At 36.8% G+C, this 144179-nt stretch overlaps 2 protein-coding genes and 1 long non-coding RNA gene across 3 annotated transcripts; 1 reads left to right on the top strand and 2 right to left on the bottom strand.

The window, feature by feature from the left end:
* Positions 1–4313: 4313 nt before the first annotated feature.
* LOC106054692 (39S ribosomal protein L17, mitochondrial-like) lies at positions 4314–11896 on the bottom strand. Its single transcript, XM_056011393.1, has 5 exons — positions 11714–11896; positions 8425–8627; positions 6961–7032; positions 5030–5168; positions 4314–4668 (listed from the first exon to the last, which is right to left on the bottom strand). Exons 2-5 carry the CDS (start codon positions 8593–8595, stop codon positions 4415–4417), a joined length of 636 nt encoding a protein of 211 aa, XP_055867368.1. The 5' UTR covers positions 8596–8627; positions 11714–11896; the 3' UTR covers positions 4314–4414.
* A 3975-nt stretch (positions 11897–15871) lies between these two features.
* Positions 15872–80712, bottom strand: LOC106075951 (RNA-binding protein 42-like). The gene is made up of 7 exons (XM_056010557.1): positions 80573–80712; positions 74914–75317; positions 73237–73586; positions 71759–71906; positions 69921–70187; positions 68191–68385; positions 15872–17562 (listed from the first exon to the last, which is right to left on the bottom strand). Exons 1-7 carry the CDS (start codon positions 80623–80625, stop codon positions 17450–17452), a joined length of 1530 nt encoding a protein of 509 aa, XP_055866532.1. The 5' UTR covers positions 80626–80712; the 3' UTR covers positions 15872–17449.
* Positions 31187–54475, top strand: LOC106054691 (uncharacterized). Its single transcript, XR_001215449.2, has 4 exons — positions 31187–31331; positions 47850–48145; positions 51939–52085; positions 54016–54475. It is a non-coding gene; the product is annotated as an uncharacterized LOC106054691 (long non-coding RNA).
* Positions 80713–144179: the final 63467 nt, after the last annotated feature.

The following is a 144179-nucleotide window of genomic DNA, read 5'->3' on the forward strand; positions in this document are numbered from 1 at the left end:
ACAAACTTAGCTGACATATAAAAGCCTATTCACATCTATACTGGTACCCTGACATTGCATTTCTCTGCCTGCAACGAACAGGGTCACGTGTTTGCAGTCATTTCTCTATTATTGTAAACAGCTTTATCTGTTTCGTATAGATTTGATTAGCGACTCACAGTCATTTCGATCCCGCTTTGTGGCTTCTTTTTCCTCTTTCTTTCAATGTTTATCTTGTAAGTGATATTACTTTTCTTAACTCTCTTAAAAGCAGTGGCGTTCCAAGGTACCAGTGGCAAGGGCTTAGAATATGATATGCGGCCTTCCCTCCACCCAAAAAACATAGCTTGATGACACAATAAATGTATACTTTTAAAAAGTAAAGCCTAATGGAGTTGTTACCCTCCATTCAGCTGAGACCATTCGCCACAGAAGGCCTGAACACTGACCTGCAACGTCACAACTTGTGGGCAGTGGAGACCAGTAGCTCGTTGTCGTACAGGATACACACAGCTGGACTGCAAATAAACACTACATCTATAGAACAAGTCAAGGCATATAAATATCTGGGCTGTGATAGTAAGTGTATGTGTTTTGAGTGTGTGTGCCTGTGTATGAAATGACCAGTGGACCTTAAGTGTACATGCTTGAGTGAACAGCAGTGTGTCAGGACTGTGTGTAAAAGGAAGTCAGCTTAGAGAACAAGTGGCTGGGGTAAAGAGCATAAATAGAGACTAATAAAATCATTGTGTTTATTGAAGCTCTTGTTGTTTTAGTCTATTACAGGGCGTTATCATCAACAACAAGCTCTCATGGGAAGACCACCTTGGAACTCCGACAAAGAAAACAGCCCAGCGACTATTTTTTTCTATACAAACTCAATAGCTTTAAACTAAACAAGAAGATCCTTGAGACTTTTTACAAAATCTGCTAACATACGGAATAACTTGTTGGCAAGGCAACGCCTCATCTAAACTGTTGCGACGTCTAGAAAACATCATTAAAAAAAGCATAAAAAATTACACTCACAACATTACCACATTTAAAGAAACTTTTTGAACAAAAGTGCCTATGAAAAATCGAAAAAAACTTGGAAGACAACGGCCACCCGCTCCATCAGAACTATGTCAGGTCGTCGCGAAGTGGGCGACTGCTGTCAATCAAAACAAGAACGGAGCGGTACAAAAACTCGTTCGCACCTTACTCGGTCAGACTCTATCACCGCCACTCATTGATCAGGGAACATGAAAAGCACCAAGTTGCCTGTGTGTAGTCGCTTAATGAACTCTTTATGTTGTGTCTGTTGTATTTATGTGTATTTTTCTGTTGTGTTGTCTTTATATGAGTCCTTGTAATCACAACAAATAAAGCAGTCTTAGTATTAGTCAATTATGTTTAGAATTCTGTAAGCAGCAATTATCTCATCGTTTAATTGTTCTATTCACGTTCGTTTTTACTATAACCTTTTTTTCTCGTGCAAATAGACTTCCAGATCGATCTGTACAATTTTTTTTTTCAAAGTTTATATCAACTCAATCTGTCTGTATTGTAAAAAGTGTGTACACTTTATTTCTCCCACACCCATTCTCGGATCAAGTTGAAACTTCACACAATTATTCATTGGCATAGACAAGGCATGAATCAATAAAAAAAAGTAACCAATTAGTAAATTAATTACTGGTAGTTAATTATTTTGTTTGATATATATAATTAATTATTGGTAATTAATTATTTTGTTTGATATCGAAAAAGGGAAATAATTTGTACATTAGTGATGTAGTTTTAAGGGCGGAGTTCTTCCCCTTTAGATACGCTTTGTTTTTGTTTGTTTGATTGCTTTTTTTTTTTTTTTAAATACAGATTTAGTATATTTTGCTTGTTTATCTGTCCGCCTCACAATGGATGGCTGCCTGGTCGTGGGGTTTGCGCGCTGGATTGTCGTTCGGATTTATCGTCGGTCGATGGTTCAAACCCTGCCCGCTCCCATCCCCCGTCGTCCTGCGGGAGGTTTGGACTGGGAAGTAAACTATCTTCAACTCTGAAGGAACATCCGAAACATGTAAAACATTTTACAATGCTATCATCTTCTACTTTTTGGTAACTTGGAAACCTTGATTCAATATTTTAATCTTGGATTTGCTACGTACCCTCTGTGCCGTAGTTAGAATTGAAAAGGCCCTAAGCTATTTGAGATAACAGGCACTTTTGGGTCCCTTTTACAAGTCCAGAAATTATGTCAGATCTAAATATTTAAAATATTTTAGATGCTATTAGCACAGAGTCCACTTGCTTGAAGGAAATTGTAAAGCGGCGTGCTAATCTCGAGCAGGAAATCAAATGTCCAATATAGTTTAATATTTCAGTAAAATTTTATATTTACTTATGCTAATTAGTATAGCACAAAAGATGAATTATAAGACGTGAGAATATAAGGCCAAAACATGACACACTCTTTTTTATATGGAGATAATTATACAACGCACTATAAATAACTTTGAATTTACAATTTTGGTAAGATTCTATTTATTCGCGCTCGTGAAATGTTAAGTCTATGTAAACTGGCGCTCACTAATAATATTTCAGAAACGGTACATTTCTTATACAGGGAGATAATTGCGCAAGATGCTCTTTTAAACATACTAAAAATTATCTCCCTTATTTCTAATTGTATCACTTGTTCTTTTTTTTTTAAAAAAAAGGGGGGGGGGGGAAACCTATTTAAATGAGAGATTATTCACTTGCATATGTTAATCGAGTGTACAGATAGTTCTATCTTTGATTAAAGGTTATTGAAATTTTCTAAATTCTAATTATTATTGGAGCACTTTCTTTGTTTATAATGTTACAAACATTTTTATAGAAGACGTTTCCATTAAAAATAAAAGTTGAATGTTGGCTATATTCTCCATATAGGTCAAGAAAGTTTAAAGTTTGTATACAATATTTAGTCAAATGGCCCAAGATTGTCTGGTAAGTTTTCAGGGTTTGAACCCTGAACCACATTGACAAAAATGCTGATTGCATATGAACTGACCAGGTAGCCATGTTTGAAAATCATCAAAAGAAAACTATGAACATTATGAGTTTAATGTAAGCAATTTGCAGCAATGTTTGATGTTATTTTTTATATAGCCACTAAAACAAATATGGAAAATCTCCAAAGCATTGTTAACGGATACCTACACTGGAAATTAGGTGGCCAGAAAAGATAACTACAGTCAACTTGTGGGAGAGAACTAGACAAAAGCTCATAGCCCAAGACATCAAAAAGCAAAAGTAGAGCTGGATAGGACACACCTTGCGAAAATCAGCTACCATTGTTGCAAGGCAGGCACTTGATTGGAAACTAAAAGTAAAGAAGAAAGTGGGCAGACCCAAGCAAACCTGGAAGAGGTCAGTCATCAGTGAAGCTGAGGGTACAGGGATGACATGGGAGCAGATGAAGAAAGCTGCTCAGAACCAAGTTTGATGGAGAGGATTTGAATAAATCTTAAAACCAGATTTTATTTTATGAAGTTGGAAATTGGTGAAAACCTTAAAAAAATAATTCTATCTACAAGATTTGATTTGATTTTAGGCACAATTCAGGCCATGTTGTGCCTGCAGTCCTCAGCTATAGAACGCAAGTCTGAAAAGGTATTTTACTTGCACTCTATAAGGCAGATGATACAAAGGTCATCTGTTTCTGTGGCCCACGGTTCAATAGGGCAATATATGGCCAGCACAATGACCAACCGCCTTAACTTTTCCCAAACTTAAGTCAGGTACCCATTAGAGCTGGATGAACTCAGAGGCCCTGTAAAGATCCTGAAATAAAAAATCCTTGTCTTCACCAAGATTATAACCTAGGATACCCGGTTTGGAAGTCAAGGGCTTAAACCACTCAGCCAGCACTCATCTCTGTTTTTAATTAAACCACTCAGCCAGCACTCATCCCCGTTTGTAATTCTACTCCATGGGAAGCGTGGTCGAGAGGCCAAGTACGCTTGAACTTGGCTTGGCTACCTAGAAGGGGGCTCGAGGTTTGACACCTGACTCTGGCAGAGTTGTGTTTACTGAGCGCCTAAAGGCAGCACGGAAAACCAACTCCTAGATACCCCCTCCCCCCACTGGTCCACAAATTAGATTGGACCAAAAGCGCTCTGAGCATGCTATAAGCATGAAGGTAGCGCTATATAAAAGCTATAATATATATATATATCAAATTATTTCTTTAATTGTTTTTATGCAAAGTTTTTTATTTTTATTAAAACATGAGCTGTTTATTGCCCTTGTTCTTCAGTCTTCATTTTTGTGTGTGCTATAAAATAAGAAACAAATATACAAATATGTACTAAACTGAGAAAGTGACCAAGTTTATTCCAAAAAAATTCAAAAACTCATAACAGGTCAATTGAAATCTGAATAATGTGAAATGAAGCTTTCAAACTCATTGCTACCTATTAGGAGCTGACTCTGTTTGGCTTGTCTGTGACACACTGTCACTTTTTGATGAAGGTAACACTGGGTCTACAGATGAAGATTTTGTTTCATCCTCTTGTGTAGATTTCAAGGAGGCAGCACTTTTTGTCTGTGAGATTTTCTCTTGTCTGCTTTGGTAAAAGTCTTGTCTAGCTGCGGCTAACAACATATTAGAAAGCGTGTATTTAAAATCTCGCTGACGTGGGATCACTGGCGGCCATGGGTTACCTAAACAATAAAAAAAAAAAAAATTCTACACAAAAATGACTACAAACCTTTTCTTTATAAATGTCATTGAAACAAGAGTAAAAAAATGTGTATATATTTTATTATAGTTACTGAAGTCACTAATTAGACTTGATAATTTAGTCCAGAAAAAATAGATGAACTTTGACCCTCTTTTCAATATAATTTCTTAACATAGATATTTCTAATGACACAATGAACAGAATGAGAGATGAAAGTAAGTCATATAAGAATTCAATAGACTAACCCCTCAGTAAAAACTCTTGAAGTTCTAGATTAATTTGCTATTTCTAAAGCTTTATGTTTATTTGGTTAAAGTCATTGAAATACTTCAGAGACTGACCTCTTAGTTCTAAAAGTCCGGTAGGTGCACCAGTCCCAGGATACTCTAAGGCCAACTTGTGTAGGTCAGTGAAGCAACCTTTGAACTTCTGGAAACGTGGTACCAACACTTTGAATAGTTTATGAACCAAGTCCTTTTCCTAGATAGGGATAAAGCAAACAAGTATTGAAGAGCAACTGTAAGTATTGATATAAAAGCATGACAAGATATATTTGAATGGCCAAAGCATATTTTTAAAAAAATAGTTATATTTAGATCTAAAGCCTAATCTCAACTTTCCATTTTCTTACAAAATATTTTTCAATCTTTGAAAGAAAACAAAAAAAAGTCTGCTAGTGAAAAAAGGGAAACAACATTAAATAAACTTCTGTTCTGGGATTACTTCCCCTTGACCAACCTGCTACCACCAACTTTCATTTCCATAGTCTCCATGCCAATAACTCTTTACCCTTTCAATCAATTACCACCTACATTAAAGTTTCAATCAATTACCACCTAAATTTAAGTTTCAATCAATTACCACCTAAATACAATCTTCAATCAATTACCACCTAAATTTAAGTTTCAATCAATTACCACCTAAATCTAAGTTTCAATCAATTACCACCTAAATCTAAGTTTCAATCAATTACCACCTAAATGTAAGCTACAATTACCAGTCAATATCTCAAAAGTTTATAATTTTTTAATAAACCCTTACAGTACATTTTAATTCCTGATTACAATAATGAAAGGGTAGTGAAGAAAATTGGATAAAATTTTTAAAAAATATTTCATATATCTGTTACACTCAAGTGTCACACTCAACTGCACATAGTAATTAAGTGTCAGATCAGACCCTGGGTAGACAAGGAGTGTATATTGCCATTTTATATAGGGTGATTCCAGAAGAATGTGCAAAAAAAAAAGCATTTGAAACCTATCTGGAGACAAATGTTGTAATGGTGGAACAAAACTTTGTATTTCCAATACACCCACAGGAAAATGTCACACACAGTGAAGTTGGGGGGACCTGGCAGGCCAAAAGCGCAGAGAGCAAGGTTTTTAGTACCTCTGCTACCAATCCACTGCCGAGGCACGCTTTAATTCAATAGGTTCGAACCTTGAGATAGCTTGTTAAATATGGATACCTCCAGCATCAGATGACCACTAATTCAGTCCATTACAAAAATGTTTTACATGTTTCGGATGTTCCTTCAGAGTTGAAGATAATTACTTCCTAGTCCAAACCTCCCGCAGGACTACGGGGGATGGGAGCGGGCAGGGTTTGAACCCGGGACCATCGATTAGTCTGAACGACAGTTCAGTGAGCAAACCGCACAACCAGGCAGACATCCGATGATTTGAAATGAATAAATGTAAGATGATTTTGTCAAATTCTTTTTTTAATCACCCTTTGTAAGGAAGTAATTTTAATTAGCATAATTAGCAAACAATGAAGATTAGGGTAGATTTTGTATTTAGACTTTTTATATTTAAATGTTTCTAAGAGCCAGTTTTAGACTGTCACTACAGTTGGAGGAGTTCTTATTACTATGAGGAAGAAAAGTTCCAGTTTGAGAAGAACATAAATTTTTAATAAATGTAAAGTGCACTTTGCTAAGTTCCTGAAATTATACTCTGATAACTACTTAACTAATAAAGTCGAAGTACACAAATTTGATATCAAATGATTGGAAAGATTTTACTGTAAATAAATCATTTTATTGTTAATAAATTGTTGAGTTGTAAGAAATTTTACTATTTTAACCTTACCATAGACTGTCACACTGTGCAATATAAAATACACACCCTCAGTAAAAGACAAGGTCTTTGACATGAATAATATGAAATACACTAATGAAGATAAGAGGCAGACATGTTTTAAAATTATTTAAAGGACATTATGTTTTTTTTTAGAAAATTGAAGGATTTGTTACTAGTCTACTCACAAGTAGCCAATAGTCTGCCAGCTCCATGGTCTCTTTGTGTTTGTCACCATTTCTCAAAGCCAGGAGGATTAGCTGAAAGTATTGATGGAGAAACATTGTAAAACAGGATCATAACATAGAAATGAATAAACAAAATAGAAACAAATGGTGAAAAGTATGGGATAAACAAGTTTACGAGCCCAACAGATCGAACAGTTAAAACACACTGACAACTATTTGGTTCAAGGGATAAGCAAGACACATTAAAGAATAATGTAGTCTCAAAAGCAACTTGCTACATCCTTTATAAGAGAGAGAAGAGATGGAGGGGCAAAGTAATTCTCCTTTTGAAGAAATATCTGTTTCTAAATGTGCATTGCATACTATTCTGCTTCTTTTAGACCAGTTGGGTTGATTCTGGATTATAAAGTTATTGGCTGTGTAAAGTAAAATTGTTACTTTAATGTTTCAACAAGTTAATGTAGTACAGGGGTTCGCAACCTGTGGGTCGCGACCCCTTGAGGGGTCAATTGACGATTTGTCAGGGGTCGCCTAAGACCATCAAAAATATGGATTGTATTTTGTGTATTCTTCTATTGCTGTGTATGTTATTGGGGGGGAGGTCGCTGCAGAGTGGGGGGATAGTAAAAGGGGTTGCCGAGCTAAAAAGGTTGAGAACCGCTGATGTAGTAGAAGCCACAAAGAGATCAAGCAGTGGCAGTAGAAATAAGAGGACAGAGAAAGAAAGGACAAGAAAATTTGAACTGCCCCAGGGTTTGAGCTAACAGCCTGGAGATGAACATTATAATGCACAATTTTTTAAGAAAATTTTATTTTCAGGCTAGTAAGAATTACAGCAGCCGGTTGTTGTTTTTCACTGCCTTCATCTTTCTTGACATCATATAGTTAACAGCATCAGTTGTGATCAATATTAATATACATAATTAAAGATGGAACAAGGTGACATAATGCAACTATGCTGAACAAGGTCAAGGAATTCTATGAAAATATTACCGTAACATATATATATGTATATTGATAGGTTGTGATTGTGCTGGTTATATCGTGCTCTTGTAATCATTCATCATTATCTGCCCTTTGAGTTCCTCATGAAACATAGGCCCTTGGTAAAAACAGGCCAATCTCCACAGTCTCTGGCTAGCCTTTTAATGACTTCCCATCTCTCTGATCATTACATTGAGTAATTTTTTTTTTAAAGAATAACTTCTGCCTGGCACATATTTCATCCTATATGCATGCTCAGTGTGCAGTGGTCCAATCTCTTTGTGGGGGAGAGGGTAACTGGAAGAAGGCCTCCATGCTGCCTATAGCTACTCAGCAAGCACAACTCAGCTTGAGTTAGGAGTAGCCAAGTGGTTTACACCATTCAGTCACAAAGGGGAGTGATTTGTCTAGAATCATTTCTGACACTCATAGTTCAAGCACAAGATTTGATTGACAAGATAATAATAATAATAGTCTTACCCTCTCTGCATATTGTCTGGCCTCATCAGCGTGGTTATAATTCAGCTCCAATCTCTCATAACGGAAAAGCCCTGTTACGATTTCTCTAAGCCGCTGCAGCCTCTCACCTTGACCAGCATTCGGATATACTGCCATTTTCCTGGGATGTGGCTGATATCGGAATCGCAGCATGGTTATTTTTACTTCTCAGACTGTCTAGGAAGCTGTCAAAACAAAACAAACAAAAAAACAACTGACAAACTAATAAACAGTGTAGTGTGAAAATACTATTCATTGACAATATCAGAAACCATTGTTTATTCTTTTGTTACCAATAACTTAGAAAGCAGAATTTGAAAGGGTTTAGTTCCTCCAAAATTATATTTTTAGAGATTATATTATAAATATATGACTTATATTTTTGGGTAACATATTTAACAAAATAGGGGAAAGTGAATAATAATAAAACTACAAAGTCAAGTAAATAATAATAAAACTACAAAGTCAAGTAAATAATAATAAAACTACAAAGTCAAGTAAATAATAATAAAACTACAAAGTCAAGTAAATAATAATAAAACTACAAAGTCAAGTAAATAATAATAAAACTACAAAGTCAAGTAAATAATAATAAAACTACAAAGTCAAGTAAATAATGACTTGTAATCCTTCAAGTCATCTTCCAAAGAAATTTCTTTCCGACTCACCTGTGACTATTTTTTAACTGTACTTTTATTGATATTTTCTTTTATCTTTTTTTTCTGCCTAAACTAATAGAGACCTACCAACTTTAAAATGTTTCCTGACATAGACAAAAATAGAGAGGCAGTAAAATCACTGACCAATGAAAAGATGTTTTCTAAGATCTCCCAACTAAAGATACTAGACTCTCTACAGCACTCAAGATATTGTTGACACAGTTTTTCCAAAAAGATGCTATTTAAAAATCTTGAGTAACAATCCATCAATTTTATAAAAGAACAACGTTAAGACTAGATTTATTAATATGTTTGAGACTAGATTTATCAATAATTCTAGTATATAAGTATTTTGCTACATAGCAACTAATACAAAAATATTAATATTTAGCTCCTAAAGTTTAATTTTTTCACTCAAATGTCCATTATAATCTATTAATATTATACATGCCATCTGAAGAAATCATATTTATATATTTATAATTATAATTATTATCTTATCATATAGACATTACTTCTAAAAAAAAAGGATGATTACGTCCTACCTACATGTGTCCCTATGTCAATCTAGTCATGCATGTTTATTAAGGACTTAAATTCTACCAAATCATTGGTTTCCCTGGCTGGCTCAAGCAAACAATTCCATGCTCTAATAGCACTAAGGAAGAAGGAGTATTTGTACTTATTTATCCTAGCATATGGAACAGGGAATGTGTCTTTATCTTTGTGTCATTCTAAGTCAATGACCAAATGTACTGATATTATACATGCCATCTGAAGAAATGATAATTCCTCATTTGATTGAACACACTTACAAAACATTATATATGCACTTTAATTCTATTATCAAAAGAAAATTTGATAGTTTTGGACAAATGTAAATATTATCTTATATAATACAGCTCGTCCATTTCTCATTTATTTTATCTACAATTAATTTCTTCATTTCTTCTGGATAGAGTGCAGAGTTTACTTGTGAGTTTGTTCTCCCACTCTTGGCGAGTGTGTCAGCCTTCTCATTTCCTGCTAGTTGTATATGAGCTGGTATCTATTGAATAACAGTTTTTATATATATTATACATGCCATCTGGAGAAATGATAATTCCTCATTTGATTGAACACACTTACAAAACATTATAAGACACTTTAATTCTATTATCAAAAGAAAATTTAATAGTTTTGGACAAATGTAATTATTATCTTATATAATACAGACGTTACTTCAAAAAAGAAGATGATTACATCCTACGCGTCATGCATATTAACCAATGACTTAAATTCTGCCAAGTCACTGGTTTTCCTGGATAGCTCAGGCAACCCATTCCATGCTCTAATAGCACTAGGGAAGAAGGAGTATTTGTACAAATTTTTCCTAGCATATGGGACGATGAATGTGCCTTTATCTTTGTGTCTTTCAGAGTATTTTGTTAAATTTTGTTTTTGTATTTGAAGATTATGGTTCAGTGTTTTATGTATAATTGCTACTTTACTTTTGAGTCTTCTGTCCTGAAGGCTTTCTAAATTTAGTGATTTTACTAAGGGTGTTACTCTAGTCAAATGTGAATATTCGTTTGTTATGAATCTCACTGCTCTATTTTGTGTCTGTTCCAGTTTCTTAATGTTTTCTTGAGTTGAGGGGTCCCAAACGGAGGATGCATATTCTATTATTGGCCTAACCAAGGTTAAGTAACATTTTAGTTTTATGTTCTTATTTGATTTATAGAAATTTCTTTTAATAAATCCTAATGCTTTGTTTGATTTTTTTATAGTTTCATCAATATGTGGATTCCATGCCAGTTTTTCATTTATTATAACACCTAGGTATTTTGCGTTTTTAGTCTGTGTTACTGGTTTGCCATGAATAAGATAAGTGGAATTAATTTGTTTTAGTTTTTTTGTTACTCTTAACAACTGACATTTTTCTGGGTGGAAAGACATGCTCCAATTTGATTCCCATTTCTGTAATTCATCTAATTCTCTTTGTAAAATATCTGTGTCTTGTGTTGTTTTTATTGTTCTATATATTATGCAATCATCTGCAAATAATCTGACTTTTGTTCCTGAAGTAATGCAATTTGGTAAATCATTTATGTAAATTAAAAATAGTAGTGGACCCAAGATTGTTCCTTGAGGTACACTGGAGTTTACTGTTATCGGTGTTGATTTAGAGCCATTTATTATTACAGTTTGTTCTCTCCCTATCAGAAAATCTTTAATCCACTGATGCAGTGGACCATTAATGCCGAAATATTTTATTTTTTAAGCAAACTATGGTGGTGAACTTTGTCAAAAGTAAGCCTTAGAAAAATCTAGTAAGATTTAAAATATCTATTTGTTCACTATTATATATAGATTCTAGTAGTAAAAGTAAGTTACAATCTAGTTTCTACTGACACTACTCCTAGATCTAACTCCTAGTCACCTACTGACACTCACTCTGACAAGAGAAGAGACAAGAGTCAAAAAAAGAGTGTCAAGAGATTGAAGAGTTGACTGATTGAACAGTGACTTGACACAGTGTCACACACTTCACACAGTCGTGACAGTGATTCTGAGAGACTGAGACGAGTCACAACTAACTTACATTTACATTACTTTTATTGATTACTTACAAGTCAAATTTCCTTATTTCCCTCGTCTCTAACAAAAATCTAGCATGCGTTTATCCTCTACACTTTTTCATAAACTTCAAGTAAATAGATCTAGGTTCTAGTGTGGATCTAGATCTATTTAGCTAAATAAAGTAGTTTTGTTTCTATTTTGTTTTTAATGAATAAGGTCATGCATTCACAGACTACTTCCGATAGATATATTAAGTATCGCTCTTTTGTTTACGCGGATTACTGAAAATAAATAATTATAAAATGGACAATTTTCTTTACCATATGAAACATTTGAGCGGTTTCTTTGTGCTATAATATCAATATACATCTAGACTTTAATATACATCTATATAGAATCTATAATTAAAAAACTAATTTACCTTTACCCATCCCTTAGTCTGTTGGACCGTTGGGGCACCATGCTAGATGCAACGAACGTCTTTCTTCGTTCCTCTCTGTCTTTTGCCTTTGTTAGAACCTCTTTCAATGGCAGGCCCGTCCATTCTTTTATGTTATCCTCCCATCGCTTTCTCTGTCTGCCTCTTCTTGTTCCTGGTACTGTTCCCTGAAGGAAGGTCTTTGCGAGCCCCGAAGATCTTGTAATATGGCCATAGATTTTAAGCTTACCACTAATTAAATAAGTCAGCCAGGAAACCAATGACTTGGCAGAATTTAAGCCAATGATTAACATGCATAACTAGATTGACCTAGGAACACGCGTAGGACGTAGATCTTATGATTCTAATCATCTTCTTTTCTGAAGTAACGTCTGTATTTTATAAGATAAGATAAGATAACTAATTGTGTTTTTAAATATTATTATTATTCATTCATGTGTTGCCATCGACAATGAATATTTCTGCAAAGTTTCAATTAGATCAAAGAAGGGAAAGTGGGAGAAATGTATAAGATTTGCACCAGACAGACATAGTGAGTTGATATAAGCTTTGCAAAAAAAATGAAAGATATATTCACATTCTAAATTCGGCGTAGGGGGCGCGGTGGTCGAATGGTTAAGCGCTTGGCTTCCGAACCTGAGGTCCTGGGTTCGAATACCGGTGAAGACTGGGAATTCCACCCAACTCTAATGGGTACCTGACTTTAGTTGGGGAAAGTAAAGGCGGTTGGTAGTTGTGCTGGCCACATAACACCCTGCTCGTGAACCGTTGTCCAAAGAAACAGATGACCTTAACACCATCTGCCCTATAGACCGCAAGGTCTGAAAGGGGGAAACTTTACTAAATGCGGCGTAGGATTATGTTCTTTCATTTGTGTAGGGAAAACAAATCTTATCAATTAGAGGACGTTCCTTCAAAGAAGACGACAATTAGGCCTACGTTCTACGAAATAATAACGTCATTGACAGAGATCAATACGTGAATTGGGAAACAAAGGAAATAAATAACTTTCTAGCAACGAGTGTCCTTTAATGATTTATGTTTATTATTTATTATACTAGCCAAAATGGAAATCAAGCCAAGTGGCTAATTATCTAGGTCAGTGGAGTACATGCAGGCCCGGGTTCAACACTAGGCTTCTGTTATCCAGGAGCGGAATGTGTGTCAAAATCGGCCAGGGCATTTCTATACCATCAGGCCCACACATGTATAACATATGACGAGCATCCAATTCTAGGTCTACCTGTCCTCAAAATATGTAGGTTAAGTTTTCTAATGTATCGATAACTGTACACATGGCTATAGTAAACTCTATAAGTTAGGATGCCACGGGTGATTCAAAGAAGGCTGTGCTTTGTTTAAAACTGCATTACTGACCTTTCAATTGAAAAATAAAAAACAGTGTGTCTCGGACTAAACTTTCATGGTTGGAAATGGGGGCTTTCTATTGGAAGATGTCAAAAAAAAAAAATGCGATGTCAATGTAATGCTGGCTGCTCCAATAAATAATACTAATAAACAAGGTTACAAAGACAGTTTGTGTGGATTAACAAACTCAAAATCGACCCCCGAATTAGTCCGCTCAGGAAAGTAAAAAATCAGGTTTCAATATTTTCAGAAAAAAATATCAGAAACTATTAACTACAAACTATAAACAACTACCAACCAGTTTCTGTCGATACAAAGCTTGTGTTGAAAATGTTGTATTGTTAGTTCCACCAAAGACCTGATATCAGACGATACGGATATTTATAAATGTTATCATTATTATTATATAGTTAATATTCATCTGTATTCAATGGACTGATCGTTATGAAGATATATTTGAATGTGACCCTGGTCTAACTGATATTATTGAATGAATATCTAATTTATTTAATTGTTTTGTAAAGGACCAATCTCTCATTCAATGCATCAACATAGAAATGTTACCCTTTCGTTCTTTCTCATATACTCAATGAAAAAACAATAGGTGCCGGTACTCAGTGATGGATTGCCTAACTTTTAACTACTAATACATTAATAATAAACGTTAAAATACAAGAAAATTAATAATTTTGTCTCCACATTGAAGTAGGTGCCGGTACGCCGTACAGCTGCGTACTGTCACACACAAAAAAAGCACTGCTTATAATAATGGCATAGAACTGCATTACAAGTGTATAACATAAGACACTACTTACTAATAGTAGTTTTAAACAATTATACTTCACTTTTATGCATGCTAAAAAGATTTTTTTCTCTTTTAAAAACATGTAAGCTGTTTAAGGTGTATGTTGATAATGATACAAAAACTATTTACTTTAGAAATACAAATATTTTTTTTGTGTGAGTAAAAAAAAGTCTAAAACCATTTGAATAAATGTGTTAAAAATATGATAAATAATCACCACCTTTACTAGATAGCCCAGCGTTTTTTTTTTTGTTTTTTTTTTTACAATTAATAGTAAATAGTTATAAAACAATGGTGTATTTTATGAAAAAAAAAACTGCTTTCATTGTTGATTTTAAAATTTAAATTTTTTACTTTCAGAAAATACAAATAAAATAGTCGTTGCATCAGAACTTTGAAAGGTCTAAAATATCATGATATCGAATGTTTAATATCTTTTCCAGTTTAGGAAATCTTAACGGGACGCAGAGACAGTCAACACAAAATTAATTGAGTGTTATTCCCCTTTCGGGGAGCCGCTAAAAAAATATTCAGGTCAAACTAATCAGAAATGCGTTATGGTCATGCGCTTTTGGAATTCAAGGGCCTAAGAAGTGTGTGGTCTGTTTATGCCTATGAAGGGTCAACCAGTCTATAACAAGATACACGGGCGAAAATGTGTGGTTTTGTGGGAGAGACTATTCATTTTAAAATTGTGTGTGAATTGTTTATGTGGGTGTGAAAAAGGGGGTGGGGGCGGTCTAAGGCAGGCAGACGAGAAGCTTTTGTGCATATAAATATTCTTAGAATATTTTTATGGTTCTATTATTTTGTACTACGAAGATCTGATTTGTGAAATTGTGACCCTATAATATTTACCTAAGATTTTTACTAATTATTAAATGTTTACTACCTTTACTATTTTAACTGTGAATAGACCTTGTTTTTAATGATTTAGCTCTTGTAAAGGAGAGTGATCCTTGAAGGATTACGGGCATGACATGGCCTAAATTGTTCCGATGTGCCAAAAACTCAAAACCCAAACTATTATTTTGTAACATTCTGATTAAAAAAAAAAAAGATTTTGGTTTTAAGATTAGATGGAAAGTCATAATGCTTGAAACCCTCTCTTCCCTGGTAAAAAACAAGAGACTCGGTCTACTTAGTCATGTAAAATACTGCACTCATTTTTTAATTTATGGACTTGACGGACAGGCTATATTATTATTATGATAGAATGATCTAGCACTGTGTCACATGCAGATTTATTTTTCTTTAGAAATAAGCTTTCAAATTTGAAATACACACAGACATCATTCAATCAGTCGAGATGATTATTATTATAGCTTTTATATAGCGCTACTTTCATGCTTATAGCATGCTCAGAGCGCTTTGGTCCAATCTCATTTGTGGACCGGTGGGGGGGGGGAGGGGGTATATAGGAGTTGGTTTTCCGTGCTGCCTTCTAACGCAACTCTGCCCGAGTCGGGTGTCGAACCTCGAGCCCCTTCTAGGTAGCCAAGACAAGCCAAGTTCAAGCGCACTTAGCCTCTCGACCACGCTTCCCACGCTTATGTAATTAAAAAAAAAGGAAAATATTGAAGAAACAAAATCATATACAAAAAAAAAATTTTAATTGATCAAATGAAACATCGTTTGAATGTGTACTATAGACATTAGCAACAGAAAACACATCTTTTAGTATTAATGACTGCCTCAAGCTGGACTCTTCGCTGATTTCATAATCTAAGCACTACAGACAGACCCACAGTGTAATACTTTCTAGCAGGTACTTGATCTAGATAGAGACATGAATACATTCACACCCACACAAACCCACATTTTTCTTTTAATTCTAAGGAGGTGCGATTCAAATAGAAAATCAATTCTTGTAATTCTATATTGAAAACTTGAAGTGGTATTACTTTTCTGGTTGTGACTAAAGCCAAGGCCAAGTTAAATCTTAAATTGCGAGATTCTCGTGTTTGTAATTCCAATGTCTTCAAAAACATAACCTAACTTCTGACACCACTTGTCCTTTTATCGCTTATAAATGACCCTTCTTTCCATTTAAATCTCTACCAGTTTATGCTACTGTAGTGATTCAATGGGCTTGCTTGTAGAAGTAGCTTAATCGGGAATTTCTGAAGTGACGCGAGGATAGATAAAAAAATATAACTGCTGGACATTATGTCATTTTAAGCGCATGTCCTTTTTTTAAAAATTTTTTTTTATCATAACTAGGCTTCGCCTAAAATTAAAAACAATAATACAATAAGAATTGGACTACAAGAAATGCAACAAAAAAAAATTATAAAAAAAAATTATAATACAAGTTATAATAAACTTTCTTATTTTGTTTTTATTTCATTGATAGCGATTGGAAACCAGATGGTAGCTATGGTAGCCAACCAGCCCACTGCAACTGGACAAGACAAAAAAAGGTCACGTGATTGGAGACACCAGAGAGGGTGGGGGATGTCCTATCTGGTTGATGTCAAAGTTCAAGGGTCAATTAATGTAAACATTAGAGCAGGAATGTTGCGGTACTAGTTGTTAGGCTTGCGACTGTGGCGCATGTATCTTTCTACAGACATTGGAAATCATTACCCCCCCCCCCCTTTTTGCAAGAAAAAAATCCCCATTTAAGTCGCTTATGTACCTCGATCTAGTGGTCCATCTATTTTGTATTTTATAAGAAGGTGTCCAATATAGACCGTGACTAAAGTCCAGACCGATCTAAACGCAACACGACTTCGTGGTGGCTGAACACAATTCTCGCTTTACTTTATTGGATATTGAAATACACAATAGCAGCTCCTCCCCCCCCCCACCCCACCAGGACCAACGTCTTGTGACGAGACTGAAACTCCCACAATACACACTTTCAACAGCACCTCTCTGATTGGACAGTGCTGACGTTTCACGACTGACATCTAGTGATACACCCACCCAGCGACAATATGATGCAACTTTGCAGGCAGACCACATACTTGGAAGCTTGAGCTCACCTTAACACAAGAGGATTACAACTCCTATGTATGGAGACACATATATCCACACATTTTGTATTCTATATGGATATCTAAATACACACACACACACGTCTTGCGTACAACACATCCATAAAACCATATACACATGCACATCAAGGAATATCAAACACACACACATTCCAGTTTCTGCACACACACGCTATTTCAATCCTAGCCGTTTCTTTTCTTTATCTTTCTTCTTGACCACTTCCATGTTTCTGTCCCTCCAGTTGCTCTTTCTCAACTTGATGGGACGATTCCCGACGTATTTACCTAAATAAAAACAACAAAACATTCAATAAAGATAAAATACATTGAAATAAGGAAAATCAAAACAGCAGAAGATAAGATGGATACAATGTGAAATAAGAATAATTTTAAAAGATGAGAAATGTATTTTTATGAAATATTCTTTGTATTATTATTAATATAAAATAATATGTTATGTGTTTTCTTTGAAATAAAAATTTTATTAAAAAAAAAAAAGAAAAAGAAATAAGAATAATTTTAAAAGATGAGACATGTAATTTGAGATAATGGAGAAAGCATGATACTTTTATAAGATAACGCGTAATTGTTTTATGAGATACACAGAAATAATATTTTAATGAAATATACAATCTAATTTTAAGAAATGAAAAAAAAAAGGATAATTTTATAAAATATAATGACATGGGGTAAAAAAAAAAGGTTGTATTAAGAAATAAAAAAAACAAACAACTGAACTAATTCAAGGGTAATGAATTGGTTAAAAAATGCTTGGCGCAATCGATTATAGGGACTATAAAAATAACATTCTACAAATGGAAAACATTTGAGTTTACAATTCTTTAGAGCACACAGTACAGACAGGAGATTCCACCTTCATTGGACGACGAAAGATGTTTTACATTCAATGACCGTGGGTTACAAACGAGGGGACAAACAGGATCACAACTGGACCCCACGATGACCTGCTCACTACTGGCAAGAAAAGCAAAGTAAAATTTTTACGGCCATACTGTATCACAAGGTCCACAAGGCTCGCAAAGACCTTCCATAAGAGAACAGTACCAGGACAAAGAAGAAGAGGCAGGTAGAGAAGCCATGGGAGGACAACATTAATAAATGGACGGGCCTGCCATTGCAAGAGATTCCATCCACGACAAAAGACAGAGAGGAATGGAGAAGGACAGTCGACAGATCATGTGTGGTGCCCCAACAGTTCAACAGACTAAGGGACAACAATATAAGAGAACACATTCTCTTCTCTCTTTCCCTTAAGTCAACACACACACACAAGCACACACACACACATACAGACACACACACATAGGCAAGAATAGGTATTTAGTATTAGGTAAAATGGCTTCATTGAATCCAACGGGGCACTTGGTGGCACCTATTCTAGTCCCAAAAGTGAATGTGTGACAGTTCGAATCCCGACTCGAGCAGAACTGTGTTTGCTGAGGCAGCACGGAAAAATACTCCCAATTACCCCCCCCCTTTTTTTTTCCCCCACAGGTACAAAAAAAAAAAAAAAAAGAGAGATTGGACTTTAGAACACCAAGCAAAAAAAAAAAAAAATTTCGGTCGTCATCAAACTAAACACATTTGTATTGCTACAGAAGTTGAATGCTACGCAGATGACGGCAAAGTTTATTGAACACTAAAAAACAACACAAGATACTTAATTACAATTAGGATTAGAAAAGTAATACAAATGAGAATCTCTAGAACACCACTCCTCACCCAAGAGTCAATGATCCAACGTAAATAATAACTTTACAAAGAAAGACTTTATATTTTGACCAAAAGACGTGGTAAATCTGTAAGGAACAATTTCATAAACGAATTCAATGATAAGGTTGCAGTTAGGTTCTGTACAGCTAACAACGATTTTGTAGAAAATGAGAATGACATGGAGCTGTATTATGGTGACAGAAGTATGGCATATAATGAAAGCTTTACCCACTGTATCTCTATAACAACGGTGTCAGAAGTGGAAACAGTAGATCGCGTTAATCACACGAATATAGAGGAGCAGAAGTAAATTTAGTTAGTTTACGTGTAATACCCAACATGGCAGACGAGCCAGGGGAAGGCGCGAGATTGGACATGGAGGCGAAAACGTTTGCAGACATCTGAACGGCAGAATGTGCCGAGACGTGGAAGTGATACAGAGCCCAACGTCTGAAGAGTCCACGGTCGGTCGTATGCCGGAGTGTTTGCAGTGTACTTTACACTTCTCAAGCAAACACATTATAGCACTAGCTGTGCTTTAAAATCTAACATTTAGCTCTCTCAATGTTCCACTAAAGGTAATGATCTCAAAGTTGAGATTTCCCCAGACAATCTGTGTTGATAGCTGTGCCTAGAACAGATACATCCATTACATTGTTTTTCTCTACCCTACAGGGGCGTCTATTTGATGGGTAACAAAACTCCCTCCATTTCTTTTCCAATTCTGAACATTTTGTTATATATATAATTGTATTGTTATTGTTACCGTATCAATCTGATAGACTTAAATAAGGTGTGGTGGATCTCATCGGAATCAAACTCTCTATATTTTGGAAGTAACCTTTCCTGGCATTTAAAAAAAAAAAAAAACTAATTACCACCAAAGCTCTTAGCTTATTTTTGATTAGGGTTACGATTTTGCATCGCATATGACACTCGCCCAGGGCTGATAATGCCACCTCTGACCCAATGAACCCTCAGGTCACGAGGTCAAAGAGAAAAACAGAAAGCATATATAGTAACGACATAACACACACACACAAACATTAAAAGCGTTCAATGTACTTAGTACTGACAACGTTATGACCTCAGAATCAAGTTGACCTCTCCATCGATGACCACGTTCTGCCCCCCCAGTTCAAGTCGACGACAAACTTCTTGAGCTGCAGTCCCTGTCACACTGACCACAATCAGGTGGTCAGTAGAGCCAACTCTCTAGGGTCACACAACTAGAATTTCATTTGTCGCTTTAGTGAACTTAACAGAGTTCTAAACAATACAACATGAGGGTGGGGGAGGCATAGACGAGAAATAAAAGCAGAAGACACTCACTAAGTACGCTAAGGTCAAGACGAAAGACAACACAACACGTACACAGAAGTCCTACAGACAACTTTGAGAGATGTTAAGATAGTTCTCAAACATAGGACGCATCATTCTACAACTGAGCTTAGATTATATTATGAGAGAAGAAGATAATTTTCGTCAAAAGCAAAATTTAATAAAATACTCTGAAAGACACAAAAGATAAAGGCACATTCCTCGTCCCATATGCTAGGACAAATTTGTACAATTTTTCCCTAGTGCTATTAGAGCATGGAATGGGTTGCCTGAGCTAGCCAGGAAAACCAGTGACTTGGCAAAATTTAAGTCATTGGTTAATATGCATGACTAAATGCATGACGCGTAGGACGTAATCATCTTCTTTTTTGAAGTAACGTCTGTATTATATAAGAGAAGATAAGATAAGATATCATTCTATGACTTAGCTAAGTTTATATTTTGAGAGAAGATATTTTAGTTGGAAGTATCATTCTACAACTGAGCTAAGATTATATTTTGAGAGAAGAAGATAGTTTCGTTGGAAGTATCATTCTATAACGCTAAGATTGCGTTGGCCTTCTTCCGTTGAAGAGCGACTACGGTTCATCTCGAACATTTTTTCATTTGGCTGTGGAGCCCTATTTCGGAGAGATACTCCCGTCCACATATATCGCAGGTTAAGCTGGCTTTCGCTTTGGTGGTAGAGGAGCCGGTCATTTTTCATATGGCACGCTTTTTTTTTTCCAGAGCTGAGGCCCATGTTTTTTTTAATTGTCCATAGCTTTCTTGGTCACTGTCTCTCTCCATCTAGTGCGGTCTAGAGCTATGTCTTCCCAATGGTCAGTATCTATGTCCACTGATTTGAGGTCCCGTTTTATTACATCCACGTAACAGAGGTGGGGGCGACCATTTTTTCTTGAGCCAGCTAAGATTATATATTACTGCCCAAATTTAAGCTTATAGATATAAATGACATGTAGAATTTACTACACAAGATCTACCAAATGTATAACTCATTGAGAAACATCATCGCTTAATCGGTTCAGTGCAGGATGAAATTAGCCATCAGTGGAAAAGGCTGCGCCAGTACAAGAAAAGATTAAGAAACTGGAAAAGACACAAAATACAGCCGTGAGATTCATAACAAAGGAATATTCAAATTTGACTAAAGTAATACTTTTTGTACAATCATTAAATTTAGAACCCTACATGATAGAAGATTTTAAGTTAAGTAGAATTATACATAAAACACTGAACCATAATCTTCAAATACAAAAACAAAACCTAAAAAATATTCAGAAAGACACAAAGGCACATTCCCTGTTCCATATGCTAGGACAAATTTATACAAATACTCCTTCTTCCCTAGTGCTATTAGAGCATGGAATGGGTTGCCTGAGCTAGCCAAGAAAACCTATGTTTGGCAGAAATAAAGTCATGCAAGATTAGAATGACATAGTGACACGCAAGGACGTAATCATCTTTTTTTTTTAAAAGTAACGTCTGTATTTTATAAGATATATATTTCAAAACTAACCCCCAGGCGAACCTTTCAAATGCAATAAATTTTTTTCTCTTTGATCCATGAATTTTGAAATCTGTTTTGTTCAAGTGTTATGTCTTTATAAAAGAGCTTGTCTGAATGAGCCAAAGCTGGGCGTGTAGAGCTATTTGCACACAATGATGACCTACAAATGTAAGAACCATTGAAGATCAGAAATGATATAGCGGAAGGCAGACGGAGAAAAGAGAATGGCTCTGTCTGGGTTGAAGTGGCAAACTATGTACGTCACAGATGGGTCTACGTAGCCACGTACTATACTGCCTATTTTCTCCATTCTGGAACTCGAGAATCAGTCTTCAATGTACATGTCTCTATCAAGTAAGTACAAAATAGAGAATCATTCTTCAATGTACAAGTAAGTACAAAATAGAATCATTCTTCAATGTACATGTCTATATCAAGTAAGTACAAATAGAGAATCATTCTTCAATGTACATGTCTATATCAAGTAAGTACAAATAGAAAATCATTCTTCAATGTACATGTCTATATCAAGTAAGTATAAAATAGGGACGATGACAAAATGATGTTTTTTAAGCTAACTCGAGCGCCTAGATTATAACACATTGTAAGAACATATTTTTTTTTTGTTTTTAACTAGAGAATCGAGCAGCTACAAACAGAAACAAAAAAACTATATGTAAAAGTTTTTCTACTAAAACAACTAAATTGAAATCACATCCATCTTTAAAAAAAAAAGTATTTTTTTCCTCACTGATTTTGAGCAGACGACATTGCACGAGCACGTCTCGTCTTGAACCAGAACATTTTCTGGGAGATTTGCTAATCACCCCCCGATTGATAGCCAAAAATCTTCACACACATGCATCACACACAAACACACACATGAGAAATGTCACACACATATATTTACATCAGTACATCTTGACGCCTGGACTTCCAGAAAGTGACTTTAAAAAAAAAAAGAAGTCTTAATTGAATGAGAGTCAAGGAGACGAGAGGGCGGGGCTGGGATTCTGTTTGAATGAGGTCACAATAGGAAGACCGACAACTGTCTCCATGCTAGTCAAACACACCAAAGAATTGTTCCTAAGCATGGCGCTTGGGAGTACAGGGACTTGGTGATGACATACACACAATGACACACTCTTAAAATAGATCAGTGGAATAGTCAACCCATAATATATCCCTTGTAGTTTTAAACAGCAACTGTTTATCATGTGAACTGTTTAACCCTTAAAACGCGTGTGGTAGTTTAGCCTCTAAACATCAGAATTGTACTCCCATTTTGTATGCACTCATTCTAAAACAGCTCAGCACTTTAAGGGTTAATGGGCAAATTATGAAATTTGGCACAGTTTAATGAGGTTTAGTCACAAAAGATCGAATTGGCATTCCATTGAATTCATAATGACAAATGTAGACCACAATTCTGGTTCACAAACTACGAGAATAAAGAAGACAATGGCCACGATTCATATAATCTCTCCATTCCATATAAAACCTACTACCACTATACAGATAACCTTGGTTTCCTGAAAGCTTAAATTCAAACAGACACAAACACTCTTTTGTTCCCCTGGCAATCAAATCATTAAATAAACTTTGTCACAAGTAAATTATGAGTGAGTCTGGTGTGAATGTACACTTTGGTTTCTTATAGTTATAATGTTTTTTTGTTTGGTGTAATGCACAAATTGTAAGACAAATTGCCATATGGACAATAAAGATTATTATTATTATTATTATTATTATTAATAATGACAGAAGGTTACGAAGCTATTGGGTATGGAAGCACAAACTCAGAGCCGGCCCGCGATGTGGTCCACTCAGCCATGCCAAAAGGTTTCAGTGTTTTCAGCATGAATATCAGAAGCTACGATCTGCAAACTGTCAACAACAACAACAACAACCCAATGTCTTTGTGTGTGTGTTGCTATGGTGACGGTGAGAAGACGTCAGCGATTGGTTGGTTGCTATGCAGTGTGAATGATGCAAGATATTTGGCACTGTTGTAAGCTGTCTTGGGTAAGCCAGACGAGTCTAGAATGCCTGAGTGAAAAGTCATTTTTTGTTTGTTTGTTTGTAATGAGTTAAAAATCTTCTTCAAAATACCATTTTACATTACTAATAAAGTCTACTCAAGTTAAATTGTCTATATTGTAAAAAAATAATATTATATTAAGTATTGGTAGTGTAACTGAGTTGTTTATTTTCTGCGTATTTAAGTCATTGGTTAATATGCATGACTAAATGCATGACGAGTAGGACGTAATCATCTTCTTTTTTGAAGTAACGTCTGTATTATATAAGATAAGAAGAAAGATATATGTCCAGCGTGTAAGAAAGTCATGTTCATTGTGTTCCTAGTCACGTGAGACGTGTTGTGCTCGTTCACTGTCTACTGTCATCTTGTTGAATAACGCCATGCTATTGAAAGCTTAAATTCAATAATGACACACGGTTACGAAGATATTTGGTATGGAAACACAAACTCCGAGTCGGCCCGCGATGTGGTCCACTCAACCATGCAAAAAGTCAGGTATCAATGTTTTTAGCATGAATATCAGAAGCTATGATTTCCAAACTATCAACAACAACCCAATGTCTTTGTGTGTGTGTTGCTATGGTGACGGTGAGAAGACGTCAGCGATTGGTTGGTAGCTATGCAGTGTGAATGATGCAAGATATTTGGCACTGTTGTAAGCTGTCTTGGGTAAGCCAGACGAGTCTAGAATGCCTGAGTAAAAAGTCATTTTTTGTTTTTTTTGTAATGAGTTAAGAATCTTCTTCAAAATACCATTTTACATTACTAATAAAGTCTACTCAAGTTAAATTGTCTATATTGTAAAATATATATATATATATCAAGTATTGGTAGTGTAACTGAGTTGTTTATTTTCTGCGTATATGTCCAGCGTGTAAGAAAGTCATGTTCATTGTGTTCCTAGTCACGTGAGACGTGTTGTGCTCGTTCACTGTCTACTGTCATCTTGTTGAATAAAGCCATGCCATTGGTATTCCAGTCATTTCATTACAGTATTACTCACAAAGAAGATGTATACTACGCCTACAGCGGTTTAGTTGTGTACCAGCAGTTTGGTGCTACAAGTCAACCACCGTCACCACCCAATATCCGCCCCCATCTTCGCTAATACAAAAAAGAAGACTTATATACATACTAAATGTACTCTTTCTCTTTTGACTAGAGTAACACCTTTAGTAAAATCACTAAATTTAGAAAGCCTTCAGGACAGAAGGCTCAAAAGTAAAGTAGCAATCATACATAAAACACTGAACCATAATCTTCAAATACAAAAACAAAATTTAATAAAATACTCTGAAAGACACAAAGATAAAGGCACATTCCTCGTCCCATATGCTAGGACAAATTTGTACAAACGCTCCTTCTTCCCTAGTGCTATTAGAGCATGGAACGGGTTGCCTGAGCTAGCCAGGAAAACCAGTGACTTGGCTGAATTTAAGTCATTGGTTAATATGCATGACTAAATGCATGACGCGTAGGACGTAATCATCTTCTTTTTTGAAGTAACGTCTGTATTATATAAGATAAGATAAACATATTTATTTAAAATGTAAGTAGCCAACTTTTGTTGACGGTTTCAATGCTTTCAACTGAGGAAGGTTTTATAGTTTCTTTTTAAAAGACCGAGCAGAGAGTTCCCACTGGATGGCTGCCTGGTCTTGCGGTTTGCGCGCTGGACTGTCGTTCAGATTTATCGATGGTCCAGGGTTCAAACCCTGCCCGCTCCCATCCCCCGTCGTCCTGCGGGAGGTTTGGACTAGGAAGTAAACTATCTTCAACTCTGAAGGAACATCCGAAACATGTAAAACATTGAACAAACATTAAACACTGTGTTTATTGTAAGCTTTTTTCTAGATCTGCAAGGAAATCAGATTGTGAACCCCCAAGACTCGGAGTTAAATCAAAAGCCGTGAAAACAAAGGTTAAAACCTAAGTGTATTATGAATTGGCCGTAGTTGTAAGTTAATGGTGAAGCGTACCTTCTTCTTTGGGCATCAGATGACAAAAAAAAAAAGCTCTTAACTCTTTCTCTCCATAATTATTTACCACATTCTGGTGGAATCAACGTAGGTATCGTCAGTTAGGAAAGAAAGAGTTAAAAGATGTTTCATCTCAAACCTATGAGTCACTGGTAGGATTTATTTTCGTTGGAGGTATAGCGGTAAGGAGAACTATCAACTCAATAAGTCGGAGCTTTGTCCACTGGGGAGAAGGAGCTGGGGGAGGAGGAGCGGTATTATTGAATTACTTGCACCGAAGCTGTAAAAGTCTGTAAATAAAGTCGCCATTAGGCGATGGGCCGCTGTGATGTATGTCTGGACCAGTGGACCCAGTCTAATGTCAGACTCCAACACGAACCAGCTATCTGCTGCTAACACACTGGTTTTAAATCTGGTGTTGTTTTGTTTTTTTTTAATTTGAAAAAATACCCAGACTAGTTGTTATCTTGATATATTATACCGTTACGATATTTTCTCCTCATCCGGCCTTCTGTAACCACAGCACAATACAACACATCTAACTCAAGAACTTGACAAGAGTTCCAAAATAATTTGGTACTTTAATAAGTAAATACATAAATAACAGCCAATACTACACTATTGGCACAATAAACTGATTACAGTTCTACATCAGCGTACTGACATACTTAACTCTACTGTCTCTCTGCGTACTACTGTACTTAACTCTACTGTCTCTCTGCGTACTACTGTACTTAACTCTACTGTCTCTCTGCGTACTACTGTACTTAACTCTACTGTCTCTCTGCGTACTACTGTACTTAACTCTACTGTCTCTCTGCGTACTACTGTACTTAACTCTACTGTCTCTCTGCGTACTACTGTACTTAACTCTACTGTCTCTCTGCGTACTACTGTACTTAACTCTACTGTCTCTCTGTGTACTACTGTACTTAACTCTACTGTCTCTCTGTGTACTACTGCGAAGCAGGACGTTTTGGCGACGCCGTTTTGGCGACGCCGTTTTGGCCCCGCCGTTTTGGCGCGAAGGTCGTTTTGGCGCGAGCCGTTTTGGCGACGGGACGTTTTGGCGCGAAATACATTATGTACGTTTATTGTATTATTTCTTTTAAAAGAATTATTCATATCTATGTTTTGCGTGATTGTTTTTGTTAAGACATATTTTTCACGTACTAAATGTAAATGTGTGTTTGTTTTTCACATCATTTTCTTTAATAAACATTTTGGCTTGTGTATGTGTGTTTATTAAGAGGCACACTTTATTTTCAAAAAAGTTTTTCAAGATATTACTTTAAAAATTAAAAACAATATGAAACGATGAAAGACTAAAAATTGATGCACTTATTTGTTTACATTAACATTGGTTTATTTAATGACTGTATGGTATCTCCAGCTATACATACCAAACACTTGCTAATATAAGTAAAAATATAATACATGTACTATGTTTCTCAAAATACTTTAAGTTAAGTATACATAGACACCATGGTTATTTGCCTTAGTCGCTGGAATTCAAGGGTTCATTAAAAAAAAGCTACGTGCTTATTAAATTATCGTCAAATGATATCTCGCGCCAAAACGTCCCGTCGCCAAAACGGCTCGCGCCAAAACGTCCCGTCGCCAAAACGGCGGCGCCAAAACGGCGGCGCCAAAACGTCACGTACCGGTACTACTGTACTTAACTCTACTGTCTCTCTGCGTACTACTGTACTTAACTCTACTGTCTCTCTGTGTACTACTGTACTTAACTCTACTGTCTCTCTGTGTACTGCAGTACTTAATTCTACTGTCTCTCTGTGTACTACTGTACTTAATTCTACTGTCTCTCTGTGTACTACTGTACTTAACTCTACTGTCTCTCTGTGTACTACTGTACTTAACTCTACTGTCTCTCTGTGTACTGCAGTACTTAATTCTACTGTCTCTCTGTGTACTACTGTACTTAATTCTACTGTCTCTCTGTGTACTACTGTACTTAACTCTACTGTCTCTCTGTGTACTACTGTACTTAACTCTACTGTCTCTCTGTGTACTGCAGTACTTAACTCTACTGTCTCTCTGTGTACTACTGTACTTAACTCTACTGTCTCTCTGTGTTCTACTGTACTTAACTCTACTGTCTCTCTGTGTACTACTGTACTTAATTCTACTGTCTCTCTGTGTACTACTGTACTTAATTCTACTGTCTCTCTGTGTACTGCAGTACTTAACTCTACTGTCTCTCTGTGTACTGCAGTACTTAACTCTACTGTCTCTCTGTGTACTGCAGTACTTAACTCTACTGTCTCTCTGTGTACTACAGTACTTAATTCTACTCTCTCTCTGTGTACTGCAGTACTTAACTCTACTGTCTCTATGTGTACTACTGTACTTAATTCTACTGTCTCTCTGTGTACTACTGTACTTAATTCTACTGTCTCTCTGTGTACTGCAGTACTTAACTCTACTGTCTCTCTGTGTACTGCAGTACTTAACTCTACTGTCTCTCTGTGTACTGCAGTACTTAACTCTACTGTCTCTCTGTGTACTGCAGTACTTAACTCTACTGTCTCTCTGTGTACTACAGTACTTAATTCTACTCTCTCTCTGTGTACTGCAGTACTTAACTCTACTGTCTCTCTGTGTACTGCAGTACTTAACTCTACTTTCTCTCTGTGTACTGCAGTACTTAACTCTACTGTCTCTCTGTGTACTGCAGTACTTAACTCTACTGTCTCTCTGTGTACTGCAGTACTTAACTCTACTGTCTCTCTGTGTACTGCAGTACTTAATTCTACTCTCTCTCTGTGTACTGCAGTACTTAACTCTACTGTCTCTCTGTGTACTACAGTACTTAATTCTACTCTCTCTCTGTGTACTGCAGTACTTAACTATACTGTCTCTCTGTGTACTACAGTACTTAACTCTACTGTCTCTCTGTGTACTACAGTACTTAATTCTACTGTCTCTCTGTGTACTACTGTACTTAACTCTACTGTCTCTCTGTGTACTGCAGTACTTAACTCTACTGTCTCTCTGTGTACTGCAGTACTTAACTCTACTCTCTCTCTGTGTACTGCAGTACTTAACTCTACTGTCTCTCTGTGTACTGCAGTACTTAACTCTACTGTCTCTCTGTGTACTACAGTACTTAATTCTACTCTCTCTCTGTGTACTACTGTACTTAACTCTACTGTCTCTCTGTGTACTACTGTACTTAACTCTACTGTCTCTCTGTGTACTGCAGTACTTAACTCTACTGTCTCTCTGTGTACTGCAGTACTTAACTCTACTGTCTCTCTGTGTACTACAGTACTTAATTCTACTCTCTCTCTGTGTACTGCAGTACTTAACTCTACTGTCTCTCTTTCTCATCCTATGTTCCTGGACTCGATGACTCACTCCACACCGGACTGACTTCATGGTAGACTAACAGTCTGTACTGAACTGCCTTACACACTCTGTCTCTGCTCCTCCATGGCTTTCGATCAAATGACCATAACACGGGTCATATTTGCGTGTACTAGTACTGTCCCTTGTCCATTGACACAGCTGACTGCCTTGCAGCATGTGAAATTGATTGTGTTACGCGTGTCAGTTAGTCACGCACACAATTAACTCTATCACTCCGCCAATGCAGTTACAATACATAAAGAACCTTTACAACCGAATTAGACCTATTTACAACTATAACTATCAACTCATCTTTCCTTTTCATATAAAGATATTACAAAAAAATAGAACTGTTTTTACAAACATCAACTACCCAATTCCAGTGGAAAATATCCAACTGTTGAAACACTGCAGCACCGAGGCATCGTCTGATGTGATAAGCCAAGTTCCATATTCATCAACTACCCAGTTCTAGTGGAAAATATCCAACTGTTGAAACACTGCAGCACCGAGGGATCGTCTGATGCGGCGGTTCTCAACCTTTTAAGCGCGGCGACCCCTTTTTACAATCCCCCTGTTTACCGCACCACCCCCCCCGGCACACACATAAAGCAATAGAAGAATAGATACAAACAATTCATTTTTCCGATGGTCTTTGGCGACCCCTGGGGGGTCGCGACCCACAGGTTGAGAACCCCTGGTCTGATGTGACAAGCCAAGTTCCATAATCAACTAACTACAAATATTTCCACACATCTGATTTACTGCGGAGTACGTTGGAGAGACAAAAAAAAAAAAAGATGGACAATGTCCTGGTTGTAGGCGGCATCAGTTTCCGAGGATAGAACCATTTCCCTACCCGACACTGGTTCCAGTATATTCTAATCGACACGTAGAAGACCCGGGTGGTACCGCCGCACGGTGTCTTTGGTGGATACCCTATATTTGCACACAACTGAAAATAAAGCCACAGTTACTATGTGAGCAATGAATAGACCCTTCCAATACATTCTAGTCACGAGCTCCAATCAGCTTAGGAAAAACGGGTCCACAAATACTAGCTTTGGATTCACTACTTAACGCTACGTAATCTAGGTTTCTTTTTTACAGTTACTTCCCTTTGTTAAAACAAATTAAAACTTAATTCTTTTTTGTTTTCTTTAAAAAAATAATGTATTTATTTTATTCTGTGATTTTTATTTTTATTCTATGCTGGGTTTATGCAAAATTAGCTAACCAAATTTTACTCGGGTTGAACTATAATTTAGCTGACTCACCATATGAAGTAATTCCAATGTGACATACCAAATTCCCAGTATTATGAAGCAAAAGGCCAATACGTGGAGACAGTTGGAGAGACTCGCCTAGAACCGATTACCCGGAGGAAGCAGGCTGGTGGCCCAGCAACAGACGGCATCACAGGCAGAGATGATACATTGGCTCTAGCTTGGCAAATACCCTCCGCTTGCAAACACGCACATGCAAAGACAACGGCAACAAGGAGCTCAACGCAAACAGGCAAAGGGGGAAAAAAAGAGGGAAGGGGGTAAGAAAAATTCCGAAAGAAAACAAATAAAAGAAACAAGCAAAATATTAGATTAAAAAAAAAAACACACCAAAGCGTTCATAAAAGAAAGCACCGCATAATCACTGCCATTAATCTAAATACTGCAAGATTTCTCTGTCTTTTTTTTCTATATAAAAAAACAACTGATTAACCCATTGGTTAATGTCTTGATTGATTCATGAATAATTATTAAAGATTTCAATTTGATCCGAGCTTGATCCCACAAGCACATTGCTGTTCCACTGAATGTTCGCTGTGGTTAGGAAAAAAAAAACGGCTGTAGAATCATTGACAATCAGGAGATTGAATTTTTTTTAATGGGACTCCACCGTACGATGTGAGAATCTCTGGCAATCTGGCGGTACAAAAGAATAATTTCTGCCGCCCCCACTTTCGTTAGAGAGCATGAAGCATCGATCGGCTGATGTCCCCTTGTGATATAAAAGTGGCTTCCCCTGACTGCTCCGATTTCACCGCTTTGATTTGGACATCTTAAAAGACCAGCAGGTGAGTTTGATCTGTGAGTCTCAATGTCATCGCTGTGACGTGTACCTCAGTCTAGTCTAACCAGTCTAATATGTAGCATTCTTGGGTCGTCATTTCTTGATTACATGTAGACTCTCTCAGCGCGGTATTAAAACTCACGCAATTATTTTCCCATTTTTGTTCTACTTCCATTTTTAGCGTGACACGGATTTCTAAGGGAAATACATTTATTGCATTAAACGACTTTAAAATGGAAACACTAGATTAATGTACCGAAGAAACAACATTACAATTTTAGTTGAAATCATTCTAGTCCAGTGTTTCCCAAACTTTTTCCTTGACGGAACACTTCGAGTTTTTTAGCGGAACACTTTGCTTATTTTTTTTAGAGAGATTAATTCACGTTGTGGCCCACTAATTAATCATTCCCGTAGTTCGTGGGACACCTATTCAGGACTCGCGGAAAACTGGTGTTCCGCGGAACACAGCTTAGGAAACAATGGTCTAGTAACTATGATTATTTCATCAAAAGGAGAGCACAGGAAATTTACACGGATAGTAAATTACGAAACTGAAATAAAACAATTAACAACAAAGTGAGAATGAACGAGGCCTCACATGACAAATAAAATTGGCTTAAACTTCACCTATATATAAAAGTCGCTTGTGTTGTCAGTATTCTCTCCACGGAAACCAGATGCCCTGTTGCTAATCACAATTCAATTTCCGTATAGATCCAGGTGCAACGGCAATTTTACGGACTATTAAGAGCGCACTTTTTTTTGTTTTTTAAGTATGTATTTATATATATGCATACACGTATAAACCATTTTTAAAACAAGATCAAAGAAACGGTTCATGGAAAACGCTGTTGCATAGTGTAATGCCGCAATCAGACTTCTCTTTTCGTTTTTAAGAAAAAAAGTGTAGCAGCCATTTAGAATCTTCAGAAAGTGAAACGATTTTTAAAAAATTAATTATGTATATACCATAGACTTATATATACTATATCTAGACTGGACATGGAGACTTTCTAACACTACAAAAAATGTGAAATTTTTTTTGAAAGTTGGATCAAGGCGTTGTTTTGTAAAGTATTTCAAAGAAGTAAAGTTGCTGTTTTTTTTCAACCCTAACCTATGTAACATATAATTTAATTTTTAGATCTAGATCTAGTAATTGAACATCAAAAATAAGAGTACTCTCGTCTCATAATTATTATTTTGCAATTTTTAGATACATAATCTTCTTTATCAAAAGACTGAATGCAACACTAAATTGTGATTTGTTTTGTATATTTTGATAATCAATTACTAGATCATGACTAGATCTAGATCTAAAAAATAAAATTATATGTTACATAGGTTAGGGTTGGAAAAAAAAATTACTTCTTTGAACTACTTGACAAAACAACGCCTTGATTCAACTTTCTACACAATGTTCACGAGCGATCAGTCGCGGATAAGAATTTATTTCGGGTTTCCAGTCTAGTAGTAGATCTAAGTGTATGGTATGTACATACAAGCTTAAAAAAAACAACAACAAAAAGTGAAAAGAATCATTGAGTAACTTAAGAATGGTATTAGGCGGCCAGAGTCAGTAATCAATAGTTGATACAACATTTCGTTTTTATAGCCAGGGACTTATTTCTTTCATGCCAAATTTGTATTACTTTCCATCCATTTGTACATAAACACACTGACTGTCATATAATATATACACTCTTCTTTATGTACCGGTGGGGTGATTACAAAGTCATTGAGATTTCCATGTGAGTAACCTGACCAGCAGGGGCCGCCTACGAGACTGTGTTACATAAACTCTCTTTCTCCCCTTGTCTTTATGTTTACGTTTATTGTGATTGTCATCATCATTGTTGATACCTCGGTCGTTGGTTTGTAGCTCCAAACAGCTAGCGCAACTCAACCGCCAGATTCTTAAAGTATATTTGAAATAAACACGACCAGACTTAAAAGTAGAGTATAATAATTGTTTGCAAATCTACCCAGCTTTCCACTTCACTGTAGAGATGTATGGAGAAGTACGAGACTGAACGTATGATAACCTGAACAACTGAAACAGGATAGTACTCACTCTACGAAATACATGTCTTTCTGACTCACGTCTCTCTGAATCTCGTCTGACTCTCGTCTCTGTGACTCACGTCTCTATGACTCACGTTTGTCTGACTCACGTCTCTATGACTCACGTCTGTCTTACTCACGTCTCTGTGACTCACGTTTGACTCACGTCTCTCTGACTCACGTCTCTCTGACCCACGTCTCTCTGACTCAAGTCTCTCTGATTCACGTCTCTCAGACTCACGTCTCTCTGACCCACGTCTCTCTGACTCACGTCTCTCTGACTCACATCTGACTCAACTCTCTAAGACTCACGTCTTCCTGACTCACGTCTCTCTGACTCACGTCTGACTCAACTCTCTCAGACTCACGTCTTTAAGACTCACGTCTCTCTGACTCACGTCTGATTCAACTCTCTCAGACTCACGTCTCTGTGACTCACGTCTCTCAGACTCACGTCTCTCTGACTCACGTCTCTACCTTTGTCTCCTCTTCATCTTTCACACCAGTATTTATTAACTTCAACTGCGACAGACCAGCTCGTGATTTCATCAGAATACCCGCCCACCTTTACTCATGGTTACACCAGAAACACACACACACAGTCCAAGTCACCAAATCCTCGCTTGCAAAAGTCCTGGACAGAACCCCCCCCCCCCCCCCCCACCTGCTGTTGTGCGTAATGCACTTGGTGTCACCATACAGGTCAAGAACCCATGGCTCACCTGACCTGTCGAGACGGAGACCACCAAGTTTGGGGCAGTCTGCAACACAGTTTCTTCTTCCTTCCTGTAGCGAGGTACCGCGAGTCAAAATTTGGCCCGTTTCCAAACTGACCAAAAATTTTCACTGTCAAAGCCAGGACACTCGAGGTAGGCTCCATATCACGCCCTCCAAGATTCTACTAACACTATTCATCAGTAAATGTAAAAACAGCAATGGGCTGTTCCGATAGTAGCACACAATAAATGTCAACACACAGGAAGTATTAGAACCTCTTCGACGATTGGAAAACTGAAACAGAGCAATTCTTTTTTTATTCAGTGTCCTTGACATTGTTTAGTTGATCGTACAAAATCTCCACCAGATCTTGATAGTGCCACGGCTTAGCGATGACAAAACATAAAACTTTTGTTTTCGTCTAAATGTGATTCGTTGTATCCAGATCTCAAAGTAGACTAGATGCACACGACTCCAAATAGAAAGTACTGCACACCACAGCTTATCACCCAGGAACAGAGGGAACCAGAGGTTCTAGAACAGGACAGAAAGTAGTGCTGCGATGATTGTCTATGCCAGCGGTTCTCAGCCTTTTAAGCTCGGCGACCCCTTTTTACAATCCCCCACTCTGCCGCGACCCCCCCCCCCCCATACACAAATACAGAATTGTAGGATAGACAATAACAATCCATATTTTCGATGGTCTTAGGCAACCCCTGGCAAATGGTCAATCGACCCCAAAAGGGGTCGCGACCCACAGGTTGAGAACCCCTGGTCTATGCGATGTAGATAGTTTTGTAAATAGCACTTGACAGAATCTTGGTTGTAGGATATAACGAATTCTAGGTTTATTTATTAGTATTTCATTAGTCTATTAGTTAAAGTAGAGTGACAACCCTTGGGAGAGATTGTTGTCAGAGGCCGGAGTTTTGAATCATATAAGCACTATACAAGTTTCATGGTGGTGTATATATAACACTTTAATATTGTTGTCAACATTTACAGTCTATTCTGATTGCTTTTATTACATGTATATTTTTGTTCTTCATACATCCCTGGTGTTTGAATTGTTGTAAGACCTACGTTTATGTGTCCAGGTCAAAGCCATGTCAGGAGTTCACAAAAAGTGCCCGAGCTGATGTTTAAACTTGGTGAGCGCTAAAAAGTAGAGAAAGCTTTTTTTTTTCCTCTTTGTACACAGAACATCGTTTCTAAGAGGTCTCGCCCCTTTAGTCTGAGAATCTGTTAGGCAGTTAATTTATATTTTAATTAGGTAGAGACGCACCATAGCAGACGTATATTGAACGTGACTAGTGACGTTTTGACTCAGTTTATATTTTAATTAGGTAGAGACGCACCATAGTAGACGTATATTGAACGGGACTAGTGACGTTTTGACTTAGTTGAGTTTGAGGCTTCTTTGAGACAGAAAATCAGTTAGCGATATGATTGTATAGGGTAAAGACGTGTTTTATTGACAGAGACTTAGACTGTGGCCTTTTCATGGATTAAATACTATTTAATTGTTCATCAGTGTTGAGGACTCTATCTTTCTACCTGTTACAATTGATGTGTTCAGTGTGTGTTGTAAGTTAATGGCACTGTAATACGCCCGAACAAGAAACTCATACATTTGCAGAGTAATATGTCATAATCTGACAGGCATCAACAGCTGACTACAATACAGACTGGCCTTCGTCACAAGCCTGAAAAGACTCCAAACACACGACCTGAGACTTTGATAGAGTGAGACTTGACATTAACTAATACTTTAGAGTTTGTTTTAAAACGATTATCAATGACTAAGAGAGACTGACACAATGAGATGTTATCCAAAGCTTTCGGATGAAGTTCAAGAATTAACCCAGCTGTCACCTTGTCTACGAAACTCAGATGTTGACGTGTTACACAGCTACAGCTGCTAGTGAATGCCAACATCAGGATTCGAACTCAAGCCGCCTCGAGCTCAAAGGTCAACAGACGGTTCATAAAACTACTGACCAGAATTCACCGCAGTTCCCTCCTATGAAACAGTTGCTGGAAAAAATGTTCATTTATTTCAATTCAAGACTTTCTATAAATCTGCGACTTCTTATAGATAAGTAGTGTTAAGGTTCCTAAATTAATAAAAGCTACTAAAGCTGTTTAAGCTGGGTGGACAAACGAAATAATTCACAGGGTCTCTAGGATTCAATTCCCCCCCCCCCCCCCAATAGATCATTAAATTACTCGGCCATCATGCCTATAATCTTTCCCAGAATCAATATCAAGGTCATCAACATACAAACTTCCTAGAACCTGCCTGTTATATCAGGATTGTAGTTGAATATTTGAATATTGTAAAAACGTCATTATAATTATTGTTTAAAATTTTTAAAATAATTAAATCTATTTTCTGTGATGGAAACAAAATTTTAGGAACCGTTTGTCGCCGTGATCCAATTTAAGAAGTAGCTGAATACTTATACAAAGTAGAGTTCAATTTGAGTAATTATTTTGTTAAAAAGGTTACAAATTATTTGAGACTTAGTTTACTGCAGACAAATGTATTTCTTTACTCTCTCATTTTGTTTGTTGACTTGTTATAGTGATCTATACCCAATTGTATATTGTTAAGGCCTCCGCGCGGTGTTGATTCTTGGAAATATATCTAGTGTAGATCTGACTGGAAGTAACGCTGAACTCAACTACTTTAATAACACCGGCGAAAGGCCGAAACAATCAAATATGTAGTCGACGCTGATATGTTGTTCTATAAAGATATTTAATACTCAAGAAGGGAATCCTCCGATGTCAGCTATGTCCGTAAATCCGTGTATCTATTGTACTCAAGTCTACTACTCTACAAGAAGCGTCTTCTTTTTGCGTCACTTAGAGCGTTCTTGTTTTTTATCCAAATTTACGTCATCGTCGCTAAGTAAAACTTTCCCCTATTCCCGAAACAAATAACTAATTCCTAATCATGTCATAACAATATGTATTAAGCTTTACATTTGGTCAGAGGGTCTGAGCATAATAGATTAACTGGTATTGTAGTATCACCTCTCACATATACAAAAATAAATTAAAATAATAATACAATTTTAAAAAATGCGCTATATGTGCCTCGAATGTCCCACTGGGTGCTGGTTTTTTAGTTGGTACAAAGTTGCCGAGATTGGTGTTGCCAGACTAGTGATTTTACTTGGTTAAACTGAATGTAAAGTTTGTTTATGTGTTGGTCAGAGCAGTGGCGTAGATAGGAATTTGGGGGCGTGACCTCTTTAGGGGCTCCTGCATTTTGCGTAAAATTTAAATATTTTATGTAACACTCATTGGAGGGGGCGCCCCTCAAGCGGGGGATTTTCAAATTCTCTCCCTCCCTGCCCCCAGCCTAGCTACGCCTCTGGGTCAGAGTGAGTTTGATATGAAATATACGCGGTCTGTAATAGCGTGACATCAAGAACGTGATTTAAATAACTTGATTAGAGTTGTCTCTCCTCACAAAACCAAAAGTTAAAAAAAAAAAAATAATAATAAATTAAATATTAATCAAAATATAAAAAAAAAAAAACTATCAGTGTTTCTTTACAAAAGCAAATCTCTCTCTCTCTCTCTCTCTCTCTCTCTCTCTCTCTCTTTCTCTCTCTGCATCTGTTCTCTATTTCTCTACCTCAATCTACTCTTTAATTATCATCAGCTCTACACTGCGTTTATTTTGATTGCGTGCGTGAATGTGAGAAGCGAGTAATTAAAAAAAAACTGTAATTAATTTTCTAAAACACGAATTAATGAAAGAAAATAATGTTCCTATTGATTGGGAATGTTCTATTCTTGTCTCAGCTTTCACAAACAGTTGACTAGACTAACCTCAGTACCGAAACAGTATCACAGTCATTCCCCAGCCACACTCCAGGGCTGTACATTTGATCGTTCGCCGAGAGGTTGCAAGTGAAATGGGAAGATTGAAATGCCGTAGCTAAGGAACGATGACGTCATAGAAGGTATACAAACACGAGACAGTACAAAAAAAAACAGACTGCGGATTTAGGCAAACCTGGAGCGTCAATCAGGTGCAGTGACAAGCAAGTCACAGACAGAAGACGGTGATCAATTATGATGTGAGGAAGACTAGGCTGTTTGTTGATTATGATGTCAGGAAGACTAGGCTGTTTGTTGATTATGATGTCAGGAAGACTAGGCTGTTTATTGATTATAATGTCAAGAAGACTAGGCTGCTTATTGATTATGATGTCAGGAAGACTAGGCTGTTTATTGATTATGATATCAGGAAGACTAGGCTGTTTATTGATTATGATGTCAGGAAGACTAGGCTGTTTATTGATTATGATGTCAGGAAGACTAGGCTGTTTATTGATTATGATGTCAGGAAGACTAGGCTGTTTATTGATTATGATGTTAAAAAGACTAGGCTGTTTATTGATTATGATGTCAAGAAGACTAGGCTGTTTATTGATTATGATGTCAAGAAGACTAGGCTGTTTATTGATTATGATGTCAGGAAGACTAGGCTGTTTATTGATTATGATGTCAAGAAGACTAGGCTGTTTATTGATTATGATGTCAAGAAGACTAGGCTGTTTATTGATTATGATGTCAGGAAGACTAGGCTGTTTATTGATTATGATGTCAGGAAGACTAGGCTGTTTATTGATTATAATGTCAGGAAGACTAGGCTGTTTATTGATTATGATGTCAAGAAGACTAGGCTGTTTATTGATTATGATGTCAGGAAGACTAGGCTGTTTGTTGATTATGACGTCAAAAGACTTGGCTGTTTATTGATTATAATATCAGGAAGACTAGGCTGTTTGTTGATTATAATGAATATAACATATATATTTTTTTTCAGATGTATATTTGTGTACTCAACGATCTAGAGACTCTAGATCTACATCGCACAGGAAATAAAAGAACATATCGTAATGTGCAGGAAGTCCTAAAGTATTCGATTGTCATAAAGTTAGAGAGGGGAAAAAAACTCACTAGACAAAAATTGGAACTTCTACTAGATGTCTGAATGGCCGACTCAGTAGAACAGAAGGATAGTTGAAAGTTGTTATCTCAGACGACAGCCTGCTCACAGACTGTCATCAGTGGTGACCTTTCAATGGGGGGTTCATTTCCTGGACGTATGTCTGGCCCGCCTTTAAACAATTCATTGGCTGACATTTCAACTCCTCCCAGTTCAGGTCTTGAACGAGCTCTCATCATTAGAGCAGTTATTTAGTACGTCGAGGCTTCAATAGCGCATGCACGCACAAGACATTGGGAAGCGGGTCACATCATTAAATTGTACTTATTAAATTATCAACAATATATTTAATTTGGTGAAATATTCATTTCAACGAAAACTAGTTTTATATCAAGAAACACCAATCATATCAATTTATCACATACAGTACATACAATGCAGTAATATCGAAACACACTGGATATAACTCTTAAGCATTCTTTTCACAAACCTTATAATAACACAATTTGTCTACCTGTCTGGTAAAAAGTTTGTACACGTTATTACTCGGACACCCAATCTCAGATCAAGCTGAAATTTTGCACAATTATTTCTTTTACCTGACAACACAAGAATCAATAGAAAAAAAATTAACTAATCAGTTAATAAACTATTGGTGGATAATTATTTTGGTATCTCGAACAAGCGAAAGAAATTTTAATTGTCTTTAAGTGGTAGAAGGCTTACAAGCCTATAAGCTTATTAGCTCGCCGCTCTAAATTGAAACAAACAATATATAACTATACAATATTCTCTAGTCATAAGTACCTGAATGCTTAAAAAAAAAAAAACCCTATATAATTACGGTAAAATCCACCCAGATAACCCTTTCTTCCTTCCTCCCCCCACCCATCTCCCAACTCTGTCCAGACAAGTGATAGGATTATTGCGTATTGAGAAAGCTAAAAGCATGAAATAGCGCTAAACAAAAACAATTGCTACAAAATATTATTAATCACACAGATTATTGTTGGTCTAGATCTACTAAGAATCGAATTACTTGACTGATCCAAACTAAATGATACCATTAGACTTCGTATACGGTTTTGTTTTTTTAAAGTATTTTTATGCTTATTTTTTTGTTGTTACCATAGAATGGCGCTAACGATGATTGCCCCTTAACCATCACTACTGCTAAAAATAGTCGATCTATTGACTTTCTTTAAGAAACTTTAGGTTCAACCAATATCCCAGTAAAATTAGTAGAAGTATTTGTTTTCTGAGTAGTGTGTGGCTAATTCTGTCACGTGACTTTGAAGAGATGCCCAGCGATCCAATGACCATTGGGTCCTAGTGAAAGCAATTCATGTCCACCAACATTTGCACTATTCTATAACTGCATCAACTAGTGGACTGAGTGGTCAGCCTCAGTGACCTCTTGCGTGGGTGGACATCTCAGCTTGTTACTAACGGAGTGGGTGTCGCTTCTCGTGATCCAGTAACCTATTGACACATAGTCATCTACAAATGGACTGAATGAATGATAAAATGGATAGCATCCTGACACGGTATAAGAGGGGCGGGCGGAATCTCTACATTAGTTCAGATCTACTGACCTTCACATTCAAGTGTTCTATACCATTATATTCCATAACCTTGTCACTGAACCCTGGAGTACAAGAAACAGCAATGAGCCCTGAAGTACACGACACATGCCATTGAACTCTGGAGTACAAGAAACAGCAATGAGCCCTGGCGTACACGACACATGACACTGAACCCTGGAGTACAAGAAACAGCAATGAGCCCTGGCGTACACGACACATGACACTGAACTCTGGAGTACAAGAAACAGCAATGAGCCCTGGAGTACACGACACAAGACATTTAACCCTGGAGTAAAAGAAACAGCAATGAGCCCTGGAGTACACGACACATGACATTTAACCCTGGAGTAAAAGAAACAGCAATGAGCCCTGGCGTACACGACACATGACATTTAACCCTGGAGTAAAAGAAACAGCAATGAGCCCTGGCGTACACGACACATGACACTGAACCCTGGAGTACAAGAAACAGCAATGAGCCCTGGAGTACACGACACAAGACATTTAACCCTGGAGTAAAAGAAACAGCAATGAGCCCTGGAGTACACGACACATGACATTTAACCCTGGAGTAAAAGAAACAGCAATGAGCCCTGGCGTACACGACACATGACATTTAACCCTGGAGTAAAAGAAACAGCAATGAGCCCTGGAGTACACGACACATGACACTGAACCCTGGAGTACAAGAAACAGCAATGAGCCCTGGAGTACACGACACAAGACATTTAACCCTGGAGTAAAAGAAACAGCAATGAGCCCTGGAGTACACGACACTTGACATAGAACCCTGGAGTACATTAAATTGAACCCTGGGGTACACGGCACATGACACTGCACGCTGGAATACACGAGTCCACGAAACATGTCAATGAACCCTGGGGTACACGGCACACATGTCAATGAACCCTGGGGTGAACGGCACACATGTCAATGAACCCTGGGGTTGGACAAACAATGTTGGTATCCTTACGTACATCTTCAGGCGAATAGTCACCACATAGTCACACGGAATGACAGATTCAAAAAGTGGTGGGAGTTGATCTGCCGTGTTAACACCCCCAACCAACCATCAATGTCAAGGTCAACCGGGGAAGTCACTTCAAACTATCAAACGCTCCACTAGAGACCGACAGCGAGATACCGTCTTTCACTGCCGTCTTCTCTCGCTCAGACGTCACAAGATCGCCAACACTTTGACGCTGAAGCTGTTTGCAAACACCCGAAAGTAGTTCTTAATCAAGATTAATACGCGAGCAAAGGAAAAAAAAAACAACGAAAATAGAACCGTCATATTTCTTTAATACAACTTTCCGCATGGGTGGGTACTGAGGAATATATCTGATTGGGTTTTCTGCGGATCAAATGTGTAGACATATTAGAAGTTAGATCAAGATTATTTACGGCTGAACGATATACATAGATGTGCAGAGATGAACAACCCGCGAGCTAGACGTCTTTAGGACGTCACTGCATTAATAGCGTTATAAGAAATGTTTGCAAATAAGTTATAATAATCATCAAGGGAGATAAAAGCGTTATTCTACTGCGTGGCGAGAGCAACAACAAAGCTTTGCTTGAATGGGTCACATGACCGGGCCTACTTAAAGACTAAAATTTTTACCAACCTTCCAACCTAAAACAAAAAAAAAAACACCTTACAAAACAACGAATACTGCTCTTAATACTGAAGAATCAATTCCTCAGTTTAGTTTTTGTGTTGGTCGGTCGCTTGTAGCTAACAGCTAGTAACAATTAAACCGATGTAGGCGTATTATATGTTGAATAACCAAAGTGTAAATAACTGGAACAAACTTCCCTTTTGAACAAAAACAAAAAAAAAACTCAAAAATAAATGTTATTACCGAACACACAGATTGAACATGAAATAAGATTTAGATCTAATAGTAATAAAATAAACTAATAGTTTAAACAAAATCCAACTCAGAAAAAAAAAAAACGTCTTAAGTCTTTTCACGTCTCTAGATCGTCTGCGGTTCTTCACATAAATTATGACCTCAGATCATTTTTGATCATTCTACACTGCACAGCTAACAAACAATCGCTTAACCTCATTATCACTTAGGAAACACACACTCCACAACTCCAGGTATCAAACTAAATCATTAACAGTAATTAATTGATTAATTGGTTAATAGTTTTATTTGGTTCATATTTTGTTAGGTACATTTGATAATCGTGTAAAGTTTAAATTTGATCCGAGAATGGGTGTGGGAGAAATAACGTGTTCAAAATTTGTACCAGAGCTTTGTAAAAAAAAAAAATGCTGGGAACTCATGTAATGATGTTATTATTAGACCATCGAACAAAGGTAGCATTAAGTATTAAACCATCTGAAGAAAGGTAGCACTAAGCATCAGACCATCTGAACAAAGTAAATATTAAACTATCTGAACAAAGGTAGCAGTAAATGTTAGGCCTTCTGAACAAAGGTAGCAGTAAATGTTAGGCCTTCTGAACAAAGGTAGCAGTAAATGTTAGGCCTTCTGAACAAAGGTATCCCTGAACGTAATAATACTGAATAGTGTGTTTGTGTCTGAGTGTCTCAGTGTCTGAGTGTGTCTGGGTCTGTGTGAAAAAAAAAAGTGTGTCCTAATTGCGGTTGGGTTTTGAAATCTTAAACTCTTAAAGAACGGCCACCGTTTGATTCACAGTGTACATCCAAACGCTCGTTATAGTTCTATGTTGACAGAGAGCTCTTCCTCCAGAGATCATCCACCCCTGGTAGAAACGAGGCGTGCTTAGGGGATCATTTGGTAGGGAAATGTAGCAAACATATTTTGTGCAAGGCAGACAACTCTTTAGAGAGAGGAGACTAATGTTTTGCCTGCATATGCCATGTAATATGCGCCCTGGACTGTAGCCATGATGGTCCAGGGTTCAAACACTGACCTCTGCCGTCTCCCGTCGTCTTGCGGGAATTTCCGGCTAGCCCTAGGATATAATCATCTTCTGAATCAACACCCGAAGCATGTCGTGCAAACAAAGAGTGGGTTACTTTAAAAACAAACAAAGGAGTTACTTTGCAAACAAACAAGTGGGTTACTTTAAAAACAAACAAAGGAGTTACTTTGCAAACAAACAAGTGGGTTACTTTAAAAACAAACAAAGGAGTTACTTTGCAAACAAACAAGTGGGTTACTTTAAAAACAAACAAAGGAGTTACTTTGCAAACAAACAAGTGGGTTACTTTAAAAACAAACAAAGGAGTTACTTTGCAAACAAACAAGTGGGTTACTTTAAAAACAAACAAAGGAGTTACTTTGCAAACAAACAAGTGGGTTACTTTAAAAACAAACAAAGGAGTTACTTTGCAAACAAACAAGTGGGTTACTTTAAAAACAAACAAAGGAGTTACTTTGCAAACAAACAAGTGGGTTACTTTAAAAACAAACAAAGGAGTTACTTTGCAAACAAACAAGTGGGTTACTTTAAAAACAAACAAAGGAGTTACTTTGCAAACAAACAAGTGGGTTACTTTAAAAACAAACAAAGGAGTTACTTTGCAAACAAACAAGTGGGTTACTTTAAAAACAAACAAAGGAGTTACTTTGCAAACAAACAAGTGGGTTACTTTAAAAACAAACAAAGGAGTTACTTTGCAAACAAACAAGTGGGTTACTTTAAAAACAAACAAAGGAGTTACTTTGCAAACAAACAAGTGGGTTACTTTAAAAACAAACCAAATAGTTTATAACAACGGTTGAGAAGCGTTGACTGAACAGGGGGCGGCCACTTGGTATCCGCCCACACACAAATTAAACGGGACCACTGGTCTAGCGTAGAACACAATGGACAAACCCTGTCTTTCAACAAGGTTATCTGGGAAATATAATTGACCAATTCTGATCTTTAAGACTGAAATGGATTTCTAGGATCATGATGCAGGGCAAATCTATTTTGGGCAGATGTCAAGTTAAAGATTTCTCTCAATGGTAACGTGACAATAAAAGGGTCTAAAAAAAAATTCTTACAGGATGACCTATGACCCCTGGACATTAGCCACGAGACTTGCAGACGTTGATTGGGAGGAAGCTTCGAGATCTTTAACAAATCTTTGGCTGCCAAATTACAAGTACGGCAAGTGATGACAAGGCTATTCCCTAGTCATATCCGGCCCCTTGAAAAGCCTTCCCACATGCATAATGTAGCCACAGAGGCTGGGTTCAATGGGACTCGACCATTTTTTTTAAATTATGTAGCCACAGAGGCTCAATTCAATGGGATTCGACCATTTTTTAAAATAATCTAGCCCCAGAGGCTCAATTCAATGGGACTCGACCGTTTTTTTAAATGATGTAGCCTCAGTGGCTCAATTCAATGGGGCTCAACGATTTTTTGATAATGTAGCCACAAAGGCTCAATTCAATGGCCCTCGGCCATTTTTTTTTGATAATGTAGCCACAAAGGCTTAATTAATTCAATAGTACTCGGCCATTTTTTTTTTTGATAATGTAGCCATAAAGGCTTAATTCAATAGGACTCGACCATTTTTTGATAATGTAGCCACAAAGGCTTAATTCAATAGGACTCGACCATTTTTTAAATAATGTAGCCACAAAGGCTTAATTCAATGGGACTCGACCATTTTTTGATAATGTAGCCACAAAGGCTTAATTCAATGGGACTCGACCATTTTTTGATAATGTAGCCACAAAGGCTTAATTCAATGGGACTCGACCATTTTTTTGATAATGTAGCCACAAAGGCTTAATTCAATGGGACTCGACCATTTTTTGATAATGTAGCCACAAAGGCTTAATTCAATGGGACTCGACCATTTTTTGATAATGTAGCCACAAAGGCTTAATTCAATGGGACTCGACCATTTTTTTGATAATGTAGCCACAAAGGCTTAATTCAATGGGACTCGACCATTTTTTGATAATGTAGCCACAAAGGCTTAATTCAATGGGACTCGACCATTTTTTGATAATGTAGCCACAAAGGCTTAATTCAATGGGACTCGACCATTTTTTTGATAATGTAGCCACAAAGGCTTAATTCAATGGGACTCGACCATTTTTTGATAATGTAGCCACAAAGGCTTAATTCAATGGGACTCGACCATTTTTTGATAATGTAGCCACAAAGGCTTAATTCAATAGGACTCGACCATTTTTTGATAATGTAGCCACAAAGGCTTAATTCAATAGGACTCGACCATTTTTTGATAATGTAGCCACAAAGGCTTAATTCAATGGGACTCGACCATTTTTTAAATAATGTAGCCACAAAGGCTTAATTCAATAGGACTCGACCATTTTTTTTGGCGCTGTTGAGACCTATGACACAAGTGTGGGAAATGACTATGCTCTCCCCCCCCCCTCACCCCAGGCTGATGAGAACATCTCATCTATATGTCATTGTTTTTACAAAGCTTATTGTAACTCACTCCGTCTCTCAGGGTGCATTCTTTTATCCTCTTTTTCCCTCCAGCTTCCCATTCTCGGATCAAGTTAGAACTTCGTACAATTATTCATTGAAACCAATTAATTAATTAATTAGTGCTAAAGAATTTTGTTACATGTATAGAAAAAAGGGAGATATATCTTGCAGTATTGAGAGATGTGGCAGTGATTGTACAGTACTTTCCGTTATATTGCTTTTTTTTTGTTTTTTTAAAGTGTAAATATACTTTGCTTTTATGATATAAACATCAACTCGATGAAAGAGAAAAATACATAACAAAAAAAAAAAGTGTATTAACAAAACCACTGAATCAAAACAACGACGCCAAAGAATGTAACAACAATATATAGACACGCCTTTACGTCTCAAACATGACCAGACAATCACGATGTCCGTTGGATCGATACCAGATTGCGCATGCGCGAAAAAAAAAAAAAAAGTGCCCCCTCCCTCTACAAAAACACGAACCAGGAACCTGTTGTAATTAGCATTCGTGTAGGCATGCTGTTTTGGTCAAGCTTGTCTTTGAAGTTCGGAGCTGTAAACGATTGAAGCTCAAACAAATAAGATAAGATAAAATAAGATAAGATAGTGGTGTTTATATGAAAAAAAAAACAACAACTAAAAGCCACGTGACGTCATTGCTTGCACAAATACGCAAGAACAGTAGCAAAATAAACATTTGGAAACATTGACTTTCAGACTGAGATGTCATTCACCTACGCGGGTTTTTTTTTTTTTTTTTTTTGGGGGGGGGGGGGCAGTTTTATTCTACCATTATACCATGCATGACATCTTTCTTTACGGTCGAGTAGACTTTCAGTAGAATACTAGTGAAATACTTACTGAAAGCTGACCAACAATCTGTTAACATAACTAAGAACAATGTGTTCTTTTTTTTTTTTTTTTTTTCAAAGCGTTTGCAAAATGTCTGTAATCATAATAATAATAATAATAATTTGATCGGTAAGGATACTCCTCCTTATTACAAATACCACAAGAGGTTCTTGAGTCTACTGATCATCTGCTGTACTGGGATAGGCCTATTTTGACCGACAAAACGGTAAATTTTAATCGCCCTGATCTGCTGCTCATCGATAAAAAAGAAAAAAAAGCCGCTACCATTATTGACATCGCCGTCCCACTATCTCACAATTTAAGAAAAACTGAGTTGGAAAAACAAAGAAAATATGGGAATCTAGGCTTAGAGAATAAGCGTGTATGGAAAATATCTAACACATCAATATACCACATTCTTATATTAAACGAGGAGATAATAACAACTGATCTCACAGATACCTTCAAGGCCCTTGGCATTCCTAGGAACATCTTCGTTGCCTGTCAGATGGCGGTACTAATACAGACCTGCCACATCACCAGAAAATTCCTCGGTGGAAACTGATAAAGGGACTACGATGAATTTTGTTTCCCTTTAACAAAACTCGACCCTGGCAGCGCCAAAGAATGAATACTCGTTCTTTTCTAACATAATAATAATAATAATAACTAAGTAGCCCGACGACCTCCTGTATCTACAAACTATTGCGCCAAAAAGTGCCATCTAGCGGAGGTTGACATTTGCCCTAATGACAGTTCCATCTAAAATGTCCCAATTTCCAAATAATCATGAGCAGTATTTGTGAGTTCTATTAATTCACGTTGTAGGAGACAGCTGAAATGTAAGAAATGTCTGTCTGTCTGTCTGGCAGTTCTTGTATGTCAAACATATTCTTTGTCTCCCCAGGATGCCCCGTCCAGTGACAACGTGCCCCAGCCAAAGACAGATCGTGTGCGTCCTCCTTGCCCTGACACTAACCCTGTCCGTCACGACCGCCGGACCAAACAACAAACGCCAGTACTTCATCGCCTGCTCGGGCTGGGGGCCCAGCTGTTCTATGCACATGTCTGGGGGGCTGGACACTGTACCGGTGGTCAGCATTAGCAGGCCGGCACCCAGGAGGGAGCCGCCGCCGCCGCCAATGTACTTGTCGAGGAACAGGGGAGGGTCACATAGTGGCATTCCAAGTTTAGTAACTTCAGGTAAGAACCTTTACTTCATAAGTAACAACTTTTACTTCATAAGTAACAACTTTTACTTCATAAGTAACAACTTTCACTTCATAAGTAACAACTTTTACGTCAAAAGTAACAACTTTAACGTCAAAAGTAACAACTTTTACTTCATAAGTAACAACTTTTACTTCATAAGTAACAACTTTTACTTCATAAGTAACAACTTTTACTTCATAAGTAACAACTTTTACTTCATAAGTAACAACTTTTACTTCATAAGTAACAACTTTTACGTCAAAAGTAACAACTTTTACATCAAAAGTAACAACTTTTACTTAAGAAGTAACAACTTTCATCTGTTGATGTAAGCAATTTCGAGGCAATAGTAATAATGAATAGGAGGCGCAGTAGCTGAGTGGTAAAGCGCTTGGCTTCTGACCCGGGGATCCCGGGTTCGAATCCTAGTGAACACTGACATTTTAAATTTCGGGATCTTAGGGCGCCTCTGAGTCCACCCAGCTCATTCGTTAGGGAAAAGTGAAAATGGTTGGTCGTAGTACTGGTCACATGACACCCTCGTTAACCGTAGACTACAGAAACAGATGACCTTTACATCATCTGCCCTATAGATCGCAAGGTCTGAAAGGGGAACTTTTAACTTTATTAATAATGAATAGCCAATGAACTTCTATAACACTGTTGAGCAAGTATCATAAAGTAAAGGCAACTTTTAAACGGAAGTCACACAAAAAGGTGTACCTAAACACGCGCAGAACATTGGAATCAAATACAAATAAACAATGTTTACGGAGGTCTTCGTGATTTGCTTAAAAGTAGCGACGAATTTGGGCTCGATGGGGGAGATCGTCTGCATAAGATGAAGCTCCATCTGGCGGTACGAATTTTAGAGTGAACGTGGAGAAACAATAGCAAGGTCAAGTTCACGGAGAGAGAGGATCTTTGATAAACGGTCCGAGTGATCAGTGCCAAACTAAGTAGTTTTTTTTTTTCTGGCTGATTCAGGCAACCCATTCCATTCTCCTCTAAAATATGCACGCATCTAGTGACTGTTCATGTCCTGTTACCAAAATGTGACCAGCTACTATGTGAGGGCTCATCCCTCCAACAGATCATGTCATTTGAGCAAGACATTTCGACGTCTAATGCTAAAACAAACAGACAACGTATCTAGATTGTGAGATGCTAGTCTAGAGCATGCTAGTCTATAAGTGCCCTTGAACTTTTCGGGAAACTTATCGAAGAGAATCTTATGTTTATAAGACTAACGAAAAGTGAAGCACATAGAATATGTTACAGCCCAAGTTTTATGATCCAAGCGAAGACAACTTATCAAGTCACAGCGGGCCTGAATTTTTTGTTCAAGTTCAATTAACGTTCAGGATAGTCTCCCCTTGTACGGTAATAACTGAAATCGGAAGGTGGTGTTTCAATTAAATATCAAGGGAAACCACTCTGGACAAGTGGAAGCACTCAAGTCGGACAGACTTTTTTTTTCGGGACGGGGGGGGGGAGCCGGGGAGGTGGTGCCTTTTCATTGTCCTAAAACCTGAGAGTCTATCCATCAATGTGGCAGGGAAGGCAAGGCGTACTCTTGTAATTCAATCGTTTGACCAGGCTCTGATTTTGGTGTCATTGGTCGAGGCGGAGCTGACCTTAACACTTGACAGAGGATGTTTGGGATTTAGAGACAACAAGGATATAGAGGTGAACTTCACAACTAGGCGTGTTGATTAGCTATAGATCAATGCTCTAATTAGACTTGCCACAATTAGGCATATCCATTGAATATTATCTTTACCTAACCCTAAGTCTTTTGTACCGTTGGGACGCCACACAAGATCTGCCGATCTGTATTTTGCCTCTAGAATCTCTTTCAATGACATGCCCGACTATTCTTTGATGTTGTCTTCCCATCGCTTTCTCTGTCTGCCTCTTTTTCTTTTTCCTGGTTCTGTTCCCTGAAGGAAGGTCTTTGCGAACAATGATATGGCGATTATAGCTTTAGCTTGCATTTTTGTTGTTGTTTTGTTTTGACAGTGGTCAGCAAAATCCTCGTGGGGCCCAATGACCATTGTAATTCTGTTTCGAATTTCCTCATTTGTGATGATGTGTTTGTAGGTGATACCTAGGATCTTTCTATTGTATCAAATAAGACACGCCACTATTGGGGTTTCGATTGAATATAGACCATGTTTAAATAGATATCTCTATTGTATTTAAGAAGATGTCCCAAGTAAACTGTGGGAATACGGTAAGTATTTATATGATTGCCGAACGTAGACATCTTAAAGGTATTTGTGTAAAGTCAGTTATAAATAGGAATCAAATTTTAGGACATAAAACATACAAACCTTAAAGATTACCTTAGCTAGTTTATACCAACGCACACACACACACACACACAAAGTCACTGTGAAAATAGACCTAGTTCTACTGCTCTAACAATAGATCAAGCTCTAATGACAGAGTCCTTTGCACACGCATCCCTTGATAACGAAGAAAAACTTGACTCAAGATTTTTAACCCCAAACCTAATTGAAGCCAACTCTTCATCAAATCTTACCCCACTGGAAACATTTTTTTTTTTAAATCAAGGATCATATACGGAACTCCGAGTGCTTTAACAAAGACTTAACCGTCGAAGCTACCAAATGTCGAAATTTTTTGAAAACAATTTCTCAACAATCAATGACACCAGAAGCCTACAATTATAAACCCACAAGATGAAAGAAACTTTCTAGGGAAACATGCAGTTCTAATTGACACCACATATTGATAGTGGTCCTAGTGGGGATCGTTTATATCCAGAAACGTTTTCATCTTGAGCAATTAGCATATGCAAATTTTCTGCTATTTCTATTTCTTGTTCTGTTGATTGTAATTGATGACTCGTCATTGGGACAGGTTGCTTAATGACATTGAGACTTATTATTATTATTAAAAATTATCGGTCCAATTAAAATAGATTTGTAATGAAAATGGGTTTTCAAATTTTGCATAAAGTTCAAACTTAATTTTTTTTTTGTAAAATTTAATAAGCGTTGACAAATTAAAAAAGTAACAATGATATGTTCAAAAAAAAAAAAAAAAATAGATCATCAACTGCTACGCCAGCCACTTCATATTATTAGCAGTGCTTGTGTTTCTTTACTTGTGTTTACTTGTGGTGAACCGAATGTTCTGTTGGAAACTTAAATATCTCTACTCGCCGTGTCCCTCGAGGCTACACTTCAATGTATTTATAAATCAAAAGAATGTACATCCAACCAATAGTCATACATCCCATACTTCAGTTCTAAATGCAAAAAAAAAAAAAATGGACATTTGACCAAAAGTTATTCTTCAATGAAATCCAAAGAAGTGGACATCTGACCAACAGTTCTACTTCAATTCTAAATGCAAAGAAAGGGACATTTGACCAACAGTTCTACTTCAGTTCTAAATCGAAAGAATGAACATTTGACCAACAGTGATACTTTAATTCTAAATCCAAAGAAATGGACATTTGACCAACAGTGATACGGTACTTTAATTCTAAATCCAAAGAAATGGACATTTAACCAACAGTTATGCTTCAATTCTAAATCCAAAGAAATGGACATTTAACCAACAGTTATGCTTCAATTCTAAATCCAAATGAAATGAGCCAGAACTTTAACAATGCTAATCCAAAAGACAACAGTTCATTGCGCCCAATAGAGCTCAAGGTTTTGTATGAGTTGTAACAAACTAAAACTAATACAAATAAATGTAATCAATACGTACTATACACTTGTGTTCTCTCTCTCTCTCTCTCCAGGAGGCTGGGAGCCAGGTACAATGGGCAAAAGAAAGAGTAAAAGCGAGTTTAGCAGGCACCTACTGGACATACTGACCTCAGCTGACAGGCAACTTCATCATGTTAATTAAGGCTGTCACTATTTACAAAAAGGGAAATACTTTGTGGGTCAGTAAATGGTGTGCCTCCTCTGTGTGACGTTTAGCCTCCTCTGTGTGACGTTTAGCCTCCTCTGTGTGACGTTTAGCCTCCTCTGTGTAATGTTTAGCCTTCTCTATGTAATGTTTAGCATCCTCTATGTGATGTTTAGCCTCCTCTATGTAATGTTTAGCCTCCTCTATGTGATGTTTAGCCTCCTCTATGTAATGTTTAGCCTCCTCTATGTGATGTTTAGCCTCCTCTATGTAATGTTTAGCCTTCTCTATGTGATGTTTAGCCTCCTCTATGTGATGTTTAGCCTCCTCTATGTGATGTTTAGCCTCCTCTCTGTGATGTTTAGTGAATGCAATGTGAGCTAATGTAGTAGATGTGATAAATTAGACATTGTTTTATCCAATACTAGAGTAGAGAGACGGACGGAAATCCTTTGGCTACCTCTATATAATGAGAGAGATATGAACACAAAATGATTAGCTTAAAACTGCATAAAAAAAAATCTCTTAAAAATAATACTTTAACCCATGTGCTTTCCATGCAATGAGTTTAGAGTGAGAGAAAGGGGGGGGGGGATCTACAGTGTTTCATTTTATAGCATTCATACAAATGTTTATGTAAGCTTTAAGATCAAGAGTGACGTCACTAAACAAAAAGTCAACTCAAGCAAACATGAGGGGCGTTCTTGGCGGAGGTTTCTAGAGGGAAAAAACAAGCTCTGGAACAAGATCGAAAAGATGACTGAGAAGATGGCCGAGAAGATGACTGAAAAGATGACTGAGAAGATGACCGAGAAGATGACTGAAAAGATGACTGAGAAGATGACTGAAAAGATGACTGAGAAGATGACTGAGAAAATGATTGAAAAGATGACTGAAAAGATGACCGAAAAGATAGAAAAGATCAAATTCAAAGACAAACTTGTGACTTACAAATGGCTAAACTACCTCATTGTTATGGAGTGCGTCTTTCTATGGTGACTATTGGTTTGTGAATAATACAAGATAGGTGGCATTGTCATCACTTGGTCATAGGACACACGACCCCAGAACGAAAGACTGAAAGGTTGTGTTATTTGTAGTGAGTTAAGATTTTGTTCAAATATATTATTACCTAAGTCCGCAACAGTTATTTGATCTCATATCCACTTGATGTCGTCTACATTATTGTGAATTATATTTCATATATATTGTGTCAATAAAATACATGTCTGCTAACCTGGAGTCTATTAATAATTCTAAAAGTTGTGGTTGGAGAGTTCAGTATGTTAGTGTTCTCACGCACCTGCAACTCTAGGTGCGTGTGAGAAAGTATTTAGATAAGAACATTATAGTAGTACCAGAAGAGGTATCTACAACACACAGAGACATTCGCGTCATCACGCCTACAATAAAAACCAGGCCGTGACAATTCTAAATAAAGTTCTATTTAGTCTTGTTCACAAGGAAGTTAGTCAAGTTGTTTTTTTTTTGAAGTTTTATTAGTCAAGATATAGTGCGCGTACAGCGTTTTAGTGGCCTACCAGCAGTTTGGTGCTACAAGTCAAAGGACTTAGGTAATAATATATTTTAACACTGCAATAACACAACCTTTCAGTCTTTCGTTCTGGGGTCGTATGTCCTATGAACAAATGATGACAATGCCACCTATCTTTTAGCCTGTTTTTTTTCCCCCTTACCGCCATTGAGTAGGTCACTTCTGGGTCTATATCCTTCAATGCAGAAAGTAGTTACGTTCTACGTGAGCCCACGTGATAGCAGAGTGGTTCGCCAGGCTGATTCAGGCAACCCGTTCCATTCTCTAATGGCACTAGAAAGAAGGAGCCATTGTCTTTCATAGCTTTTTTTTTATAGGTTGTAATTTTTTTTATATTTGTAAACCTCGGCTCAGTGTTTTATGTCTCGTTGTCGCTTGAATATAAAGTAATTTTTTTTTCTCCCTACAGTTCAAGTCACAACGACGCGTCGATGACGTCATCACCTACGTCACTAACACATACAAGAAACAGTGGATATTTTTTTTTCTTCTTAAATTTCGGAACGCAACTTTCTACATAACATCAACCTGTCATCATGCATGTAGGATACGCCTTTGCCGCGGACTCTAAATGACTTCAATCTCCTTGGAGCTGGTGTTTTCAAGAAAATTTTTTTAAAAAAAGGTCTCTACTTCTGAAACAAAAATTTTCTTAAGAATGCAAGTCGACATGATGGAAGAACAGAGGGAACAGAGGGAACCAAAAGAACACCTACAATCATGTCAGGAACATTATCATCTATAATACGAGAACATTATATTCTATGACACTGAATGAAAAACGAATGGGTGACATTTCCTACACATTAATTATCAAACTTTGAATTTATTTGCAAAGGAAAAACTCTATCCTTTTTTTTTTTTTCAAAGCTGTCACACATACACAGATGTGCAAAATATTAATTTTCCAAAATCCAACATTTCCCAGCAACACGCAATCAGACAATTAAAGTTGTTCGTTTTTCCATGCTATCTCATTCTTTCCAATGTGTCTGTGCGCGCGTGTGTATTAGAAGGGAAGAGATTGTCCCAAACACTTCAGACTCCTCCATCTAACAGACTTGTAAAACGAACTTCTCATATGTCAAACGTTATATAATTATTTGGAAATGAAAATTAAAAAATTAGGTTTTAATCAAGACCTATCCAGTGGTATATTCAGTTTTCATTTTGCTCGTGTAACTCTTCTGTCAACAAGTTTGATATGATGCAAACACATTTAAATACTTTTAAAACGCTAGACTGCACTCACTGACTTGTTTACCTTTAGTTACCAGCAAACGCCTCGATATTTTCTAGTATTATAAAGTTAATGCCAACTTTGAACTGTTGTAGTGACACATTAGTACAACTCAGCACGATCTAGTTTATAGTTCCACACCCAGTGTGTAGGCCTGTGAATAAGGTAATGTCGCTTGAAGTTCCAAAAAACAAGCACCCTAATCAAGCCATACATACACGAACATTTCCAGAATTATACAGTTCGATTTCTTCATGAATAAATTTATGCTCACAATAAATCATGTCCATTGAAAGTTGTTTTTGTGTGTGTGTGTGTGTGCTTTGTTTTTGCCCATCGGATGAGCTCCGACTGAAATAAGTTGCTTGACGCAAATCCGCCCCTGAATAAAGTTAGCAGGACAGAGATGAATAAACTTACAGGGGCGTATCCGGGAAGTTCCGGGAAGAGTGCATCGTTTTGTGCGGCCAACCTTGAGATGATATGTAGGAGAACAATTACCCAGAATATCTTTTTTAAAAAAATATGACGTCATATCCTGAGATGAACTTGAAATGAAAGACGGACTCCAAAACACCACATGCAGTGCCGTACAAAATAGAAGCAGGTCTCACGAAATATTCCATAATGACAGATCATAGATATATTTATTCAGTGTGTGTGTGTGTGTGTGTGTGTCTGAGAGAGAGAGAGAGAGAGAGAGAGAGAGCTTAGAGTAAGAAACTAGCAGTGACAACAGGGTCAAAGCTAGATGGAATAGTGTATCCGAACCTAAGAAGACAATCATTTCGACTCATCACTGACTCAAATGTCCGCGTCTTAGTTAGAGGAAGACTTAATGGGAAGTCCTTGTCAGGATTGGAAACTCTTGGAAACTAAGTAACTCTTGGAAACTCTTGGAAACTAAGTAACTCTTGGAAACTAAGTAACTCTTGGAAACTAAGTAACTCTTGGAAATAAGTAATTCTTGGAAACTAAGTAACTCTTGGAACGTAACTCTTGGAAACTAAGTAACTCTTGGAAACTAAGTAACTCTTGGAAACTAAGTAACTCTTGGAAACTAAGTAACTCTTGGAAACTAAGTAACTCTTGGAAACTAAGTAACTCTTGGAAACTCTTGGAAACTAAGTAACTCTTGGAAACTAAGTAACTCTTGGAACTAAGTAACTCTTGGAAACTAAGTAACTCTTGGAAACTAAGTAACTCTTGGAAACTCTTGGAAACTAAGTAACTCTTGGAAACTAAGTAACTCTTGGAAACTCTTGGAAACTAAGTAACTCTTTGAAACTCTTGGAAACTAAGTAACTCTTGGAAACTAAGTAACTCTTGGAAACTAAGTCACTCTTGGAAATAAGTAACTCTTGGAAACTACGTAACTCTTGGAAACTAAGTAACTCTTGGAAACTACGTAACTCTTGGAAACTAAGTAACTCTTGGAAACTCTTGGAAACTAAGTAACTCTTGGAAACTAAGTAACTCTTGGAAACTAAGTAACTCTTGGAAACTAAGTAACTCTTGGAAACTCTTGGTATTGAAACGAAATCTTCAGCGCTTCACATTTACATCATTGTACGAGATGTGATAAAGAGTGAGACCCAGCAATTAAAATCCAAGCTTTTGATGGAGAAGAGTTTTACTCTACTGTTACGTTCTTCTCTCTCTCTCCTAATCAGGCGTTCTGTAAAACACTACTAAACACATCAACACATGAACACAAGAACCTGACAACAAGAGCTCCAAATAATCTGGTACTTTAATAATGGTCAATTAAAACAGCCAATAGGACACAATTGTCAATACATCAACACTAAAAATGCTATACTGTACATCACCGTACTAAACTAATAAACTCTACTGTCTCTATCTCTTCTGGACTTGTACATTCACTTCAGGACTCCAACAGGACCGACTTCATGGCAGACTAACAGTCCCGGTATACTCGCTGTCCTGTCCTAAATTGCACTGCCTTACGAACAATGTGTCTCTGGTCCACGCAGGCTTATGATCAGATGACAATAACCCGGGTCCTATTCACGTGCAAAGTTCATGCCAGTACTGTCCCTTGCCTTTCAATATAGCACGCCAAACTGTATTACTGGGTATCTGGAAATTTAGGCACCGGATAATTAGGCACCGGATAAATAGGCACCGGATATTTAGGCACCCGGAAATTTAGGCACCCGGATAATTAGGCACCTGGAAACTTAGGCACCGGATAATTGGGCACTTTTTGACAAGGCGGAAAATTAGGCACCGGATAATTAGGCACTCTTTAATTAGCGACTTAATTTTGAAAGTAGTTTTAAAATGTTAACGTATATGTTATCCTTATGCTATGGGCTATTGGTGACGTTATCAAAAAAAAAATAGCAACTATAACGATTCTAACTGAATTTTCATGATATAAAAGAAAAACTGTCAAAACGAGGAAAAAATGACAATCGTGAGAATGTGTGGAAAAAATGACTCCGGATTAATAGTCATTATAAAATATAGACCTCACAGTATTCAGGGGCGGGGAGGTAGAGTTGATTCTCTTCTCATTGCTTCCTGACCTTAGCTCTTTCCCCTTTACGCACTCCCACTAAAGGAGAGGATTTGTGGCGGGTAGATGTTGAACTAGGTCGTGAAAATGACGCAATGAGTCTCAAGGCTACACACTGGAGTACAGGGCAGTGTACAGCATTGAACATAACTGCTAAAATGGAAGTCTGGAGAAAATTGTCTTCTTATAGTGGGAATTGAAATGAGCAGGGTGGATTTGCGCGCGTTACTTATAGGAATTAAATATGTTCTCTTCTCTATCATAAACCAAATATATTTACTACAATTTTCGAGAAGGTATGATTCCCCCATTCCTTTTATGCTCAGTAGGCCTACCTTATACAATTATTTTTTTCTTCAGAATGAAAAAAAAAAAAAAACAACGACTAAAAAAGGTTTCATACACACATTATTAAACACACACACACACACACACATATTAAAAAAAACACAAAAAAAACACTAGTTTCCCTAACTTTCAAAACTGCCAATGAAATTTAACTATCTTCATTTCCCTTATATATATATTATTATTTTATTACTGTTCTTATTATTATGATGGTTTTAACAGAAATGTGTCTACCAAAGTTTTTGGAAAGCCTCTAAAATATAATCCCCAGACTTCCATTTGAACACGTTTGTGTTTCCATACCCTTTAGTCCAATGTGTAGCTTTCAGATTCACTACGTAACTTTTACGACTAAGTTTACATCTACCTGCGAGAAATCCTCTAATTTAAGTGAGAGTGTGTGCGCCCCCCCCCCCTCGCCCCGCCCATCCCATTTTAAGAGTACGACCCCTCCCTTTTCCACAAGCAGAGGGCGATTGCGATTATATTTATCACCAACACTCCCCGACATAATAAAAATATTTTATAATACTTTTTAATCCTAAGTATTTACATTAGCAACTAAATATTTACACAATTTGCATAATCATCAATTTAAAAAAACTCACCAGTCAACCTTAGTGGTTGGTGATGGACGGAAGCAATGAGCGGAGTATCATCTCTACCAACCCTCCCCTGAATCCTGTGATGTCTATATTATATACTCAGGAGTCTTTTGTTTCCACACATTCTCATGATTGTCATTTTTTCCCATTTTGTTTCAACTTTTCTTTAGCTAGAATCGTTATAGTTGCTATTTTTTATAACGTCACCGATAGCCCATAGCCTAAGGATAACATATACGTTAACATTTTAAAACTACTTTCAAAATTAAGGTCGCTAATTAAAGAGTGCCTAATTATCCGGTGCCTAATTTTCCGCCTTGTCAAAAAGTGCCTAATTATCCGGTGCCTAATTATCCGGGTGCCTAAATTTCCGGGTGCCTAAATATCCGGGTGCCTAATTATCCGGGTGCCTAAATTTCCGGGTGCCTAAATATCCGGGTGCCTAAATTTCAGGGTGCCTAAATATCCGGTGCCTAAATATCCGTAAATACGCGGTGCCTAAATATCCGGTGCCTAAATTTCCTAAATTCGTATTACTGGCCTGTGTCACATATGTCAGCTGATCACACACAGTTAACCCTATCGCGTCGCGAATAGGGTTACAATACTTTGTGACATTGCATCAAACTAGCAGTGAAATTCTAGGATGGCAGCCTCGTATTCAGGAAGAGAGCCTCGTATTCAGGAAGAGAGCCTAGTAATCATATTTGATATTTTAGGTTTTTGGTACATCAGCACATTTTAGTGCAATTTAGGCCATGTCGTGCCCTCTTGTATTCAGGATGAGAGCGGTATTCGTGCACAACTCAAAAGTTTGTGTCGGGATAAGGGTATCAGAACTATAGTCACACCCCCTTTGGTTGACTTGAAACTGGACTGCCACATTTATTTACCGAAGTCAACGGCAGTGCCTGGTATTTGAGCGCTAACACTCTGCAAATAAAATCGAGGGAACTCAATGATCTCACATAGTGATAACATTGTACCGTAGTATGTGCAACGGAAGGGTTTGATTTAAAAAGTTGCAGACTTCAACACTACAAAACTAGTCCAATTTTTTTTTTTTTTTAAAGGGAGACAACCCGAGGATGAAAATAATTTTTTACAAATTTATACTTTATTTTTCCAATTATTTTTCTTTATTTGATTGTAATAGGAAAATATAAAAGCATGAAGAGAAATATTCGACCCAAGAAAAAAAATAAAGAAATATTAAAAACAAAATAAATTTTTAAAATGTATTTCTGTCATTTTACCGTTATTGCACTCTGAGACATTTTAGAGTCTCCCGAGGCCCAAGACGAAAGGTTTAAATTCTGTCATTAGCTTCATGTCAATGACTTAGACATAGTAACATTATATAATGAAGAAAACACTGTAAAAGTTTTCCGTTATTATAACATACGATATATGTATTATCTTCGGAGGTCGATATTCAGTCGACATATAATGTAAGCAAACTAAAGGAAGGATGTTCTGCGTTCTAGTGTTAGGACACCTCGAGATCCACTAAAAGAGCATGAGTTCTAGAATAACCTAGATGGTTTAAGATCTCTAGACATGTGAACAGGACAAGATTGAGATTAGAGATGCGATTTAAATCAAATAAAGTACATCATTATAGACCCAGGGATACTCAAAGAACTAACTGGTAGGCAAGGCCGGCCCTAACAAATGCGGGGCCCTACGCGAAACGGATCGCGCGGGGTCCAGTCTGGGTAGGGATATTAATGATAAGTGAAAATTAAGATTTGGTATTAGAAACTACATTCGTCTTCGCATTTTAATTATAGTTTACTAATTACAAAATCGTGATCAAATTAAAAAAAAATATCGCTTTTGATTTTTTTCAAAATAAATTTAGAAAGATTTTGATCTATATTTATATGCCAGTGACTACTTAAGTAAATAAAGCAATGTAACTTAAAATTCGCCAATACATATTTATTAAATAAAAGCTGACAATGCTTTTTTTTTAAATTGGCGTTTTCCATATTGAATGACACCCCAAAAAGACAATTTTTGTCTATTTTTCTGGAGATTTACTGGAACATGTAAAAAAAACGGAAACCCTGTTATAAGTATTAATGGTTTAATTTAAAAATTTACAACTATAAATAGCGCAGGGCCTATGAAAGAGCGGGGCCCACTGCAGCCGCATAAGTTGGTAGGGATATAGTTGTGTAGAATTTAAAATCAAAATCAAGTGCCGAAGATGTTCAAATAACTGACAGGTTGAGATACAGGTGTGCTGAATTCATAAGAGGGCTCTGACGAAAGACAGGTTTAGATAGAGTTGTCCTGCATGTAAGATAACTCTGAAGAAAGACAGGTTTAGATAAAGTTGTCCTGCATGTAAGATAACTCTGAAGAAAGGTTTAGATTAGAGTTGTCCTGCATGTAAGATAACTCTGAAGAAAGACAAGTTTAGATTAGAGTTGTCCTGCATGTAAGATAACTCTGAAGAAAAAGAACACAAAAAAATCTATATGTCAGAATGATCCACAAAATGAAACTAATAGGATGACGCTAGTGCACAATTAGTTGAGTCCTTGACTAGCTAGTGTACAATTAGTTGAGTCCTTGACTAGCTAGTGTACAATTAGTTGAGTTCTTGACTAGCTAGTGTACAATTAGTTGAGTCCTTGACTAGCTAGTTTACAATTAGTTGAGTCCTTGACTAGCTAGTGTAAAATTAGTTGAGTTCTTGACTAGCTAGTGTACAATTAGTTGAGTCCTTGACTAGCTAGTGTACAATTAGTTGAGTCCTTGACTAGCTAGTGTACAATTAGTTGAGTCCTTGACTAGCTAGTGTACAATGGTGAGCATCTAGGACTTAAAGACATTTTGTGGTACAGAGGAATCAACTACTAAATGAACAACCAAAAGTTTTTATGACTCTGACTCAGCAAGACAACTTTGGCATCTTAAGTTAAAAAAAAAATACCCAAAAGTTTCCAAAGCAAGAAGACAATAACGCGTCATGTTTTGAAAACTCTAACCCAGGGGTTCTCAACCTGTGGATCGCGACCCCCTTGGGGGTCGATTGACGATTTGCGAGGGGTCACCTAAGACCATCGAAAATATGGATTGTTATTGTCTATTCTTCTATTGCTGTATGTGTGTGTGAGTGTGGGGGGAGGGGGGGTCGCGGTAGAGTGAGGGATTGTAAAAAGGGGTCGCCGAGCATAAAACGTTGAGAACCGCTGCACTCTAACCCTATAAATACGTAAAAACAAATCGTATTGAAATGCTAGTCAAATCCGATAACAACTTGAATAACTAAGAAATGCGCATGCGTAGGAAGTAGACCATTTTTGACAAAGGAAGTTAAGTCGTACAAGAATAAACAACGTGTTTAAGATATTCACTTTCCAAAAAAAAAAAATATAAACCTGAATTTCAGTTTGAGTCGGATCTACTTGCTGACAACAGACAAATCAATACATGTGCAATATTTTAAAGATTTTATTTCTTCCCCCCTCCTTTTTCCGGAACATTCTCGAGCGTCGACGACATAAAAGGGGAGACAATTGCCATCTGCTATCTAACTTCTGCTATCATTTCAACTTCTGCGCCTCAGTTAAACACTTTATGTGGCTCCATTAGATGTACATGATATATAGGTCAGAATACTCGGATTGAAATACTCGGCACTTAGAACAAAAATTAAAAAAAAAAAGAGATTTAAAAAGGCTGAAATAAAAAAAGAGTTTCATTTCAAACCGGGAACTCTAGATCTAGATCAGTGGCGTAGCTGGGGGGGGGGAGAATGTGAAAATCCCCCCAGGTCCCCACTTGAAAGGGGCCCCCAAATGAGTGTTTTTTACATTAAAAATTAAATATTACGCAAAATGCTGGAGCCCCCCAAAGAGGTCAAGCACCGGGCTCCCAAAGGATGGAAAATTCCCTATCTACGCCCCTGATCTAGATTCTTCGAATTCAACTGCTTGGTTAAATAGCACTCTCCTGTTACTGTTATCTTCTGCCATTACAGACTGCACACATTGTAACATGGGAAGGAAGACGTTAATGAATGTGCGTCTCCTAATTGTGAGTGACAATAAAATTTTGTATGCACTTGTATCTTGTACAAAGAAAACTCACAAAAACGCACATTCCTCGTCCCATATGCTAGGACAAATTTGTACAAATACTCCTTCTTCCCTAGTGCTATTAGAGCATGGAATGGGGTTGCCTGAGCTAGCCAGGAAAACCAGTGACTTGGCAGAATTTAAGTCATTGGTTAATATGCATGACTAAATGCATGACGCGTAGGACGTAATCATCTTCTTTTTTTGAAGTAACGTCTGTATAAGATAAGATAAGATAAAGCTCGTTAACTTAGAAGAGGCAGGCTTAAAGGGAAACTCCGATGGTTTTTCCAATTTGAGTTTGTGACATATTTAAATTCTGCGTAAAAAGTTGTAATAGTAAAACATTTTACCTTTTTACAAAAAAAAAAAAAAATCTTAGAAACATTTATATTTAATAACTGTACATTCTTGACATCTTTTTTTTTTTTTTTAAAAAATGATTCTTTGATTTAGCTTTTAGGTTAGGCATACGTCACTTGCCTCAACAATACTGAAAGCGAATCTAGATCTAACCAATCGTATTGCTTCATTCTTACAGTGGATGTTAGGTTTAGTGAAGGCCTGGTCCATAGCTATGATACTCACTGGAACAGTTATATTAAGATCTAAAAGTATTGGGGTAACCAATTTCAGAAGGGAAAAAAAAGTAACATTTTCATCTACACCCCTCCCTGTCCCAAAAAGTAAACAGATCGTGTGTCTGACAGATTCTAACACACTGGTCAGTGTAAGGTTAGCCTAGAACTTTGGTAGGCTACGCGAGTCATGACCGGACGACCACGCGATAGTATTTGTTGTATGCTGAGTGGTCAAGCGAGACATACTGCCATAGTTAGTCAAGCATGTAGATCTATTCTTAATACGTATTTTGTTTTTTTTTATGCTTACAAGGTCTAGATGTAACTGCATAGTCCTAGGACTATTTTGTTACGAGATAAGATTGTAAACTTTACTGTAAAATGTTTTACATGTTTCGGATATTTCCTTCAGAGTTGAAGATAGTTTACTTCCTAGTCCAAACCTCCCGCAGGACGACGGGGGATGGGAGCGGGCAGGATTTGAACCCTCGACCATCGATAAATCCGAACGACAGTCCAGCGCGTAAACCGCACGACCAGGCAGCCATCCACTACAAAGTAAATGAAAGGAAGACATTTTTCTGAAGATTTTAATCAAAGGGGGCAAAAATAAACATATATAAATAAATCCTTTTTTATTTTGCAAAAATGTTAGTACTAAACATTTTTCATAGATATGTGGTGCCGAAACATATAATAGATACCATCATACCAGTCGGTACTACTGAGATCTAGGTCTACATCTGCAATCATATAGAGCTACTCAGAGCATCATAAAAAAAAAACTCTAGGGGGGGAAAAAGCATTTTCCTCCACACTCCTCCCTTCCGAAAAAGTAAATAGGCTGGAGTCTAGCAGATGTTAACAACCTGGTCAGATCTACGTAGGCTACACATTTAGGCCATTCTGACGACGCATAGAAACCAGTTAAAGGTCTGGCCGTTTTGGATGCGCAGAAAAATTATGTCAGAAAATCACTCACTAAGTTATTATTGAAAATAAAATTAAAATCACAAGGGAAATAAATCATTGTTAGGCAGACAGAATATAAATGTGTACGAAATAAACAGGAATGGAGAGTTTGAAAACGAAAGTAGACCTTAATCTGCTGTAGGTAAAAAAATATTCGTTGAAAAAAAGGTCTGGGTGTATTGTATTAAAACGTCTGGAGAAATCAAAAGAAATGTTTTGGGTATTGAGGGACAAAAATGACGAATGATCTATTTCAGGCTTCTGGGTTTACAATGAATTCCCATTATGTAATGTGATCTCCAGTGGCGTAGCAAGGTAGTCGTGGGCCCGGGTTCAAGTATACGTTTGTGGGCCCCCACTTCCCTACACTGAGTAAAATAAAAACAAATCTCGCCATCAAGTAAGCATCGGTACATTTCAAAACAAAACATTCTTTTGTCGGTACTACTTTCTAGAAGTAATGGAGTCATTACATTCAATGCACTTCTTAGACGCTTACTTAGACTTAGGTCCACCCTCGACGTTCCATGCAGAAATCGGTCTCAAGCAAAAATCGGTCTCAAGCAGAAATCAGTCTCAAGCAGATAAGAAATCTGTCTAAGTCTAAAGCAGAAATCGGTCTCAATGGTAATCATCGCGTTTACATTCATTTGTTATGAGCTTTTTTTTTTCTTGGCTCTATCTCTGTTAGCACTATAATAAGACAAAGTAAATTATCTAAGGATTGATACATTGACATTTTTACAGTCGAAAACGTTTGTTTTCAATTTTTTAAAGTACCTTTGTGGGCCCCCTATTCATCATGGTTCATTGAACCCTTTCGCACCATGGATGCTACGCCTCTGGTGACCACAGCGCCTCTGGTGACCACAGCGCCTCTGGTGACCACAGCGCTCACTTTGATCAAGTGTTGTTTGTCTTATAAGTAATGATGTCCAAGTGAAGTTCCTCTTTCAGACCTTGCTGTCAATGGGGCAGATGGTGTAAAGGACAACTGCTTCTGTGGACTACTGCTAACGAGGATGCAATGTGGCCAGCACAACGATAAACCACCTTTACTAGTCCCCAACTAATGTCATTGAAGCTGAATGGACTCGGAGGCGCCCTAAAGATCCTGAGATTAAAAAAAAATAATCTTCACAAGGATTTGAACCCAGGACCCCTGGTTCGGAAGCCAAGCCCTTCATTACACAGCCACTGTGCCTACAAACGATGTTCAAAGCTGAAGACATTTTTTTCCCAATCCATTTTCCCAATTAACTGATTGCTGCAACAATAATCGACCCCCGAGATGTTCAAATACATGACTGACTGACTGACTGACTGACTATTAAATCTCACAATCAAGTATCCATCCATAATTCATTTGTTTATCTCACTCAAAAACATATTTAAAAAAAAAACAACAACTGATGACGTCACTAGGGTGTTTAATTACAACTTTTTCATTAACCTTTAGTTTATGATTGCAAAGATCAAAGCTGTTAGAAAAATTACCAGAAATGCTCTTTACTACTACTACTATATGTCAGACTAACTTGAATTAACATTCATTAAACAAACTTGTATTCCAAACATACTGAAAATATTTACGCAAAAAAAAAAAAAAAAAAACAGTGCAAAAAGTTTGTTAGAATTATGTCTTTAAGTTCTTTTTTTTTAAAATTACATTTTAAACCCTATCTTGGACTTCACAAGGGCAGTGCTCCTCAAACTGTGGTCTGCGAATCTTGAGATAACCATTAGATGAAAGATGAAAATTATATGCAATTAAAATCACTTCTTCAATAAAAGACAGTTTATCAGATCGGATAATTTGAAAAATAATCAACTAACCCTTCACAATCATTTAAAATGTTTATTACGTACAATTCAAAGATGAGATAAACCAAAGATTTGACACATTTTTTCATTTAATATTACCGACTGGGTATTGCACCTTTAATCAGGTGGAGAAAGTCAGATTGGAATCACAGATTAATCCAAACTAATGCAGGAGAAGCTTATGGAAATTACCATAAACAAGGAAGTTTGTTTGTGACTAGGCAACAATAATGACAGCAAGGCTCAAGATTTAAATAAACAAGAGGGGAAAATGTGGAGAGATTATCTGTAGAGAATTTGGACATCATTCGTTTTCTGTTAAATCAGAATCTGGCACTCCGTGGGCATTGCAAACGAGTTGAAGAAGATTTGGCAGTACAAAATCAAAGAAATATCCTGGAGTGAAATTACTAAATACGATCCATTCCTGAGAGACCGAATATGTACATGTCCCAACAAAATAAAAATGAATTTATTGTAATATAAGTGCTCAAGAAAACAAATAAAAAATCATACAGAAAGTTTAAAAAGCAAATATTTCTTGATTATTTTCCACAGTACACCTAACATCTAAAATCAAGATACAAATTTTATGTTACATTGTCATGCAGAACCTCAAAAGGCAAAAAAAGATGAAGATAGATTTTCTATCACCACACAAGAAAGAGCTCCTGATGGAAATATCTTCCTTGGACGTATTGTTCATGAAATGATAACCCCCATAAGAACAACGTCATGATAAATATGAATTTTAGTACTCTTCATTGAATCCTCAGATGGAAATCAATCTCGAAGGTTCTCCAAGCGACAAAGACAAAAGCGAATTTTGTCTGGGGGCTTCAGGTAATTGTCAGTTTCTCCAGAAGTCTCTGAACTTCCAAAACAAGAATCTATTGAGCTTTAGAGTTTAATACCTTGATTCGCATATTTTTTACTATTGTGGTAAGTGTGGCTACTTGCAAGTTTTCACAAACATACTTTGATGAAGAAATACTTAAAATCAATGATGACGAATTTACAATTTACTAATTTTGCAATTTCGTCAATTGAACTAGACCTAGTGGAAAAAAACTGATTTCAATAAAATTATCTATAGTTTGCCGGCGAAAAACCATGTGAGATTCACTTGTATTATTTTATTTTTTTTGTAAAATCGATTCTTTGCAAAATAGCAATGCTTAAATAACGAAAACACTTTATTTCAAAATTATAAACTTTTCGTTGTTTTAAAACTTTTTTTTTGGAGGGCATAATGAGGAACCACTGCACAGGGCATCAATTACCCTAGCTACGCCACTGGTCTGTAGTAAAGATTTGACTATATAAAGGGGTCCCCGGGTCAAAAAATTTTGAGAATCTCTACACTAGAGTAACTCAAAGTTCTCTCACAGACCCTCTTGTTGTTAAGGGGAGTGAAAATACTTTTTTTTCCATCTATGGAGGCATCACAGAAAAACGTTTGAGAAACACTGATATCCACTATATTTGTAAAAAGCTTAAAAATGATTGTACAGTGTATCCAATTATAAAGGTTTTATGCAAATTAAAGAATCCTTTGTGATAATAAAATTTCTTTTATTATTATTACAATTAAATTGCAACAGAATAAATCTGATTGGGTATATCACTCGTAAAAGAATCAATAAAGTCAGAAACAATCAAATAAAACATCCAACCAATGTCTAGTGGTCTCAAAGTCTACATAATAAATGTGTTTGAGTCAATAAGGTTTTGTCACTGAGTCCTATGATTAATGAGAAAATGTCAATATTCAATGGTTATAAACCTTACAGCTCTTTTTGTGTATCTGGTCTAGTTTCTTTATGTTTTATTGAATTGAAGTATCTCAAATAGAAGACGATTATTAATCTAGGTTAGAAAAAAATAAATTAAGTAAATCTCTCTCTAAAATGGCAACAATCAGGAAAGTTTGTAAAAATGTTTTGTAAAATGTTTTACATATTTCTGATGTTCCTTCAGAGTTGAAGATAATTTACTTTCTAGTTCAAACCTCCCGCAGGATGACGGGAGATGGGAGTGGGCAGGGTTTCAACCCGGGGACTATCAATATACCTGAATAATATTCCAGCTCGCAAATCGCTCGACCAGGGAGCTAAGTTATTTTTTTGTGAAAAAAGCTCTATAAACATAAGTAGAAAACTAGGTCTTCCTACTGCTACACTATGAACAAATGGATTCAGTTCCTTGGTTTCATAAGAAAGCTTTTGTAACTTTAAACAAGGAGAGAATTTCTAGAACATGAAATAAAATATTGAACCTCAAAACATATAATCATATAGACTGTGGATAAGACAAGGAAAAAAAGAATTTCAACAAGGTTCAAATGAACAAGAATCAAATTGATGACTACTCACCATTCATCTCTCTCATTGCTCTTGTGAAGTCAAGCGGATCTTTAAAACTGACAAAGCCATAGCCTTTCGTTTTGTTGGTGCGTCTGTCTCTGACAACTTTGGCTTTCAGAAAGCTGGGATATTTGTTGAAGGCTCGAACCAAAGTCTCGTCTGTAACTTCATTGCCAAGGTCACCACAGAACATCCTGAAGTCATCTAGAGTATATAAATCATAATTTTTTTATATATTTAATGAGCAAATCTGCTCTAAAACAACTTAAATCTTAAAGAAAAATATACCCAAAACAAAACAGGGGCACAAGATCTAGACAAAGTGGTGAGCTACTCTTGGTTGAGGACATAATCTGAAAAGTTTTTAAGAGCTTGGCTTCTGAACCAAAAGATCACGGTTTTATATTTTGGTGAGGACTGGGATTTTGAATTTCAAGATTTCTAGGATACTCCTGAGTCCAGCCAACTCTAACGGTTACCTGACATTAGTTGGGGAAAGTAAAGCCAGTTGGTCATTGTGCTGGCCACATGACAACCTCTATAGAGAAAAAGATGACCTACACATCATCTGCCCTATTGATCACAAGATCTGAAAGGGATACTATACTTTTTATTTTCTTTAATAAACTTGTTGCATAATCTGACAGTTCTCTCTCCATGTTTACTGTGAATGTGAGGAGAAAGTTCTTCTCTCCTTCTTATCAGAAAGTTTCTACTCAAGCCAGTTCACTCCTTAACATTGACTAATCAGCTTTTCTATCTCAGCCTTTTCCTCCAGAGCACCTAGAAGCAACATTTTGGTCATTTAATTAGAGTTAACAATGTGTCTGGACCAACCCAGTCTACGTGGCTTTACAGACTGACAAACACCTCTCTTTTTTTTTCTCTCGCAAAAAGTGACATTTTTTTTGCATGACAAACCTGGTTCTTGTTTCTTTTACCTAAGAATCTTTTTATAACATTTGCATTTCAAGGCTTGAATTGTTTCTTTAACATTCAACATTTGGGACCAAATAAAAGAGATGAAACTATCAGAGATGAGCACAACTTAAATGTTGATGCTGATAGTACACTACCAAACTCTCTCAAACAATGAAAGATGCTGGTCTGAGGTGTGTTGTTACCTCATGCAAAGACCCTCTATCTCTTGAATTTAACCCTAAATATCTGAATGTGTCAACTATCTTATGTGTTTGGCTGTCAAGTTTTATTAGAGAGCCTCTATCTCTTGAATTTAACCCTAAATATCTGAATGTGTCAGCTATCTTATGTGTTTGGCTGTCAAGTTTTATTAGAGAGCATCTAGTATTGTCTACACCACCAAACAAAAAATAATAATAATTCAACTAAATAGTTTAACATTGGAACTAAACTTAAGAACCCTTCAATTAGGGTCTAGTAGGTTTGACATAACAGAATATTTCGTACTTTCTCCTAATTGGGTGTCGTGACTGAGTGGAACAGAACATTATGTTGTATTTCAATGATGGATTAAATAAAGGTAGGTCTTTTAAAAAATATTTGACAGTGTCGTCAAATCTTTAATAGATCTTAATCATTAACTTTCCATGTTTGGAATTACAACACAATCCCTTAAATGTTTATAAGTTGGTAGTCAGTAAACTGAATAAAATGAGTTAAGTGGCTTTCTACATTGTATTACTACATACATTTAGTCACTTAAATAGCGTCAAGAAAACAGTCAATATTCAGTGGCTGCCAGCTAGTTCCTACTTTACCTTGTGCCCATTCCGCTAAAGTTGGATCCTCCCAAACCGTATTTGCTGCGAGGCGTATAAATTTTTTTTCTTTTTTCTTTTTCTCCTTTTTGCCTGGTACAGGTGCACCAGTTGACACAGGAGCTGCAGAGGCCGGCGTGGCAGCCATGATACCACCAACAAGAGTGCTCTCTGGGACGATCTCCATATCCGCGACGGATTTATCCTCAACCGCAGCTGCAGCAGTTGGGCCAGCAGTGGACTCTTTCGTTAGCTGGCTCTGGTTAACTAAATAAATAATACAGAAGTATAATTGAATAATAACAATGTGAGAAGTAAAATACTTAATGACAATTTTTATTGGTTCTAATATTTCAAAAGACCTTCCAGGGAAAAATGAATGGCCCTGTCATTGAAAGAGAATCTAGTCAAGGCAAAAGACAGATCAAGTGTGGTGCTTTACAGTCCAACAGTCTAAGGGTAAAGTGAAGGAGACTATTTTAAATACAGCCCAATTTCTTTTAGAACAGTGATGCTCAACCTAATTTGACCTGCGGGCCATTTTTACTTGAGACACGTGTGTTGCAGGCCACATCAACAAAATGGCAAAATATGAAACCAAAATTCACCTGAAACCATTTGAAACTATTGGATCCAGTTCTTACATTAATTAATGGGATAGTTAAATTCTATCATTTTTTACGCGTCTAAAAATGTTGCTTCATTTCTACTTAAAATGAGAGCAGCAATGTAGCTACCTTTACCACCAACTATTTTCTTGTCTCTTTTTGGTCAAATCTCTAGGCTTAGTTTAACCAATCTTTTATACGCGGCTCAAACCAAGAAGGCCTTCATATTTGTTTTATAATGCCACTGTATATGTTGTTGTTTTTTTAAACATCCAGACTTTCTTTACAAACAAAACATGCTGGCTTATTATCATGTTCCACAAAAAAGATCCATTCCCTTTTCCGGGTAGAGTCTACATTCAGAGTTCCATTTCACAAACTCACACTCGTTAAAGGTCATGGTACCAATCCATCTGAGAAAAACCGAGGGCCCTAACAAAGGTAAAGATATATTTTCAACTTTTTTTGAAGAGGGGAGAATTTATTTCTTTTTGTGATGACTTTTCGGCGGGCCGGATGCAACCATGTCACAAGCCGGTTCTTTGGGCATCACTGTTTTAGAAGAACAGACCCACCTTGTTAATATATTTATCCTGATTTAAAAATAAATCAAATTTCTAATATGTAATATGTGAAGTCAAACGCATGTCTATATTTGAACTAAAAAATTGCCCATTAAAAAAAATATATATAGCAATTTGCTTTGCTTTATTCAACCCTTTATTGTAAAATATATCTTCAGTGTCCATGTAGGATATATACTTCATTGTGCAGTTGCTTTACTCTTGTCACAGTTCCCCCTTGTCTGGCCAGCATAGCATTAAAAAAAAATGTTTTGTAAAAATTTCTAACGTTCCTTCATCCTGCTCCGAACTTCCCACAGGACGACGGGGCGATGGCAGTGGGCAGGGTATGAACCCGGCACCATCGACAAGTCTGAATGACAGTCCAGTGTGCATACCGCACGACCAGGCAACTTTCTATTATATGCCTGTGAGAATAAAGCTGGTGATAGTCAGTAAAATCCTAGTCAAGAGATAAAGCAGAGAGCAAGGTTGCACATCATTCAATTATAATTTCGTAATGATTTTAGAATTTCCATGAATGGAAGACCAACCAATAACCTCAAAAACAATAACTTCTAAGGTGACGAAGAAGAGAAGTTTGAAAGTTACTGAATCATTTAGTAATAACTGTACAGTTTCTGTTAATGGTAGACTAATCATTCACCTGATTTCTTCTCTCCATCTTCCTCTGCTTCAGATCCAAGCCTCTTCTTCTTCTTCTTTTTCTTATCTTTTTTGATGTCCACTGTAATGACCGGTGCCGCTGAGTAGACAACTTTAGGTGGTTCTGTGACTGTCGGTTTGGCCATGACCTGAATTCATCATTGAGAAAGAAGTTTGAGACTAAATAGTGTTTATATTTTTATTACATACACTAGATATTTTTTTTAAAAAGTGTACACTTTCAAAAGCTAATAGTAAATCATTATTTTATTAAGTTGAATTGATAGAACAATAAGCAAGGATCAAGAATCAAGAAAAATTCTATCAAGTTAAACAAAAGAAAGAGCTGAAAAAAGATTAAAACTAAAGATGGATCGATAGGATAGCTTTTAGTTTGTAGCTGTCATTGAGAGAAATGGTTATCAAAGGTCATATGAATTTCGCTAGACATATCCTAAGGCTAGGTGAAACTCGTGGACCAAAGTCAGCACAAACATGGAAAGCAAAAAGATGAAAGTCATCCATGTATAATGTAAAATCCATGGACACCAGATGGGAAGAGGCTGAGGAAGTCACCTAGGATTGATCTCCCTAGAGAGAAAGCTTGCCACCCTGTGCGCTGTACGGCATGGAAGATCTAAATCTAAGTAAAGGAGCACAGGGGACGCATCCTAGTAAAAAAAATATAATTCAGAAGCTTTCAACTTTAAAAAAAAATGTTTTGTAGCAACTCAGTAGTTGCACCGGTCAGAGTTAATCATAAGTTTTATTTATTTAACAGAAATCTTATGTTCTTAAAAAAATTCACAGGTTGAAGAAACCACAGCAAAAAGTTTTAGCATCTTATAGTTATTTAAAACATCAACAATGTCTACATATTGATAAATGGAACTGTCTTTTAAAAAAAGTAAGATACATCAAAATTAAGTTAATAGATATAACCTAAAAATGGACCAGTTTTACCCCAACTTCAGAAAAAGATGAATGTTACAAGCTATCTAGATGATCAATGAAAAACTTTTGGCCTTTGATCATGACAATACAGAATGAGAAAACATGTTTCAGACGCCGAAAATTGGATCTCTGAAAAAATGTGTTTATCTCCAGAAAATGCTGACCAAGTACTTCAAATAGGGAGACTTTATCGAGAGACTTGAACTGACCCCTTACACCCATTAGAAAAAAATTGATAGAGAGCTGCCTGATCTGGAAACCACAGTGCAGTTATCTGAACCCGTCCACATGAAAAGAGAACACAGAAGTTAAATACATTTTTTAAACTAAACAATTAACTTTAACATTATATTAACTTTAGATAACTTGAATAAGCAAATATTTTAAAAATATACTTTAATACTAAGAAAGAAAAAAAAAAGCTACATTTAAAGCCTACTTACTTCCATAGCTGGGGCCAAATATTTGTAAAATATACTTTAATACTAAGAAAGAAAAACAAAACTAAATTTCAAGCCTACTTACTTCCATAGCTGGTGCCATAAAGGGCATGCCCCCACCTTCCATTCCAGGTGGTCTTGGAGGTGCCATTGGACCTTGCATTCCCATTGGAGGTCTTTGTGGAGCCATTGGACCAGGCCCACCCATCATAGGTCTTGGTGGGCCCATAAAAGGGCCAGGTCCACCCATTCGCATTGGAGGCCTAGGAAAAGGTGGCCGGTTTCCCGGTGGCGGTAATCTGTGTCGCAGCTGAGGAGGCATGAAAGCAGGCCTTACCACAGGGGGCCCCTCACCTGGCCCATAAGGCTTGAAAGACAATGTGGACTCTTCTACTTCCTCAGGCTCAGGAGGTGGGGGAGGTGGTGGAGCAAACACTGTCAGACAAAAAATAGATGAAACATGTAAAAATATGTATTTTTACAAGTTGGGATTGCAATTAATTTTTAGATCCACACCATGAGTCATACAGTATTTCCTAAAGAAGGAAACTGACCATTTCTTCTTCTTCGCTCTCATTTGACATGTTAGTGGGTTCAGATCAGTAATCTTATATCTGAGATGAACCGTGCAGGGGTTTCCAGATCAATCAGTTCTCCATATTGTTTTTCTTCTATAAGAGGGTTTTGGGGCCAGAGTCTTGTTTTTGATATAGTAAAAACTGACCATGATTAGAAGGAGTTTTATGTTATCAAAGCCATCAGAATTTCCCAATTGTCATGGAAAGAGATAGAAGTATAAAATGAGTCCACAAAGTTTTTTTGAGAGAGAAATTAGGAAAATAGTAGTTTTAACTAGGAAAGCATAACTCTCTTTTCATTTATTGATGGCCATTTATGTATCCTATATCTTGTTATCAGTTACTAGCTGTAATACAGCATATTGACATCAATGACTGATAGTGTTTCCTTGCTGTGAGAGCAAAGTGTACATTTTCATCCTGTGGGCAAGGGACTGGACCGGGGTTTGCATGTTAGCCTGCGATTAAACTCTGAAGACAACTGCAGAGCCATTTCAGAAGAGTAATATGGGGGCAAACTGTGACAAGTACGATGACATTCCTGATAAAAAACATTAGCACAGATTTAAGTTTTTAATTCTAGATGTAGATAGATTTAATAAATTTGAATAGCTATGGTGAAGTTTGAAATTGTTAGCTGCTGTCCAGGGGGTTAAATTAAAACCAAAAGTAGTAACAATTACAATTTTTAGTTAAAACTGTAAACTGACAAGTGCTAATATGTTTTTTTTTAACTTAAAATTAACTCAAACTTGTCGCCTATAATAAGATCTATACCATAAAATAAATAATACATAAGATATTTGATCACTTGACAGCTAATTGGCAAAGTAAGGTTTCAAAATATTTATTTTACTTCATTACCCAAGTGAACATTTTAAATATACATTTACCTTAACCATAACATTTTTGTTTAACTAATACAAGTGTATGAAATTATCAGTTTCAGACATTCCTTATGAAAAGACTGGACTGGATTGATAGCAAAAAGGTTTGAACCCAGACAACCAAGAAGACAGTCCTAATTTCTTACCATATGGCCAATTTAGTCCAGTTGTGCATATATATGCTTTGTAGTCATTTTTTGTGTAGCAGGCACATGTTTGGTGACAATAAATTTAGATAGCTCTTTTTTTTTTTTTTTTAAATTCGTTAGCTTTTAAAATACGAAAAAAAATTCTTACTATTAACTAAAGCCATGTCTCCTAAAAGTGGAGGCCCCTGCCTTGGGGGAAGTCTGTTTGTTTGCACCGGAGGAGGTGGTGGGGGCGGAGGTGCTATTAACGGCCCTTGAGGCCGCCCTGGTCTTTCATCAATGTCATGAAACTCATTTTCTTCCTCCTCGTCATTGTGAAACTTTCTTTTTTGGCCATGTTTGAAATCCTCATTGCGAATCCTGAAATCTTCATCCCTGAATGAGTCTGTATTTGGTTCATGCTCCTCTTGAGTTCTCTGTTGCTGAAGTCGTGTAGTTTCTTGGCGAAGGGAGGTTAACTGAGCCTGGACTCTGTCGTATGTGTTGGCCCCTAGTATGAAACCTTGAGATGGAGCGGACTGGCCCCCTGGTCCTTGAATCTCCATCTCAAACCTGTGAATCCAAAACATTATTATAATTACAGAATTGAAAATTGGGTAAAATACCAGTACAGAAAACAAATGTAATACCAGTAAATAATTATATTACACAAGTGTTCTGAATTCAGACTCTTTTGATCTTCAAAATTTTTTAAATTTCTCTTAAAACTTTGTGTTAGATTATTCAATGTTTACCTCAGAAGGGTAATGTTTACTATCAGAATACCTTTAAAAAATATGGACCTCCAAATGTTACTATTATTATGAGTCACTATTTCACACAGAAAGAAAAGTTTGCCATTGCGTGTCCAATCAAGCATGTCAATTCCCATGGTGGGCAGTTTTTGCAGGGGTATTTGTAGAATGAATGTGAAGGCTGGTCCTATTTGTTTTCAAACACATATTATATTAAACTTTAGCTATTTGTTTGTTTTGCAAAATGTTTAATTTATATGTTTTCAGATGTTCCTTAAGAGTTGAAGAAAATCTACATTCTAGACCTAGCCCAAACACCCCCATAGAATGACCAGGAACGGTAGATGGTAGAGTGTAAACCCAGGACCATCAAGATGATCAAACCTCAGTCTAGCGCACATAACCAGGCAGATGAATTCCAAACAAGAAACTATTCTATTTTTTTTTTAATGTTTAAAAAAATGTCTTCCAGTAAAGTTGCAGTGAATTTCATAATTCACTTTATGTCTGTGAGCTATTATTATTATTTTTAAACCAAATTTTAAATTCAAAATAGTCTAGGTAAAAATATTTTAAAAGAAAAAAAAAATTAGAACAAGAGTTTTTGAAGCAAATACTGTAACCTTAACATTAACAGACCATGCTCAACACACAATAATGCCACCAGAATGATTTCATCTAACTTTCGTTACAAGCCCACTCAGAGAGGTCACAAATTATTTTCTAATTTAATTTAACAAAATATTTCTCAAAAAGAAATTCTCTGCTTCTACTCATTATTGATGAATAAATTTGATACTGTTGGACATTTGTCTACTGTTCTTTTAGTGTATATTGTCAATATTGTCAAACTGGATATTCATATATATTCCCTACTAAATCTAGATATGTATAAAATTTATGACTAGTTTGTAAGAGTCAAGAGAGATTTTAAGAATGTACGACTATAAAAAAATTAGTTTTTAGATTTGAACTATTACAAGTGGTGCTCCCCCCCTCAAAAATAGCAAAAACAATGTGTCAGATTAATAGATCTAGTAACTGTATCATACAACAGAATCTATAGTAAATCTATACGTAACATAGATCTAGTCACATTAGACCAGTAGTGAGTCTACTAGTGAGTAGATATTGTAGACTCTAGTTTCTAGATCTAGAATTAAATCTACATCTAAATCTATTGCAAAATTTAGAATTTATCTACATTGTAGTCTAGATCAAAATGTCTTGTAACTAAATAAATCTGTCTACTAAATAAACATATATATATTAAATTTGAGTCTGATTTAGTGATTAGTCTGAATTGACTAATTGAAGATTACCCATCACAAATGGAAGTTCTCAATCAGACACAGCAGAAATAAATACCTATCACTGTTAATATTAATGGCAGGAGATGTAGAGTCAAATCCAGGGCCTAGATCTAAAGATAGATGCAACATCTGCAAAAAAATATGCACCCTGAAACAGAAAGCCATTCAATGTGACACGTGCGATGAATGGTACCATGCATCATGTCTCCATATGAATACACCTGTGTATTATGCCTTAGGCAACAAAGACGCATCATGGCACTGTGTACCGTGTGGGTTACCTCAGTTTACATCAGGACTGTTTGATTCCTTTGATGCGGACACTTCTAACCCATACAACATCCTAAACACCATCCCGAACCAAACTCACCAACCACTAGCCAGATCCACTCCTGTTAAACCTAAATCTACTAAAATTAATACAACAGCCTCACTAAACAAACCTACTAAAGAAGTAATACCAAAATACCTTAAAACCTTAGTTATAAATTTTCAAAGCATTAGGAACAAAACAGCAGACTTAGAAATTTTATTAGAATGTGAGAAACCAGACATAATTGCAGGAACAGAAACTTGGCTGCATCCTGAAATTTATAATGCAGAAATTTTCAATAGTAATTATGAAATTTTTAGAAAAGATAGGGCTGATAATCATGGAGGAGTTCTTTTAGCAATAAAAAACACTCTTATAGCAGAAGAAATTACCTTACCTAACTCAAAAAATGTAGAATCAACATTTTGTAAAATTAATACCACCTCAACATCCCTAATAATAGGCAGCATTTACAGACCACCAAATTCTAGTTTAGAATACATGCAGGAACTATGTAATCAGATTACTACACTTAAAGAGACAAATAAAAATGCAGTTTTTTGGATTATGGGTGATTTCAACCTACCTGATATAAATTGGAAAACACTAACCATAGATAAACACCAAAACCTTAAGGACATAAATGAGCTTTTCATAGAAACTTTACACAACCTAAGTTTAGATCAAATCATTAAAAAGCCAACTAGATTAAACAACACATTAGATCTCTTCTTAACCAACAGACCTGGATTAGTAGTTGATTATGAAATTATCCCTGGTCTATCAGACCATGAGATCATAAAAATACACAGTCAGATAAAAGCAGTAGCCAATACAAAACTCAAAAGAAAAATCTTACTCTGGAATAAATGTAACCTAACACAACTACACCAAGCTGCACTAAACTTTCAACAAACATTCTTATTAGAAAAAGACATTAACCAACCAGTCGATGACCTCTGGAATTTCATTAAAAACCATCTTAAAAGCATAATAGAAAATCATATACCAACTAAATACACATCAAACAAAATAAATAAATGCTGGTTTAATAATAGACTAAAGAAGCTTTGTAAACAGAAGGAAAACCTCTATAGAAAATTTAAAGAAACTAATGCAGAAAGAGTTTACAAAAAGTATATAAAAATTAAACACTTAACCCAAAAAGTAAGCAGACAGCTGCAGAGTGAATACATAAACAATGTAATATCTAAAGATAACAACAAAAACCTATGGTCATACATTAAGTCTAAGAAAATGGAAACAACAGGCGTAGCGCCATTAAAAGATGAACATAACATAATACATAATGATAATGAAACTAAAGCAAACATTCTAAACAAATACTTTGCATCAGCATTCTCAGCCCCAGGAGACAAAGACATATTACTGAATTTGAACCAAGTAGACAACATAGAAGATATAGTAGTACAAGAAAATGGAATTCAGAAACTATTAGCCAACACCAAACCAAATAAAGCTTCTGGACCTGATGGTATTCCAGCTAGATTACTCAAAGAACTAAGTAATGAGCTAGCCCCAGTGTTCAAAATACTCTTTCAGGCTTCACTTAACCAGGGCAGAGTACCAAAGGACTGGAAAGAAGCTAATGTCACCCCCCTATTTAAAAAAGGAGAAAAATCTGACCCAGGGAACTACAGACCAGTATCACTTACCAGCATCACATGTAAAATCCTAGAACACATAATATGTAGCAACATCATAAACCACTTAGACAAACATAATGTCCTCACACCATACCAACATGGCTTTAGGAAATATAGATCATGTGAAACACAACTAATAGGACTAATTGATGATTTTTCAAAAGGTTTAGATAATAGTGAACAAATAGATGCTATCTTACTAGATTTTTCTAAGGCTTTTGACAAAGTTCACCACCATAGTTTGCTTAAAAAATTAAAATATTTCGGCATTAATGGTCCACTGCATCAGTGGATTAAAGACTTTCTGATAGGGAGAGAACAAACTGTAATAATAAATGGCTCTAAATCAACACCGATAACAGTAAACTCAGGTGTACCTCAAGGTACAGTCTTGGGTCCACTACTATTTTTAATTTACATAAATGATTTACCAAATTGCATTAGTTCAGGAACAAAAGTCAGATTATTTGCAGACGATTGCATAATATATAGAACAATAAAAACAACACAAGACACAGATATTTTACAAAGAGAATTAGATGAATTACAGAAATGGGAATCAAATTGGAGCATGTCTTTCCACCCAGAAAAATGTCAGCTGTTAAGAGTAACAAAAAAACTAAAACAAATTAATTCCACTTATCTTATTCATGGCAAACCAGTATCACAGACTAAAAACGCAAAATACCTAGGTGTTATAATAAATGAAAAACTATCATGGAATCCACATATTGATGAAACTACAAAAAAATCAAACAAAGCATTAGGATTTATTAAAAGAAATTTCTATAAATCAAATAAGAACATAAAACTAAAATGTTACTTAACCTTGGTTAGGCCAATAATAGAATATGCATCCTCCGTTTGGGACCCCTCAACTCAAGAAAACATTAAGAAACTGGAACAGACACAAAATAGAGCAGTGAGATTCATAACAAACGAATATTCACATTTGACTAGAGTAACACCTTTAGTAAAATCACTAAATTTAGAAAGCCTTCAGGACAGAAGGCTCAAAAGTAAAGTAGCAATCATACATAAAACACTGAACCATAATCTTCAAATACAAAAACAAAATTTAATAAAATACTCTGAAAGACACAAAGATAAAGGCACATTCCTCGTCCCATATGCTAGGACAAATTTGTACAAATACTCCTTCTTCCCTAGTGCTATTAGAGCATGGAATGGGTTGCCTGAGCTAGCCAGGAAAACCAGTGACTTGGCAGAATTTAAGTCATTGGTTAATATGCATGACTAAATGCATGACGCGTAGGACGTAATCATCTTCTTTTTTGAAGTAACGTCTGTATTATATAAGATAAGATAAGACTAATACTAGTTTTTTTTTACTAGTAAATAAGTAATACTCTACTACTACTAGTAATACTAATACTAGTAATAATACTAGTAATACTCTGGCACTCTGCGTCCAGACTCAGACTTATGATACTATGACTGAGTCTGAGGCAGTGAGTTAGCGAGTGTCTGATGATATCTATTCTAGATCTAGTGATAGTCTAGTCTGAGGACTGTCACTGTCAGTTACTAGTAGAGTCTAGAAAGTGAGCTCAGTGACTGACACACGATAGATTAGAGACTGTGAGTAGGCCCAGTAGGGTGACTAGTCAGTCACAGTGTGACTCTGTGAGTTGAGTGAAACTTTTTTTTTGCATTTGGACAAGTCAAGTAGTTCGCAACTTAAATAACGCATTTAGTAGCCGATTAGTTTATTATTCTTAAATAGGAATAACTCTCTTTGAATATTAGTTTGAATTACCTCTCCATTTCTTCTTTCATTTCCCGCAAACGTTCCTTGCTTATCAAATCCATTTTTGCTTGTTTTGTGCTGAGAGTTGATACCAACAAACCTAATTTCGATAACGGAAATGGTTAACAATAGCAATGTTTTTCCTAAAAATTATGGTCCAGCAAAAAAAAAAAAAAATTAAAAGGGAGCTATGATAGTATTTTTAAATTTGTTTCCCTTTAATTTTATCACTTTATTGAGTTAGCTACAAAGTTGTATTTCATTATTAAAACTTAAAATAAACTCTAAAGTAGATGAAAATATTTTTTTTTAAGTAGAACGTAGATGGAAAAAAAGATTTTACATATTTTATGAATTCTTTTTATATTTTATACGTTTATTTTCTTTAAATATTACTTTTTCATTGTTCACCAGGCTACTCTCACTTGAATCTCACTAGCAAATGAATAAATAATGCCCCTCTCCACATAGAGCACAAATGCCCAGACCAGGGCCGGTCCTAGGCCATTGCAACCTATGCGGTCGCAGTGGGCCCCGCGCTTTCATAGGCCCCACGCTAATTGTAGGTGTAATTATTAAATTGCAAAATATATATGAAAAATTCCATGTAATCTCCTGAATTTATTAAAATCTCCTAAAGACTCATAAAAATCGCCTGAAAAATATACAAAAATGTCATTTGTTGGGCGTCATTCATTGCGTAAAACGCCAATCCTAACGCGCGATAAAAGAAAAAAGGCATTGTCAGCTTTCATGTAATAAAATTTTCACCTTAATCGGAAGCTACAATACTTTATTTACTTTTATAGTTACTGCCATATGTTGCAAGTTTTATAAAGTAAAGTTAATTTGATCGCAATTTTGTACTTCGTAAAGTCGAATTTTTTTTTTTCTAATACAACATCTTAATTTTCACATATTATCCTTATTTCCACACAGGCTAGGCCCCGCGCAATCAGTTTCGCATAGGGCCCCACAGTTGTTAGGACCGGCCCTGGCCCAGACCAACGCCTTTGGGAGGAGGGGGGGATAAAGAGAATCTTTTGTCACCATCAGTCTGTCGTACAAATATCCGTGTCCCTGATATGACACTAGCCGTGACCAGTGAAAGTACACACCGCTAAGGCCGCCTTTGCATCGTATTTTTGTTGTTATTTTAATTTTTAAAAGGATTGAAATGAAAACTAATTTCCAACAATTATTAATAAAGCAGCTTAATATTAAATTACGCAATAATCTTTAAAAAAAAATATTTACCGAATTGGACCTCTCTTACCCCTTAGGTTATAAGCTAAAAATTGGGGGCCTGAGTTTGAATCTCGGTGAGTACTGGGATTTTGAGATTCTTTTTGGGACGCCCCTGAGCCCACCCAACTCTAATGGGTACATGACTTTAGTTGGGGAAAGTAAAGGCGGTTGGTCGTTATGCTGGTCACATAACACCCTGCTCGTGAACCGTTGGCCAAAGAAACAGATGGCCTTAACATCATCTGCCCTATAGATCGAAAGGTCTGTAAAATGTTTTACATGTTTCGGATGTTCCTTCAGAGTTGAAGATAAATTACTTCTTAGTCCAAACCTCCCGAAGGACGAACCCGGGACCATCGAACGACAGTCCAGCGCGCAAACCGCACGACCAGGCAGCCATTAGTGGAACTTTTCCATTATTTCAAGAAAACTATCTACGTCTTACTACCAGGCAGCCATCAGTGGAACTTTTCCATTATTTCAAGAAAACTATCTACGTCTTACGACCAGGCAGCCATCGGTGGAACTTTTCCATTACTTTAAGAAAACTATCTACGTCTTACGTGTTTCCGGTTGGTGACGATGAAGGTGGAGGTCATTTTCCTGGGCAACCCACAGTGGCGTAGCAAACCACTCATGGGCGCGGGTTCAAGAATATGATGGTGGGCTCCTTACCTGGTGGGGGGGGGGTGCGACGTCCTGGTAAAATTAAAAATAAAAAAAAGAAAAAAGTTTTCGAAGCTGGTCGATTAATTTTTTAAGGGCCAAAAGTTAATCTCATAACAGTTATCAACAAAAATTCTGTGCTTAGTTCGAAAAGCTTAGCTAGCTAATCAATGTCTTGAGAGATGTTATAATATATATATAGACATGCTGTATTGGGTACTACGTGGAATGATATACTGATTTGAACCTGCAGATGTTATCAAGTACTAAGATAAGATAAGATAAATTTTATTGGTCCAATTAAATGGAAATTCAGTTTGACCACATCTACTGTAACAATAAAAATATGTCTGTCTGGGCCAAGAAAATGAAATGAATCTGCCGTAATGGGACCCGGTGGGTATTATGGATAGTCGTTGACTTTTAGCACCAAACTCCTGGTAGACAACTAAACCCCCTGATTTATCCTATACTCTTAAGCGAGCAATTCTTGTATGTATGTATATATATTTATATATATATATATATATATATATATATATAAATTTTATTTCGAAAACGGCTCTAACGATTTTCTTTAAAAGTTCACGGTATGTGCATAATAGTGAGAAAAAAATTCTCAACTCACTGGCCACATCGGGAAAACTCGAGGTCGACCGTTATATCGGTTTGAAAATGGCTCCTTATCGAAAAATTTATTTTGGCTAGAATGTTTTATGAATGAAATTTTCTGTATGACGTCAATGGGAAAAAAAAACTTGACACCGCTTACGTCACTAGCCTCACAGCAGTACACTAAGACATTTCTTCGCAAACAAGAACAAGTTTTAATGATTCAATTGGCGTAATTAAACATTTGCGCACCATCTTATTGTACATTGATCCATTAGGAATTTATGGAAGAAAAATAATGAAATTAAATATCTTAATGTAAGATTAGTTATTGTGTTTTAAAGGCTTTATAAGTTGTTTACACTTTAATTGCTTATACCCGTAGGTAGCTTTTACTTTGTTATTATTTTGCTGGTGAATTATTGCAATGTGTTTAAGCTTCGAAGTCTGCTGTCCAATACCAAAACATAGGAAATGGTCATAACACAGCATATCTATGCCTTACTTGCACAATCAGGGCCGGCCCTAACATTTGCGGGGCCCTATGTGAAATGTGAGGATTGCGCGCGGATCAGTAAGGGTAGAGATAAAGATAATAAGTGAAAATAAAGATTTTGTATTAGAAAAAAATTCGTATTTGCATTACATTTTTATTAAATGAAAGCTGACGATGCCGTTTTTTTATATCACGCGTAGGACTGGCGTTTACCATATTGATTGACACCCCCAAAGTGACAATTTTGTCTTTTTAAGGACATTTTTATGAGTTTCAGGAGATTTCCAGGAGCTCCTTGAAAACAATGAGACCACGGGAACCCTATTATAAATTATAATGGTTTAATTTAATAATTTACACCTAGAATTAGCGCGGGGCTTTTGAACCTTCGGAGTCTAACACTGTGACAGCATAGGCCTAGGGCTGGCCCTGATGATATCCAGCTCGCGGTCAACGAATTTTCATCACGCTGCTGCCTTTTTTTTATTTGTTAACCTATAAACCTCGGTAAAACAGAAGTCATGTTCCAAAAGTCACCCAATAAAACCTACTCAGCCCAAAGATCACTGCGCATAGACATCCCTTAAAGTGGTAGATAACTTCACATTATCTGGGAAGCATTTTATCAATTGACGCATTGCTTTAAAGAGAGGTTGATATGTGATCATGGACAGTCGTGCTTTTGGACGCCTCCAAGCGAGAGTGTGGCGAAATAAATCGCTCCGCCTGTCTACAAAAATCAGTGTCAACCAGTGATTCTCTCAACCCCTCTATGTGGATCTGAGACATGAGTACTTTATAGAAAGCAACTAAGACTTCTTGAACGACTTCACCAAAGACCACAATACAAACAGCGATATTCTTGCAAAATGGTATGAAATTCGAGTCCGAAGATAAATGAGGAATGCAGTATTTCCCTTTGCTGTGCAGCCCCAACTGTGACCTACATATTTTGCCACATCCAGGGCAAGCATAACCATTGTCCGCAGGTGGCCGATTTAGATTTTCTTTTCGCCGTCTGCGTTTGTTCTCGGCAGCAGATTTTCTTTTGGTCTCAAATGTGTATCTCGCGGCCTTCGTGAGAGACCTCCAGCTGTCTCGTTCTGAGGCCGCATGCAACCAGGTGCTCTCTTCTATGTCAGCCAAGGAAAGTTGACGCCTAAGCTGGTTTTCTATAGGCCTACTATTGGAGGGACTTTCTATTCTAATCGCCATGTACAATTACATTGAGAATTGAAAGAACTAAAAAGCAACTCTTCGGATTGATAGTCTTTACCCGATAGTTCATTTTCGTAATTACAACAATATTCCCAAAATAACTTCGGGTAAATATCCTTCCTTAACAAATTATTCATCCGAGCGAGGCTCGGTCACCTGATATTTATTTTTTAACTAATTAACTTAAAATGATTTGAGTTATATTTTGTGAATAATACTAATTATAACTTTTATTATAATAAAGACAAAATCAAGTTGATATGAGATAAAAAAAATGTAGTAGACTTTAGTAAAAATATTTTTTAACACAATCTAACCCACTACAAAAACACAACATTTCAGTCTCACGTTCTGGGGTCGTCTGTCCTAAGACCAAATGACGACACTGCCACCTATCTTGCAATCGTTCACAACCAATCGCTAACCTCTTCCCATCGTCACCATAGAAACACACACACACTCCATAACTAAAAAGGAGGGGGGCGGTCCACAGATTGAGAAACACTAAAAAAAAAAAAGCTGTTAAATAATCGTAACTTCTTCCATAGAGTGTTAGCGCTGTTTTCAGTTCCCCCCCTCCCCTTTTTCCTCATTTTTTGTTACCAAACAATTTTACTAGCGAAGGGAGAGAACAAGAAAGTCAATATGTGATTAATAATCTCTTTATTATCTCCCTTTATTCAACACCACTCGTTTGGGAGTAGAAAGTAACTGTATGCGTATTTACAATTTTGAAGTTGAAACAGTGAACGATACATACAGATTGCATACATAAAACGTAACCATTTTCTTTTCACGAGAAATGAAGCAAGAAGAGTGGCCAGGGTGAAAGAGCGCCGAAAAAGCTACGAGAAGAAGCAAGCCTACCTGCAACTGACCAAACCTACCCAGGACACGTCTGCGGCCGGCTTTTTAAAGTGAAGATTGGACTTTACAGTCACCTTCGAGTCTATAGAATTTCAGAAATTTGATTATCTTCGATCACGAAGGAGGAGCTATTATTATTATTATTAACGTCTCTATTTTATAAGATAAGATGATTATTTTATAGCATTTCTAGATCTAGTGGTTCTGAAGCTGTGGACCTCCAACTTCTCCTCTTTCCCCATGTGAGGTGGGAGGTGGGAAGGCGGATTTTTTTTTAATCACAAAAATTTATTTGTTTTTATTTTCATTGAAGGCTACTTTTTAATCCTATATGAGCATCAATTAAGCAAACAAACAAAAACAAAACACGACATTATTACCAGCGTTAACAAAATCATTGATTAAATTAAGTATCGTCGTTCCTTCAAGGTTCCCTTAGCAAATGTTTTACATGTTTTGGTTGTTCCTTCAGAGTTCAAGATAATCTACATCCTAGTCCAAACCTCCCGCAGGACAACAGCGGGTCGGGTATGAACCAATAACCATCGAAAAAAAAATCCAGCGCGCAAACCGCACGACCAGGCAGCCGGTGAAAGATGACCCCCAGGCATCTTTTCGCCAGCGAGGAAGAGAACAAATAAGGCTCTAGTTCAGGGCCCCAACATAAAAAAAAAAAGAAGGGGGTAGGGAGGGTTCACGCTTTTTTAAAAATGCTTCTTGTATAAGTATTTGAAGGATGTTTTTTTTTTTGGTATGTAGGGGAGGAGGGTCGGGGAGGACAGAGGGGACAATACCTATCCACTTTTTTTTTGTGCCTAAAATGTTTCAAGCGGTGGACCTACCAAAAAGCAAGTGTTTCTAGTTCTATGCTTTATAATTCCATTCTGAATGTGTTATAACCTTGGACATTGGTTACTACTCTCGTAAAACAAGAAGCTACCATTAATATTTGAAAATCGCTTGCTGTTTAGAGAGTATCTATCTCTATGTTTATAGCGTAGGAAGCCAGCAGGCGTGACCTTTGGTCACCGCCTCCTAAAACAGTGTCTCGATAACACGTCTATTGCCTGGGTTCGCCGTCTGTCTGGCCGTGCGGTATGCGCGTCGAACTGTCGTTTGGTCGTCTCGATGGTCCCAGGTCATTATCTGCCCGCTGCCATTCTCCGACGTCCTGCGGGAGGTTGGGACTAGAAACTAGGAAGTAGAGTATCGTCAGCTGTGAAGGAAGATCCGAAACATGTAAAACATTAGACAAACAAGATGTGTTCAGGACAGTGGTCGCAAACCGCGGCTCTCGAGTCGCATGCGGCTCTTTGACTCCTCACTAGCGTCTCTTTGACTCCTTGCTAGCGTCTCTTTGACTCCTTGCTAGTGGCTCTTTGACTCCTTGCTAGCGTCTCTTTGACTCCTTGCTAGCGTCTCTTTGACTCCTTGCTAGTGGCTCTTTGACTCCTTACTAGCGTTTCTTTGACTCCTTGCTAGTGGCTCTTTGACTCCTTGCTAGCGGCTCTTTGACTCCTTGCTAGCAGCTCTTTGACTCCTTGCCAGCGGCTCTTTGACTCCTTGCTAGATGCTCTTTGACTCCTTGCTAGCTGCTCTTTGACTCCTTGCTAGCTGCTCTTTGACTCCTTGTTAGTGGCTCTTTGACTCCTTGCTAGCTGCTCTTTGACTCCTCGCTAGCTGCTATTTGACTCCTTGCTAGCGGTTCTTTGACTCCTTGCTAGCGGCTCTTCCAAAACAAAAGTTTAGTGCACGAATGGAATATTATTTACAATTTTGTTTTGTAAGACAATATAAAAAAAAAAGAATTTTTCTTTCATTCATATTCATATCTATCAGGAGCTTATTTTTTTACCTAATTATTGTTAATATATTAGTTGTATTTTTTAGTCTGTGATGCTGTTTGTATATACGAAATATAAAAAGTTGTCAATATCAAATTGACCTATACCGTACAGAAGTATTTAGAGAGAGGAAAGAAAAAAGACAAAGTGTGAGCAGAAAGAGTGAGAAAAGAGAGAAAATGCCTTGCTGCAGCCTTGTTAAATGGTGGTTTTTTTTTCAACTAAATTCTCCCTGAGTTCATAAATATAAGCTTACTATATCCATGTGAGCTTGACTTTCGTCAACTAAAGTAATACAGTTCCAAGCTAATTCTTAATAGTCACATCCAAAGTTTGAGTTCTTTAAAAAAAATCAGGTTGAATAAAATAAAATACTAAAGGGAAGAAAAAAAAAAGCATCGCCATTAAAACCGGCCTTGTGACCAGACGACGTTCTAGCCACGTGACGTCACTTCCTGGCCAATGGCTAGTCTTATAAAAATGACATTTTGAACAGGAAGCGGTACAATAAAACACGCCAAAATAACCGCTAATTGCTAGGAACGCCACTAACTTTGAGCTGCTACCCCAGACTCTTAAAATACCTCGAATACAGACACACCCAGACTCTTAAAATACCTCGAACACAGGCACACCCAGACTCTAAAATTACCCCGAACACAGATTCAGAAACGCACACACATACAGGCCTGGATTGTAAGAAAGCTATGTCGAAGCAGAATTGCTGCCAGTAGCCGAGCTTTTGACTCGGTTTACAGGAGCGAATGTTTATTGTCTTATCTTATCTTATATAATACAGACGTTACTTCAAAAAAAAAAGAAGATGATTTACGTCCTACGCGTCATGCATTTAGTCATGCATATTAACCAATGACCTAAATTCAGCTAAGTCACTGGTTTTGCTGGCTAGCTCAGACAACCCATTCCATGCCATTATAGCACTAGGGAAGAAGGAGCCGGGGTCCGGAGTTCGAATCCTGGTGAAGACATCAACTGTCAAATTTCTAGGAAAATATTTAGAGCCGTTTTCGAGTTCCGTTTCCAGATTCCATTTGTGTCCATGAATGTGCTACCTGAATAGAGGAATTGTAAATTCTCATTTTCAGTAGTGTATGCTGTACTGTGTATGCGCCATCTTCAGGATGTTTTTCTGACCGTGTGGTATGAGCTTTAGACCATCGTCACACAACGTTCACGGGTCCTAGTTATGTCCGTTGTTATCGCCTGCCCCTTAACAAGAGGCTTGAGCACATCTTTCAGAGAAATCTGACACTTAAAACATTACGTGTGAGAGAGAGAGACAGAGACAGAGACATAGAGAGATGTGTGTGTGTGCGTGTGTGTTTGTGTGACTAGTTACCACTGAGTTTGTGTAAAACAAAATTTTGACCTTTTTGCAAGTACACGGTCAGTTCAATGACCTTTACTGACCCTTCTTCATATGCTGTGGTGGTCATTCAGCCTGTGTGGCTAACAAAATGACCTGTTTCAAATGATTCTTATTTACTATTTTGGGGCATGCTAGACACTAATGACACTTGGAGTCTTTTAAGAATATTCCTTCTTCAATGCGTCAAGAATTGAACCGATAGTCTCAGATTGTGGTTTCTTGTGCTGCACCCCTCGGCCATCACGACTCAATGTCGTTAATAATCGTGTTCATTATACAATGTTCGGATGGCTGCGTAGCTAAAGAGGTGCACCCAGTTGCGTGGTCCCAGATGGATGACTTAATGAGGTCAAGAAAAGGAAATTGTGCTTGCCCTGGACTGGCCTCTTGAACTAATACGTTTAGTGAAGCGTGCATTGCCTTGACCTTTATTAATTGGCAACTTCCGCTCAGAGGGATGTCTGTTGGTTTAGAGAGTTTTTTTTTTGGCTTTTTTTAAAAATCCCCCCTTCCCCCCCCCCCCCCCCCCCAGAACCATGCCATACCAGAACACAGTTTCAGAAACAAAGTCACCCAATAACACTAACAGTGATGGCGTACATTTTAAATCTGCTCTAATTTTTCTAAAACAACTAGTTAATTAATATTAATTGATTAATTTTTATATATAAAGGAAATAAATCTAACAGCATTGAGATCTATAACAGAAATAGTTCGGTTCTTTTCGTTAAACTGGCTTTTTTTTTTTTTGGGGGGGGGGGGACTACAGCAATATCAGTAACACCCTCTAGCATTGCAGCCTTATGACTGACATCAATAGCCTCTAGCCACATAAAAGGAAGGAACATCATGATCAACTGTTAGGGATTTGAATTAGGATTGCCACTCCGTGTCACATTCTAGAACAGCGGTTCTCAACCTTTTAAGCTCGGCGACCCCTTTTTACAATCCCCCACTCTTACGCGACCCCCCCCCCTTCACACACACATACAGCAATAGAAGAATAGACAATAACAATCCATATTTTCGATGGTCTTAGGCGACCCCTGGCAAATCGTCAATCGACCCCCAAGGGGGTCGCGACCCACAGGTTGAGAACCCCTGTTCTAGAAGATAAGACAGCCTGGTTTCTTGATAAAAGCAGATCGACCAAAGCTGAATGAAAATCAGCTTTGTAACTTTCGAATCGTAGTCTAAAGAAAAAATACTTGATCAAAATTTTCATATGGAAAAAAACAACAACAAAGCTTCATAAAGAACCACCAGCCACGGATTCAATTCTCTTGTCTCCCTTTTATAAAAAAATAATTATATATTTGCAATAGAAGAAAGTCATCGTCACTATGGACGCTATTGCTTCAGTCCACACAGTGTCACGCATCATGATGCAGGCGTTGCCACTTCCACACAGCCCGAGAAAACTAGAAAAGAGTTATGTCCCTACACTCCGCCTATCTGACCCAGATTTGTGTGTGTGTGTGTGTTTGTGCTGTGTCTGTGACGTCTCAGGGGAAGAGGTTCATTTTTCCCCCCTTCTATTTCCGAGTAAAAACAGCTATTTGTTTTGGAGATTAAATGAAATTGATTGGTAGAAAAGGGGGTCGAGGGAAGTGAACACGCCACAGTGATTCAGCCTTAGATAGCTTCTCCTTTTTATAGTGCGTGAACACTTTCGCGAAATCCTCCTTTGCTGCCCCCCTATCCTGAACTAATGACTTGACCACCATCATTTTAGTAACTCAAGAACTAGTGTGTATGTATCACCGCTGTAAAAGACACACAAAAGGGAGAGAAGGAGATATTCAAATTGGAGGCAGGAGGCTGTGAAGTGAGTTGACAAATATTGGGGGCAATTGAGAGTTTACAAACTTGTACACATTCTCCTGTAGCCTAAAATGTGAATTTACTTTAGGGCCCGTACTATCTATCTATCTATCTATCTATCTATCTATCTATCTATCTATCTATCTATCTATCTATCTATATATATATATATATATCTGTCCTTTCGTCCGTCCGTCTGTCTGTCTCTCTCTCACTATATAGTATATATAGATACACGCATCTGTCCTTTCGTCCGTCCGTGTGTCTCTTTCACTCTAACTATATAGTATTTGTAGATACACGCATCTGTCCTTTCGTCCGTCCGTCTGTCTGTCTCTTTCACTCTCACTATATAGTATATATAGATACACGTATCTGTCCTTTCGTCCGTCCGTCTGTCTGTCTCTTTCCCTCTCACTATGTATAGATACACGTAAAAGTGGCAAGACATGGTACTCGACACCGAGGTCATCAGAAGAGCTGGTCTTCATAGCATTCACATAGCCCTGGTGCAGTCACAGTTGCGATGGGCTGGCCAGATATGCAGAATGGATAGCCCCCACATCCATAAAATGCTCCTCTACGGCCAGCTAAGGAATGAAAAGCGAGCTCAAGGTGGTCACAGAAAACGCTTTAGGGACACCTTCCAAACTTCAATTTGAGAACCTTCAACATGGACCCTGCCACCTGGGAGACCGAAGCAGATGATTGAACATCATGGCGCCGCGCAGTGAAAACTGGCGCAAACATCGCTGAGGACAAGAAAACAGATTTGGCTGAAGAAAAAAATAGCGCAAAAGAAGACAATTTAGGCAGCTCGCACAAGTTGCAGCTGGAATACCTTGCCCAGTGTGCCACTGACCATTTCGGACGCAGATAGGTATCACAAGCCACACGAGAAAACACAAACTAGCGCGAAGTCCCTCAGCCCCTGGATGACCCAAGTAGTCATCATTCTTATCACGATGAATGAAGAACAGATAATTTTTCTATAAGACAGCAACCCATTTGTTTGTTTCTTTATCTATTTTGTAAACTTTGAAAACAAATTTCATACTGTTTCGATGACAAGCAATAAGAACGTTCTTTATGCCCCCCCCCCCACTTTTTCCAATCTCAAACACTCAATAAATGAGAAAATATTCAAACATTTAAAACCTTTCCAATGAACAATATTTAAAAAAAAACGTGATAGAAAAAAAAAGTTGTTCCCATCTCAAGATGCATACTGCTTCTTCAGTGGTTGTTTTTTTTAACCACGTGACTCACTGTTCTATTTTTAAGTTTGTATACACACTCCAAAAAAAAAAATAATATCAGGAAAGAATGGAGCAGAGGGACTAGATATTTTTTTTTGGGGGGGGGGAGGAAATAATGATTCCACAAAATGATAAAGAAAATACATTAGAACGTTTGAAAGAAAAAAAAAAAAAGAAAAAGATTCCTCAATCAATACATCTTTAAAGCTTGATGGTTGCTTGGTCGTGTGGTATACGCTCTGAGTTGTCAGTCGTCTCAATGCTCAATGGTCCCAGGTTCCAACCCTGCACGCCTCCGTCTCTTGCCGTCCTCCGCAAGGTTTGGGCTAGGTAGTAATAATGTTACAATTCTGAAAGAACATGTAAAAAAAAAAACCATCAACAAAGTTTTAATGGCAACCTTTTAATATAAATATGTTGTTTTTTTTTTTAACTTTTTATTCCTAACAATAGGATAGTAGCATGGTTGTGCGTTGTGCGCGCTAGACTGTCGTTCGGTTGTCCAGGGTTCATAATCTGCCCGCTGCCATCCCTCATAGTCATGCGGGAGATTTGGGCATAGGGTGTAGATTATCTTAAACTTTGAAGGATCATCAGAAAACATGCAAAACATTTTTTAAACTAACTGCGCACGACAGCTTCGAATTACTAGAACATAGACAGACTAGTAGAGCACGCAATAAACAAGATTTAAAAAAAAAGACAATCCCATCTTATACAACTTAAAATACCTAAAATAAAATATTTTTTAAAAATATTAATTAAAAAATTTTTTGGTTCATAGCAAGTATCGAACCCATGATTTTAACACCATCAGATGCGTGAACGTCTGTATTTAGCAACTCAGCCGACCGAAATTCATAGGCTTCTGATATTATCTTTATAATTCTTTTTCTCAGCCATATACATCAACAGTTAAATGCCTAAGAAAATCGTTAGAGCCATTTTCAAGATCAGCATCCGTTGTAGAAATCTCTCTATATATTGAAGAAAGAACACAATACGTAATAAATACTCATAAAAACACGAACAAAATCACCTTTCTTATTTAATATGCCAGGGCAAATTTATACAAGTCCTGCTCGTTTTGTCCACGACATTTCTTACCCTGTTATCGACTTGAACAGAGCACAGGAAAGTCAAGCGAAGGAATACTGTATGCTGGGATTGATTAACAGATTCGGCGAGGACCATGCGGAACGACAACACGCCAAAAGTCGAAAGAAAACTTGCAGTGATCAGTTTCTGAGAAGGCAGGATGCTGTAAGGTGAAAGCGCCACCCATGCCTTTAACACAGGAGCCTGTTTATTAGTGAACATGAAATATTAATCAAGAAGAAAACACCGTAAGTCGGTACTTTTCCTCTTGTCTTATAAAATACAGACGTTAGTTCAAAAAAGAAGATGAGTACGTCCTACGCGTCATGCATTTAGTCATGCATGTTAACCAATGACTTAAATTCTGCTAAGTCATTTGTTTTCCTGGCTAGCCCAGGCAAACCATTACATGCTCTAATAGCACTAGGGAAGAAGGGGCAATTTGTACAAATGTGCCTTTATCTTTGTGTCTTTTTCGGTTTTATGAAAGCGGGACATTAGCCGTCCCGCCCGGACATTTTATGAAAAGCGTAACAGACGGTCCAAAGCGGGAGTGTCACACCTAAGTCTGGTCACCTTATTATAACTAATAAAAAAGCAAAAATAAGATTTGTTCCCATAATGCAAGAGTTATTGTACATTATTGTGACCGGAAGTCAAAGACTGTGTTACCTTGAGCTGTGCACGTGTGTCTCATGAAACATTGACCTCCATTTGTTGTTCTTGTGCTAGCAGACGTGATATCGTTTGTATTAGTTGACTTGCTTAAGACCAAGTGTATTTCCTAAGGATGTGGATAATTTAATTCTATAACCAAGTGTATTTCGTAAGGATGTGGATAATTAAATGTTTCTTTTTCATTGGATTATTGCAGCAGTATGGATTTTTATTTTATGGATTATTATTTCTCTAAGGTAAGACCTTTTTTTTTTTCAAAAAGGAAAATAGAAGAAAAGACAATAGAATAGTAGCTAGATCTAGATCTAATAGAACTAGAAGCCGAGGCTCATTACATTATATTTTCATTTTGGCTAGACTCTACATTATCGCATTAGTTCCGTTTTGTTTATAGATAATAGATAGATATCAAGAGTAGACCTAGATCTAGATCTACACTCTACAGTATGAGTAAGTAACTAACAGTGGGCTTATAAATTACAATTATAACAAAATTATTTATAATTTAAGGGCGGACTGGCTATACTCGCCTATAGTCTTTATAAATCTATATCGGCATTTGGGTAAATGCCTGGTTGGTCGGTACCCAAGTGGGTGGGCCGGTAGGGCCACCGAAATGGCCGCATCGATGCAACTATGGCACATATCATCAAATTGTTAAAGGCAAAGGTTTTATAATATCCTCTTATAAAAAGGCCCTCTGAGCGCAGTGCTTAAAAAACAAATCTTTCACATACGGTGTAATACTAATTTAATGTGATACATTTTCCTAAATAATGTAATAGCCTTTATTTATCCGTAGACTAGAAGGCTTCAATCTTTTAGATTAGGGCATTTACATACTTGGCGATTAAAAAACAACATAAGGCCCATATTTCTTATAAAGATATAGAGTTCACTGTATTTATTGATATCGATACATTATCAAACTTAACATAATGATTTTGATGATAGGTAGACTTATAATTGGATACCCATCGTATGATATTTGTGGGCCGGATTGTATAGAAATGCTTGGTCCGATTTTGACACCCAGTTCGCCCCTGTGATAATTCCCAGTTTGAAACATTAAAATCTAAAATCTTTAATCTAACAAAAGTGTCAAAAATTAACGAAAAATAATCAAAAAAGAATTTAAACCGGAATTTTTCTTCAATTTTTCTTTTATTTTTTCTCTCTCTCTCAACACACACACCTGCACACTCGCATACACGCCTGCATGCACACACACACTCGTTTTTAACATTTTTCATTTCCTGTTATAAGATACTGTTTCAGTAAATTAATACTTTTGTGTCTTAGTTTCTTAACATCTAAGTGCTTTAGTGTCTTAACAACAAGATAATTTAGTGTCTTGACATCTAAGTACCTTACTGTTTTATTACATCTAAGGACTTTAGTGTCTTAGTATCTTTTAATACACTATTAGTGTCTAAATATCTTAGTATCTACATGTTTTAATATCTGATTTCCTAGTGTCTTAATACCTTATTATCTTAGTGTCTTAATGTATTGATATCTTAGCGTGTTATTATCCTATTACTGTCTTAATATCTTATTAGCTTAGTGTCTAAATATCTTAGCATCTTAGTGTGTTAATATCTTATTAGTGTCTTAATACCTTATTATCTTAGTGTCTTAATATCTTAGCATCTTAGTGTGTTAATATCTTAGCATTTTAGTGTGTTAATATCCTATTACTGTCTTAATATCTTATTAGCTTAGTGTCTTAATATCTTAGCTTCTTAGTGTGTTAATATCTTATTAGTGTCTTAATAACTTATTATCTTAGTGTCTTAATATCTTAGCATCTTAGTGTGTTAATATCCTATTACTGTCTTAATATCTTATTGGCTTAGTGTCTTAATATCTTATCATCTTAGTGTGTTAATATCCTACTAGTGTCTTAATGCCTTAAATTATCTTTTAATATCTTAGTATCTTAGTGTTTTAATAGCTTAATATCTTAGCGTCTTAATACCTTAGTGGTGTCTGAATATCTTAGTATCTTAGTGTTTTAATGTCTTAGTTTATTAGTATTTTAATACTGTATAATCTTTGCACTTTAATATTTATTATCTTATTGTCTTACTACCTTATTTATGTATAAATATATCAGTATTTTGGTATTTGAATATCTTTGTAACTTAGTTAGAGTCTTAATATAATAATAATTTTATTTATATAGCGTTGTTAACAAACAAAACTCAAGGTGCTGTAATAACATTACAGACACAAACACGAGAGCTTAAATGACAAACTAATCTAAAATAGTTTTAAATAGATTGGTCTTAATGTTCTTCTTGAATGTAGTGTAGCCTGTATTAGTATTTAGTGTCCTAATACCTTATTATCTTAATGTTTTAGTACATCAGGGTCTTAATACTTAAGTATCTTAGGATCTTAAAACATTAGTATACAAATGTCTTGATACTTTAATATCTTTGTGTTTTAATATATAAGCATCATAGTTTGTTAAAATCTTTTTGGTATCTTTATACCATTTATAATATCTCTGTGTTTTAATATCTTGGTATATTAGTGTCTTCGTGTTTATTATCTTAGTGTCTTAATAGCTTAGTGTCTTTATACCTCATTGATGTCTGATTATCTTACATAGTGTTTTATTGCTTTAGTGTCTTAATGTCTTATTAGTGCTTAAAAATATTAGTATTTAAGTGTTTGAATATCTTGGTAACTTAGAGTCTTAATATCTTAGTATTTTAGTGTCCTGATACCTTTTTATCTTAATGTTTTATTATTTTAGTGTCTTAATACTTAAGTATCTGTCTTAATACTAAAGTATCTTAGTACCTTAATACTGTGGGATACAAGTGTCTTAATACTTAAGTATATTAGTGTTTTAATGCCTAAGCTTATTAATGTCTTAATACCTAAGTATATTAGTGTCTTGATACCTATCTATATTGGTGTCTTTTTCATTAATACCTTTGTGTCGTAATACTTTAGCAACTTAGCGTCTAAGTATCTTAGTATTTTAGTTTCTGAAACCTTATCTTACTGTACATTAGTTAACATTATCTTATTTTATCTTCTTATCTTAAAAATTAATGACGTTGCTTCAAAAGAGAAAATAATTACGTCCTTCGTATTTCATGTGTCAATCTTGTCACGCATTTTAATCAGTGACTTAAACTCTGCTTAGTCGTTGGTTTTCCTGGCTGATTCGGGTAACCAATACAATGCTCTTATGACCCTAGGGAAGAAGGGTCACTTGTGTGAATATGTCCTAGCATAAAGAATAAGAAATGTTTCTTCATCCTTGCGTTTCTGGGTATTTTATTAGATTTTGATTTGGTATTTATAAAATATGGTTAAGTGCTTTATTATTGCTACACTAGGCCTACTCTGAATTCTTCTGTTCTGAAGTTATCTTATTGTGCAAGTGTCTTGGTATCTTAATAACTTGGTTTCTTAGTGGAAAAAAAAATACATCAATTTGGAACCATCAAATCAGTTAACATAGTTCATACATAGATTCTATTTAATTGTAAATAATCAAAACTTATTGAGAGATGATTTTAAAAATATATAAGTGTAGTTATTTGTCAAGAAAGACAGAGCAGCTTCTGTAACAGCCATACTAAAGATATTAAAAACAAACGAACGTACATGTAACAGTTCTAATAAGATTTTATTTGAAATATGCATATAAAGGTACACCAAGACAGTTATTAACATTCCAAAATGGGGCGATGCTGTGTATATGTAATTCAAATTCCAAATAGACGTAGCTTTCCTTTGTCTATAATGATAAACCGTCTCCCCCAATTAATACATTTTAAGGAAGACTTGAAACTTAATACGGGGCCCGGTAGCTGAGTGGTTTCCGAATCGGGGGTCCTGGGCTTGAATCATGGGGAACTTTTAATTTCGGGATCTTTAGGGTGCCTCTGAATCTAATGGGTACCTGACAATAGTTGAGGAAAAGATAAGGCTGTTGGTCGTTGTGTTGGCCACATGAAACCCTCGTTAACCATGGGCCACAGAAACAGCTGACCTTTACATCGTCTGCCCTACAGACCGCATGGTCTGAAAGGGGAACTTTATACATTTTTATTAAACGCCTGTTACCAATAAAAAATATATATTAATAAAAACACTTGGCTTGAATAACCGTTTTTTTTTTGTTCAGCTTTTTATGCAAATACTTATTTTGTATTTTGTATAACCTTAATGTTGGGTTATAGTTGCTTCCCTTAGTTCGACCGAGACGGACGCATCACACAGTGGATTTGCTTGGCGCTGCGCACGTCACGTTTCTGTCGCGCGAGGAGACAAGACGCTGTCTCGCACAGATTCTCAATCTACTAGCCGTCACTGCTTCAATGTCTGTCACTGAGTTACCAGTTTTTAGTGAGCAGCCCAACCATCGGGCTCGCATAGGTCTCACCAGACACATAAGGAGGAACTAAACCGCGGTGCAAGGCCCTCAGAGGACTTGCTGGAAAGTATTCTAGAACATAATGATCTCAAACAACATGCTTCACTACATTCAAGAAGAACATTAAGACCTATCTGTATAAAACTTTTTTTTTTGGTCATTTTAGCTCTCCTGTTTATGTTTGTAATGTTATCACAGCGCCTTAAGCCTACATTTTGTTTGTTAACAGCGCTCTATAAATTAAATTATTATTATTATTATTATTATCCATGCCCAAGTGAGTGTGATGCGTTGTGCTATGGGTGTGTTGTGTTATGCGTGTGCTATTTCTATTCCAGTTAGTCGTCTAGATTGATTTGGTGCATGCTTGTCGACATGTTATAGACAGTGTGTTTTTGATGGTTCTCAAACTTCTCGTCCACCGCATCAAGTCTGTTTCCTTCACTTCTAAAAAAAAAAACCCAAACAAAACGTGGTCATGTGACCTTATGTGTGAGCCACTGAGTTTGTGTGTGTGTGTGTGAGAGAGAGAGAGAAAGCTATTGAGTTAGTGTGTGTGTGAGAGGCAGCCAAGACAGTCTTGTTTGATAGTGAGAAAAGTCATCAATAACAAGTGCGCCTCTCTGGGACCCACCCCTCCAACCCCCATGGCCCTCAACCCCCCCCCATTTTGCCCCATCCCCCCCCTCTCTTATGCACACATGAAAAAAAAATAAAAACAAAAAGAGAGAAAAAAAGAAGTAAAATGAGCCTTCCTTTAAATGGCTCGTTTGATTTAATCGCTGGGTCCAACATGAACTCGGAGCTGTGAAACGGAAAAGGGAGAAGCGAGCGGGGGTCACAAAATAAATTTAGACCCCCCCTCCTTTTTTTTTCCCTTCACTCCATTCGGCCACTAAATAGAATTTTTTTTTTCTTTAATGGAAATGAAATTTGGTTAAGAAAACATTGGGTCTGAAAGACAAAAAGTGAATCTGAATATTAGAATGTGGAGATGTGGCGAGCTTGGGATTCTGGGATGTTAGCTCTTTGGGAGATGCTTGGGGAATATAAGGATGCGAATACTTTTTTTAATTTTCTTATTAAAAGACTGTATTTTATTGAGCATATCCAATGTAATAAATCTGTACAGTTTACATGTATATTAGGGTGTTTGGGGCCAGTGTCTTGTTTTTTTTTTTTGTTTTTTTTTTTTGGTATCGAAATTATTTCAAAATTGGGATTAATGCCAAATAGGATTCAATTTAGTGTTTCATTTTGAAGTTGAGTGTTTGTTTTCAATAGAAATGTTGGTTCCTTACATTTGGACCTTTCGATGATATTAGTTTTAAGAATTTGAAAAGCTAGCCGCCCAATGCGTCGAATGGTGCGGGAGGATCTACAAAATGTAAGAAAATTTTTTTATTTCACAAACAAGAAAAACATTAAAAAACAAAAAAACAAACTCTTTTAGGCAACTTAGCGATTGTTTTTTCTCTTAAAAATGAAGGAATGTTAGATTTAAAAACAATGGGACATTTTTACCCCCCCCCCCCACCTCCTTTCCTCCGCCAGAAAAATCTGGTTAAGCGAATGTATATATCTAATACACTTTATAATATTTTATGATGAGTATTTAGATCTATACTTTACAGACGATGCGCAAAATTTTCTTGAACATTAATTTATTAAACTCTTGAATCAATTAAGCCTTGCATTCCGAATTTCCCGAAAGCAACAGTCCTTTAAAAAACGCGATAGTACTTTCAAAACCGATTTTTGATCTAGACCTATAATCCTAGATCTAGATCTCTAGCCAAATTTAAATTTATTTCATTTTTTTTTCTACTTGAAAAATGATAACAGTCAAACTAGATATTTCACAGCGTTACCAACGAGCTAGTAATTCTTTTCTCAGCGATATACATCAACTGTTAAATTTCTAGAAAATCGTTAGAGTCATTTTTGAGATCATCGTCCAGGTCCCTCCGCCCTCCATGAATTTCTGTCTTGAAGAGACGTTTTGTAAAAAGAAACATGACAATTAGAGTTGCTACTGTGCGTTTCTGTGTGTACTACCTTCACATGGGATCTTTGTCTTCCTCTTAAACTTTTATTTGGTAAGCGGCTCCCTGCATAAAAACCTTAAATGGCTGTACAGTTTTAACTTGCGTTTTTTTAACATTGGTGAGAATGCCATCGTAGGGTTCAATCGCCATTCTGATTCTTTCTTGGATTTCCATGTTTGTTGTACGATCTTTGATGCCTAGAACTTTCTGTAACATTGCAGTTCTATGTCCATCTCCACGTCCATCTCCACGTCCATTTCCTTAACAAATATCTCGTTTTTCGATTTGAAAGTGGTAACCTTAACCAGGATCTGACCTCATAAATTTCAGCTGATTTCTGACCACTCAAGCAGATCTCAGGTTATCGCATGGCTACAACTATATTCGATTATAGTACTATAGTTTGAGTTAATAACTGATTTATAAGTGTCAGGCGTTCCTTCGGAAATGACTAACATGTTCGAATCTCCTCTAGTACTCCAGGATATGGAAGTGTTCGAACCTAGAACCATCTTGACGGCAGTCCAAATCGTTACCACTCGATCAGCCAGACACATCTCGTTTTGTTGAAAAAAAATATTTTTCAAAATGTTAATTTTACAATTTTAACTTTAATTGTCTAGGGGATGCACGCGCAGAGGATTATTTAGGTTTTGTTAACTCACACACTTACACACACGTTTACACACACACAAACGTTTACTCACACGCACACACTCGCGCAGTCATACACACACTTGCACAGCAAACTCATTCACTGAAACACAAACCCACTGACGAGGATCTAAAAAAAAAAGGGTTAGTCAAGGTCATTTCTCTCACTTGTGGGGCCGCCTGCCGCACTCCCGCACCCTTTCTTGAACCCCCCCCCTCTCACATCCTTCGCCTCCCACTACAGCAAGTCGTGTGGACCTATTCTCGTCTGCAGGGCAGCGCGTGCCGAGGGACGCTGTCATCCACTGTGACAAGGATTACCCAGAATCCACCCCACGTGAGTGACATAGCCTTGTTATTGTTTTATGTGATATTTGCCTCATGCCTGTCTTTAAATTCCTAGATTTTGTGCATCGAAACAAATCATTTTTCTTTTGGGTTAGATGTTATTGCATAAAAAATATATAAATAATCTTGATAGGTCTAGTAATAATTGACGGAAAGATACATGTAACGAAAAAAAAAGTTATTAACTTTTGAAACTTGTTTTTCTTAAATAATGTAGAATAAGTTTATTCTTACCTTGGACGAACATAATAAATAAAACAATATCTTTTTTGAAAGAAGATCTCATTGTTTGAAAAAACAACAACATTATTTTCTTAAAAATAGGAAGATATTTTTAGCTTGGATCAGCATAAGAATAAGATAATATCTCTTCAGAATAGATATTAACATATTAAGAAAGATGGTTTTTAAATAAAAAATAAATTATAGACAATTCTAACGCGTTCTATCTCTGTTTAAAACATAAGCCAAATACATGAACTCATCATCCACAATGTTATTGCGGTTACATTTGGAAACCAGAATTGAATAATCCATTGATTAATTATTTTTTTGTACATACAAATCCTGGCTAGTGATCTGTAGTATTGTTTTTAACGAATGCATATCAGTTTGCTTCTATCATAGAGTCACGACGTATATATATAGTCACTCTTTTAATAGCTAGAGGAAAAACTGGTGTTCTTAAAGATGGAAGACAATAGAACACATCCTTGACGACTGCAGGCTAGCTAGAATTTTTTTTTAAAGAAACGACTTTATGTAACTGCAAACGTTAGAAAAGTGCATTTGGGGGTCCAGCCAGAGATCTAGAACTTGCTATAAGATCCATTGATCTCCGTGAGACGATACATTAATGATATACAATTATGCATATTACCTGCCCTTGTCTTTCTAATTTGGTATCGTGTGTGATTCATTATTTTCTTTCCATTTAAATATTTATTTTTTAAGTAAACAATTATTTAATTAGAAATGATACCAGAAAAGAAGTTAGGAATGGTGCCTGGCAATACTGTGCAGAACATTTTTAAAAAAATGTCTTTATTGTTGTCATAGCGACGACGTTAAATGTGTTTAAATTTAAACCTGATGTAATTGTTTACTTAGAATACAAGTCATGTGACAAGTCATGTGACACGCCATGATCAAAAAGTATATTGTGAGTGTTCGTTTTCCATTGACCCAAATTCATTTCCAATTACATAATTAGGTCATGTTTTTCTTCATTATCTCTGTCTGCTGCACCAATCCCAGAGTGCTGTTTGACTACACGGGTTGGCCTCCACGCTCAGACACTGACTTTTGTTGTCTCTTGTCGTCCGGGCCTCTGGGCTCAACACTAACTCAATGGAAACAACGTGTCTTGTTTGATCGTCTGCTCAAGTTGGGCGTGGCAGGCTATTTATAGACAATACAATATTTTCATTGCCAGATAAAAAGAAACAAGTAAAATAAAAAAAAAACAACAACAAACAAACAACGAAATGCTTATCTAAGGAGAAGAACTTTGGAATTTGCAAATATATTTCTCATTAATGCAGAAGTTATTTCCCTTATTCGATATCAAACTAAATAATTAGTTACCAATATTAATTAACTAATTGGTGACTTTTTAAAAACTGATTCATGCTTCAGTAGGTACAGAAAATAATTATTTAATGTTTCAATTTGATCTATGTTTGTGGGAGAACTAATGTTTCCAGTTGTTTTTTTTTTTTACCAGACAGCAAACAAACAGGTTTGATAGACAAACAGGGTTTGCTTATTCGTTAATTTCACTTTTTATATCAAGTTTGTCTGTAAACATTTAATTAGAATAAAACCTAGGTTTTACAATCTATTCAGACTATAGTCTACCAGTAAATATAAATTTAAGGGAGTACTCCAACACCAGTTTCAGTAGCGTAGATACATATAAATTTGTAACGATTCTCGTTAAACCTTGCAGTACTTACATCTTCTTACCTTATGTATTACAGGCATTAATTTAAAAAAAAAAGAGAATATAATTACGTCCTGGGAATGTGCGTGAAAACGATAGAGATACGTGGTTGTGTGTGACGCTAATGTCTATGTTTTCCCCCTTTATGTTACACACTTCCGTGTACATTGACTTTGCACCAGGTGCAGCGTGGTGCGGATGCTTTCATGAACACCGTGCGTCAGAGTGAAACCAGAAAGCATGAATGCCGGTCGCCCTTGTATTATGTGGAGTTTATTTTTGTTGCACATTCGACTTCACGTCTGATAAGCCAAGCTGTCTATTTCATTGTCTGTGGTCAAATAGACAATTATATGGTCAATTATTTCCAGGAGGAAAGGATTGAGAGTTGGGCAGGTTTATATACTAATACTATTGTAAAGAAAAGATAATTACGTCTGCTTGCATGTTAATGAAAGATTTAAATTCTTAATATTATGGGTTTTATTAGAGCATTGATCAAGGCTGCTTGTTCCGTGCTTTGATGGTATTATATTTTTTATTTCAAACGGCGCTAAAGGTTTGCCTTTATTTTTTGTATCCTTTTGTTGCTTACTTTTAGGTTATGAAGTTACATTAATAAGTTTATTTTTTTAAGTATTTGTACCGAAGAGTCTTTAAATGTTGTATTTCTATCATTGCAGCTACTTTTCCAAAGACTGATGGTAGTCATTAAAAATAAGCCTGCTGTTTTTTTTTTTTTTTTTTGGGGGGGGGGGAGAGTGTCTCTTCTAGTTTCTTTTTTTTTTTTTAATTGTTTCGGGTTTCCAACCAGAGGATGGATGTTGGTCTAAGTTGAATACCATTTTAGTTATTTGTTCTTTCTTTACTTTAAGGCAGTTTTTTTTTTTAGTGGATAGCCTTAATTCAATTGAATTGCTATTTTAATCATTCGTATAGGTCTCAACAAGAGTACATAATTGTTAATGATTCTTGTACCCTGGACTGTGCAATTTCATTTTTGAAGGGTCGTCTTAATTTATAAGATACTTTTACAGGATAATTACAGCTGAGCTTTTGTGTGCATACATACGTGTTAAAACGTTTATTTTCCAATTCTTTCTTCTATCATCTCCTTGGTTTAAAAAACATAAAATGAGTTAAAAAAAAAACACAGAAGCCAAATGTTTTTCTATCAAGTGAGATCTTCCAACGGAAAGTCCCAGGCTAAAAAAAGAAACAATTGGGAATGTTAGCCGTTCATCTGATGATAGGGGTCATTACAGACACCCACGCAACAATGGAGGCCACCACGTGACTATGACGCAGTAGACTGGCGTCAACATTTAACTTTTTCATTGTCCTTTTTGGCTCAGGCTTTTTTTTTTCTAAACCAGGGGTGTTCTCAACCTATGGTTCGCGACCCCATTGGGGGTCGATTGACCATTTGCCAGGGGACGCCTAAGACCATCGTAAATATGGATTGGTATTGTCTACCCTACAATTCTGTATTTGTGTATGGGGGGGGGGTCGCGGCAGAGTGGGGGATTGTAAAAAGGGGTCGCCGAGCTTAAAAGGTTGAGAACCGCTGCCTAAACTTTCATTAGCAAATGAAAAGACATGAAGAGGGTCCGAAATATGAAGATTGGTGGGCGTTTTTTTTTTTTGTGTGTTAGTGTTAGTGTCGTAGTTTGGACAGGAGAAGATGTCACTGACTTTGTTATCTCAGTTTACAATATTTTTTTTCAGTCTCACGCTTGACAGGAGGCGCTGTGGCTAAGCGGTAATGCGCTTGGGCTTCCGAACCAAGATCCGAAGGTTCGAATCCCGGTGAAGACTGGAATTTTTAATTTTGGGATCTTTGGGCTCCTCTGAGTCGACCCAGCTCTGACATTGGTTGGGGAAAAGTAAAGGCGGTTGGTCGTTGTGCTGGCCACATAACACCCTCTTTAAACATGGGCCAGAGAAACAGATGACCTTTAAATCATCTGCCCTATAGATCGCAAGGTCTGAAAGGGGACAGAATATTAGATCTACAGTGTGGTCGAGATAATAGAGGTCTGGAATGATATCAAGACTATAAAACACTTACACAAAAGTAAATTATAATGTATTAACATTTTTATTTCAATATTTAACCCATAGCGTATTATAATGCGTACCATGATGTAGAGTGCCGAATAGAAAAGGCAGGGAGCATTTTCCTAAATCTTCAACCTATTTGGACAAGCCAAGCCATTGGCCTTGTAATAAACATACACCTTCTTAACACAATCGTCTTCCCAACAGCAACATATGCATGTGAGCCATGGAAGTCATCTGCCAAAATCGAGAAAGGACTAAACATGGCTAAACAAAAATGGCTGAGACGGATTTTGAGAGTCAGTTATATGGATCGGGCCTCAAACAAGGAAATCCCATGCCGAACTGGGAGCCGAACACTTGGTGAGGTTGTGACAGAGCGTCGCATGAGGTTTGCGGGACATGTTCTCCTACAAAATGAACTACGCAAACCAAGAGCTGCGATGACATGGAGGCCAATACGAGGAAAGCGCAAACAGGGACGTCCTCGTATTACTTGGCGTCACACTTTCATGGAGGACCCCAAAACAGTGGACACCAGGTGGGAGGAGGCTTCAGACATTGCCAGTAACATCTATGTGGAGACAGCTTGCCGCCCAATGCGGCTGAATGCGCCCAACGGCGCGAGAGAACCTAAGTCTCAGTAAGTAAGGTGTTGAAAGTGCGCACCATGAACTTTCATTCACACATTCGCACATGCCAACGTGTTTTGGAAAACTTTTGTCGGTTTCTTTTGGTGTGATTTCTTCAACTGTAGTGCGAATGTTCATTTTGAACTCTTCAGTTGAAGGAGAGTAGTTTCTGTTCACTCAACCCTTTGTTCAAATACCCATACAGCCAGACCGCCCCTGTTGGTTGCTGTACTGGCCATATGATTCTCTCGCTAATATGTTGGCGCTAGCAATCAAATTAACTTTACAAATTAACTCTGAGAGAGTTGCCACCCTTTTTTTTTTATGTCTGTCATTAAATCGTCTTCATATTTCATTTTATCTAATAAACGTATCGATGCAAAAAAAAACAACAAAAACAACAACAATAACAACAACATCAAAAAAATAATAAAAAAAACTTGTAAACATTTTGATACAGTTTCTGTTTCACGATTTCTAGTTTATTTATACGCCCAATTGTTTAGACATGAATCATTTCTTTTATCAGACGTCACAATCGTGTGCTGTTCCGCAAAGTAAACAGCGCGGTATCGAATCTAGCCGAGCATCAAACGATACGATCAACATTAAGTAATAAGATAGAATGATAATATCGATGCCTTTTTGTTTGCCTAATCAACGATTCCATTAGCAGTAATGTGCACAACACAAGAGAGTTCTTTCCCTTTATTTCTTTTTTAAAAGTGAGCACATGGGAATTTAGCGGCAGTTAGTAGATAAGAAAATGAGAGAGAGAGAGAGAGAGACAGAGAGAGAGAGAGAGACAGACAGACAGACAGACAGACAATAAGACTTTGTTCGTTAACCCGAAAATGTGTGTGTGTGTGTGTTTGTAAATGTGTGTGTCAATTGTGGAAAAAAAATGAAAATGGAACAGAAAGATATATAAACGTCTGTCTTATGTCTTTTATTAAACCTCTTTTATGTGATTGCATTTCTTGTAATTAAACACTTTGTGTAAGTATAATATTTGAAGAATACGTTGGAGAATGATTCTATGTATCTTTGATATCAGTGATGCCAAAACTACTCCCATCGGGCCATATCTGGCCTGTGATGCTTGGCTATCCAGTTTTCGAAACCCCTTTCATCAGAGCGCAAAGAAGCTGCTGATCAGATCTATGGGACACCGTGATGGTGATTCACTTGACATACTTTTAGGGAATGCCTTTGGCCCCTGGGAAGAAAGAAGCTTTGCAGCCCTGTTCTGTATAATGAATGATCAGTATTGATGTCTTGGTGTAAGTTAGGGTTGAAGTTGTAGAATACCTTATCTTATATATTACAGTCATTAAAGACGATACTTCAAAAAAAAAAAAAAAAAATTCCGTCCTACGCATTTCATGTGTCAGTCTAGTCATGCAATCAATGACTTAAACTATTGGTTTTCCTGGCTGATTCAGGCAATCCGTTCCATTCTCTAATGGAAGAAGGAGCACTTGTTTGAATTTGTTCTAGCGCATGGAATAAGAAATGTGCCCCTATCTTTGTGTCTTTTTGCGTATTTCATTAGGTTTTGTTTTTCTATTTGTAAGTTATGGTTTAGTGTTTTATGTATTACAGCTACTTTACTTTTTATTCTTCTGTCCTGAAGTGTCTATAAGTTTAGTGATTTTACTAAAGGTGTTACTTTAGTCAAATTGGAATATTCGTTTGTTGTAAACCTCACTGCTCTATTTTGTATTTGTTCTAGTTTCTTTATGTTTTCTTGAATTGAGGAATACAATCATATATCTACTTAATATATTGTAGTAACTTAAGTGAGGCAACTCAACGAGGACATAGACGTTTATTCACATAGAGACATGACAAACACAAAGGGCATCTGCCTTGAGTACAGCATCTCCATATTGGCTCTCTACTTGGGCGGAAATCGTTAGTCTCTTATGTCAACATCTGACTTGTCTAGTCACAGATTGTGCGCACCTTCTTTCTGCACTATCTTGGATGACGGTGCGCATGGCAAAGTCATAACAATATATCCAACACTCGCAATGTAAGGGAAAAGGCGGCAAAAATAAGTTGATGTAGATTCTGTGCGAGCAATTTCGTACTGAAGCATCCATGCGGTGTCTCTTAAAATGTTATGAAACTCAGAAGTGAAGCAAAAAAGTTTTTATTTAGGTCAGTGCACGCAGCAGTGTTGCGCATGTTTAATGTCACTGAGAGCATCACTGAACTATATTTGTGTCAGTCGTCGTTGATCTTTTCTACACTAACCAGATGTCCGCCAAAAGGAGGACACGTTCTCTTTTTTTTTCAAGGGTCGTTGTCTTCTTCATCAAAGTGGCAACTTCCAAGAAGGACAATCTGAAGAATAATGTTGACTCTTTGCGGCAAATGATGAGTTACTGCAAGAATGCAGGAAAAAGCTTGGGGTAACTTATGAGATTGCAGCACTCCCCCCCCCCCCCGCCATCCTAACTGAATTAAGGGGTTGGGGGTCTCAAAAGTTTGCAATGTTCTCCTTGGGCACCACACGCTGAGAACCGCTGATGTTCGAAGTTTGGCGATATAGCTTGTAAGCCTAGTGTACTTTTTGTATGTGTGAGTCCTCCTTTGTCAAGCTTTGTCCTCCTTTCTGTCCTCCTTTGATGGTGCAGGTATCAGGTAACCCTGCTACTAAAAAATGACATGGTTAGTGTATGAGTTTGTGTGAGTACCTATCTAAATACTTCATCATGTCATGTTTTATAGTTTATGCGTTTTATCAGAACTGAAAATTATTACGTCCAAATCTCCTAGAGGCCAGGTGTGAATAGCAGTAAGCGAGGTTTGAACTGGGGACCTTCGTGACGACAGTTTAAGTGCAAACCACACGACCAGGCAATCAATTTATATTTTAAAGTGTGCATCTTTGTATCGTATTGACTACTTGTATCATTGTATCAATTTTATATTTACCACATGTATCATTGTATCAACTTTATATTTACCACATGTATCATTTTATAACTTTATATTTACCACATGTATTATGTGTATCCTCTTTATATTTACCACTTGTATCATTGTATCATCGTTCGATTTACCATTTGTAATATTGTATCACGTGACAACCATGATTGCTACACTTGTGACTTCCGTAGCCACATTTGAGTAGTTACATTCTGTGTGTGTGTATTTTGTGTACATGTGTGCTTCTCTCATCGTCTTATGTCACACCCCCGCCCCCTCTTTCTAAGAAATCTAATTTTTTTTCTTGTAGTTGTTTCTCTAAGTAATGAGACAGATGTAGAAGACACTTGTTGGTCAGGACTTCAGCAAAGACTTTTTGTTTTCTAGTCATTAACCCTATATCGTGTCTTCTCAAACTCTCTCTCTCTCTCTCTCTCTTTCTTTCTCTCTCTCTCTCTCTATCACATTCACGCATTCACTGGTGCACCAGATCTGATATCACTCTTTGTCACTCGCCCTGCTTGAATCTCTTCTTCCCCGCCCCTCCACAACCGTCTCCCATTAGCACCCCTCCCTCCCTCCTCCCGGTGTTTTCTTCTCTCGTCGGAAAAAGTCCGTCGTACAGTCACAGTCTCCCCCCCCCTCCCCCCTGCTGTTTGACAAGGCACCAAAAATATTTTTTTACGTTTAATGTACCCCCTCCTCCCCCCCCCCCCCCCCACGTGAAGACCGTTTTCTTTTTTCACGCCTGTATGTAGTATTGGCTATATTCAATATTGTTTTACATTCAATATTATCTTATATTCAATATTGTTTTACATTCAATATTATCTTATATTCAATATTGTTTTACATTCAATATTATCTTATATTCAATATTGTTTTACATTCAATATTATCTTATATTCAATATTGTTTTACATTCAATATTATCTTATATTCAATATTGTTTTACATTCAATATTATCTTATATTCAATATTGTTTTACATTCAATATTATCTTATATTCAATATTGTTTTACATTCAATATTATCTTATATTCAATATTGTTTTACATTCAATATTATCTTATATTCAATATTGTTTTACATTTAAAATTGTTTTATATCTAATATTGTTGTACATTCATTATTGTTTTACATTCAATATTGTTTTACATTCAATATTGTTTTACATTCAGTATTGTTTTACATTCAATATTGTTTTACATTCAATATTGTTTTATATTCTTACTAAATTTAATATTTTTTTCTCATCTATTGGAGATTTTAACTCAGAAAATTATTGGCAATAAATTGCTTTTATTGACATTTTTTTTTTACTCTGCAGTGTTTAATAAAGTGAAAAAAAAAAGATGTTACAAAGTTTATCTATTCTATATTTCGTATTCTGCACGCCGGATACACCAAAAAGATTGCAAGTGATGAATTCGCCCCCATTTCATGAAATTCTCCCAGCATTTGATACAAGGCTCCGAATCAGCTATTGACATTTGTTATGTCCTGTGTTTTGATTGTTTTAATACATGGACTACGGTGTGCTGTTTTGAACATTTCACTTTCTTCTTTTCTAACAATAACCTATGCATTAGTTAATTAGTGATACACTTAGCAAGGCGTCCTTAGAAACCGCCTGAGTTACTGGGGTAATTTGCTTTGTTCTACTTTTAGTCCCATTGTTTCGGTATTTAGACAGCACAATGAAACAACGCAAGCCTCTAATTATCGAAACACAATCACTTCAGTCATGCCAGCACTTGTATGATGCATAGCCTCAATGAAGATTTATCTCTTGTCTTCCATGAGTCCTTCGGCTAGTTTTTGTGCACCGAACTACTAAACTTTGCTCCAGATAATTCATACCTGTGGCGTAGTGAGAGGAGAGCGGGTGGGGCAGCCGTACCGGGCACAGGAGCGTAGTGGACTCGATACGGAGTATCCAAACATTACGTACAAATTTCTGTCGCTACGATCATTAACTTCATTTACATTTTGTGTAGTTTTTTTTGTTATTGCTTAAAGGGAAACTCCGATGGTTTTGACAATTTTTGATATAATATGTGTTTTAAATTACAGATAAGGAATATAGTATTCTTTTTTTTTTTTTTTTTTTAATTTTCAATAATAACTTAGTCATTGATGTTTTTTTCTGACCTAATTTTTCTGCGCATCCAAAACGGTCAATTTTTTTTTCTGTGACGTCAGACTGTCCTAACTGTGTAGCCTACGTAGATCTGACCAGGTTTTAACATCAGTTGGACTCCAGCCTATTTACTTATTTGGCAGGGAGGGATGTGGATGAAAATGCTTTTATTCCCCCTAGAGTTTGTCACTATGATGCTTTGAGTAGATGGTATTTTATTGTAGATATAGACCTAGATCTCAGTAGTACCGACTGGTATGTTCGTATCTGTTATACGCTTCGCCACCACAGATCTATGAAAGATGTGTTCCTAACATTGTTGCACAATTAATAAGGAAGTATTTATTTATCTTTAATTGTGCCTCCTTTGATTAAAATCTTCAGAAAAGTGTCTACCTTCATTTTTATGACAAAAAATATTGACTTGTTGTATAACGGAAAATCATACAGTAAAGTTGACAATCTCGTAAAAGAAATAGATTTAGGTCTATGCAGTTAGATCTAGCTATTGTAAGCAAAGAAAAAAAAACATGTTAAGAGTAGATCGACATGCTTGACTAACCATGGCAGTGTATATTTTCTCGCTTGACCACTCAACACACAACAAACACTATCGCTTGGTCATTATGTGAAGACCGACTACACGTTGTCTTAAGTTCTAGGCTAGCCTTACATTGACCAGTTTGTTAGAATCAGTTGGACATTACGATCTATTTACTTTTTTTGGGACAGGGAGGGGGTGTGGATGAACATATTACTATTTTTCTCGAGTTGGTTATTTTAATGCTTTTAGATCTATATATTACTGTACCAGTGACTATCATAGCTAGCGACAAAGCCTGACAGCCACTGTAAGAATGAAGCAATACGATTGGTCAGATCTAGATTCGCTTTCAGTATTATTGAGGGAAGTGACGCATGTTCAACCTTAAAACAAAATCTCAGAGAACAACTTTTTTTTTTTTTTTTTTTAGATGTTAAGACTTTGCCGTCTAATTTATTAAGTATATATGTTTCAAAGTAGTGAAATATTTAAAAAAAAAAAGGTATAGTGTTTACTATTACAACTTTTTACGCAGAATTTAAATATGTCAATAACTCAAATTTGAAAAACCATCGGAGCTTCACTTCAAGGATGACTGTTCTTATGCCAATCTTATTTATTATTTAAATTACACCAGATTTCCTCCACCAATACAAAAAACACTGTAGAAGAAGAAAACAAGAAGAGTAGATGGGGCTGATTTGGGCGAACCAACTACCCTAACCAGGCAGACATTGAAGTGGAGCCCACAAGGCAAGAGAAAGAGAAGCACCTGGCGACGCGAACGTGGACGCGAACACATACACATATTTCGTTATGACATCGATATAGATTGTAACAGGTGAATCCACTTGAAGCGTATTTGACAATCCGTATTTCTCACACATGCTATTGATAAGTCTTATTTATATTAATTTTACATGCATAATTGTCGCTAAAGCTACAAACATTATAAATGACGTTATATAAAATATAAATGAAGTCATACAAATAAAATATAAATGACGTCATTAAAATATAAATGACGTCATATAATAAATAAATAAACAAATGACGTCATATAAAATATATATAAATGTCGTCATATAAAAAATATAAATGACGTCATATAAAAAATAAAAATGACGTCATAAAAAACCTCGAGATGTGAACGTTATCCTCTACTCATCAACTCTTACTAATGGCACTGTCCAAAGTTTATGACCAAACTGACCACGAGAACTGACCGTCAATCTGATCTAATACGAGGTTAAGGCACTTGAAAGTAAAAAAAAAGTGATGGCGCTTTCCACATGGTGTCGTGTATAAATTGATTCTCTATAATCTAAGCCGACGGCGGAACCCTCAGACATAAATCACGCGGGCGGGCAAAGTTAGGGTGCACGTTAAGGGCCAAGTGGCACAGACCGGAAGTATGGTTGTGGTCATATGACCTCTCTGGTCCTAAAGTCTCAGTAGACAGGCCCCTCCCCCCCCTCCCCTTCAATAAATTAGGTGTTAGAATCACCAGAACTGGTTTGTGTCAGACACTTTATCAATGAGAAGAAGAAAAAAAAAACCACCATATAATTCATATTTTCTATCAGTCAGCAGATCTTCTATTTTAAGCCAACGCCGGAGACGCCAGTGAGTGTGTGTGTGTGTGTAAGTGTAAGTGCAAGTGCAAGTGTGTGTAAGTTTGTGTAAGTGTGTGTGTGTGCGTGCGTATGTGTCTGCGTGTGTGTGTGTGTGGGGCGTGTGGGGGGCGTTCGATAGAAACAACTATTGTTTGTGTGGACCATGGGCGTAGCCAGGGGGGGGGGTTGACTCCCCCCTGAAATGAAATCTTCTCACACAGGGGGGGGGGTTCGGAATTTAGTGACTGATTCTTTTCTTTTCTTCTATTTATTTTAAGTGAGATTTTAAAACTAAACCATCTCTTCCCCCAGCGCAGACAATGGGGTTTTGAGTTTAAACCCCCGACCCTACCTATAAAACAAAACAAAAAAAAAAAGAATGCAAACGACATTCCCCAAATTCCAAGAGCATAGCTAAGGAAGATTTTGATTTTAAAATCCCCTCCGAAATTTACGATAAAACCCACTCTTCAATATAAGACTATCTATACACCAGTCACCAGATTCTATGAGCGTAGCCAAGAGGAGTTTAGTGTTTAAATCCCCCTCCAGCTGGGTTTAGAGCTAAAAACCACTTCTTCACTATAAAAAAAGAAATTACACACTCAAAATTCTATGAACGTAGCCAAACGGTTTTTGAGTTTAAACCTCACTTCAGCGGGGTTTGAAGCTAAAAATACCTCTTCAACATAAAAAAAGCAAATTACGCACTCAAAATGCTATGTGTATAGCCAAAGGGGTTTTGAGTTTAAACCCTTTTCACTGGGATTTGAGGCTAAAGAAATACCTCTTCAATATAAAAAATCAAAGCAACCTGTTCTCAGAAGAAAATCGTGACGTTCTGTAAATGTTTATGGTCTGAATTGTCCGTAACTTTAATAAGAAAACAAGTCAACTAACATTCTTTTTACGAAGTCTTTGAATAAGAATTGTGGTGTCCAGTTAATTATTTCTAGTTATCTTTTGTGACTGTGATCTAGGTTTAAATTTGGATATGAAGTTATGTAGAAATACGAGAAACCATACAAAGGTTGCCCAAGAGGTTTTGCTAGTCATTCTGTCATGTTTATTTATAATTTTTAAATTCGGTTTGGGGAAGAAAGACAGAAGGATTGAGAGAAAAGGAGAAAGATTGTTTGAAAAAAAAATGGAGAGGTAGATTAAAAAATTAAAAGGATATATATATATGGAGAGAGACAAAAAAGGGAGCAACTGAAAAGTGGAGAAAGAAAGAGAGAAAGGAAAATAGCAAGCAAGAAAATTAATCAATCTTACTTTTTTTTTACTATCATATCAGAATATCACTTTCATGCGCTATGACACACTTTCACTGTCTTTTTGCGTCATCAAAAGTTGCTTCAACTGTGTATCCAGTCATCTTACAGACTTTAACGCAGCAGAGTACGCCATATAACTTGCTTGTAATAGTCACAGAGTCCTCTTTAAAATTAAACATTCTAACCAAGAGATGACAACCTGTAGAGTGGCGTAACTCATTCATACTATAAATTCTATTAAAAAAAACAACAACAGTATCTCTATGTAGCATGATAATAACTACTCACATTATCTAAACATTATTCAGATTCAACAATAATTAAACCTTGTAATCACGTCAAAATTTTTATATTGTATTCAATACTTATTTTATGTATATTATTAATACCACTAAAGTAAACGTAAAAATGTAACATATACACATCTGAAAAAACAAATGTTTTGATTAATAAACATCATCGGGGTATTATAAAAAAAGCATGACCGTGAATGTAAATTATGCCATCTTGAAAATGCTGATAACGAGAAACACATGTTTGGAATTATTCCTTCAAGTTCAAAGTACTGTAAGGGACTTGTTGGAATCTAACTGTGGCAACTATGTGAATGTTAACTTGTCTATTGTTTTAAACAAGCTGCCAAAACTAAAAAATAAAATAGTACATAGCTCTAATTTGATTATTGTTTCCGAATACAAGAATCTCGTTTGGGCTAGCTGGCTCAAAGCTCTATATAATAATAAAGTATTTGATCCTAATCACTTAGAATTGCCATTTAGGAGAAATATTGATTTTAGGGTGGAGAATTCTCTAGTTTGATTTTCATATGCTTGTGCAATACTCAGTCAGTATTCCAGAAATGGGGGGTTGGGGGTCAGGGATATTTGATATTGTGTTGATTGTTCTGGTGTAGAGGATCATTGTATCATTTTTCTGTCTCTGGTGGTTTCAATAGATAGGTATTATGTCTTTGCTATTAAATAATATTTTTATAATTATATATGTAATTTGAAGAAGTTAAAAGAGACCACAGATGTTTCTTTAATGTATTATCAAATTATTCATATAATCTGTGATTCTGTTTAATCAACCATTAACGTAAGAATCATTACCAATAAATAAAAAACAGAAATCGTCACACTGACAAACTATCTGACAAACTCTCTGTATCCTTTAGTTCTTTTTCTATCTATCAAACTCTCATTCTTCGCCTCTTTATTTTCTGACATTCTATCTTTTCTGCCCGTCCGCCATCTTTCTCGTTCTTTCTTTCACTCCCTTTCCTTTCTTTGTATATTTTTTTTCTGTGACTCACTCCTTCCTTTTTTCTTTTCAACATCAAGGGGCATAATTTAATATCAAGGAGCATAATTCATTACACTGGAATCGTTACATGAAATTACAAGTAAAAGTACGCATCAATTTGAGCACTAAACTCCTAAAAATAGTTCAGTTTATAAAAGAGCTCTCCCACTGGTTTGTTTTTCAATTAGACCCTGCGTTCTGGTTTCCGGTGTCGTCTGCTCTTTCTAGTGTCCCACTTTTTAAGCTGTCATTAATCTTCTAATTGAACTGATTGTTTCACATGCTCTTGTCATTTTTAGCCATTTCGGAAAATTGTTCAGGCGTAAAAACAATTCGTGGGATTATTTAGAACTTGACAAATTATTTCACTGCAGACGTAAGAATGTTTTGTTGAACAAGTGGAGATAAGCAGCTTATCGATAAAAAGTTCAATGAAGAGCAAATTCAGCAAAGAAATGATCTGTTAAGCCTATTGTTTTCTGAAAGCTTGATAGCTTTTATTCAAAGCCGTGAAACCTTTTTAAATTCCTATTTTTTTTTTTTTTTTTTTTTTTTTAATGAGCCATGGCTGTGATATGGTTAGTATAAATTGCGGGGCCCACTTTGAAGCGTTCGGTAAAATTGGCCTAATGCCGGCTCTGCTTTTCAGTGCAACTCTTCAGAGTTATTATATACCATATTTTACTGACATAAGAGAACACATGTTACAACTAACAAGTGGTAGAGGCAATCCTAACCCTAACCCTAAACCAGTATGAGTAGGATTCAGACAAGAGGGCTTGTTAGACTTGGGGAAACTCTTAATCCGAACGCCCTTTGCCTTGCGGCTACCCAGCTACACCAAAAATCTTTGGGGGTCAACCCTGACGAAAAAATCAGGAGCTGGTGACCACACATCGCTGCTTCCTGACAACTAGCGACGCCGCTGATCATATACTGTATTGGGTTTTTGTCCTTCATTTGGACACATCGGCTGTATGGAGAGTGGGGAACTGTTGTGTAGGCGACATCGTTCCGACCATAGCTCCCAGGATTTCTCGTTACTTAGCTCAGTAAGATGAACTATAGGCGTTCTACCAATGAAGGAGGTCAGCACACAAGTACCATGTATGTGTTTACCATGGTGACGGTGGGAAGAGGTTTGCGATTGGCTGTGAATGATGCAACATAGGTGGCATTGTCGTCACTTGATCTTAGGATAGACGATTCCAAAACGTGAGACCAACCGGTAGCAACATACCTTATCAAAAAAAAAAAGTTTTTAAAATAGACAATTCACCCTTTATGACAGTGATGCCCAAAATACGGCCCGCGGGCCAGATCCGGCCCGCAAAGTGTTTCCATCCAGCTCGCCGAAACAACGGCACAAAGTGTAGAAAATCCCCTCTCCAAAGGGTTGATAAAGTTATTTTTACCTACGTTAGGGCCCTAACTTTTTCTCTGATGTATTGGTACCATGACCTTTGTATGTTTATAAAATGAGACTAAATGTATAATCTAACAGGAAAAGTGAACGGTACTTTACTTGTGTTTTTTTTTTTTTGTGGAACATGACAATGATCCAATGTATTTGATTTGTAAAAAAAAGTGTGGCTGTTTAAAAAAAAAAATATGGCAGCATTCTTGATTTGATCCGCGAATAAAATATTGTTAAACTTCGCCTAGAGATCGAAGGATTGAATAGTTGCCAAAAAGAGATAAGAAAGAAAATGAGTCGGTGGTTAAACTGGATAGAATGTTGCTCACATTGTAAGTAGAGAAATGAAGCCATTTTTCCGAAGGGTAGAAAAGAAGACAAACTTCAAACATCTCACTAATTAATGTAAGTGCTAGATCCACGGGTTTCTAATAAAATAGTTTTAGTTCCATTTCATTACGTTTTTGTTCTTTTCGGTCATGTGGCCCGCGACACTAGTGTCGGAAACTAAAATGGCCCGCAGGTCGAATTAGGCTGGGCATCACTGCTTTTTGAGGTTGTTGACTCTTTGCAAGAGCGACATTACTATGTTCTTAATGTGGCAACATAAAAAGACTGTAATCTAGACTTGAATACTGAATCTAGATATATTGTATAGAATATTCAAGTTAGTGATAAGCCGATAGATCCAGACGGTGCGCAAAATGTTATTGAACGTCTGTTCATTTATTTCGCCCTTTAGAATATATGTGGGAATACCCGCTGACGTTTGTGTGTTTTAGTATAGATTGTCTGGACCTCTACATCAAATTTAATTATTTGTTTATTATATCAAAGTAATATTTAAAAAAATATAGGAAAAAAAAAAAGAGAACACTTGATTGGAACTAGCTCCCAAAAGAGATAAAACATGACAACATTTAGCTTTTGATGAAAAAGAAAACGACACAGAAAGCAAAGAAGAACTTCTATTAATAATTCTCTACCTATCTACATACCTACCTACCGACATATACCTTATTCTGTTTAACTGTTGGGCCACTATATGCCTATATAATCTGTCCACCGTCTTTGCCTTTTACCTTGAATAAAATCTCTTTCAATGATAGGGCCACACAGGCTCGTCCATTCTTGAATGTTGTCTTCCCACAACTTTCTCCGATCTTTGCAAACCTTTTGGACCTTGTGATATGGCCATAAAGTTTTATTTTATTTTATTTTTTTACAGTGGTCAGCAGGTCATCATAGGGCCCATTAGTGATTGTTGTCGTAGAAAGCGAATATAAGCTGATCTTTTAGCAAACTTTTTTTTTCATTGATCACGAGGCGTGAGTGTGGCGATACGTGGAACCTAGTGACTGGGCTTCTCTTCCCAGAGACACCATCAACACAGACTTGTTGACTGACACGTCCGACTGCCCCGACAGTGCTCCTAGCTTTATGACGTGCAAGTCCGCCCGCTGCCATGTTGGTGTCTGTCATAATCATTGATTGAGGACCACTTCCTGTCTCTTTGACACGACGACCTCCTCGTTTAATAGTCGATACAGGTCGACTAAAGCTGGCCTTGGTTTCGATATCGACCTTATGAATTTCAAAGGCTTGCTTCTTTGTTTTTGGTATCGAGTAGTTAAATTTTTCAAGATTGCCTCTTTGTGTCATGGCGTGAGACATTGTGAGGCTTTGAATATCAAATAGTTGGGCTTGTAAAAATAAATGATTATTCAAACAACCGGTGCACATTAGAATAAAAAAATAAAGTATAATTTGTGTACATTTACACTCTATACCCTGGCAACGATTCACCAAGTCAAAGAATCGCTATCCCATGATGCCACTGATCGTAGTCTCTCTCTGGCACGTTTTGTTCTCATTGGTGACCTTGACTTTATATTACTTCCTTTGACACTTTAATGTGTTGAATGTATTATTATTACTATAAAAGAACGAGTATTCATTCTCTGGCGAAGCCAGGGTCGAGTTTCGTTAAAGGGAAACAAAATTCATCGTAGTTCCTTTAACAGTTTCCACCGAGAAATTTTCTGGTTATGTGGCAGGTCTGCAGAAGTACAGCCCTCTGATAGGCAACGAGAATGTTCCTAGGAATGCCATGGCCTTGAATGTGTCTGTGAGGTCAGTTGTTATTATTCCCTCGGTTGATATGACAATGGGGTATATTGTTGTTTTAGATAATTTCCACAAACGCTTAATCTCCATTATTATTAATACCTTTTCAGTCAAGTTTGCATGAAGTTAAGTGAATGATATTTAAGACTAAGACAGCTTAATTGATCCTTATGGAAATTTGTTGTGATCACAAGGACTCTTTTCTCATATAAAAACAACACAACAGAGACATTGACATAAATAGAACAGACATAACATAAAGAGTTCATTCAGCGACTACACACAGCTTAACTAACATCCAGATAAAGTTTATGTAGCTTCAAGATAGTCATGACTTAAGCTACAAGGTCTATCAGCTGCGTTACTCTGATCTGCATCTGTTTTATAGGTCTCCCCCCCCCCCTAAATAAAGATTATCACGTCATAATCATTACCTCCTGTAGGACGGTAGCGGGTTATGTTCAGACCAGCATGACGTCAGTCCGACGCGCATTTAACCGGCGCCTTCGACATACACGGAGGTCACGATATAACACGGACGAGGAACCCTTCCACCCTCGATGTACTAAAGCAGTGTTTCCCAAACTGTCTTCCGCGGAACCCTACCTTTCCGTGAGGTGTTTCGTATAGGTGTTCCTTGAACTACTAGGTATAATTAAAGTTCACCACGTGAATCAATCTCTTGAAAAAAAAAAAAGCAAAGTGTTCCGCTAAATAATCAGAAAGTGCGAAGTTAACGAAAAAGCTTGAGAACCACTGTAGGTTATAGTCAAATGATCATACTTATAATAATAATTTTATTTATAAAGCGCTGTTAACAAACTAAATGTAGGCTCAAAGCGTATACAGACAAATTTCCTTACGGAATTTCATGAGGCATCTAAAGATGATTCAGTAATTTTCTATAAAAAGGTCTAGGCTTTTTATTGTGTCACGTGGTGTACGTGACAAGGTTGCTAGAGAAGTGTTTAAGTGTAAACAATATATATTGTTAACTGGCTTCTAGCAGCTTCGAGTTGCTACACAGAAAAGTAAATTATGCAGGGGAGATAATTACACATTAAAATATGTATATTTCGACTCTGCGACTAGAACTCTGGGTTTGAAAAAAATATAAATAAAACAAACAAGCTTATATCAGGGTCCAATCAGTCCATCAGTTTCAAGCTTTATATGCAGTCTACTTTTGAGAACCTGTTAATTAGTTTTTAATTTTGATTGTTTAATACAGTGATGCTCAGCCTTATTCGGCCGGCGGGCCATTTCAATTTCCAAAAGTCGTGTCGCGGGCCACATCATCAAAAAGTTAAAAAAAAAAAAAAGGAAATAGACAATGAACCATTTTTATTAGAAACCCATGAATCTGGTAGTTACATTTAAGAGCTGTTTTATGTTCTTTCAAAAGAGCCACTCTTTCTGTATAAAACAGATATGTTGGCTTATTATCAGTACAAATCCATTTACCCTAACTTAAGGAAAGATTTTTATTTTCAAACCTCTTTTCTTTTATGTGGAGAGGAATTTTTTTTACTTTGAGCCGACGTTTCGGCGGGCCGGATTGAATTACCTCGCGGGCCTGATGTGACCGGCGGGCCGTATTTTGGGCATCACTGGTTTAATACATAACGTGTGTTTAATCTTTTCATAATGACTAGGCTACTTGAGGGATGAATTAGTAAAGAGTAACTCTGGTGTTTATTGACGTAAACAAACAGTTCCGGCATACTATTGGACATTGAGTATTTGTTATGGAGTGTATGTGTGTGTGTTTCGTAGGTGATGAAGAAAGGGAGCATTAATTGTGAGTCTTGCAGAATGATGCAAGACAAGCGGTTCTGTCATAAGCTATGTTAAGAACGAGAGACGACTCCAGGAAGCCCAGAGTGTAAAAACGTTTTGACAATAGTCATCAGGTTTAAAGGGAAACTCCGGTGGTTTTGACAATTTTTTATATGTGTATTAATTTACAGAAAATGAATATATTATTCTTTTTATTTTATTTTCAGTAATAACTTAGTGATTGGTGTTTTTCTGACGTATTTTTTTTCTGCGCATCCAAAAAAACATTCAGATTTTCTCCGGGTTTCTTTCTATGTGACGTCACACATACCTATCGATTTAAGTCAATATGACTTACTGTATAACGAAAAACCATACAGTAAAGTTTACAATCTCGTTAAATGAATAGATCTAGGTCTGCGCAGTTAGACCTAGATCTTGTAAGCTAAGAAAACAAAATACGTGTTAAGAGTAGATCTACATGCTTGACTAACTATGGCTGTGTGTCTCGCCTGACCACTCAACACACAACAAAGACTATCGCTTAGTTGTCCTGCCACGACCGACTACACGTAGTCCAGGCTAGCCTTGCACTGACCAGTTTGTTATATTCAGTCAGACACAAGGCGAAAAGAAAATCTTAATCGACCACCGGCGGACAATGGTTATGCTTGCCTTGGTTGTGGCAAAATATGTAGGTCACAGCCGGGGTTGCGTAGCCATGGGAAATATTGCGTTCCTCATTCATCTTCAGACCCGAAGACGAGCGTTATTATTATTATTATTATTAGATCTGAAGTGTAAAAATCCCCCTTTCAGACCTTTCGATCTATATGACTGTTGATGTAAAGGTCATCTGTTTCTGTGGCCCACGTTTAACTGGGGGCCAATAAAATGATACAAAACTTTTTTTTAAATCCCAAAGGAATTTTGTTTTACAATTTACTGTTTTAAACAATTCAACGTATCTTCAATACATAGAATGGCATTTCAAAAAAACATAAATACAATGAGCGTTCATTCAATAATCATAGCCCGACATTTCAAAGTGGAACCTACGCACGAGATTTTTAATGTAATAATTACATCGCGAATATAAAGGAACTAAAGAATTTCTGTCTCTATATCGCTGTGTGGAACTAAAAGAGTCTAATCTTTGTGGAAAATTTCTTTTTTGTTCTCTTTAAAAATGTTTTTTCACGGTCTTTTCAAATTGTCGTAACTATTATTTATTTGTACGCGTGATCAATGCAGACAGGTCTATTTGAAATTAATTTGATATAGCAAATCGAATAAGCATGTGTCAATTATTGTCAATGACATATAAGATGTTATTTTGGACTGGTCTGGATCATTCAAAACCAACAATTTGTGCTAGTGTTTCTCAAACTGTTACTAGTGGCGCCCTTTTCAACCAAAGACCATGATAGGCTTACATTCGCCCTCTCCTCGTAGGATGTTTGGGAGAGCTCTCTAAGTTCCCCTGTGGGATAAGGTACGCGAAACTTCAGCGCCAAGCGTTTTTTTTTTTTGTTGAAAGCCTGAAGCTCAGAAATTATTAAGACGTCTAGAAAGTTTTATTTCTTTTCGTCTTTAGAGCGTAGGTCAAACGTTAAAGCAGCGCTGGGACAATAGAAAATACATCTGAGTGACTTATGAAATACAGACGTTACTTCAAAACAGAAGATGATTACGTCATACGCCATACGCTTGTTCCTAGATATCTAGGTCAATCTAGTTATGTTTCTACAGATATCTATAGTCTTTATGGTTCTAGATTTAGTGTTATTCTAGTTCCAGATCAGTCTAGATCAAGTGTTATTCTAGTTCCAGATCGGCCTAGATCAAGTGTTATTCTAGTTCCAGATCAGTCTAGATCAAGTGTTATTCTAGTCCCAGATCAGTCTAGATCGAGTGTTATTCTAGTCCCAGATCAGTCTAGATCAAGTGTTATTCTAGTCCCAGATCAGTCTAGATCAAGTGTTATTCTAGTCCCAGATCAGTCTAGATCAAGTGTTATTCTAGTCCCAGATCAGTCTAGATCAAGTGTTATTCTAGTCCCAGATCAGTCTAGATCAAGTGTTATTCTAGTCCCAGATCAGTCTAGATCAAGTGTTATTCTAGTCCCAGATCAGTCTAGATCAAGTGTTATTCTAGTCCCAGATCAGTCTAGATCAAGTGTTATTCTAGTCCCAGATCAGTCTAGATCAAGTGTTATTCTAGTCCCAGATCAGTCTAGATCAAGTGTTATTCTAGTCCCAGATCAGTCTGGATCAAGTGTTATTCTAGTTCCAGATCAGTCTAGATCAAGTGTTATTCTAGTTCCAGATCAGTCTAGATCAAGTGTTATTCTAGTTCCAGGTCAGTCTAGATCAAGTGTTATTCTAGTTCCAGATCAGTCTAGATCAAGTGTTATTCTAGTTTTGTAAAAAACTTTAGTTTGTTTGTAAAATGTTTTACATGTTTCGGATGTTCCTTCAGAGTTGAAGATAATTACTTCCTAGTCCAAACCTCCCGCAGGACGACGGGGGATGGGAGCGGGCAGGGTTTGAACCCTGGACCATCGATAAATCTGAACGACAGTCCAGCGCGCAAACCGCACGACCAGGCAGCCATCAGTTCCAGGTCAGTCTAGATCAAGTGTTATTCTAGTTCCAGATCGATCTAGATCAAGTGTTATTCTAGTTCCAGATCAGTCTAGATCAAGTGTTATTCTAGTTCCAGATCGATCTAGATCAAGTGTTATTCTAGTTCCAGATCGGTCTAGATCAAGTGTTATTCTAGTTCCAGATCAGTCTAGATCAAGTGTTATTCTAGTTCTAGATCAAATGTTATTCTAGTTCCAGATCAGTCTAAATCAAGTGTTATTCTAGTTCCAGATCAGTCTAAATCAAGTGTTATTCTAGTTCCAGATCAGTCCACCCTAATACCTTTTCGAAATAAATATAGTTTGAAATGAACTGAATGGTGATAAGATCTTCGTGGTCAGCAAGACGTTTTGAAGCGGACCTTTCTTTCCTCACGCCAAAGACGTTAACAGACTGGTGGATTGTCACTCGGAAGAAATTAAATACTGATAGACTCTAGAATCGCATTGGCGAAGACGATTGAAATGTTTTCTTTAACAGCCTTTTTTCATGCATCTTATTGCAGATGATTAAGTTATTAATAGTCTTACTTAGAAGATGAATGATACTACGTTACGTAATTAATTTATTTCATTTCTTAAACAAATGTACTGGTAAAATAAAAAAATAAACGATTTTTGTGTAATTGAAAAAAAAAAATGTGAACGTTTTTGCACCCCCCTTTTGCAGGACTTTACCTTCTCCCCCAAGGAGGCGTGCCCAGCAATTTGAGAAGCTCAGATCTCTGTCATCTTGATCATTATTCTTTCTTTTGAAAATTAGTGAGATCTACTCGCAAGTGTACGTGTGTTTATGTGTGTGTGTCAGGTCATTTAGAAGACAAGGTCATAGGGTGACATCAAACTTATGCAGAAGGAGGGAAGCAGGATCGAGAAAGTCGAATGGGGAAAAAAAGTAACTAAGTGGGGGGAGAGTGAGGAGGAGGGGGTTTTCTGGTATGGGAAAATAAACGGTGAAATTAACAAAAAAAAAAAGGTGATCAAATGAGAGGTGGAAAGAAAAAGACCACGATGACTGTTTTTGTTAGTGGTCTTTTGCTGAGAGAGTGAAATAGAAACAGAAAGAAAGAAAAGAAAAAAAAAACGTAAATATTGTTGACTGTCGTTGACTTGTAGCACCAAACTTCTGGTAGACAACTTCACCGATGTAGGCGTGTTATAACGTAACTGATAAAACTTGCAATAACTTGAGTAACTTCTGTGTGAACAATATTAAATAGAACTTTTATTACAATATAAAACCAACGGACCTCATTCACCAGTCGTAAACAAACAGCATTTAGTCACGTGATAATATTGATAAAAACGGAAAAAAAAAACAACTGTCACGTGATAGCCACTGTGTGTTAAAATTAGTTCGTAATTTGTATAGAAGAGATAGAGAATCTAGTGGCTAAATGTTGTTTTGTTTACGATTGGTGAATGAGGTCCATTCAACTAGAGATGAAATGAAATAAATAGTAGACTTTAGTCATAATATGAAATGGTATTCTGAATAAAACCTAATTCACTACAACAACACGTCTTTTCACTCTGGCAATATAAGGTCGTCTCCCCTATAGAAGAAAGCTGACGACATCGCCGCTTCTCTTGCATCATTCACACTGCATAGCTAACCTCTTCCTACCGTCGCCATAGAAACACACACACACACACGCACTCCTTAACAGCAAATGACCAGAATTATAAACGACTTCATCCCGTAGGCAATATTAATCAATTGTGTGTGCTTTAACTAAATGTACTGTACATAACTAATTAATGAAGAATGTAACATGATGTATGATGTCTTGATCTTATTGTTGCTTAACATAATGTATGATGTCTTGATCTCTTAACATAATGTATGATGTCTTGATCTTATTGTTGCTTAACATAATGTATGATGTCTTGATCTTATTGTTGCTTAACATAATGTATGATGTCTTGATCTCTTAACATAATGTATGATGTCTTGATCTTATTGTTGCTTAACATAATGTATGATGTCTTGATCTTATTGTTGCTTGACATGATGTATGATGTCTTGATCTTATTGTTGCTTAACATGATGTATGATGTCTTGATCTTATTGTTGCCTAACATGATGTGTGATGTCTTGATCTTATTGTTGCTTAACATGATGTATGATGTCTTGATCTTATTGTTGCTTAACATGATGTATGATGTCTTGATCTTATTGTTGCTTAACATGATGTATGATGTCTTGATCTTATTGTTGCTTAACATGATGTATGATGTCTTGATCTTATTGTTGCTTGACATAATGTATGATGTCTTGATCTTTTTGTTGCTTGACATAATGTATGATGTCTTGATCTTATTGTTGCTTAACATAATGTATGATGTCTTGATCTTATTGTTGCTTAACATAATGTATGATCTCTTGATCTTATTGTTGCTTAACATAATGTATGATGTCTTGATCTTTTGTTGCTTAACACAATCTTTTTTTTTATTGCAACCAAACGATACTACACTTTCTTTTATAACTTTGTTATGTGATAACTAGAAATTTTTTAAAAATCCTCTTAAATATTTTGTCGTGCATAATACATTGCTTAGGTCAAAAAAAAAAAGTTAAAGTGTCATGAAATCTAATCTCAACAATAGTAAGGCATTGTATTCGATGCCGAAGTTTAACAATGAGCAGTGGAGTAGAAACCATGGCGCAAAGGGGTTCATTGCGCCCGGGCCCACGACCACTAGGGGCCCAAACGGGGTTAAGTATGGGAATGTGTGGACTATAAGAGTTTAATTGCATCACATTATTACATTATTTTAAATTAAATCATGTTTTTTTTACTTGAATTTTATTTCTGGTGTCTAATGTAATCTATTAAAGGAAGATAACTCTTAAATTGTCAGAACAGCGTTTCATTAAAATCTAACGTGTTAGATTTTTTTATTTAATAATAATAATAATATAACAATATCAAAGTGTAAGCTTACTCATTGTGAAAGTGTTCTATATTATGAATTATATTTGCTGTTATTTTGATTCAAGTGTTATTTATTTCTTTAATATTACAATGCATATTGACTAAGTGAAATACTTGAATTAATTGTATGAGTAAACAGTAGTTGTATAATTTTTTTTTAGTCATCTATAGAGCTTTTGATTGAATATTAGTACGTACCTGGCTCAAATGTCTACATAATAACAAGGTGTTTGATCTTAATCACTTGGAATTAACATTTAGAAAAATAATGGACTTTAGGGTAGAGAATTATCTAGTTTGATTTTCATATACCTGTATAATGCTCATTTTCTGTCTTTAGGGGGTTCATTGGTTAGGTAGTATGTCTTTTATATTAAATAATATTTCTATTACTGGTATTATATTTTTAGGTTAATCACTTTTCAATTGTTTATGATTTAATACTTGTGAATTATGATAACTTACAAATAAAAACATATTAAAAAAAAAAAAAAAAAAAGCCCACAAAAGAGGCAAGATGGCCCATAAAAGAGGCATATAAAGCCCAAAAAAGAGGCAAAGAAAAGAGGCATAAAGCCCAAGGATAAAAAAAAAATAGTACGTACATCTCTTCAATACGACTTTATCAAGGATAATCTAAATATAGTATTACACGTATCACCTATATATAGACAATATGTCTTCTAAATGTTTGAAGTAACAAACATTAGAGCATGGAAACCGAGCTTGCGATCACGAACAAGATTCTATTCCGTTGAACATTAATTTCTTAACAGAGGTGCCTTAAAAACCATCGTCTCCCAACTAGACGAAGCTGGTGTAAAACGGAACTTAGAAGTTTTTATACCAGTGACAACCGATACACATTCAGAATATATAAAGATTAAGCATATGACTCGAAGTCCCGAATGGTTACACGGTTGACCTATGACCTAGTTTAGTTTAGAGATTATGTTAGTTTTGTAAATACATATATTGTGCATATTGTGGGAAGCGTGGTCGAGAGGTTAAGTGCGCTTGAACTTGGCTTGGCTACCTAGAAGGGGACTCGAGGTTCGACACCCGACTCGGAGAGTTGTGTTTACTGAGCGCCTAAAGGCTGCACGGAACTCCTAGATACCCCCTCCTCCCCACCGGTCCACAAATGAGATTGGACCAAAAGCTCTCTGAGCATGCTATAAGCATGAAAGTAGCGCTATATAAAAGCTATAATAATAATTGTTTTTACTATTTAAAAGTAAAAGTAGTGACGTAGTTCGAAAGACGAATGACGTTGCAGATTACGTGTACATGATAGGAGAAGAATATGGCTAGGGCTAGATGTATAGGGAACTAAAACGACGGATCATCTGTAAATAAAAATCAGTTAAAGTCTTCACAAGTTTGATTAAGTATGTTATAGATATTTGTTGTGTCCCTTGGATGTGTTCCGACTCGAATTAGAATAAGTGAAGTAGTATTAGACAACACACAAAATCCAAGGCAGGACAGATCCAAAGCTTGAGGAAATTGTTCTCCTTTATCCCACGAGGAACAGGTGCACCGTGTGTACTGTCTGGCGTAGAAGTTTGTCTTCATTGACATGCACTCTCTCATTAGATACGGTAGAGCCCAGTTTGGGTTCAGTCACACTTAGCTTTTAGAAGGGGGGGGGGGTCCAACTTCGCATTCCTGAACTCGGCCCACTGGTACCTTGCTAGGTATGAGTACCTTGCTGAGGATGAGTGCCGTATTTCACCTGACCACGTAAACCCACTTTCGACCTCCATATTTCTTTCGGTCTTTTGCGCCTGTTTTTTTTTTTTTCTAAGCACGTGAGTTATCATCTAAAAACTGTAATAGACACAATTTAAACGAGTCTCAAACGAACCGAACCCGAACCGAACGCACCGAATTCGAACCTCACTTATGACCGAACCGAACCCGAATTATACTCGTCATCGAACCGAACCGAACCCGAACTTAAATCTGACCGAACCGAACCCGAACTTTAAAAGTTGGGTTCGATTCCCATCTCTAGTCTCAATTAACACTTGATTTATTAGTCTTCTATTCGTCTCCTGTACTCCAGCCTCTAGTTCGGAATCTGACCCATTTTTACACACTTTTTTTTGCTGTTCACTCATCCATGTACAAAGAAGCTCAACTGGTCATTTCATACACATACACACACACTACACTCAAAACACACATATACTTACTATCACAAAAGCCACTCCAAAGTCTATGTAGGGACTTAAATATCCACATGTGTTGTTTTAAATGTCAGTTTCACGAGATTGTGGTCTGATTCCAATTGAGGATAGAGTCTAGGAAGTCATTGGGTGGGGAAGTTATTGTGTGGGGAAATTATCGTGGGGGAAATTATCGTTAGGGGGAAGTTATAGTGTGGGGATGTTATTGTGTGAGGTAGTTTTTGCGTGGGAATGTTATTGTGTGGGGATGTTATTGTGTGGGAAGTTTTTGTGTGAGGTAGTTATTGCATGGGGGAGTTATTGCGTGGGGATGTTAATGTGTGAGGTAGTCTTTGCGTGGGGAAGTTATTGTGTGGGAATGTTGTGTGGGGAAGTTATTGTGTGAGGGGATTATTGCATGGAGAGTTATTGTGTGGGGAAGTTATTATGTGAGGTAGTTATTTCGTTGGGGGATTTATTGTGGGAAAGTTATTGTGTAGGGAGTTATTGTGTGAGGAAATTATTGGCGGTAAGATAAGATAAGATAAGCTAATTTTATTGATCCAATCAAATGGAAATTCAGTTTGACTACAATTGACAACCTCAGCGTAACTACTTTACAAAAACAATATGGATGAAAAATTCGAACAACATTCACTCACGAAACACATACACATTCACAAACCAGCGCTTTATGAATTGGACTTCTATGTACTTCTCGATGACGACTGCTGATATTGTAACACTGTGACCGATAGTGGCATAAAGGAGTTTTGAAATCTTTCTGTTTTAGTCCTAATGGAAAGGAGACGACCACTTCGTTCAGATCTTATGTAACAGTGGTTTAATGGGTGCAGGTTGTCCTTAAGAATCGAGAGTGTTTTAGAAAGGCATCTTTCATGAAAAAGCTCTTCAAGAGATGGTAGCTGTATTCGAGTGATATGCGATGCTTTTTTTAATTAGTCTATTTAGTCTAAGTCTTTGTGCCAGTGAAGTATTACCATACCAGCAGGTGATGGCAAAGTTAATTAGACTGCTGATAGTTGCTGTGTAGAAAAGTTTGATTATTGTTTTGTCTATGTTAAATTTTCTTAGCTTTCTGGGATATAAGAGTCGCTGGTGAATTTTCTTGTATATGTTTTGACAGTATTCATCTCATTATAGTTTGTTGTTGATAGTTGTGCCTAGATATTTATATTCATGTACTTGTTCTATGGTTTGGTATTTTTTATCTGAATTTCTGCAACATGGTCTTTGTTTTTCCTAAAATCAATAATCATTTCTTTAGTTTTCTGAACATTTAAAATTAGAAAGTTATCTATACACCATTGGTAAAAGGTGTTAATTGTTTAATGGTACATATTTTCGTCACCCTCAATAAGGCCAATGATTACAGTGTCGTCAGCAAATTTTATGATGGGAGTGTCAGCTGATGAGATCTGAATGTCATTTGTGTATATGGTATACAATACTGGTGACAGAACGCACCCCTGCGGCGCTCCAGTGCGTTATGCCATGTGTATTGACGTCCAGGACGAGGTGTGTTCCATACCTGGTTCTGGGCACACCGCCCAGTGTGTATTGACCTTCTGTACTCCTCAGAGCTATATTGAACGTCATGCCTGGGTCTAGGCCCACCGCCCAGTATGTATTGACCTCCAGGACTCCTCCGAGCCATGTTCGATTCACCGATATCTTTCCAAATGGACGATTTGACATCTATTAGCAGTAGGCTAAGCAAGGGGGCGGCCCGCCATGGCGTCGCAAATCACCAGTGATGAGCCTCGCCTCGCTAAGTTTGTCAGGGGCGGAGCGGGTCGTAAATGTAATGAAAGGGTGAACTGAAACAAGACGTCGTAGGGTGACACTAATTTAGGATTTGCTGCTCTGGATGTCTTCAGGTCCGGATTTATGCATTGTTGCGCCCTAATTCAGAATCTCTAATCCCCCTTTTTTTTTCTTTCTTTTTACCAGGGCCGGGGTAATTATGTGTGGAGGGCCTGGAACAGGATTTTAGTGGAAACCCTAAACTTTTTCGAAAGCTTTAATCAAGATCCACTTATGAATGAAAAAAAAGTATATCTACAAACATGCTATATTTTAGAAGAAAGAAATAAAGCTCTTGTAAATAAATCTCACTTTCCTTTTAAAAAAAATATAATATGCATATTTTTTTTTAAAACGTGGATATTTTTTAGTTTCTTGGGGGTAAGACCCTTGGTAGACCCACTGTCGTAAATCCGGAGCTGCATTTACTTATTCCGAGTATGCTACAAGCGTACACTTCTAACTATTCTAAGTAAAGACATTTTTGTCAGCCGTAAATATGCACACACAAAAAAGTTAAAAAAAACAACAAAAAAACTTAGTAAAAAACTCTTGTGTTTTGTTTCTACTTATAATCACATATATATGTGACATCATTTTTTTATGTCAGTATCGTAATCGTGTTTGTATTTGTGTTAGTATTTGTAATCGTGTTTGTGTTCTTACTGTGGTCTGGTGGTTGAGACCCTTGACTATGTGCGTTTTATTTTTAATGTAATAAGTAAAATTAATTTTTCAATTAGCTCAATAAATTCTGATGTGTGTATATAAGGCTTGTCGTCAAGTCCGAAGATTAATGAGGTGTGCAGCTCCAGCTGAAACCTACATATTTTGCCACACACAACACAGACAGTGGTCGATTTAGATTCTCTTTCCGCCATCGTCTGTAATCGGCAGTAGATTTTCTCTTTTGGTCTTCAATATTTCTGATGTAACCACACGAGTAAATCCATCGTAGCCGGAGTTATAAATAGGGGAATGAAAGTTGAAGAGTGAGACAAACTAGAGACGTAAAGACGTGTAGCTTTAAGTGTGTTATGGCTTCCCCTGTCAGACCATGCGGTCTATTGGTCTGATCTGTTAAGATAAGATAAGATAAGATAATTTTATTGGTCCAAAAATGGAAATTTAGTTTGACTACAATTGACAACATCAGCGAAACTACTGTACAATAACAGTATAGATGAAAAATTGGAACAACATTCACACACGAAACACATACACATTCACAACCAGCGCTTTATGAATTTGACTTCTATGTACTTCTCGATGACGACAGCTGATCTTGTAGTAACCCTCTGACCGAAAGTGGGATAAAGGAGTTTTTACATTACTCTTCACAACTCTACATCCAATGTGGTTGATCTGTCTCTCCGTCCTCGTCATAACCGAATCAGTTCATCCAGACGAGCTTCTTCTGCGGGCTGATTATAGATTGAAGTAATTTACAGATTTATTGGCCTTGCCACTCAAATTAAAGGACTAGTTTGTGGTGGCTGCTTTTTTTTTTTTTTTTTTTTTCGTAGTCTTCTTCCTCAATAACAGCCTTAAAGTCCTTGACATTGGAAATATTTGGGCAGACCAGGTTCTGAGTGTCCCCATTGATATTGTGAACTACTCGTGACCCCGTAGTTGGTTGGTGGGGGGTACACGCTCCCTTCTTTAGTATCTAAATCTATAATTAACCACAAAATTTATTATTAAAACTCTATAATGAGACATTGTAGAACCGTACCTTATCACTGTTTAAGACTAAGACTAAGACTAAGACTAAGACTGCTTTATTGATCCTTACGGAAATTTGTTGTGATTACAAGGACTCGTTTCTCATATAAAGACAACACAACAGAAACATACATATAAATACAACAGACAACATGAAGAGTTCATTCAGCGACTAAACACAGGTATCTTGGTGCATTTCATGTTCCCTGATCAATGAGTGGCGGTGATAGAGTCTGACCGAGTGAGGTACGAACGAGTTTTTGTACCGCTCCGTTCTTGTTTTGATTGACAGCAGTCGCCCACTTCGCGACGACCTGGCGTAGTTCTGATGGAGCGGGTGGCCGTTGTCTTCCAAGATTTTTTCGATTTTTCTTAGGCACGTTTGTTCAAAAAGTTCCTTTAAATGTGGTAATGTTGTGAGTGTAATTTTTGATGCTTTTTTAATGATGTTTTCTAGACGTTGCAACAGTTTAGATGAGGCGTTGCCTTGCCAACAACTTATTCCGTATGTTAGCAGATTTTGTACAGTTGCGCCGTAAAATGTCTCAAGGATCTTCTTGTTTAATTTAAAACTGTTGAGTTTGTATAGAAAAAAGAGTCGCTGGGCTGTTTTCTTTGTCAGAGTTCCAAGGTGGTCTTCCCATGAAAGCTTGTTGTTGATGATAACGCCTAGATATTTATATGCCTTTACTTGTTCTATAGATGTAGTGTTTATTTGCAGTTCACGTATAGTTTGTTTTTTCTTTCTAAAATCTATTATAAGTTCTTTAGTTTTTGTTACATTCAGTTCTAGAAAGTTGTCGGTGCACCAGTTTGTAAACTCTTCTATCGAGCTTCGATACTGAGTTTCTTCTCCTGAAATAAGACCGACTATGGCAGTATCATCAGCGAATTTAATGAGTTTAACTGAGTCATAGATGCTTCTGATGTCATTAGTGTAAAGAGTGTATAGCACAGGAGAAAGTACACAACCTTGTGGAGCACCCGTACATAGTACTCGAGTTGACGATTTGTTGTTGTTGACTTTAACATACTGGGGCCGTTGGGTTAAAAAGTTTAGAACCCATGCTTGTAAGTAAGGGTTTACATTTAAGTTACTCAGTTTGTTTATCATTAGATGTGGCTGTATGGTATTGAAAGCCGAGGAGAAATCTACGAAGAGGACTCGTGCATATGTTTTGGGTATATCGAGATGCTTATAAAGATGGTCCAAAAGCAATAGAATGGCATCCTCAGTTCCTCTAGCTGCTTTGTATGCAAATTGGTGAGGGTCTAGGCTGTTATTGACTTTTGCTACAAGTTGTTTAAGCATATATTTTTCAAAACATTTCATAACAATAGGTGTTAGTGCTACTGGTGCTAATTGCATCTATTAGAATTTATCACAGGAGCCAATTAGTTGTAATTACACAGGTTTACTGGTCCAGCTGTCTTAAGTCGAGAATTTAAACGTCCTTTAGCCACGCTGCTCATAGCCAGGGGCGGACCTGTTATATGGGCATTCGAGCAAATGTACCCAAATTGGATGGTAGGATCACAGTCATCATCTTTTTTTTTTAATCACATCTGTATTTTATAAGATAAGGGCCGTATGGATGTCACTAGGGCACTTATTAAATTGTTAAAGGTTTTCTAGTATTCTCTTACATAAGGGGCCCTCTGAGTGATGTATTTGTATCCACTGTATGCATGAGTACAGCTATCGATACATTATCAAACTGAACAGAATGATTTTCAGGACAGGTAGACTAGGTAGACCTAGAGTTGGATGTTCATCATATAATATACAATTTAAGGGCCGGATGAAATAGAAATGCCCGTGCCGATTTTGACCCCCAGTGCGCCCCTGCCCATTGCTAAAAGAGCTTTAAGACTGTTCGTCTGATTACCGAGGTCACAAACACAGACACATACAAGCGCTCTTATGGTATTATCAGAAGTGTGCTACCCAAAATGACAATTTTTTGTCAATATATTTCAGGAATTATTATTTTTTTTTGAGTTTTCAAAAGATTTTAATAATTTCCGGAGATTTCCATGACTTTTTTTTTCGTATATTTTGCAATTTCAGGAGATTTCAATGAGCTCCTGGTAAATCATGAAGCTGCGGAAATTTTGTTATAAGTTATAAAATGGTTTAATTTAATAATTTGCACCTAAAATTATTGCGGGTCCTTTGAAAGTGCGGGGCCCACTGCGGTCGCATAGGCATAAGGCCGGCCCTGTTACGTAACGGGGAATGTTACGCCGTGGTTCGACTAGTTAATATTATTTGAAAATTTTATTTGTAAAGCTTTTAAAATCTCTGCAAGACTTTTGTTAAAATCGATACCTATTTAAAAAAAAATGGTTAAAGTAAAATAAAAGACCTTGACCTACAGCGATGTTTACCATCATGTCATCCAAAAAATGTAAGCAGACGATCTGTTTACAACGTAACTCAATGGCTCTTCTAATGTCGTCCCATTGTGTTTTTATTTATAGATTATCTACCCTTGTTTCTTTTCCCAAAGGTTCTACACGCAGACCTATATAGCCTGGACATGGAGATCTTTTAAAACTACAAAAAATGTCGAATGAAAAACTTTTAAAAAAAGATAAAACAAGGCTTTATTTTGTAAAGTAATTATAAGAAGTACAGTTTTTTTTCTTCAACCCCTAACCTATGTAACATATAATTTAATCTTTAATCTAGTAATTAAACATCGAAAATAAGAGCACTCGCCGTGTTATAATTATTATTTTGCAATTTTTAGATAGATAATCCAAAAAGATCTAGGTAATCAATCTATTTAAATCATCCGATTAAATGTACACAAGATCTCTAGTATTAATAGACGTGAATTAATTCAATCTAGGATTTTCGAAATATTATCTTAATGGAAACTAACAGGAAATGGCTTTATTTCATAAATTTGCTTGAATATAAAGTTCTGTGATTAATACATAACAATCTATATATATAGGTCTGTGAGTTGATCAATCGCGGATAAGAATTTGTATCCGTTTTCCAGTTTATATAATATATATAGGTCTGTGAGTTGATCAATCGCGGATAAGAATTTGTTTCCGTTTTCCAGTTTATATAATATATATAGGTCTGTGGCTCTACACTACAAGCTAGAAACCTTATATAAATCATTCTAATTAGTTCTTCGGTACCAAATAAAAACAAAGTCTACCCTCACTTGTACTCGGCAGTCTGCATTATATTCGACTTTTTTTTTTTTTGTTAGGTAAAGTACAACCATTAAGCAGGCCTACGTTGATATTCAATGTTTTTAGTGCAGTACGATTACAGCATAAAAGAAATCGATTACTGTTTCTATAAATTAAGTATGAACATCAACCTAATCATGATAGAGACAGAAAGAAACCTTAATCATGATTAAGTTATTTTAAACTAAGTCGACCGCTTTGGTCAACAAACAGTCGAAATTAAAATCAATGCCGCCGTTGAAGAGGCAGGGACAATAACTCTTTTAAACTAACAAGAACAACAAATAAGACCGCCCGGATTATCTCGCCATGTTAATTACCTTCTAGAAAAAAAGCACGCGCTGTGAAATTCCATCGATACCGATTTCGCTAAATGAAATATCGATTCTCACTGCCGGCTTGCTAGTTAGCCCACCACACTCTCCCGCGTTTTCCCCCCAGTCAACAGGCCAGAGTTAGCTGACGGTCATCTTTCATCTGGACAATGTCAGTAATGTCCAGTCTGTTCCAATCGGAATGAAACATTTAAGTCGTCTGAACGGATTATCGTCGGCCCCTTTGAAAAATTCGATACTTTTTTTTTTCTTAAAATGCAAATATGGGAAGGGTATGGGTGGTGTGTGTGTGTGTGTGTGTGTGTGTGTTGCTGATGAAATCTAAACATCTGTTTAAAAATTAATTACTTTTGGAAGGTTCTCATTCTGTTTCTATTTCTGGCCTCTGTTTCTTTAAAAATATTTTTAAAATGTTTATTTGTATTTCTAAACAGAAGGTCAAGGTTGTTACTTGCAAGAACGCGTACCAGTGTCTTGCTAGTGATTGAATAACCATAGGAGCCCAAACTACTAGGATGAAGCAGGATGGCTGCCTGGTCGTGCGGTTTGCGCGCTGGACTATCGTTCGGACTTATCGATAGTCCCGGGTTCAATCCCTGCCCGCTCCCATCCCCCGTCGTCCTGCGGGAGGTTTGGTCTGGGAAGTAACTCTGAAGGAACATCCAAAACATGTAAAACATTTTACAAACAAAACAAAAACTAACCCCGGGCCGATATAAAGGCCCTTGTCGAGGTGCCAACTGGCTTCTGGAAACTCCTGCCCACTGTGAATAATGAAGCCTCAGAGGCTCTGCTCTATCGAACTCAAACATTGTTATAAAGCTTATATCAGCTCACTCCGTCTGACTGGTACACATTTCGTACAACTTTGCACAATTATTCACTGCTCCTAACAAAACACCAATCACTTAAAAAAAAAACAAAAAAAAAAAAAAAACAACCAATGGGTTCATTCAATAGTGAAAATGTTCGGAAAATAATAAATTTACTCAGTATTGAGATATATGACTTTAAATGGAGAGTTATGTCCCTTAGTTAAGTTTGATATATTTTTTGTTATTTCCCTTAGTTTTTGTTTGTTAGCTAATTCGCCATGTGACATGAATGTTATAATTAAATAGACCTCGACTATTTCTTATTAAGTTCATAAAAATCTAGCAGACTAAATGCCAGCTCAAAACAAGGTTACAAAGATTGTTTGTGTGGAAACACAGAACTCATAATGAGCCCCCCCCTCCGAAGTGGTATATTCAAGCAGGTAAAAATGCAGGTTTCTATATTTTCAGCAGGTATACGAGAAGCTATGAAACTGAAAACTATCCACAACCATCTGACAATACTGCAAGAAGAGACGTATCGAATATGTTGTTGGGCGGACTGTCGACATGATACCACAGGATATGGAGATTAATAACGCCATTATTATTACAGTGTTACTATCCATATGTATTCAATGATCCGATTGCTTTGAAGATCTAGTGCAATGTGGATCTTGCCAAAGTGATGTTATTGAATGATTATCTAATGGATGGTTTTACTAAAGGTCAATCTCTGATTCAAGGTCAAGGAAGAAATGCTTCCATTCGGTACGTTGAAGCATTCAGTCCACGTGTAGGCGCGGTGGCTAAGCGGTAAAGCGCATGGCTTACGAACCGGAGACCGGGGTTCGAATCCCGGTGAAGACTGTGATTTTTAATTTCGGGATGTGCGGGCGCCTCTGAGTCCACCCAGCTCTAATGGGTACCTGACATTATTTGTGGAAAAGTAAAGGCGGTTGGTCGTTGTGCTGGCCACGTAAACACCATTGTTAACCGTAGGCCACCTTTACATCATCTGACCACAAGGTCTGAAAGGGTATATTATGAAACACTGCTTATTAAATGGTGTTTTAAATTATAACATGATATTGAATTTTCCATTTCTTTTCTAGTTTTTGCTATCTAAACGGGACGGACGGACCACACTGAACTATTAGAGGCTATTTCCCTATGGAAAGCCGCTAAAATCAAATAGACTGAAACTAAATACAAGCAAAACAAAATCCAATAGACTGAAGCTATATAATTATAATTGGATTAACACACTGAAGAGAATGTGTCTCTTTTGTTAATAAATAAAATGATTCATACCAAATATTGGCCAGAAAAAAAATGAATATTCCACTCTCTCGTTTTTTAAGTTGAAATCCATAATGCAAATGACGCCCTATTTAATAAATGTCTTTTTTTCCCCCTTCCCTATGATGTAGGTATTCATCTTTTTTTTTTCTGAATCAGACAACAAGCACAGACAGAACAGACAGACAGACGGCATCAATACATAGATGTAACTTGTCAAACTCAATCAAACTCTATCTCTGGAATTCAATTATCTCCCTCGTCAACTCCTCATGCGTGACGGAAGTAGCTCGTTGATTGTCCACCCATCTACAAACCTTCCCCTTTCTGTTTTCTCTCTCTCTCTCTCTTTCTCTCTCTCTCTCTCGTTTTTTTTATTTGCCTTTCTTCAAGACCCATACAAATATTGCTTATCATTAGAGTGAGCTTATTCTTCCTGTTTCACTCTCTCGCTCTTCGCCTCTCTTCTTCTCTTTCTCCAAGTCTCTCTCTCCTTTTTTTGTCTCTCTCTTTCTCTCTTTCTCCGTCTCTATCTCTCTCTGTCTTTGTTTGTCTCTCTCTCTCCTCTCTCTCTCTCTCTCTCTCTCTCTCTCTCTCTCTTTATATATATATGGTGATCCTCGTTGTCTGCCTCTTTTTCTCATTCTCTAACTCACACATATTCTCTTTTTCTTTCTCTTTCTCTCTCTTTCTTGGTCATGCGGTATGCGCGCTGGACTGTGGTTTGGTTTTGTTGATGGTCTCGGATTCAAACCCTGCCCGCTGCCATCTCCCGTCGTCCTAAGGGAGGTTTGACTAGGAAGTAAATTATCTTACTCTCTGAAGAAGGAACATCTGAAAGATGTAAACATTTCTCAAACAAACAGAGTATTTGTACGTATGCGTCATATGTTAGAAAAAAGAGTTGTGTGAACTCATTGAATTAATTAAAGCCATACTATACGAATTAGCCCTAATTGATGGCTGTGGTTGAGTGGTAAAGCACTTGGCTTCCGAACCGGGGACCGGGGTTCGAATCCTAGTGAAGACTGATTTTTAATTTCGGGATCTTCGGGCACCTATGAGTCCAACCAGCTCTAATGGGTACCTGACATTAGTTGGGGAAAAGTAAAGGCGGTTGGTCGTTGTGCTGGTCACATGACACCCTCGTTAACCGTAGTCCACAGAATCAGCTGACCTTTACATCATCTGCCCTAAAGACCACAAAATCTGAAAGGGTATATTATGAAACACTGCTTATTAAATGATGTTCTCAATTAAATTTGACTTATTCAGAGCGGTAAATGACGTTATTTCCACTTTTTAAATCAATATCGCGATAAAACCAGTACAACTGTAGACAGGAATTACTTTAGCACAGTTATTTTTTAAAAATTACAGATATGGGGCCCAATGTAATCAACAAAAGGCAATTTTGTTTTGCTTTAAGAACAATAATTTGGGGACCACCAGACAAGTGGAAGCTCCCCAGAGTAGCTTATGTAGCCTATAGGTAAAGCCAGCACTGGATACGGACGTCGTTTTCAACTCCATAGAATCAGATTGTGTCTCCTAACAATTCCCTTCTTGCTTGATGCGGTCTACAGACAAACCGATACCATTCGATATATAAAGACCTGCATGCTTTTTGGTGTAAACTGCCCACAAGTTGTGACGCTGCAGGTCGGTGTACCGGCCTTCTAAAACGAACGGTCTCGGACCAACACGTTTAACATTCCTGGTTATTTTTATTTTTATGGAACCGCAGTCTCACACTTGTACCTCAGATGTCTGCTTACACTAGTGGGCCCCCCGTGTCCTTTTGTTACACGCAGTTCAACTATAGTGGTCATCCCCCAAGGGGGCCAGCCCGGTGTGTGAGTGACCAGGCGAAACTTCGGTGACTTACTGCGAGCAACAGTGTTCTCTGTCGCTTCTCTCCCCTCTCACACATCACACACACACACACACACACGTCACACACACACACTATGTCGAAGGTGCCGATACATCACACACACACACATACGGCACACTTACACACACACACACACACGTCACACACACACACACATACGTCACACTTACACACACACAGCTCTTATTGAGTATGCCTGGTCACATTACACAAGAGATTACCTGAACAGAAGTATCGAGTATACCAACAGCTCAGATTTCAAAGGGGAACAAAAACGTGGCTTTCATATAGTAGCGGCGTGTCATAAAATATGTATTATCTCCCTTTGAATTTCCCAACAAGAAGTGAAATGTGGTTTAGTAGGCCACGGACAAAAATGTTTTGTCGATTAGTGAAAGTTTAAGTGTGTGTGCGTGTATGAAGGGGAAATAACCATATTCACAAATGTGTTTTTTCTTGATTCCGAAATCATCTTTAATCTTAACCCCCACCCCCTGTTTTTTCAGAACCATATACTGACATTAACCAGTGCATGTATAACTAAATACTCTCGTACCTAAGACAACATTTGTCCCTCAAAGGGGCCTACGCGCCATGGTTTCAATTCTTCGTATTATGCCACGATTTTCCTTCAAAAGTTAGGGCGTGTGGGCCTTTTCAATGCATGGACCGAAGGTTTGGAACTCACTCCATATTGATCTCAAGACAAACAACATGCTTCACTACATTAAAGAAGAGCATTTAAACCTGTTAAAAACTTTTTAGATTAGTTTGTCATTTCAATTTTCGTGTTATTGACTGTTGTGCTTCCATTGCACCGTGAGCCCACATTCTGCTTGTTAGCAGAGAAATATACATTAAATCATTATTATTATTATTATTATTTTCAACATTAGAATGTATGCCACTAATTACTTATTTCAATCGTTAGCCATTGTTATATACCTATCCCGGGGAAAACAACTTTTTGACCAAACTGAAATAATTTAACACTAACAAGGTTCAATGATTTTAGTCAGTTTGTGTTAAATTATTTAAATAAAAAAAAAAATTGAAATGATTTTTAACGTCATTGGAGTGTTACCATAGCAACGATACGTCTCCGTGCTCTAATGCTGCCTTATGAGACTTATTAGCATTTTGCACCGCTATCAAGGAAGCTAGCAGTGTAGATCAGGGGGAGCCAACCTAGGGCGCATGCGCCAAGAGTGGCGTATTGCACAATTACAAGTGGCGCTTTTCACCCCGAGAAAAACACGAAAAAAGCAACAAAAAAACAACAAAAAAACACAATGTTTAGAAAAGAAAAAGTTTCACAGGAATTTAATTTACTGGCTATTACGAGGCCCAAAGTGAGCGAAACCTCTATAAAACTAATCCGACCAAAACATAAAAAACCCACAATGGTTTAGTATAATTCGTGATTATTATATTCTTTCTTTTCGGTAATAGTATGTAATTTTTATGTTTACCTATGCAAGTGATAAAGATGATGGTGGTGACGTTGATGTTCAACCTAAAGTAGAAGAACATAATGTATGCCGAATTGTATGCATAAGTGTAGCAGTAATATGTGGGATTGTGTTAGTTGCATACGGAGAAAAAAAGGGATTGAAAATAAAAGTATCGTTGCAGCTGACCTAGAGAGAAAAGAAAGATAACAAAGCCGTCAATAATTAGTTGAGTTACTGGAACTGTAATTTTGTAGATACATATCACATACTGATATGATCAAGCATTTTTATTCTTGAAATTAATCAAAACAAACTGTGGTCACGAAATTAACTTAATTAAATTAAATTAGGTCAAAAAGAAAGATAACTTAAAATTATAAAGGCAAACCTAAAATGTTAACAAAATACAGACGTAATATTTTAGTTTATTTTGGCTTTTTATTTCTTACATCTCCTCTTCTAGTATGTACACAAATGTGCATAACAAAATAAATCTACAAATGAGGTAATACTTTAAAGGACAGGAACTTGTAAAATTTTAAGTGGCGCATCTGTATCAGAAGTGAACAAAAATTGGCGCATGAAGCCAAAAGGTTGGACCACCCCAGTATTTCCGAGCGGGAAGAGGCTTTTATGTCTTCACCTGTCCCCAAACTCATGGTCAAAATGAAATCGAATTCTTTTCTTCTTATCTTATCTTATATGATACAGACGTTACTTCAAAAAAGAAGATGATTACGTTCTACGCGTCATGCATTTAGTCATGCATATTAAACAATGACCTACACTCCGCCAAGTCACTGGTTTTCTTTTTCTGCTGAAGTTTAGTGCGAAGGACACCATTCAACTTTCTCAATAAACCTCTGCCCTAGTTCTGCCCTCAGCTATGCCTCATCTCTGCCCTAGCTCTGCCCTCAGCTACCTAGCATTCGCCTGTCTGTGAGTTGATTTTGTTTGTAATCACGAAAGCGACAGCGCAACCAAAGCGCGGGGACACCTCCGAGTAAGTCTCATGACATATGTCATAATGTTCACTGGTACTTACGTCACAACTGTCATGTCAAATGACAAACTGAAAGCAGGCCACGAGGAATCCAGAGGCGGAGGCTCCAGCGGCGTGCTACCGGCAACGTACAGTCACATACTCTCCATTTTTGTTTTGGGAAAGAAAGAAGCCTCGCTGTCGGCGCCTCGGGGTCATTGCCCCCCCCCCCACCTCCATTCACTAGTAGATGTCGGTTTAAACGTGAGACTCTTTATGTCAAACTGGTCAACAATCTTCATGGACGTTCTGTTTGGGTGGAGGGAATAAGAAACAGGGTGGGGTGGGGGATGCTTTGATAAATCCTCTTATTCTTTCCGTGCCCACCTCTTAACATCGCCCCCCCCCCCTACCCCTGAAACCTTTCACTGTCATTCCTCTAACAGCTGATCGATGATCGATGATTTGAAACATGTTCCCAATGAAAAGATCTGAGCGTGATCTGGTCGGTCGTCCCCCTCCTCCTCCCCCCCCCGGACGTCTCTACGTCACACCTGTCACATGTCCACTGAGCCGATGTAGACCTTAAGTAGATATGTGTGTGTCACTAATTAGATCTTAGATAGCCAATACGTCATCACGTGATCGATGGATCTCACGTTGTACATGAATATTTATTTATTTAGAAAAATATTTTTTCCCCTTGTCCGTCGCCATTCAATGCTTGCTGGGATAGGATGTAACAATCTTCATTACTGACAGAACTTAGAAATATTTAATTTTACTTTTACTTAATTTAAAACAAATTTCACTTGCATTTGAATCCGTTACATCTAAATTTTGTTTTACTGGAAGTACTGCTCTACAGTCTGTTAGTATCTTATATGTTGTTGGCAATGTAACCTCTTCAGTACTGAATTAAATAAAAAACACCAAAAAAAACAACAAATTTTCAAATTAACCTTAATTGTTGTGAAAACATAGAACATACGGTTTCGTCTTGTGTGTTCTTGGCAATGTAATATTCTACTTAATAAATATATATATATATATATATATATATATATATATATATATATATATATATATATATATATATATATATATATATATATATATATATATATATATATATATATGACATTAGGGATTATATTAAATCCTCCATATAAGCACATTGACATGAAAATATTTATTAATGTAAGAGGTTTAAAAAAATTATTTAAATAATCTACCTCCTAAATTGGCTTAAATTTGAATGTATTTTTTAAAATATACTTTAACACGATCAAATTGTATGTCTTTAAAATAGATCTCGATATATTTTTCTCAGAAGTGGTGAAGAAATCACGTTGTCTTGATGGGCCATAGCCCTGAAAACACAATTTAGATCTAATTATACTAGCCCACACCAATCATTTCCCTAAAAGAACATTCGCAATATACAAGTAAAAAAAAAAAGATTTGGCGATCCAAATCTAAACAAGTCTTTGTCTCTGTACGTTGGGGAGTTTTCCTCTTGAGACCTGTACAAGTTGGGATCGAGAGTTCAGACCAGAGAGACGATGACGTCATTTGCGTCAAGAGCAACTTCTTCCTAGCATTTGTAAATTCTTTCAGTTTATGTCTGCTTTAATTAACTATGATAATAATTAAAAAAATAGATTTTTTTCTGTGGAAATATAGGACCAGTTGATACTCGATTAGAGATCTGGACCATGCGGGTAGGTTGTTAATAGCTGAAACGCAGATGTCTGAGTGGGCTGTGACTTCACAGCTTAAAGCAATAATTAAAGCCGAGTTTAAATTAAAGTAAAACACGATTCTGGCATCTTCGACAGACTTTCCAACAATA

The sequence above is a fragment of the Biomphalaria glabrata genome, chromosome 14, assembly GCF_947242115.1.
Source record: "Biomphalaria glabrata chromosome 14, xgBioGlab47.1, whole genome shotgun sequence".
Classification (NCBI taxonomy): Eukaryota; Metazoa; Mollusca; class Gastropoda; family Planorbidae; genus Biomphalaria; species Biomphalaria glabrata.

What these genes read in the sequence shown, in the direction of transcription:
- LOC106054692 (XM_056011393.1), bottom strand. Translation starts at nt 8,595, where the DNA reads ATGCTGCGATTCCGATATCAGCCACATCCCAGGAAAATGGCAGTATAT. An exon ending in CCAGACAATATGCAGAGAGG is followed by an intron (nt 7,033 to 8,424) that starts GTAAGACTATTA and finishes CAATACTTTCAG; the next exon opens with CTAATCCTCCTGGCTTTGAG. An exon ending in TGGCAGACTATTGGCTACTT is followed by an intron (nt 5,169 to 6,960) that starts GTGAGTAGACTA and finishes ATCCCTATCTAG; the next exon opens with GAAAAGGACTTGGTTCATAA.
- LOC106075951 (XM_056010557.1), bottom strand. Translation starts at nt 80,625, where the DNA reads ATGGATTTGATAAGCAAGGAACGTTTGCGGGAAATGAAAGAAGAAATG. An exon ending in TTATGGCACCAGCTATGGAA is followed by an intron (nt 71,907 to 73,236) that starts GTAAGTAGGCTT and finishes TGATGAATTCAG; the next exon opens with GTCATGGCCAAACCGACAGT. An exon ending in TTTAGCGGAATGGGCACAAG is followed by an intron (nt 68,386 to 69,920) that starts GTAAAGTAGGAA and finishes TATATACTCTAG; the next exon opens with ATGACTTCAGGATGTTCTGT.